Source organism: Staurois parvus, unplaced genomic scaffold, assembly GCF_062004578.1.
Source record: "Staurois parvus isolate SC_StPar_1 unplaced genomic scaffold, SC_StPar_1.0 ptg000375l, whole genome shotgun sequence".
In the NCBI taxonomy this organism is placed as follows: Eukaryota; Metazoa; Chordata; class Amphibia; order Anura; family Ranidae; genus Staurois; species Staurois parvus.
The window spans coordinates 1241789-1385967 of NW_028318171.1; the positions used below are offsets into that span (position 1 = coordinate 1241789).

At 41.4% G+C, this 144179-nt stretch overlaps 1 protein-coding gene across 8 annotated transcripts; it reads left to right on the forward strand.

Moving 5' to 3' along the window:
- Nucleotides 1-41724: 41724 nt before the first annotated feature.
- CSDE1 (cold shock domain containing E1) lies at nt 41725-113013 on the forward strand. Of its 8 annotated transcripts, none has more exons than XM_089685418.1 (23): nt 41725-41856; nt 50343-50728; nt 54775-54934; nt 61870-62001; nt 68090-68285; nt 71327-71436; nt 73625-73717; nt 74318-74415; nt 77178-77262; nt 78669-78797; nt 78893-79018; nt 79483-79695; nt 80805-80945; nt 83771-83935; nt 85691-85798; nt 88743-88918; nt 90758-90870; nt 92173-92292; nt 94922-95020; nt 101378-101556; nt 105197-105360; nt 109600-109732; nt 111706-113013. In XM_089685418.1, the coding sequence occupies exons 3-23, from the start codon at nt 54809-54811 to the stop codon at nt 111751-111753; spliced, it is 2754 nt and encodes a 917-aa protein (XP_089541544.1). In that variant the 5' UTR covers nt 41725-41856; nt 50343-50728; nt 54775-54808; the 3' UTR covers nt 111754-113013. The 8 variants fall into 8 exon arrangements, with proteins under 8 accessions (XP_089541544.1, XP_089541545.1, XP_089541551.1 ...); XM_089685419.1 differs by having other exon boundaries at nt 54790-54934; XM_089685420.1 differs by lacking the exon at nt 41725-41856 and adding an exon at nt 42565-42582.
- Nucleotides 113014-144179: the final 31166 nt, after the last annotated feature.

Here is a 144179-nt window from a genome sequence, read left to right on the forward strand (position 1 = left end):
GAATATCAAACACCAAATAACTAACTAAGCTGCCACCCCAAAGTGATATAAATCACCATATATGTATAAAGCCTCTATAGGGCCTTCCTGCCCAGGGCAATTTTCAGCTTCCAGAGCTGTTGCACTTTGACAATTGCGCAGTCATGCAACACTGTACTCATATGACATTTTTATCGTTTTTGATGGTATTTACTCTCCGCTGCACGTTTTATTTTTTTACGCTATAAACAAAAAAAGAGCAAAAATTTTGAAAAAAGTTTTTCTTTGTTTCTATTATAAAATTTTACAGATAATTTTTCTCCTTCACTGATGTGCGTTGATGGGGTGGCACTGATAGGCGGCACTGCTGGGTGTCACTGATGGGCACAGTTGGGTGGCACTGATGAGCACAGGTGGGTGGCACTGCTGGGCACTTGTGGGCAGCACTGGTGGGTGGCACTGCTGGGCACTGATTATAAGTGCCCTGATGATCGGTGCTGATCCGTCCTCTGACAATTGCCGGTTATCGGCAGTACTTTCCTCACGCTGTGATAGCCTGAGGAAAGTGCAACCGATAACCAGCAACTGCATTTACCTGGTGATCTGCTGTATCATTGGCCTTTTACCACATCACATGATCAGCTGTGTCCGTAGGATACAGCGATCACGGAGATTGCCAGGGTGTGCGGGAGGGAGCGTTCTGGGAGGACGTCATATCACGCCCTCCCAGAACTGGACAACCGTGCTGTAGACTTCATTCGGCTATAGCACAGTTAGCAAGTCGTTAAGTAGGCTTGAACCTGTAGGGTTAATTGTAAATAGGAATAGGGGGGCAGAGTTTTGTCATCGCGGGTCAATCCTATCAGATTCTGTTGAGTCTTCTATAAGGCACCATTAAGATGGCCGCCAGACTGCTTTCTGATGATGTCAGAGTGATGAAAACGCATTAGAGGCGGGACTTCTGGTCATTGACTTCTGGTTACGGCACTTCCTGGTGCTGGAACACACGCCTGGACACGGCTGTGTTGGTTTTTATATGCTGTTACATTCAGTGCTGTGATGTGTAGGCACCTTTTTTTTTTTTTTTTTTTTTTTTTTTTTTTTTTATTATATCTTTTATTAATTGTTTTCATTACAAAAACACATCAGAATACCATTTTCATCCAACAAACAAACATTTCACTAAGGTTTTCCATCCCAACCCCCCCTCTTGCCCCCCCCTCTCCCAGCCCCCCTTACAACTTACCCCAGTCCATTTAACTCTTCCCATCTCTTTCCAACAGTCCAGTCCGTGTCTATAACCCTTTTCCTTAATCCTCTCCCTTTTCTTACTATTCTTTCTTTCCCTTCAAATTTTCTTTTCCCTTTTCCTATTTCTACTATGGTCTTACAAAACGTTCCCTTTAATTCTCCTACCACAGATCAGATCCATGGGATACCAACTACTTCTATATATTTCCCAGATGCCTTGAAGTCATACCATCTTCCCCATTCCTTTCTGAATTTTTCCATTTTACCTTCATCTATATGGTATAACTCCTCCATCTTGTTTGTTTTCAACCCTGTCTAGCCAATCCCTCATTGTTGGATGCTCCTGTACCTGCCAAAATTTGGGAATAAACCCTTTAGCCGTGCTAATTAGATGGTATAATACGCTTTTTTGTACTGTTTCACTGGTTCTTCTGACTTAAAAAATAAACACACCCACGGATCCTTCTGTATAGTTATCCCCAGTATCTCTTGTAAAAATTGGATTATATCTTGCCAAAACCCCTGTATTTTTGGACAATCCCACCATATATGCGTCATTGTTCCCTAAGCTCCAAATCCCCTCCAACATAGCGGTGAGACTTCTACTTGTTTGTGTGCAACACTCGGTGTCAAATACCATCTCAACATTTATAATTAATTTCAACTGTGTTCATGTTCATCACCCCATGTGTTAATTTAAACATTTTATTTTTCTGTGATTCATTCATTTTTGTTCCCAATTCCCTTTCCCATTTTTCAGCGGAGGGCCCGCCCCCTTTGATTCAGTAAGAATCATATATCTCGGAAGTGACATGTTTTTGAGCCATACTAGACCCCAACATCTTTTCGAACTGGAGCATGTCCTCCGTCATCCTCAGTGGTTGGGGCAACTCCGAAACAAAATGTCTTAATTGATAATATCTCAATTCATCTAATGCCACAAATATCTCTTTTTTACTCTTTAAATCTTGAAAAGTGCACAACTTCCCCTTAACTACTATATCCCCCAAACGTGCATCTACATCTTTAAACCATTATCACAAAACTTCGGTGGGAAAAACTCAGTATCCACCAGGGGAATCAACAGTGAATTATACTTCCAGCTCATTTGCTTGTGAATTCCATCCCATACTCTTAACACCTCCTGTGTCAGTGTACTACTAGTCTAATCCATAATACGAAACTTTCGTGGTATCCAAATTATACTCTCTAATCGTGTATTACTTAAAATACCTTCTATTTTAACCCAACTCTTCCCCTGTGAATTATATATCCAATCTACAATTCGTGACAGTGTCACCACATTATAGTAATTCTTAATATTGGGCAAATTTAGTCCTCCTTTCTCTTTCTTATTACACAGAACTTCATACCTAATTATCGGTTTCTTATTAGCCCAAATGTGTTTAAGTATTCATTTTTTTATTGTCCCAAAAAAAGGATTCTGGGATATGGACTAGGGAGCATATGAAATTTATATAGGATTATACACCCCTTGAGAGTCTTCTCAACTCATCCTTTATTTAATTTATAAATGGGATATATATATTTTTTTTTATAGAAGGGGTCAACTTTATTCCTAGGTAACCTAATTCCTTCTCCCTCCATGGAAATGGGAAGTCTTTTTGTAGAGTCTACGTCTCTTTCTTTAAAACATTAATATTCAAGATCTCTAATTTTGATGGGTTTATTTTCAAATTTGGAAGCTCTCCGTACTCCTTTAGTAATCCCATTAGGTCAGGCAACGTTAACCCAGGGTTCGCAATGTAAAACAGTATATCATCAGCGCATGCCGCTACCTTATGCTCTATCTCACCTATCTTAATTCCTCTAATATCTACACTCTTTCTTACCATCGCTAGCAAAGATTCCAGGGATATAACAAATAATAACCGGGGTAATGGGCATCCGTCTTGTACCGTTATACATCTTAAAAAAGGGTTCGTCCCTGGGAGGCAGGCGGGTGGTAACGTTCATAAGGTGGTCCATCTTATACATTTTCTGCAACAGCAGAAAATCTCTGGATTCTAACGGTCTTTAGACATATATAAAGCCTTTGATTCTCTATCCTGGGAATATCTGCAGTTTGTGCTGTCTCATTGGGGTTTTGGTGATTCTATTCTTTCTTGGATTCAGGCCTTGTATTCTTCTCCTTCGGCCTCCGTTAAATACACTGGGTATTTTTCAGATCCCTTTCCTATTGGGCGAGGGACGAGACAGGGTTGTCCTCTGTCCCCAGCGCTTTTTCCTGGCGCTTGAGCCGCTGGCTTTAGCGCTCAGGACCAATTGCAATATATCGGGGGTTCCTTACGCGGGACAGGAGTTCAAGCTGAACCTTTTTGCGGACGATGCCCTCCTGACTCTTACTAACCCCTTGACGACGTTTCCTAATTTGCAACAGGTTCTTGAGCGCTTCTCCTTGATTTCGGGTCTCCGTATTAACTTGGATAAGACTGTCGCTCTCAATATTACTTTGGCTTCAGATTTGGTTTCGCGCCTACAATCCCACTTTCCTTACATAGGGGCTTCCTCTTCTCTTGAATACTTAGGCCTTCACTTGACCCCCACCTATGACTCCTTGTTTGCTGTGAATTATTATCCATTGCTTAGCTCTCTATCCTCTCTTATGCATTCTTGGCAATTTCCGCACCTGTCTTGGATAGGACGGGTTAATTCGGTGAAAATGACCATCTTGCCGAAATTGTTATATTACTGTCGCACACTCCCATTGCGGGTTCCCCCTCATTTTCTTCGGTTGCTTCAGGCGAACTTAAGTTTCCAGAAATACGCTCTTTGCTCATAGACTCCAGGGTGGTCTTGGAGTGCCTAATGTAACTAAGTATTATCAAGCGAGCCAGATTGCCCTGCTGTCTATGTTGCACGCCTCTTCTGATGTTCCCCTCTGGGTCCTGTTGGAACTACCTAATTGGGCCCCTATTGCAACGTCAATGCTTCTATGGCTTCCCCCTGCCCTGCGCCCTATGGCACTGAGTCTGATGTTGCTTCATGGCTTACAAGTCCGGGACTTGGTACGTTACTCCGGTGGCCTGGTGTCACCTTTTCTGCCTTTGCTCCCAATTATTAACAACCCTCTTTTCCCACTGGGTTTAGATCACCCAAGGGCGTTTTCTTGGTGGGTGACTAATGGTTTTTCGCAGGTGCGACACTTTTTGTTTTTTCGGTCCTTCCCCATCTGGAATTCTCTACGGGAATCCCGGGATGTCCTCCCGGCGAATTCTTTCGATACCTTCAATTGCGGCACTGGCTGCTCTCGCTGCGGGGCACTTCTGCTTTCCCGTACCAGAAATCTGCCTTTGAACAGCTTTGCCAGCAGCGTCTGGGCACCCCAGGCCTTATATCCCTTCTTTATGCAGCTCTGAACAGACGCTCGTTGCATACTTCTCTTTCATATGTTGTTCAGTGGGAGCGCGACCTGGGAGTGGCTGTGGATCCGGAGGACTGGAATAAGGCCTGGTCACTCATAGCTAAATGCTCATTTAATACGACCACACTGGAGGCAGCCTATAAGGTATTGTTTCGTTGGTATTGGGTTCCGGCTCGGTTGGCCCAGGCTAACCCTGCCTGTAGTGATCAATGTTTCGGGGTTGTGGCCGCTGCCAGACGGTCCCTGCGTGTCACGGAGCTCCAGACTGAACCGCCGGCCAGGTCAAGTAAGCTCTTAGGGGACCGGCCCCAGTGAACTCTGCATGGCGGGCATCAGGAGCTCTCACTCTCAGCAGCCTCCCGGCGCCATGTTCAGGCCCCTCCCCCGTGTAGGTACCTTTTTAATGTGAGTATCTTACTTTTGTCTTACTCGTTTTTTAACAAACGTACTAGACTATATGCAATTTCTATCTTTGTGTCCGGTGTGTATATTGTGGAAGCCTCGGAGGAGATTGGAGCATTCATCCAAGTTAAGCATCTCCCTATCGAAATAGAGACATTGACAAGCGCAGCTGACCTTCTTTTTAATTAACAACATTGTGGAATTACAGTTCTTTTGGATTCAGTCGGATGATTTATGGACACATTTATTTATGTTTACATGCAAATAAGATTAATTGTCTATTGCACATTTTGTTTGTATATTGGGTTGACCTATGTATATATTTTTAGACTCATTTTTGCATTTACGCACTATTGTGATTGATCCTATATATCACTTTGCTCGAGGTAGTTAGCGCCCCCCTATAGATGCTTTGTAGCACAGATCATCCTTCTAGCCAACATTTTCAAATGTTTGTTGACTGTGTCATAAAAAGTCTGACAGAGGCAAAGTTTGTCTCAGGGTCCATTCATGCTGTTAAGTTTTTATAAATGCTAAGATGTACAGTTGTGTTCAAAATAATAGCAGTCATACATCACTAACCTGATCAATCACTGTTTTTGGTAGAAATGATATTTCTACATGGCAAATAATTTACTAGCAGGTGTAGTAGAGTAATAGAAATCCAACAGACCCAACAGTCATGACATGCATTCTGCTGATTCTGTGTAATTGAATCACTAATTGAAAGGGGCATGTTCAAAATAATAGCAGTGTGGAGTTCTATTACTGAGGTCATTCATTCTTTGAAAAACAGGTGGCAATTATTGCCCTTATTTAAGGAAGGAAGGCAGCAAATGTTGTACATGCTGGTTACAGTGCATTTCTCTCTGAAATTCTGAGGAAAATGGGTCGTTCCAGACAGAACAGCATACCTTGATTAAAAGGTTGATTGGAGAGGAGAAAACATGTAAAGAAGTGCAGAAAATGATAGGCTGCTCAGCTAAAATGATCACAAATGCTTTAAAATGGCAACCAAAACCTGAAAGACGTGGAAGAAAGCGAAAAACTACCATTCGAATGGATCGAAGAATAGCCAAAATGGCAAGGACTCCGCCAACAATCAGCTCCAGGAAGATCAAAGAAGGTCTAAAGTTACCTGTGAGTACTGTTACAATTAGAAGACGCCTACGTGAAGCCAAGCTGTCTGCAAGAAGCCCCCGCAAAGTCCCACTGTTGAAAAAAAAGACGTGCTGAAGAGGTTACAATTTGCCAAAGAGCACATTGACTGGCCTAAAGAGAAATGGCGCAACATTTTGTGGACTGATGAAAGTAAGATTGTTCTTTTTGGGTCTAGTGGCTGGAGACAGTTTGTCAGACGACCCCCAAACACTGAATTCATCATGATATGGGGATGTTTCTCATACTACGGTGTTGGGCCTATTTATCGCATACCAGGGATCATGGATCAGTTTGAATACATCAGAATACTTGAAGTGGTCATGCTGCCTTATGCTGAAGAGGAAACGCCCTTGAAATGGGTGTTCCAACAAGACAACGACCCCAAACACACCAGTAAACGTGCAACATCTTGGTTCCAGACCAACAAGATTGACGTTATGGAGTGGTCAGCCCAATCCCTGGATCTTAATCCAATAGAAAACTTGTGGGGTGACATCAAAAATGCAGTTTCTGAGGCAAAACCAAGAAATAGAGAAGAACTGTGGAATGTAGTCCAATCATCCTGGGCTAGAATATCTGTTCACAGGTGCCAGAAGTTGGTTGACTCCATGCAACACAGATGTACAGCAGTTCTCAGAAACAGTGCTTACACAACTAAATATTAATTGATTCAAAGGAAAGCAAAATCTTCAAACATTTTTCAGTTTATATAGTGAATGTTTGAGTTTGTAAAGATGAATACAAACACGGCTATTCTTTTGAACAGTCTAATATTCACTTTTCTTCAATTGTTTTTGGGGGAACAACACAAATTTTATATATTTTTCTTCATGTTTTGATTTGGAATGGAATGTGTAGTGTTCCCAATGCATGAAACCTGTATGTGTCCAGGTTTCCCAAAAATTCAAATAGTATTAAAAAAAAAATTAATAAAGTGCAGCACTCCAAACAAATGCTAAACTAACACATAATAAATATTTCTCCCCCAATATAAACATAAATATTAATATTAATCCATTTATTTATATAACTCTTGGTGCTGTGCAAATATAAAAGTGCCTGAATATAATATGTCCTTCCAAAGCACTGTGAATAGTTTCCACACAGTCATTTCAATCTTCATGTTAAAAACAGTCCATAAAATTATAAGTTCATAACTGTAGAGACCACGCTCTTCAGTGCATTCCAAAACTGTGATCCCCTACTTTCTTGAATACCACAGCGCTGGTGCATAAAAAGGCTGCATACTCACCCTCAATGATGGATCTCTAAATCATAGGAGGTCTGAAATGGCCTGCAATGTCCCCGTTTAGAATTTCCAAATCAGCATCTCCAAATTTTTTAACACATATCTGCCAATATACATGTCCTTGGCACAAAAGAGAAAGAGGAGACATAGTGCTCACCATTTCTTACTCTAGCAACCACTTACTGTCTATTAATTTTGACATTTCTCACATACATGTAATATCAGCTTTTTTTTGCAAGATTATTATCTAGATAATAATTATTATTTAGAAACCCAAACATTATATATTTTCTTTTAATGAAAAGTCACTAAAGAATAACATGATGGCTGTTGCAATTTTGTATGTCATATGATATTTGCGCAACCGTTTTATCACATGCAAATTTTCAGAAAGAAATCTGCTTAAATTAATTTTTGTACGCACAAATACAAAATAATACTCATTTTTGGTAAGATATAAAAGATGTTGTGTTCAGCAAATAGATACCATGTCAAGATTTAAAATTGCACATGCCAACTCTTTAGAAGCTTTTAGAGGTTACTAGTTTACTAATTTAGAGTTAAACGGGCAGAACCTAAGTGCGTGTTTGCATTTCTGCATGAGCACGGGGATTGAGGTGCTGCAACCTTTTTTTTTTTTTTTTTTTTTTTCTTCATTCAACTTTATTGCCAGTATAAGGGATAAACACCACCCCTTGTGATAGCTTTGGGCATTGACCAGTACTCTTTATGGAGAGATCAGGAGATCCCTCCTCTGCCCTCCAAGGCATTCAATCAAACAGAGCCAATACAGCCAGGGAAACACAGAACTGGAAGTGATGAAATCCTCTTAACCTCCTGGCCTCATTGATCACAAAGGAGATTTGATGTTCCTCCATCTGTTCTGTGGGCAGACAGCCTGATTGGTTACAGCGGTCTTGAGCTCTCCGGTGTAATGGAAGAGCCTGGGAATGGCAGGGGCTGCCTGCCAAACCCATTTAAAGTTTGTTGGGTGGCTGTAGAGCAGTTCAGATCACTTTTACCTGAAATATCTCTAAGGAGTGGGTACTACCCTGCATTTGAAGGATCTGCTTGCTGTCTCCTGCTTCCAGATGCTATAGCTTCAAAGTCTTTTCCACTAAACCCATTATTTGAGGTATTCCTCTAGGCAGATTGGAAGTACCCTGAAGGGACCTGGTGTGTTTGAAATGTTTCCCTTTGAAAGGGAATTTGTTAAACTGTGGTCTTTGCCCACTATAGATACACAAGTGACTCAACCTAACTGGAAAATTACTAGTTAGGTTGTGAGCATGTTACCTGTAAGGATTCTATTGACTGGCAGTTGGAATCTCTTCTTAACCACTTCCCGACCAGCCGTTGTATATAAATAGCCAGACGGTGGCACTGCAGGGTCGGGTGGCGCACCCTGCTTGTGCGCGCTCCCTGGGAGCGCACAGCACCATGATCCGGTGCCCGCTGTGTCCTCCGGACACAGTGAAACACTGATCGTCGGACGGGACCTCTGTACGAGGTCCCGATCATGTGACCACTGATTGGCCAATCAGTGATCACATGCAAAGTAGTAAGCAAGATGTCACTTCTGACATTGCTTACTACATGAAATCTGTGAATGATCACAAAGGTCACATGGTACAAGGTTATTCACAACAGCCTTGTACCATGTGACAAGCTGTGACCAATCACAGCTCACTCAGTAGTTCTCAATGGCTGCAAGAATGCAGACAGAGAGGAAGAGAAATGATTGCTTTTACATCCTATATGGGTGTAAAAGCAATTGGTGTAAAAAAAAAAAAAAAATCTTCATCACCCCCCAAAAGCAGTACAGTGTCACTATGGTGACACTGTACTGCTAGGGTGACAGTATGTAAAAAAAAAAATAAATAAATAAAATAAATAATATAAAAAAATAAAATGTAAATAAAAATGTTTAAAAATTATAATTTTTGGTTATAAACTAATTTGGCTTATTTTTTTTTTTTTTACTAAAAAGATAACAGAATAAATTTTGGCCAAGATTTAAGCTGAAATATTATTTATTTGCAAAATTTTATAAGAAAAACACTTTTTTTCAAAATTTTTGGAGATTTTCATTTACATTTACATAGCAAAAAAAATTAAAATCCCAGCAGTGAATAAATGCCACCAAAATAAAGTTTTATCTGTCTCAAAAAAATGGTAAAAAATTCATATGGGTACAGTGTTGCATGACTGCACAATCGTCATTCAAAGTGTGATAGCGCTAAAAGTTGAAAATTGCCCTGGTCAGGAAGGGGGTAAAAGTGTCTGGACTGGAAGTGGTTAAATCAGTTTTACCTGGTGGATTTTGCCCTCCGCCCTGTGCTGGAAGTGACTTTATTCTGTTGGACCATGGCAGAATGTGTTGAGTTTCCAAAGGGTGAGCATGTGAAACAAATGTATGGATTCTTATGTTTTAGTTGTGATGGCTTGTTACAAGAACCAAGCCTAAGTTTTGCATAGCTCTGATGATTTCATACAGATGCACCAAGCAGTCTGATTAAGATTTTGTGACACTAATGCCACACAGTTGAGACCATGACCAGGGATGCCACGGGAAGCCAGAAATCACTCCTTCCTCAAAGTCGTATGTCTAGGGAGAGGATGCTGCATCCATCACCTTTCCCTCTACTTCTGCCCTCAAAGCCCTTCTTCAACCCATGGGGCTCAAAGTCGAGGACTGTCTAAGCCCTCTGAAAAGCCTTCTGCATGAAGGTACGCTCCCACCTCTATAAGTCGGATGCTGATTGTTAACCCTTGAGTAATTTATCTCTCTGGCATTTAGGTGCAGGAAGAGCTGCTCTGGTCTCTCAGGCTAATGCCTTGCCTCTGGGGTCTCTTTAGGCTCACAGGCTAGTCCTTTGTCTCCGGGACCCTCTTTCCTTCTCCTTTACATCTTCTGTGCTACTGCACAAATTAATGCACCTTCCCTGGTCTTCTTGGGTTTCTCTCACCCCTGGACCCCTTGTTGTACTTGTGGGGTTTATTTACTAAAGCTGGAGAGTGCAAAATCAGGTGCATTTCTACATAGAAACCAATCCACTTCCAGGTTTTATTGCCAAAGCTTAATTGTATAATCTGAAGTTAGAAGCTGATTGGCTACCATGCACAGGTACACTAGATTCTGAGTGAACCAGCTTTATTAAATCCTCCATTGTGTCAACTTGGTATCTGGAGCTGTGCCTCATCCGGGCCAGCCCTCCTTTCCTCATGAAAATTCCATTGACCAGTTATGATTGTTTCCTACCAGGATAAGGACCTGGAAGCTCAACATCATCCGGGCACACATGCTACTTCTAGGAGCATTGGTAACTGTGTTCAGACTAGTGCCTTTTCCTGGCATATCTATTGTGGAACACTCCAGAAAACTCCTGTGAAGAGAGTCAGATTCATGGATCGTTATAGTCAGCACCTTCTTGAAGGGCCCACCGCATGCAAGATCTGGCTTCATCAAGCTTTGCTGGATTCCAGCATTAGTAATGGTCTGTTACCCATGGGAAAGGTTTTAAACCCCAAAACAAAAATGTAATAATTAGCAGTCCTTATATTTAGCTGCATTCCTTTACTTTTCCCCTATAGTTTTACCTAGTAATTATGCAAACAACACAATTCTTGTCTTAAATTGGCTATGCTTACTCCTCCACTCTATGGTGGTCATGAAGCTGCCCTCCTAATTTGAACATCTCGCATGTCTTCCTTGTTTCATCTCAATTATGTAGGATGTGAGGGAAATGGTGGTTTACATGAGATTACTTAGAAGAAAGATAACATTATGATTTCAGTTCAGTTCAAGTTACAAGAAAACTGCATTACTGGTGATATCAGCAGGTAATCTTTGTACTTGCTGAAAATGTTATCCTAAAGCGACCCTTGTAACTGGATAGGAAGATAACCCTCTTCTCTTCCCTTGCAGGAGTGTTGTACTCTGGGGGCCCTCTGATCAACGTCACCACTAGTGCTTGTATTTTATTTTAGCCTCTTTAAAACCCCTACTCTGTTAAAGGTCTGGTTTCTGAGCAGGCTAATCTTTCAATATGGGCAAGATAGTCCCTGGTGTGATCCCTTCAGCCTATGTTGATGGCTGGGGTAGTTTCTTCTCCCCATATCTGGGAGGTTTTGCTCATTGGAGAACCATCTCCATGGCTACTGTCCACAGAACAGGTGGTTTCTTCCATATCAGGGAATCCTGCCGTGGGCAGGATTTCTGGTTCCTTGTACCTGCACTGGACAACAGAGCCACAACCTCCCTTGCATAGTTTTCCTTAAGGATAGATAATGCTTTAGGAACCGGTTCTTCTAAACATGTAGCCTCTGCACTGAGAGGAGTAGTTGACACCCCTAGGTCCACCTCAGATCCTGCGTGGCAATCAGAGATCATCACTGGATGGCCTTGTGCCTTCCTGGATTGTCAGTAAGCAGAACACAGTTCCCTGAAACAGGTACCCTCTGCCAAGGAGAGAGTGTGTCTTCATGACTTTGAATGACCCTTCCACCTGTGGTTGGGTCCACCTTCCTTGGCAGATCTGCAGCCATTTATCTTTAGAAGCCTAAACTTGTTCTGTCTTTAATAAGATGAATGCTCTTAGTGGTACTGCTTTGCTCCATGGCAACTGATGCTTAAATTTGGGGAATCCGGTGTTTTCTTAGCCCCATAGCTCGAGGTCAGGTAAAGATAGAGTTTTTTTTTTTTTTTTTTTTTTTTTTTGCAGGATTCTTCACCTATTTCACCAGACTGAAGTTCTCATGTACATTCCTGCCTACTTTTATGGGGATTCTTTCCTATCCATACTGTCATATTGAGTTAATGGGATTGAACTCATGAGTTCTGTCAGGGCTAGTTCACGCCCATTGTGGGCTGTGATGCTTTTGGATAAGAGCAATTGGGGTCCTTGGTTCCAAACCAGGGCACTGCCTGCATAGAGTTTGCATGTTATCCCTTTGCTTGCTTAGGTTACATAGTCTGGTTGAAAAAAGACACAAGTTCATCTAGTTCAACCAATAAAGGGGAAAAAAAAATATATACAATCCTATATCTACAATTGATCCAGAGGAAGGCAAAAAACCCCAATAAAGCATGACCCAATTTGCTCCAGCAAAGGAAAAAATTCCTTCCTGATCCCCCAAGAGCCAATCGGATATTCCCTGGATCAACTTTACCTATAAATATTAGTATCCAGTTAAACTGTGTACATTTAGGAAATAATCCAGGCCTTTTTAAAAACCAATCTACTGAGCTAGCCAGAGTACCTATGGGTACTCCGGTTTGTTCCCACATGCCAAAGATGTTCTGGCAGGTTAACTGTCTTCTGTCTAAATTGACCTTAGTATGTGTATGTATGCATGTGATATAGGAATCATAGATTGTAAACTCCTTGAGGGCAGGGACTGGTGTGAATGTACAAAAATGTAAAAGCGCTGTATAAAATATCAGTGCTATATACTTTACATACCTGTAACGAAAAAAAAAAAAAAAAGAGGGATATTCCTGGTAAATCTCACCTAGCAAGATTGGTTGCTACGTGAGACAACCTCTTTAGTCACAAAGTTTCATATCTTTGATTCTTGGGGATAAAGTGCAAAAACCTGGATTTTCAATGTAGACCACCTCATCTCCCTTAGTTGAACCTGCTTGATCTTATGTTATTTGCTCGGACCCACTTTTTCTAGGGGTTGTCCCCATTTTTTGTGTTGACCACATCATGTTGTAGGTCTTTCTTCTCTTCATGGTATTTATATATGTTTTACCTGTTGTTTTTTTTTGTGGGTTTAGTTAACCACCTTACTAGTTCAGGTTTGATGCCCCTTCCATTTGGAGTCCTGCTGCTGGTGGCGATCACCTTCTAGGCAATTCTCCGTGTCCTCTCTTTGGTCATGTTGGTAGGTTCCCTTCAACCTTATCTGGTTCAGATACAGGTTTTGGCCCTTTAGCCACCACCTGAGTCACTAGTTCTCTCTTTGGGCCTATTACCGATTCTTTCTGGTTTGCCCACCCCTCAGTTGGACTGCTTTTGTACGCTATGACAGTTTGTGAATTCCTATGGCCCTCCATGCACTATAAAGAAGACTTGTGCACACCATAAAATCCTTTGCTTCAAGTCCATTGAGTGACACGGGTCCCACCTCTCTATCCTGTAGATGGCAGGATAACCTGACTGTAACGGTAATTCTTGTATCCCTCAATGGACTCAAGAAAAGGATGTTACAGTAAATACAAAATTAATTTTTTTTTCTGTTCTTGCAGAAAATGTACTTGACTTGAAAAAAAAAGCTGCAGCAACCACATGTGGCTGTTCACCAGCTGTCACATACCTGGTGGAGATCAAGCTGGAGAGGGGGGCTTCTCTCGCACCTCTTGTCCAACACCCATGGTAGTCATGACATGGAATGTGGGGACACAGAGTGGCACAAGGGTCGGTGTAGCAGGTAGCTCAAACTAGGATTTGCAGGAAGCGGATGACTGTAGATCGCCAGGCAGGAACCAGGAACTGAAACACGTTGACACTTGCTTGGCAGACAGGAGTTTAACCAGGAAACAAGCCAAATGGTCATCAACAGCCAGCCTGCGACATACAGGAACATCAGGCAGAGACAGATTCCGGATACAAGTCAGGATCAGTACATAGCCGGGCAGCGAGGTACAGGAGCAGAGTCAGAATACAAGCTTGAGGTCACAGCAGGCAGGCAGAAATCCAAGGACAGGTCAAGGCCAAGCTGAGCCGTACACAGGTAAGCAGGTATGGCAGGTCAAGGCTGAGGTAAAGCAGGAACTAGCTGAAGACCACTCAGAAATCCATACATGTCATAAATCAGCTTAAATAGGCTGTTTGTTGCCAGTGCCCGTATGTGTGCACATGCGCATGTTTTTTGCACATGCTAATACATTTTGCATGGATGTGACAATGTCTATTTTGCATTGAGCTTTTGCTCAGAATAATGAGCACGCACTTAAGTATGAGCATGTGCCAGCCTTCTTGTTCCATCGTGTACTGAGCTTCTCTTACATTGCTGCCTCCCAATGGGCAACCTCCAGACTGCACATCTGCAACATTTTTTCAGGATGGGCCCGAAAGAATGCCTTTATCAGTCTTTTGGCATGAACATTTGCTTCTGGCTCCAATGAGTTTTCTTCTGGACCATAGCCTTTCCATTTAAATAATGATTAGTGCCCCTTCTTTTTCTGCAGTCCAAAATTGTTTCGACTTCATATTCCTCATTGCTATTGACTACTGTAGGTGCTGATGGACCTGACTCACAGCCAGGGAATGGATCTAGTCTTGTGGGTTTTAACAAGGATACATGAAAGATTGGGTGACTTTTGTATGTTTCCAGGAGTAAAACGTCATAAACTGCTGAATTAATTTGTCGCTTGACAGCAAATGGACCAATATATCTAGGTCATAACTTCTTGGATGGACATGACAGTTTTGGATTAGTGGTTGACAGCCAGACTTTGTCACCTAGTTTAAAATTCAAGTCATCCTCTCCAATAAAAACATTTTTATTGTCTTGCTGGGCCTTGGTAATGGCTTTTTGCAACACCTTGTTATTTGGCTACAAGAATTTCAACATTTCCTGGACTGCGGAAACAGAAGAATCAGGAGTGGTATTGGGTAAAAATGTTGGAAATATCCATAGTTTGCCAAGAATGAGGCCTGTCCTGTGGCCGAGTGAACTGCATAATTGTAAGCAAATTCTGCCAGGGGAAGGAGTGATGCCCAACCATCTTGCGCAAAACATGTAAAGCACAGAAGGTACTGCTGTAAAATTTGATTTGTACATTCAGTCTGGCCATTTTTTTGCAAATGGTAGGCTGAAGAAAAACAAGTTTCAGTCTTCAGTGTCCTGCAAAGATCCCTCCAAAACCTAGATGTAATTTTACTCACAATCTGAAGTGATACTGCTAGGCACCCCATGAAGTCTGACCACTTCTTTGACACAAGTATATGCAATCTCTATTGCTGAAGGAGTACCTAACTTACAGTACGTATGAATTGAGCCATCTTGGTTAACCTGTGGACCACCACGAAGATGGTAGTAAATCTTTCGGATGGAGTAAGCGTGACAATAAAGTCCATACCATGGTCTTCTGGGAATGGGTAAGGGCCGTAGCAAACCCCAGGATATGGTTTTGTCAATCTTGCTTTGAGTACAAACTCCATGGGTCCTGACAGAATTTTGGCAGGCTGACCTTAAACTAGGCCAGCAAAAGGAGCGTTGTACAAGTTCTGATATTTTAGATACCCCAAAATGTCCTGCCACGGATGGTCATGACATAGACTAAGGATTCTGGAATGTAAATTTGGGGGTACAAACACCTGGTTATGCAGAAATAATCTTTGTTCCTGAAGACAGACATCTTGTGGTAGGACATCCTTTACAGATGCCTGCTTGAGCTGAGTAATCAGATCTGCTTGTAGCAGCAAAAAGCTTTGGGCTGGCAGAATTGTATATGATTGACAAGGCTCTTCATCTTCCGTGCACTTGCTTGATAATGCATCTGGCTTGCCATTCTTGGAACCTGGCCTATAAGTTATGTGGAAAGTGAATCGAGAGAAAAATAATGCCCACCTGGCTTGACGAGGTCTTAATTGCTTGACTGTTCTGAGGTACTCTAAGTTTTTCTGATCAGTGAAGATCAAAATAGGATGAGCTGCCCATTCTATCAAGTAACACCATTCTTCCACGGCTGACTTGATTGGCAGCAGCTCACGATCTTCCACATTGTAATTCTTTTCCGCATGGCTGAGTTTTCTAGAAAAGAAAGCAATGGAATGTAAGAGGGACTTCACGCCCTGGCGCTGTGACAGGATGGCACCTACTGCATTTTCTGGATGTCCCATAATTGGTGCTCTAGTGAATAAAGTCTTTAGCTGGTCAACTGCAGCTTGTGCAGAGCATGTCCATTGAAATAGGATATTTTTTCTTTGTCAGCTGGGTAATGGGAGAAATGATTGCAGAGAAATTCTTGCACTAGAAATTGGCGAATCCCACAAATCTCTGCATGCTCTTCCTATCTGTTGGTACAGATCATTCAAGGATAGACTTGACTTTCTGGAGGTCCGGGGAAATGCCTGAGATAGAAATAATAAATCCAAGAAATTGGATTCTTTTTCAAATTCACATTTTTTAGCTTTTGCATACAGTCCATGTTGTTGTAGATGACCAAGTACCTTTTTAACAGGCTCACGGTGTACCTCTATGGACATTGAGAAGATGAGGATGTCATCGACACACAATCATGAAAAGATCAAGAAAGTCTCTGAAAATATAATTTATGGAATGCTGAAAGGTTGCTGGTGCATTACATGACCCAAAAGGCATGACTAGATATTCAAAGTGTCCGAATCTAGTGTGAAAGACTGTCTTCCCTTCGTCCCCTTCACAAATCCGTTACAGGTTGTATGCCCCTCGTAAGTCAAGTTTTGTGAATACTTTGGGCGTCCTAAAGTGCTGAAAAAGTTCCAGAACTAGAGGCAATGAATATCTGTTTCTGACGATGATTTTATTTTATTCCCTGTAATCAACACAGGGACAAAGGGAGGGATCCTTATTTTCTTTGAAGAATATACCAGCTACCTACAGGGGATGTAGAAGGTCAATCGAAGCCTTTCTCCAAACTCTCATCGATATATTGGCACAGAGCTTCAAGTTCTAGTTCAGAGAAGGGAAAGATGCACCCAAAAGGTATTTCAGCCCCTGGCAGAAGTTTGATTGGGCAATCATATGGCCAATAGGGGGGCAAAATGTCAGCCTTCCTTTTATCGAAGACATCTAGGAACTTGTAGTATGCTGGAGGAACAAGCTGTGATACAGCAGGATCAGAGTGCAAGCCAAGAACAGGTGTTGGTCTAATGGACATTGACTGGAAGCAATGGTGTTGTCAGTAAGTAGAAAGAAATATCACTTGCCCTGATCCCCAGCTTATCTGAGGGTTGTGCGCTTGTAACCACGGAATGCCCAGAATGACAGGAACAGGGGAGATGGTATAATGCCTAAGCATAAATATTCCTGGTGACCAGTAGCAGATAAAGTGAGTAGTGGGCAATCGCTTGAGTTATTGGTCCAGACTTAAGATGAGATCTGTCGGCCAGATGGATGGACAATTGATGGATCTAAGGTTGTAGGGGAATCTGGTGCTGCTGAGCAAAGTTGGTATCCGTAAAGCAGCTGCAGGCACAGAGTCTATGATAACTGGAACCTGGATGTTCTTTCTAGAAGTCTTTAGTGAGAGAGATAAGGTAATGTGAGTAGACTTATTTTTCACAGAGCAGTTGGTGAAATAAGTAGCAGATTTAAAGGATAAGTTCACCTTTTTAACAAAAAATAAATGCACATTGTTTTCCAGGTAATAAAAAGTGCATGTATTATTTTTTGTTTCTGGAGTCTGTAAAGTATTGCACCAGTGATCAGCAGATCGCTGGTGCCATGCAAAACTCCCTCTGACCTGTCAATATCTTCTTGCTTGTACATCCCGTACGGGCAAGTAGATACTCTCTGACAGGCAGGCTCAATGAACTACAAGATGACAGCTGCAAAGGTTGCCGGGACTTGTAGTCTTCCCTTTCACAGAATACTTTTAAAATTGTGACAGCTAGCATGGAGTCAAAGAACCCTGCTAGTTGTCACAGCCGTGATTGGGGGGGCGCTGGTCCAATTGTAACATGTTGCACCCTGAATATGAGTGTAACATGTTACAAAAGGTGAACTTATCCTTTAAACTTACTAGGCCTCACAGGACAGTTTTGGATGTAGTGGCCTGCTTACCCACAGTAAAGGCACATGTTGATCCGGCATCTATACAGTCTCTCCTCACTAGTAGGCAGTGAACATATGCATTTATTCTGCATCAGAAGGCATAGGTACGTTGGCAGGTGGAGGAGGTACAGGAGTTGAAGATACCTGGGGCAACATCCAGGGGGGTCTGGTGGTACTAGATCTCTCTGCTCTCCTTTCCTGATGTCTGCGATCAAGCTGGATAGCGAGGCTAATGATGCCATTGAGAGAACTGAGAACCCCCACTCTATCAAGTTCATCTTTAAGGCCCTCAAATAAGCTCAAACGGAAATGATGCCATAGGGCTGCGTCATTCCAGCCAGTGACGGAGCTCCACTTGCAAAATTCTGTGATATAATCTTCAAAAGGTTGCCAACCTTGTTGGAGAGCATGTAGAGTGGATTCAGCAGTAGAAGATCGCTGAGGATCATCATAGAGCTTCAAAGAATGACTTGATAGTGTTCAAGAATAGACTGTTCTGCTCCAGAAGGTGATGGGCCCAGGACTGTGACTCTCCAAGAAGCAGTGAAATTGCAAACTCCACTTTAGTGGATTCAAGCAAGAAAGTCCGTGGTTGCAGGGCAAAATATAATTAACAAGCATTCTTAAAGGCCCGGAACTTGTTCTGATCACCTGAGAACCATTCTAAGGTTGGTACTCAGGCTTCTGGTGGTGGTGTGATCACAGTAGGTGCAGATGTAGTTCATCCAGACATGGAGGGTTTAAGGAGCTGCAGCAGATGCAGACGTTGCAGAGGAGGTGGCCATGGACTGGATGCGGCCTTCTAGCTGGGAATAACCCTCCTGCAGGTTGTTGACTGCATGAGTAGGGGAGAGGATTTGCTGGTATAGTGCCTCCATTGATGGAAACCCCCCCCTCTCGGTCTCTGGCTGAGTGGCACTGTCACGTACCTGGTGGAGATCAAGCTGGAGACAGGGCTTCACTTGCACCTCTTGTCCACCAGCCTTGGTCATGGTGACAGGGAGTGTAAGGACACAGAGTGACACGAGGGGCCGATGTGGTTTGCAGGAAGCAGGTGACTGTAGATCATCAGGCAGGAGCCAGGAACTGAAACACTGTGACACTTGCTTGTCAGACAGGAGTGTAGCCAGGACACAAGCCATAAGGTCATCATAGCCGGGCAGCGAGGTACAGGAATGCAAGACAGGAGCAAAGCTGAGGTCACAACAGGCAGGCAGAAAATCAAGGTAAAGTCAGGGGCAAGCCGAGTCGTACACAGGTGAGCAGGTATGGCAGGTCAAGGCTGAGGTAAAGCAGAAACTATCTGAAGACCACTCGGCAATCCATCCATGTCAGAGTACAGCTTAAATAGGCTGTTTGGTACCAGTGCCCAATACGTACTCGTGCGCATATATTTTCTGTACACACTAATACGTTTGCGCAGATGTGACAATGCCTGTTTTGCATGATCATGTGCCAGCCTTGTTGTTCCAGCATGTACTGAGCTTTTCTTACACCCACACTCCTGTCAAAATAGGACTAGTGTGAATGAGATCTTAAAGCAGGAACATCTAAATGCAGGAAAATAGTGATCTTGGGGGGGCATAAAAGTTGTTTATACTTGGCAGATGACTACTCCTGCATTTAAAAAAAGCTAAATGCAGGCGGACCAATGTGAATGAAGCCTTAAACTGGACATACACTGATAGAAATTCGGCCAGTCTAGCAGGGTAGCCAGCAGTAACAGCTCCCCCCAAGCCTGAAGAACATAATAGCTCTGTGGGAGGGAGAGTCAGTGTTGATGAGGGAAATAAGCGATTTTCTTTCCTGCAAGCCGTGGTTGCAGGGAAGAAAATTGCATGACCTATGGCCTGCCTTAGGCATCTGATATACCCAGATGTGATCTGCACAAGAGCTAAGACTGGATTAATTGGCGGCAGTGCATCAATTCTAATTTTTTTGAATATACAGTCATGGCCAAAAATTTTGGCACCCCTGCATTTCTGTCAGATGATGCACCACTTCGCCCAGAAAATAGTTGCAATTACAAATGTTTAGGCATTCTCATATTTATTTCTTTTGTTTTGTATTGGTATGACAGAAAAAAGTGGAGAAACAACCAAATCTGACACATTCCATGCAAAACCCCAAAACTGGACTGGACTGGACAAAATGTCTGGCGCCTTCAATTTAATATTTGGTAGCATACCTCTTGGAAAAAATAACTGAAATCAGTTGGTTCCTGTAACCATCAATGAGTTTCTTACACCTCTCTACTGGAATTTTGGACCACTCTTCTTTCACCAACTGCTCCAGGTCTCTCAGATTGGAAGGGTTCCTGTTCCCAATTGCTGTTTTCAGATCTCTCCACAGGTGCCCAATGGGATTGAGATTTGGACTCATTGCTGGCCAGTTCAGTACTCCCTAGCGATTTGTCTTAAACCATTTCTGGGTGCTTTTTGGCATGTGCTTTGGGTCATTGTCCTGTTGTAAGACCCATAACCTCTGATGGAGACTCAACTTTCTGACACTGGGCCCTACATTGGACCCCAGAATTCTTTAGTAGTTTTCACAATTCACAATGCTATGCACAAGGTCAAGACATCCAGTGCCTGAAGCAGCAAAGCAGCCCCAAAACATCAGTGAACCTTCACCATGTTTGACTGTAGGGACTGTATTCTTTTATTTAAAGACCTCATTTCTTTTTATGTTTCTGTGTCAGCAGTGGGGTCCTCCTGGGTCTCCTACCATAGTGCCCCTTTTTATTCAGATGACAACGTATAGTGCGAGCGAACACAGGTGTACCCTGTGCCTGAAGGTCAGCTTGAATTTGTCTGGAAGTTGATTGAGGTTCTTTATCCACCATTCGAACAAACCTTCGTTGCAATCTTTGATCAAGTTTTTCTCTTTCGTCCAGGTAGATTAGCTACAGTGCAAGGACTGTAAACGTCTTGACAATGTTGCACACAGTGGACACAGGAACATTAAGATTTGTTAATTAATACAGGTTAATTTTTTTTTTCAAATTACAGGAGCATCACAAACTTGTAATGCAATTATTTCTTACAATTTTTAGAATGTGCCAAAAATTTTGTCCAGTCTATTTTTGGGGTTTTGTGTAGAATGTGTCAGATTTGGCCTTTTTGTTTTGTTTTTCCACTTTTTTTGTGTTATACCAATACAAACAAAAGAAATGAACATGAGAATGCCTAAACATTTGTAATTGCAACAATTTTCTGAGTGATGTGGTGCATTATCTGACAAAAATGCAGGGATGCAATATTTTTGGCCATGATTGTATAACTGTATTACACTGATGCATAGTCATGTTGGAACAGGAAGGGGTCATCCCCAAACTGTTCCTACAAAGTTGGGAGCATGAAATTGTCCAAAATGTCTTGGTATGCTGTTGCATACACTATATTGCCAAAAGTATTGGGACACCCTTCCAGATCACTGGATTCAGGTGCTCCAATCACCTCCATGGCCACAGCTGTTGTATAAAATCAAGCACCTAGGCATGCAGACTGCTTCTACAAACATTTGTGAAAGAATGGGTTGCTCTTATGAGCTTAGTGAATTCAAGCATGGTACTGTGATAGGTTGCCACCTTAGTAATAAGTCTATCCATGAAATTTCCTTGCTAGTTCCTTGTTAGTGGTATTATGACAAAGTGGAAACAACTGGGAACAACAGCAACTCAGTCACGAAGTGGTAGGCCACGTAAAAAGACAGAGCGGGGTCATGCTGAAGCACACAGTGCGCTGAAGCCACCTATTGTCTGCAAAGTCAGTAACTAAAGACCTCCAAACTTCATGTGGTCTTCAGATTGGCACAACAACAGTGCATAGAGAGCTTCATGGAATGGGTTTCCATGGCCAAGCAGCTGCGTCCAAGCCTTACATCACCAAGTGCAATGCAAAGCATCTGATGTAGTGGTGTAAAGCACGCCACCACTGGACTCTAGAGCAGTGGAGATGTGTTCTCTGGAGTGACAAGTCACGCTTCTCTGGCAGTCCAATGGAAGGTGTCTGGTTTTGTTGGTTGCCAGGAGAACGATACTTGCATGGCTGCATTGTGCCAAGTGTAAAGTTTGGCGGAGGAGGGAATATGCTGCAGAGTTGTTTTTCAGGGGTTGGGCTTTGCCCCTTAGTTCTAGTGAGGGGAACTTTTAAGGGGTTGGCATACCAAGACATTTTGAACAACTTCATGCTCCCAACTTTGTGGGAACAGTTTGGAGATGGCCCCTTTCAGTTCCAACATGACTGTGCACTAATGCACAAAGCAAGGTCCAAGAAGACATGGATGAGTGAGTTTGGGGTGGAGGAACTTGACTGGCCTGCACCTCAACCTGACAGAACACCTTTGGGATGAATTATAGCGGAGACTGCGAGCCAGGCCTTCTTGTCCGACATCAGTGCCTGACCTCACAAATGCGCTTCTGGAAGAATGGTCAAACATTCCCATAGACACACTCCTAAACCTTGTGGACAGTCTTCCCAGGAGAGTTGAAGCTGTTATAGCTGCAAAGGATGGGCCAACTCCATATTGAACCCCGCGGACTAAGACTGGGATGCCATTAAAGCGATACTAAATTTTTTTTTCATGTTAAATAACAAACATGTCTATACTTACCTGCTGTGTGCAGTGGTTTTGCACAGAGCAGCCTGGATCCTCCTCTTCTCGGGTTCCCAGCAGACTCTCCTAGCTCCTCCCTCAGGTCGGGTGCCCCCATAGCAAACACTGCTCCGTGTGTCCATTCACCCATGGAGCTGCGGCTTGGCCCCATCCCCTTTCTCCTCATTGGCTGACTGGCTGTGATTGAGAGCAGCGGGAGCCAATGGCTCCCGCTTGCTGTCTCAGCCAATGAGGAGACAGAGACCCAGGACAGCCGAGGCTGTCCTGCACATCGCTGGATCTCGATGCGGCTCAGGTAAGTATTGAGGGGGCTGGGGGCACTGCTGCACAAAGAAGGTTTATTACCTTCATGCATAGAATGCATGAAGGTAAAAAACCATGAGCCTTTACAACCACTTTAAAGTTCATGTGCATGTAAAGGCAGGTGTCCCAATACTTTTGGCAATTTAGTGACTGTGTTGTTTTTAGGGCATCATTAGATGTCTTTCTGCCTTCAAACAATGGGAAGTGCCAGACTATTCACTATACTGGATTTTTGTGTGGCCTGTGAACTCTCTGCACTTGTATCCTTTCCTGAGTGCCCAGGCTGTCCACTAGAATTCCTTCATCTGACCAATAAATCTTACTTGCAGAAAAACATATGTGGACACAGTGAAAAAATAAATTTTTAAGAAAGGCCTGTAGATGTACTTTTGAATATTGTTTTATATTAGGCTGATTTGCAATTTAGGTTAAGCAACTGGTAAATACAGTATCTGCTCCCTTTTAAACTGAAATTCTGAAAAAGAAATTGAGACAAACTTTTGCTCAGTTCCCACAAATAAGGAATGCTTTTTCTTTGGAACAGATTATCTCCTATTTTTTATTATAGTCTTTACTTCACTATTCTGAGCCATCTGTTATTTTAACATTCTTTGTATAGTGAGTGGAAGAGCATAGAATGTCTGTAATAGTCACAGGACTGCTGTGGGCTACTTTTAGAGCAGCTTCACATGATGGTGTTTACCGTCTAAAAAGCTTGGACAGTTGTCTGTGTTTAGACAGTAACTAGGAAACATTCACAGCCATTTTTATTGGGGTGGATCAAATTGTCCTGGAAGTTGCATCAGTTGTCGGTCCTACAGCCATGTCTTATATTCACAAAGGGTTCTTTTCATGGTATGTCCTTATACACAATTGGTCAGCAAAGAACTGAAAGCAGAATGTCCTCTTGTTTAATAAGAATTAAAGATTAGTTTGCTTAAGTAGCAACATTCTTCAGGTTTCTTACTGCTCCTATTAGGAAAAACATTTCTACACATTTCTACACTTCAACAATCTTACTGCTTCTACTGAAATACATTTCTTTCAACAAAAGCAGGACTGACTTCCATTGTTTAATTGTATCTTCGTTTTACAAATATAGAAACACTGGTAGGACAAGTAGCTTATAATTATTGACTCAAACAAGCCATTTTGCTATCCTGCATTGTTACAGAAACCAATGTGCTATATGGGACAAAATTGTTGAATTCAAAAGTGCATTGCTGTACTCAGGGGCGGACTGACAACTCATGGGGCCCCCGAGCAATAGGGGGATCATGGGGCCCCTGTGTCCTTGCCCAAACTCAAAAAAGCCTATGAAAAAGGTACCAGGGGCATCTCATGGGGCCCCCTACTGACCCTGGGCCCTCGGGTAGGGCCCGAGTTTCCAAATGGTCAGTCCACCCCTGGCTGTACTACACAACAAGCCACTGACATTTCAATCTAAAATTAAATTTTCCATTGTCACTAGAAACAATGGCCCTGATGCCATGCTAAAAACACGTATAATATTGACTGGGATGTCCCTTCGGTTTTTGGATAGAATGGGAAGGGTTAGCAACCCCTTTTTAAAAGAAGGAAAAATTCACAATTGTAAGCTGGGGGAATTCTTCCAATAGGAACAATTTACCTTTCCTTCATGCTATGTCTACAGGATAGAAGCTGAATAGAAATCTCTCCAATGGGACACAAAAGGATAACACTGGCTTCAGCTATATTTTAAAGGCACATAAAATTGGAAATAAACTCCCCAATATATTCATCTCTGCTTTCCAGCAATGTGACAGTTACCTCCCTCATCAGTCAATACAATCTTTGTGTTGGGAATACATGCTTAGCTGGGCATGCACAACTCGCTGTACATTCAATAGGGAACTATGAGGAGCCAGGTAAGTGTGCATTATTGCAGAAGATACATAGCATGTCTCCTGCAATAAAGAACTGTCCACAGTTTTCTAAAAGTTAAGTTTAGTTACGCTTTGAGGTTCTTGTGGATCATATTCAGCTTGTTTTAGTTCATAACAATATGTAGAATAGTTATTTGACCAATAATAGGCTTTACGTTGTTATTTTAAAAAAGTTGGGTACCTTATCTTAGATGTAAGAAAAAATTGGTGTAGCGCTAAGACAAATGTCACTAAACATACATATATATATATATAAGTGCTTATAAATGATCATGCATATATAAATCTATTACATATCCCCTAATGGGGGAACGTGACTATATGCTTGTGATGGTTGCACAAAACACCATGCAAAGGAATAATATATTCCTACACGTGACAAAGGTGAATATATTACAGTCCACTACACACAAAGACTGTGATCCTTTTAACAAGCGTGAGAGTGCCAATGGTGCCACTGGTGCCACAATCCAAAAATGGTTTGAGTGCCTCCTCACCTCCCCACACTGACCACAAGGGCCAATACGCCTTTGCACCTTATAAGGTATATTCCTCGAATGTCAGCCGGTACAGGTCCACACTGGATGCTACCTCAGGCGCTGTTATCCAAAATGCCACCTCCAGCTGCTATATAGTGGTGGTAATATACCACCAGATGATGCTGTGTCTGCATGATATAGATCCACTTCGACTCATATATATATGTATGTTTAGTGACATTTGTCTTAGCGCTACACCAATTTTTTCTTATTTCTATATATGTACTTTTTGGTTAAAAGGAGGGTGTTGACAGCTTAGTGTGTGTGTTTTTTCATCTAAAGCGCAGGAGGTTTCAATATATTTTATCTTAGATGTATGGTTTTTAGGATTGCAACTCCAACCAGAACTTTACAAACTGTTTTCAGCTCGTTTTCTAATGTGATTTTCTTGCTTTTTTTATATAATGACCAGCAATACCTGCTGTGACATCATTAGGTGTTGTCTTCCTTACATCTGCTTCCTGCTTCTTCTGTGTTGTGGTGTACTGAGCAGTCATGACTATGGTATGTTTCTCGGCAGCATTTGGAGCTACTGCCTCACTGTTACTAGAAGACCTCATGGGTAGTGTCCTCACAGGCCCTGTGGTCTTGCAGAGATTCTTGTAATTGTTGCTGCTGGGATCATAGAACAATGTCCTTTCCCTCACCTCATATTAGTTCTTTATTAATAGGTATTGCCTGTTCTCTCAATCCTCCTATGCAGCCTATTTAGAGTAGATGTTGCTAGGAAGGGGAGACTTGTTATGCACAAAAACATGCTAAATTGCAAGTCCGTAGGGGCTAAAAAAAAAACATGTTGCACCAAAAGAAGCATCCGTTCCTTTTTTCAAGTTACACAGAAAGGGTTTGTGTGAAGGATCATATAGACAATATAGTGATTCCCGTTGTAGTGTATTGTTGCATAATGCTTGAAACGCTACAAATCTCACAGGCGTGATTGAAGATGAAGTTATGGATGAAGTAGCAAGTCAGGTTTTGATTGCGGATTGTGCCCCCATAAGTTTAATCGAATGTTCCTGTAGGACAGTATAATCATATTCTAAATCTAGTTACTATATAGTGGACAACAACATAAAAAACTTCTTTTACCTTCCCTGACTGAGCCAAATCTGCCTTCATTTGTCTTGCATACTCCTCCTCCCAGTCACCATGGTGAAAGGGCTTCAACAGAGGCAGTGCTGTCAATCCAGAGAGCAGTAGGCAGGACTAGAGTCTTCATTCAATCCAGTGCTGTCTCGTTTGTAGTAGCGTTGTCTTCTCTCCTCACTCTCAGGCTTTGCTGAGGCAGCAGGAGCTCCTGCTGCTGTCAGTCAAATCCTGTGATGAGGGAGCAGGGGGTAGGACTGAACCATGCTGTCTGTGTCTATGGACACAGGGATCAAGCCCGCATGAGTGTCCCCATAGCAAACGGCTTGCTATTTGGGCACTCAGAAGGTAGGAGATGCCAGAAGCACTGGCAGGGGACCCCAGTAGAAGAGGTTCGGGACTGATTTGTGCATTTCCAGTGCACAGAGCATGCAAGTACAGTCAGGTCCATAAATAATGGGACATCGACACAACTCTAACATTTTGGCTCTATACACCACCACAATGGATTTGAAATGAAACAAACAAGATGTGCTTTAACTGAAGTCTGAAGTCTGGAATGCATAGACATCACCAGACGCTGGGTTTCATCCCTGGTGATGCTCTGCCAGGCCTCTACTGCAACTGTCTTCAGTTCCTGCTTGTTCTTGGGGCATTTTCCCTTCAGTTTTGTCTTCAGCAAGTGAAATGCATGCTCAATCGGATTCAGGTCAGGTGATTGACTTGGCCATTGCATAACATTCCACTTCTTTCCCTTAAAAAACTCTTTGGTTGCTTTTGCAGTATACTTTGAGTCATTGTCCATCTGCACTGTGAAGCGGCGTCCAATGAGTTCTGAAGCATTTGGCTGAATATGAGCAGATAATATTGCCTGAAACACTTCAGAATTCATCCTGCTGCTTTTGTCAGCAGTCACATCATCAATAAATACAAGAGAACCAGTTCCATTGGCAGCCATACATGCCCACGCCATGACACTACCACCACCATGCTTCACTGATGAGGTGGTATGCTTAGGATCATGAGCAGTTCCTTTCCTTCTCCATACTCTTCTCTTCCCATCACTCTGGTACAAGTTGATCTTGGTCTCATCTGTCCACAGGATGTTGTTCCAGAACTGTGAAGGCTTTTTTAGATGTCGTTTGGCAAACTCTAATCTGGCCTTCCTGTTTTTGAGGCTCACCAATGGTTTACATCTTGTGGTGAACCCTCTGTATTCACTCTGATGAAGTCTTCTCTTGATTGTTGACTTGGACACACATACACCTACCTCCTGGAGAGTGTTCTTGATCTGGCCAACTGTTGTGAAGGGTGTTTTCTTCACCAGGGAAAGAATTCTTCGGTCATCCACCACAGTTGTTTTCCGTGGTCTTCCGGGTCTTTTGGTGTTGCTTAGCTCACCAGTGCGTTCCTTCTTTTTAAGAATGTTCCAAACAGTTGTTTTGGTCACGCCTAATGTTTTTGCTATCTCTCTGATGGGTTTGTTTTGTTTTTTCAGCCTAATGATGGCTTGCTTCACTGATAGTGACAGCTCTTTGGATCTCATCTTGAGAGTTGACAGCAACAGATTCCAAATGCAAATAGCACACTTGAAATGAACTCTGGACCTTTTATCTGCTCATTGTAATTGGGATAATGAGGGAATAACACACACCTGGCCATGGAACGGCTGAGAAGCCAATTGTCCCATTACTTTTGGTCCCTTAACAAGTGGGAGGCACATATGCAAACTGTTGTAATTCCTACACCGTTCACATGATTTGGATGTAAATACCCTCAAATTAAAGCTGAAAGTCTGCAGTTAAAGCACATCTTGTTCGTTTAATTTCAAATCCATTGTGGTGGTGCATAGAGCCAAAAATGTTAGAATTGTGTCGATGTCCCAATATTTATGGACCTGACTGTATAACATGTCCATTGTTAATAAAAAAAATAAGACTTTAACAGGAATTTGTGGGATTTGCAGGGAGGCTAGGAGAAAACCATTAGTGTAGATTCACTTATATTTAAGTACTGCAGCACATATTTTTTAATGGGAGGCCATAGTTCTACTTTAATAAGATTTATAATCACTTTTGTGTGACTACACCTGTGTGGTAACCAAGAAACAAAGGGATTAGAACCTCCCTAATGAGCACACAAACCACTGATTATTATTCTCTTTAATGATTATTGTCTTTAATTTATTTATTCATGTCTATGTTCTCATTCAGGACATTCTCTTTTCTTCCTGTGTGTGCTAACCAGGATAGGATGTGAGAGGATAAGGGCTCATGTACACTGCAGCTGCTAAACTGACATTCAGGAGCTGTTCAGCGTTTTTTTCAGCAGCCCCTGAACTCTTCCTAATGTTTTCCTATGTGTCCATGTACACATCATCGTTTACAGGCAGTTGAGTTTACAGTCATTTTTTTTTACGTGTAAATGTGGTTAACCGCGTTTATAAGCATTTGCGTTTAGAAGCGTTTGTTCCATGTCCAGATGCTGTCCAGAGCCTTTTTTCATCATCAGAAATGCATGCAAAGCATTTTCCATGTATTCAAATGGACCTAGTACACCAGCGCAGTCAGTTCCAGGTTTTGCGTGAAGGAAAAAATGGTAGAACGTGCTGCATTATGCTCATGATGGGATCCAGAGTGAATACAACCAGAAAAGACAGGTCAATTCAACACATACTGCTCTCCCTGCTTCTGCTCTCTCTATTCCTCTCAAAATGTCTGAAATAGTTAATTTGTTACTATTTTTCAGTGCATTCTGAGCATTCGGGAAGGTCTCCTGAGGTTATCTTTTAAAAACACTTCTAAATGCATACACTCATAAACGCGGTATGCAAACGCAGCTAAACTGACATTTTTAACCTACGTTTTCCAGCAGTCAGTTTCCATCGTTCAGAAGAGTTTTCCAAACGCCCCGAGTACATGAGCCCTAACAGCAATAAAAACCTGACAAGTTGCTACCCCTTACCTATATTTCAAACTAAGAAAATTGGCTGAAGGTCAACAACAAGTTTTATCTTGACTTGTGTTAGTAATATACTAAAATTCCAAAAGTGGATCTGCTGTCTTCTGGATCATCTAATAATCCTTTAATATGTTTAACTGGCACTAGATACAGTAGATGCCATGCCCAACAATAGCAAACAGAGGACAAAAGGGCAAAGAACTAACCATCAGTAGTGCCTGGAGGCTCCCTGCAGCTGATTTTTTTCCCCATTTCTGATTTAAAATGGCTTGCACACTTTGTTGCTTTGTGGTGCCATTTTGGTAGAGGAGCAATGATTTGCCATCTCATGTCAGAAGAGCTCTCCCCTGATAACAGGTGAACTAAAAACTAGAGGGGTAATGATCAAGAATCAGCAGAGAAGATAGAAAAAGCGCAAATCCACAGCTTCATCTTTTGAAGACTCGGTCCAGAGATTTAGTCTCAACCATAAGGGCCTGCGGGCAGAATTTGTATGAACAGGAGACCTGGCAGACATGCAAGCAGATTCTGCTGAAGCATCTGAAATATAGTCTACAGCCCTCAAAAGTGTTGGGAAAGACTCCAAAATCTCTTCTCCAAAGGTACCAGCCTTATTTCTTGAAAACTTCAGTAATCAGTCTGGTGCTTTGGGAGGTATCGGGGGGGGGGGACTGACTGAAGAGTTCAAGCAACACAGAAGCCACCAACACAAAGGACACTTTTCATTCATTGTAAGTACCATCCCTGGTGCTGATTAAAAGAAAAAAAATAAATCACTAAACTTAAAAAAATGGCAGCCAGCAGCCCTATCCAGATCTGTGCTTAACCTGACAAAACTGGAGCTTATTGGGTGCTTTAACAAAGCTGCATAGCGCTGGCTGAATGCTTTGCAAATTTTATGTAGACGCTTGCTTTACATGCTATTCTTGTAGAAGCCCATTAGGTATGAGACTTTAACCATCTGCCTACTGGGCACTTTCAGCTTTCAGCGCTCTCACACTTTAAATTACTATTGTGCGGTCATGCAACACTGTACTCAAATATCATTTTTTTAAATACTTTTTTGAGACATATAGAGCTTTCTTTTGGTGGTATTTAATCGCCACTTGGCTCTTTATTTTTGCTAACATTTTAAAAAAAATACTGAAAATTTTGAAAAAAAAAGTTTTTCTTCATTTCTGTTTATAGAATTTTGTAAAAAAAGTAAATTTTCTCCTTCACTGATGTGTGCTGATGAGGCTGCACTGATAGGCAGCATTGATGGACACTGATAGGCAGCATTGATGGACACTGATAGGCAGCATTGATGGACACTGATAGGCAGCACTGATGATCAGTGCTCTGATTATCAGTGTAGATGTCCCCTCTGAGGATTGCTGCTTATCTGCTCTCCTCTCTTCATGCGCTGTCAGCGTAATGGGAGGACTGCCGACAACCGGCATTTCCTGTTTACCTTTGATCAGCTATGATTGCCACCACTCAATACTCGTACTCCTCGACCTCTCCGCGGCCTTCGACACATTTGACCACCCCCTCCTCCTTAATAAACTACACTCCCTGGGCATCAGAGACTCTGCTCTCTCCTGGCTTTCCTCCTATCTATCCCAACGCTCCTTCAGCATTACCTATAACGCTAACACCTCCCCCTCTCTCCCCCTCTCTGTTGGGGTCCCCCCAAGGCTCTGTCCTCGAGCCCCTTCTGTTCTCCATCTACACCTCCTCCCTTGGCAAACTGATACACTCCCATGGCTTCAACTATCACCTCCACGCCGATGACACGCAAATTTACCTCTTCACCCCTCACTTCACCCCTTCAGTCTCCGCCCTTATCACTCACCTACTGAACGACATATCAGACTGGATGTCGCTCCATTTCCTCAAATTGAACCTTTCCAAAACCGAGCTCCTAGTTTTCTCCCCAGCCCGTGGCCCCCCATCCTCTCCATTACCACCAACGCCACCATCAATCCCACCCCGCAAGCCAAAGTCCTAGGTGTCACCCTAGACTCAAACCTATCCTTCCAACCCCATGTCCAATCGCTGGCAAATTTGTGCAGGCTCCACATCCGCAACATCTCCAAGATACATACGTTCCTAACCCCAGACACTACTAAATAACTCGTTCACTCCCTTATTATCTCACGCCTGGACTACTGCAACTCCCTTCTCACTGGCCTACCCCAACACAGGCTATCCCCGCTTCAGTCTATCCTGAACTCAGCGGCCAGACTCATCCACCTTACCAACCGCTACACTTCTGCCACCTGTCAGGGCAGGGGCCGAGGAACGGACAGGCAGGCCTAACAATGTAACGCACTGGCTGACGACAACCACTACCCACAGACCGAAGTCCCTCAGGGCGCGGAGTCTAAGTCCCAGGCTGCCCTTCACCAGGGCCCCTGAAGGTGGGGATGGACTTGACGCAGCCAGGCCCCCGAGACACCTCAGCTGCGGTAATGGCCGCCGCCAATGGCGTGTAGCTGGTGGAAGAGACAAAAGAGTAGTCAGACAAGCCGGGTCAACAACAACAGGACAAAACAGTACAGGACAGCAGACGAGAATCACAGGTCACGAGCCGGGTTCAGCAACAGAGGGTCAGATCAAGGGAGAATACAAAGAATAGTCAAGTCACAAGCCGAATCAGATACCAGGAGAGTCACGAGAGTCAGAACAGAGTAATAGCGACACCAAGACACAAGTGCAAAGAGCATGTGCGGGCCACAGGCTTATATGTCATAAGCCACACCCCTCTGGGGGATGGACCACCGAGACCTGAAGGCATAAAAGGATTCCCATCATGCACAGCAGAATCCAAGATGGACGCCAGCACATGGAGTAACATAACCTCAGGGAAAAGGTAGGACCTTGACACCACCCCCCTCTGTCATTCCCTCCACTGGCTTCTGATTGCCCAACGCATTAAATTCAAACTACTAACACAGACATACAAAGCCATTCATAACGCTGCCCCAAACTACCTCACCGACCTGATACCCAAATACCACCCAACCCGTACTCTTCGCTCCTCACAAGACCTCCTACTTTCTAGCTCCCTGGTCTCCTCCTCCCACGCCCGACTGCAGGACTTCTCTAGGACTTCCCCCATCCTCTGGAACTCTCTACCCCAATCCATCAGACTGTCGCCTACCCTCCTCACCTTCAGGCGCACCTTGAAAACCCATCTCTTCAGGGAAGCCTACCCCACCCTCACCTAACAGCCGATCTCCTCCACTCATCCTACCACTCCATCCCCCACAGCCACTTCCTCCTGTACCACTATCCCCTCCCTCCTAGATTGTAAGCTTGAAAGAGCAGGGCCCTTGAACCCCTCGTGTATTGTTTTGTTACTGTATTGTCTCATGTACTGTCCCCCACAATAATGTACAACGCTGAGCAAACCTTTTGGCGCTATATAAATACTGTATAATAATGATGATTGGACAGAGCTGATTACATGGTAAAAAGCCTACGTCATCGGCTCTTCAACCGGCAATCCACTGTGTCCAAGGGAGCATGCTAGAGTGAGAGGATGTCATATGACGTCCTCCCAGAATAAGAGAGCTCCTGCCCATCCATCATTTCCCAATACGGCGAGCGGGAGGTGGTTAAGATTACTAAACTCAAAAATAAATGAATTGTAACTTGCAAAGTTTAGGCAACTCCTATTCTAATATTGATCAGTGGTTCCAAATTTATAATAGCTACTGCAGTAGGGAACTGACATAAAAATTACACCCAGTATCTTTCCAGATAACTGTTCTGTTTTTTTCCACCCATTTGAACGGTTTTATAATCATGCGTATGTATGTATATCACCAGTATTACAACTGTAGGCAGTTCATATGTATTCTAGTTTCTTAAGCGTCTAATGAATATGAAAATACATGATGGAACAGTGTGATTGTGCACAAAACACTATTAGTGTCAGTGTAATGTGCAAACATAAGAAAAGCATACAAAATGGAGTTCATTTTTTTTTTTTTTACAGAATTTAAGATTTCTTTTACATATTTTCCCTTTTGATCAATATTTTACATTTGATCACTGACCATACCTGCTATCACCTTTAACCTGCCTAGTAGGTAAACTCAACTGGGGAGAAGCTAGTAATTGAGAACAACTGTGTCACTAGAAAAAATTACTTTTATTGAGATTATAACTTGCATAAAAACAATAAAAGAGACAAAAAAATGTTTACAGAGTAATTGGCTGTGCCCAGATCCTGTGGCTGGAATGGCTTTGTAGGTGAATGGCCTTGTAGTTTAGGTGAAGAAACTTAAAGAGTAACTTTGCTTTTGAGAAAAAAATTGTGATCTATATTCAGTGGGGAAAATAATTATTTGATCCCCTGCAAATTTTGTAAGGTTGCCCATTTAAAAAGAAATAAAGGGTCTATAATTTTTATTATAGATGTATTTTAAATGATAGAATATCAACCACAAATCCAGAAAAAAACATGCTACAAATTTTATAAATTGAGTTGCAGTTCAGTGAGTAAAATAAATACTGTATTTGATTCCCAACCAAAAATAATTCTGGCTCCCACAGACTAACTATGAGCATGGGCACATGTCGTACACAGATTAGTCCTGTCAATTTAAGAAGGTGTTCCTAATGTGTATGTGAAGGTGCTCTACAATGTGTATAAAAGACACCTGTCCACAGAATCTCTTTTTTCCACCTCATCATCATGGGCAGACCAAAGAGCTTTCAAAGAACATCAGGGACAAGATTGTAGACTTGCATAAACCTGGAATGGGCTACAAGACCATCAGCAAGAAGCTTGGTGAGAAGGAGATAACTGTTGGAGCAATTATTCATAAATGGAAAAATACAAAATAACCACCAACTCCCTTGGGCTGGAGCTCCATGCAATATTTCACCTCATGGGGTAAGGATGATCATGAGAAAAGTTAGGGATTAGCCCAGAACTACACAGGAGGAGCTTGTGAATGATCTCATGGCAGTTGAGACTACAGCAACCAAACCAACCATTGGTAACACAATACGCTGCCATGGGCTGAAATCGTGCAGCACCCCCTCCTCAAGAAAGCACATGTACAGGCCCATCTCAAGTTTGCCAATGAACATCTAAATGAATCAGAGAAGGATTGGGAGAAAATGCTGTTGTCAGATGAGACCAAAATGTAGCTCTTTTGGCATTAACTTGACTTACCATGTTTGGAGGAAGAAAAATGCTGACTATGACCCTAAGAACACCATCTGTACATTCAGGCATGGAGGTGGAAACATTATGCTTTGTGGCTGTTTCTTTCCTAAAGGTACAGGCCAACTTTGCTGCATTGAGGGGCCAATGAATGGGGCCATGTATTGTAAAATCTTGGATGAGAACCTTCTTCCCTCAACCAGAACACTGAAGATGGGTCGTGGATGGGTCTTCCAACATGACAATGACCCAAAATATACCTCAAAGACAACAAAGGAGTGGCTCAAGAGGAAGCACATTAAGATCATGGAGTGGCCTAACCAGTCTCCAGACTTTAAACCTATAGAAAATTTATGGGGGAGCTGAAACTTTGAGTTGCCAAATGACAGCCAACAGACCTTAAGGATTTAGAGAAGATCTGTAAAAAAAGAATGGACCAAAATCCCTCCTGAGATGTGTACAAACCTGGTAACCAACTACAACAAACATCTTATCTCTGTGCTTGCCAATATGGGTTTTTCCACCAAGTACTAAGTCATGTTTTGCTTGGGGATCAAATACTTATTTTACTCACTAAACTGCAACTCAATTTATAACATTTGTATGATGTGTTTTTTCCGGATTTGTGGTTGATATTCTGTCACTATTGTTTAAAATACAACTATGATAAAAATTATAGCTCTTTAATTTCTTTGTAAGTGGGAAAACTTACAAAATCTGCAGGGGATCAAATAATTATTTTCCCCACTGCAATTTGCAAGGATTTTAACAAACTTTGTTGCAGATTCCTATCTTTTGCTATTCTGAAAAAATAGCACTTTGTCTGTGTCCATGTGCAAAGTGTTTTCCCATAAAAGTGGTGATACCCTTTAGCAGAGATTCATCTATACAATATATAACAGGTTCTAATTAGAATCTAAAACATACCCAGCATAGTTGAAACAGACAATTCTATAAAAAATGGAAGCCAAATAAAAGACAAATTGTTTAACATGGCTAAACTACTGTTTAAAGTGTTACTAAAGCCACAACAGTAAAATCAGTCTGTATGTGCAGTAAAGCATGCTTGTTATACTCACTGTGGAACCTAAGGGGTTAATCCTCTGCATTGTGTAAAAATGCTGTTTGATCCTGACTTCTCTGATCCTCCCCTTCTTCCAGTGTCCCCCTCTTATCTCCTGATAAGACAGATCCATGGAGACACTCTGCACATGTTTGGTGTGTATTGCTAGAGCGGTTTTTTTTCCCTCTTGGGAGAGTGCATGTGATCAGCACAGGGTCAATCAGCACTGTCCAGACAGAGGTCAGGTGTTCTTCATCCTGCTAGTGCAGAATTAAATCTCCTACAAGCTTTAACATGCGCTCTGCTGGACACTGATAGAAGTCACAAGACTGCTATATACTGCTAATGAGAAAAGGTATTTAGCAGTTTATAAATTACTAAAATAATTACACTTCTGTGTACTGTGGGAGACCAGATAGAGTGAAGGCAGGGTCCTGGGTTTAGTAACACTTTAAATCACATATGTACTTGAACGTTGACACTTAATTTTTCATCCTTCTACAATAAAAGCACGTGAGTAAATGGATTGGTATCCAATGCTGTGATTCCTAAAGGAAAACAAATCAATTACAGAAGGATTTTCATTTAGAAACCTTTTGCATGTCTGGTGTTGATCCAGGTCACTTTTCCTTCAAGTTTTGTCAGCTCTACATGAAATAGGCTTTGTATTGTGACTCCAAACTCTTCCTTATATATCTTTTAGAACCCACTAGTCAACTGGCTTTATTATATGAGATCCTTCCACACTGTTAGGATCTGGAAGTAGGGAGAAAACACATATATACGTTTTAGTTAAATACACTTGGACATCAGCAACATCCGAGTGGAGGCCTTGAGCTGCTGCAAAAAAATATAAAATCCAATATCCTCTCCCCTGCGCATACAGGTGTAGCTTGTGCAGATAAAGACCCCAAGATCAGCTATAAACAATAATGCCAGGAACTATGCAGCTCTCCCTTCGAAGGTCCAGCAAAGGCTTGAAAACAATCTGAAACAAATGAAAAAACAAGGGAAGCAGCTAGCACAATAAAACCTTTTATTTGACTGATATACCACACAACATGCACTCACATGATCAACAGATAAATCATTCCTTAACATATTGACTATGGTCAGCAGCCCATCCTAAGAGCGAATCCTGCCTGACCACCTACGATCCTCCGATGTCCAGTTGAAGCACACTGCCAGGAGCTCTGTGTGTAACAACAACCTGCTGTGCGGAATAAGAGCCCAGGGAGAGAAGGAACTGGTAGAGCCACTTGCCTTCAGCCATTCCAGCAACAGTGTCAAGTGCCTGTGTAAAGGAAGGTAGGGGGAACGATCAGGATAGGCTCCATATGAAAGAAAGCTAAGGGGTATTTGAATAGCCTATTCACGGGATGCATATCGGAGGCATATCCTCCTTTCTCAAACGTGCCCTGGGACTAATCTAACTTTAATATAACATATTCAGAGACATTCAGGACACAGTTTTCTAGTATGATCAACTAAGCTGCTTTATTTTTCATCACTCTACTTTTCCACTACATTGTGGACGGTAGGGGGTGTGAAAAATGTATTGCATTCCTAATGCCCTAAACACTTTTTGTAAGATCTCTACCAAAAAGTTATTTCCTCTGTCATCCTCTAGTTTCTGGGACTCCATGCTTACAAACTACAGCCTTTGCAGTAGCAGTTGCCACTGGCGATGTTTCTGTGCATCCAGAAAACATGTTCACACTAACAAGTGCATACTCATAGGGTCCTGAGTTGGGCATCTGAAAATATTAGTTTATAGTCTCTGAAATGGATGCTAAGCTTTTGGTAACATGGAAAACAAGAAGTGGTATATTCTAAAACAACTGTGGTGAACCCTGGTGCTATCCAAAGCGCATTTACTAAGGCAGCCATAACTGCTTTTTTTTTTTTGCGCTTAATGACACAGTACATATGTCAAGCAAGCCATCGTGGGAGAAGAATGACTGGCAGACACAAAGGGGTTTATTTACTAAAGCTGGAGAGTCCAAAATCAGACTCCCTTCTGCATAGAAACCAATCAGCTTCCAGGTTTCATTGCCAAAGCTTCATTGAACAAGCTGAGGTTAGAAGCTGATTGGTTTCTATGCAGAAGGGAGTCTGATTTTGGACTCTCCAGCTTTAGTAAATAAACCCCAAAGGCTCACCATTTTTCCAAAATACTGTTTTATCAACCTTTGCCCGTTATGGACCATTTGTTCTTCTCATTTTGGGGTAATTGTTCTTGGAATTGAATTAATAATTCCAACTCTACTGGGCCAGAACTAGGAATGTGAGTTGCACAGAGCCTGCAGTTGTCCAGAACTGTAACGTGACATTCTTAATCACCTGGTCTGCCTTATGATTTCCCCTAGGCTCTGGTTGGTTGACCTAGTGTGCACGTTTTATTATGGCTACCTCGGCAAGAACCTGGAAGGCTGAAGACAGCCAGTCAACTACCATGCTTGATTGATTTAAAAGGCTGATGTGAAAAAAAATTCTAGACCTCCAAATAAAGCCAAAATTATACACCATTCCAAAAGCACATCTACTATGTGTATAAATGGATGCTCTTTTGATAGCTCATAGGCTTTTTTCTAAGGCATAGAGCTCTGCTTCTTGAACTGAGACAAAAAGATGTGATATCTCTGAATACAGTGTGTTCAGAGAGACAAGAGTGTTCTGAGTGACAACTGCATAACCAGTATGGGTCTTCATCTTCAGTATAAAACTGGGATCCATCTACACAAGGACACAGATCTGCATTTTCAAGAGGTGTATCCTGCACTAGGGTTATAGCAGCGAATTTCTACATCATCAGTTTAACATATGTAGCTCTCCTTTGTCTCCATCCTCTTCCAATACAGGCAATAGCATGGCTGGATTCAAAATGGTATACCTTTTATTGTTTAATTTTTATATAATAATTATGCACATTTATATTTTGTTTGGCATAACTCCTGCACAGAATGTATGATCATGGTCCAAAATAATGTCTGTAACTTTGTCTAGTAGGACCTTGCATATAGCTACTGATCTGGTACAGCTAGGTGAGTACTGGGTCCAGCTTGCATGAAATGTAGTTTCATGTCCTAAAAAAATATATTTTTCAACACTATGTCAGAAACAAATACTTAAAGCAGAGGTCCACCCAAAAAGGAAAGTTACGCTTTAAGCCTTTGTCCTCCACTCCTCATTAAGGATTGGCACCTTTGGGGAGCAGGTACCCGAAACCACTTCCGATGCGATCGCCTAGGCGATCAGAAATGGATGTTGTCCTCCCCCCCATCCCCTGTAGTCTTCTGGGACATGTGACAGGCTTCCCATTGCCCAACGAATAAAATTCAAAACATTAACAATAACATATAAAGCCATTTATAACTCTGCCCCAAATTACATCACCAATCTTGTCTCTAAATATCACCCAAACCATCCTCTCCGCTCCTCACATGACCTCCTGCTCTCTAGCTCCCTTATCTCCTCCACCCATGCTCGTCTCTAGAGCTTCCCCCATCCTCTGGAACTCTACCCCAATCTATCCGACTATCACCTACTCTGCTCACTTTTAGGCAATCTCTGAAAACCTCTCTCTTCAGGGAAGCCTATCCTGCCCTCAGCTAACAATGGAATCTTCTACTCCTCCTACTAGTCCATCCCCCACAGTTATTACCTTTTGTACCACCAGCCCCTCCCTCTTAGATTGTAAGCTCCAAGGAGCAGGGCCCTCTTATCCCTCTTGTATTGAACTGTATTGTTGCTGTATTGTCTCCCTTTATATTGTAAAGCACTCAGCAAACTGTTGGCGCTATATAAATCCTGTATAATAATAATCAATGCTGCCTATCCGTGCCACCTCATCGGTGCCGCCTATCAGAAACAAAGAAAACCTTTTAATTTCCAATTTTTTTGCTCTTTTGTTTATAGTGCAAAAAATAAAACACCCATTATTGCTCTGCCTACCTTGCTCATGTACTTAACTTCTATATATCTCCTAGATTGTAAACACCGAGGAGCAGGGCCCTCCTATCCCTCCTGTATTGAACTGTATTGTTGCTGTATTGTCTCCCTTTATATTGTAAAGCGCTGAGCAAACTGTTGGCGCTATATAAATCCTGTATAATAATATGTTCTATATAACTGTACCTTATTGGAATGAATATTACAGATGTGCTTTTTTTTCTGATGTATGTTATTCCTTATGCTGTTAAGCTGTTTTTTGCAGCCTGTTTCTTAATAAAGCAGCACAGTGGCTAAATGGTTAGCACTTCCGCCTGGCAGTACTAGGGTCGTTGGTTCAAATCCCAGCCACAGCACCTCCTGCCTGGAGTTTGCATGTTCTCCCTGTGCCTGCGTGGGTTTCCTCCAGGTACTCCGGTTTCCTCCCACACTCCAAAGACATGCTGGAAGGTAAATTGGCTCCTGTCTAAATTGGCCCTAGTATGTGTATGTATGAATGTGAGTTAGGGATCTTAGATTGTACACTCCTTGAGGGTTAGGGACTGATGTGAATGTACAATATATATGTAAAGTGCTGTGTAAATTGACAGCGCTATGTAAGTACCTGAAATAAATAAAATATAAATGTTTGTAAACAAATAAATAAAAAAGTAAAACACCCAGTGGTGATTAAATACCACCAAAAGAAAGTGCTATTTGTGTACAGTGTTGCATGACCGTGCAATTGTCATTCAAAGTGTGACAGCACTGAAAGCTGAAAATTGGCCTGGGCATAAAGCGGGTAAAAGGGCCCAGTAGGCAAGTGTTTAACCTCCCTAGCGGTCTGATTACGTCCATATTTCTGTGCTTAAAGCGGTAAATTGTTTTGCATGGAAATATGTATTTTTTTTATTGTAGGCCTGTAATTTTTAGGAATAATTCACTGAAATCTGTCCGAACAAGAGTCTAGTAAACATTCCAGATATGATAAAACTTGAAACACGAAATCATAACTTATAATTTAATAAATAATCATAAAAAATAATATAATAATAATACATTTAATTCAATAATATAATCAAACCAAAAACACTGAAATTTAAAATATAGCGCCAAGTTCGCACATCACTGAGCAAAGTCACAAAATTGTTTTCAGTGTCTGATGACGAATTTCCCCACGAATCATTATCATTCAATTCTGCAAGTGGTTCTGGTTTACTATCACTGTTCTCTAGCCGGTCTAAAATCACTTTTGACCTAAAGGGACGCTTTTTGGACGCCATGGACGTTTCTCAGTTTCCAGGCAGAAAGAACAGTAAAAATGCAGGCAGGGCACAGGACAAAGCACTCGGGACAAAATGTATGTGAATGCTTTGATACAGTAATGTTATACTATGTGATTTTAGTGTATTTATTGAATGTCACTTTTTGACATTTTCAAATTTCCCGCCATTCTGTCACCGTACGTCCCGACGCTCGCAGGGGACGGAACCCAGAGGACAGATGCTGGCATCCGCTGGAGGAGATTACATGGGACACTGCAGGAGGGACGTCGCGGAGCGCAAGACAAGGTAAGTGATCGAGGGATCCCGGAGCAGAGCCGCATGGTAAGCCCGAGTGTAGCTCGGGGTTACCGCTTGTGGTACTGAAACTTTACCCTGAGCTACACTCGGGAATACTGCCAGGGGGTTAAGAGAGCGCATAAAAACTTTTTTTTAAACTTACTTTGTCACTTTAGTTAATGAAAATTATTTTGTTTCCATAGCCAAAACCTACACCAAAATTGTCTGCTGCTGGTGATGAAACCAGCTTCAACATCCCATTTCTCGAGGCCGGGGTCACCGTTAGGACAACACATGAAAACACTGGGCTCCAGCCAACATGACATCACCCACAGGATGCTGGAAGCCCCCCAATGAGCATGCGCGGGTCTCTAGCCAGCGCCGCATTCTCAGCGCAATACCGCGCATGTGCAGTCCCATCTCCCGTGGGATTACAAGTTCTCGCGAGAGCTCCGTGTTTTATTCCTACGTAATGTGCCGTGCTGCTTATGGCGGCGCTGGTGATAGTGCTGTGAGCTGTTGGGGTGAGTTTGCATTTATTGGTCGTTTTATCTGACGGAAAATGGAATTATGTGTAGCGCTGAGGTGTGTGAGGGCTGGGGCAGAGCGAGGCCTATGTTAGGGGTCGGTGCGACACTGAGGGAGTGTATGGGATAGGTGCTTTGTCATCTGCAGCTCCTCAGCGTTGCGCTCCTGGCTTGTTGGCCTCGTGTTAAGTTTGCTGTTTAAATAGGGAGGGACCTGGTGTCATTGGGTTTCGTAATTGGCGTTTCCATTGCATTTTTCTTCAGGCTTTTAATGAAGCGGCTACCATTGCCGGTGAACGGGTGTCAGGGCTGTGCCCGCCCGGATCACACAAAGCAGTAGCGGCTGGACAAAGGCTCACGGTGAGGGGAGGAGGCGTGCGCCGAATGTCGAGACGACCAATCAGGTGGCGGGTGGAGTTGCTAGTACGCAGCTGGCTGGTGTAGGGTACTAGCCGACCGTCGTGTAGAGCAGCGCGAAGAGTTGTGGGAGTTGTAGTACTTGTAGGCGGCGTGCTGAGCGCTGTAGCCTCGGATAGAAACTACAAGCACCAGGGCGCAGCGCGTTTCTGATGAGGAACGTGCTTCTTGAATGCAGTGATCCATTTTTCCTCAGCTGAGTGTCGCAATAATCTCAGCGAGCGAACTCCCTGATTGAGCGATGTTTACGAGAGTCCTGTTGGGTTGGTACATCAACGGACCGACGCAGCATGTTATTTTTGCTGGGTAGGAACCGAACACGGCCCTAGCTGTGTATTATTAGCTTTTACTACAGGGATGCTTCATTATTACGTAACTCCTGCGTCGTATGACTCACTGGACAGGAAGGACAATGTTGAAATCGTCTCCTTTTTGGTTTCTCCTATGAATGTATATAGGAATCAGAATAGGGAAGGGCTGCTGTGTGCCCTCTCTGGCTGCAACCCACAATACCTTCTACTGACTAGAAATCTTAGTCTCAGGCCCTGTGCATCAGAAACAACTGCCATTTATTTAACCACTTCAACTCTGGAAGGGTTTACCCCTTTAATGACCTGGCCTTTATTTGCTATACTGCACTGCGCTACTTTAATTGGCCATTGCATGGTCATGCATTAATATGCCATTTTTGTTTTTTTTATTCTCGGACAGAACTTTTCTTTTGGTGGTAATTTTTGCGATTAAAAACCAAAAATACCGACAATTTTGAGGAAGGAAAATATTTTTGCTTTCTGCCAAAATAAAAAACAAAATATTTATAAATTTTGCCCCAAAATGTATTCTGCCACGTCTTTGATTTAAAAAAAACCAATAAGTGTATATTGGTTTTGCGTGAAAGTTATAGCACCTGCAAACTGGTGTGTTTATGTGGGTGTATGTATATGTATGTGGGTGTATATATATATATATATATATATATGTGTGTGTGTGTGTATATATATATATATATATAACAATACTATTGGCAGTAGTGATGCGCTGAAACTGAAAATTCAGGATGCACTTAACTGAAATGGACAGGTGTTTTTTTTTTTTTTTTTTAAAATTTACCCAAATTTTTTTGTAAAACATGAAAGATGAGTAAATCCCCACCGTGTCATGCTTTAAACTTGCGCACGCTTGTGTAATGGCGTCAAACTACTGTACTTAAAAACAATATGTATGTGTGATGCTTTAAAAATGTCTACAGGTTAAAGTGGCTTAGTGGGCGGCATAGTGGCTCAGTGGTTAGCACGTCTGCCTTGCAGTAAATGGGTCATGGGTTCGCTTCCCGACCATATCGCCTCCTGCATGGAGTTTGCATGTTCTCCCTGTGCTTGCGTGGGTTTCCTCCCACACTCCAAAGACATGCTGGTAGGTTAATTGGCTCCTGTCTAAATTGGCCCTAATATGTGTATGTATGTATGAATGTGAATTACGGACTTTAGATTGCACGCCCCTTGAGGGTTAGGGACTGATGTGAATGTACAATATATACAGTATGTAAAGCGCTGCGTAAATTGACAGCGCTATATAAGTACCTGAAATAATGTTACAGAGGAAGTCTGGTGCTAGAATTCTTGCTCTGACATTTGTGGCGATTCCTCACATGTGTGATTTGAACACCGTTTACACATGTGGGTGTGGCCTACTTTTGCGCTCACAACTACGCGTGAGCACTGGGGGAACTTCAAACTTTTTTTTTTTTGCAAAAAAAATGTAATGTCCTTTTTGTCCCTATATTAAAAAACAAAAAAAACACTTTTAGTCCTACCACAAGAAATAAGCAATAATAAGAATAAGCAAGAAATAAGCAGTGACAGGTCCTCTTTATGGAGAGATATGGGGTCAATAAGACGCCACATCTCTTCTCTACAGTGTAAAGCATTTGATCAAAGAAAGCATTGATCTAGTGCTTTAGAAAAAAAATGGTCTTGTTTACAAGGTGTCGGAACAGGAAGTGACGTCACTCTGGTCCTCCCAAGAGCATAGAGGTGAGTGGAGGCCATCTTTCCTTCACTTATCTCTGTGCCCAGTGCTAGGATTATTCTTTTTTTTTTTTTTTTTTTTTTTTTTTTTTCCCAAGCTATTTTTGTTTTTTCTGGAATTACCTTATTATGTGGGATTATACAGGATTTTTTATAGAACAAACCATATATGCTGTACTTAATAACATAAGGGCAGACAGTATAATTCCAATGCAGTAAGAATCGGAGAGCTCTGCTTGTTACAATCTAAGAGGGAGGTTCAAGCGATGCAAAAGGTAATAACTGTGGGGGATGACCTCAAATAAAAGTACAGTTGTTACGTGGAAGCAGGCTAGGCTTCTCTGAAGAGAAGGGTTTTCAGGTATGACATGTCTTCATTCTATATAGTCTGAATACCATTAATGAGATTTCTGAGACTTTTTACGTAGTCTTAACCTCTTCACACTGTCAGCAGGCAAATATGTGGCCTCTCGGCAGCTGGGCCTTGACGCCGAGCGGCCGCATATTTGCGTACCATTTGTAAACAAATGTGCTGAGAGCGCACGTCTTGCACACTCCCAGCACATGTTGACGTCCCATGGAAAGGTCCGGATCTCTCCTTGTGATTGGGACCTTTCCGATCATGTGACTGATGTGATAGCCAATCATGGCGGTCACATGACCCTAAACCCCCCCTTCCTCCTAGCGTCAGAAACCCCTTAATGAGCTGGGAGGCTCCTGCGTGAAGGGGTTAAATTATAGCAAGTTTTGTCAGCTGAATACAAGAAGATCCTGGAATATAGTTAAAGTAACACTGTACTTTTCAGTGCAGTTATCAAACGAGAAATATGTATTTCTGCCACTTGAAGACTGTAGGGAAAAGGCTTTAGTTTAGTTTGCTTTTGGACTCCATTTTGTACCTCTTAAAGTTGGGTGATTGTTGGGACACAGCAGATGGATAGTTTCTGTCCTCCTCTCAGGCCTTAATTTACAGGGAAGGGGGGATACATTTGTCTGACAAATTAGTTTATCTTTATAACCTTTAAATGATTCCTATTAATTTTCTACATCATTGCAGCATAATGTGTCCCTATAGTCTGTTCAGTAAATTGGTTTTTCTTTTCATCCTCTCAGTAAGATAAACCAACATCTAGAGTTTGGAAACATTTCCGCAGTGCAATTTCTGCTGAGAGCAAAGCTGCAATTTACAAATATTGTGAGAGGAAATATTCTTTTTCAAATGTACTGAGGATGATAAAACACATCCTTGTGTGCCAGAGGTGCCCTCAAGACATTAAAAAAAAAACTTTACTGCATTAAATGATGAAAAGACCATAATGAGTGCAAGTAGCATTTCCCTCCAGGGTTCTCATTCCAGAAATACTTTCTGCTGCTTCTGGATCATCACAAATGTTAAAAATAAAGTTTAGTGCTACTGAATAAGCTGTACTTTTACTTCAAGCATACTACTTTCATATACACTGCATTTCACATTCCCAGTGTAACAAAATTATTTTCAGTTTCTAAAACTACTCCACACTGAAATATATTTTAAATTTTTCCCAAAATTATTTTTTTCCCCAGAAAATCAGGGGAAAATTTTTTTTTTCCCCTCATGGCTTCAGAATTTCTGGAAATTTTACATCTCTAGTAACAAGCCCCCCCACCCCACATCAGGTCTGTAAAATAACAGCTAGGTGGTTGTGGTTGTGTGACAATGTAGTGAGAGCTCTTGCTCACCATAGGACAGAACAAGAACCTTAAAGTATTTTAATCAGAGGTGTGGACATTTTTTAAAAAAACTACTTGTCCAGGGACTAAATTGGGGTTCCAATCTACTTGATCCTCATGACAATATGCTTGTCCAGATAAAAAAAAGTTTTAACCAAACCCGTATTTAAATCTGAGGTGCTTTTAGGAATGTCTGGGCCTTTTAAAATCAAAAGGGGCTTTAAGGTGACTTAAACGTTTAATATTTTTAACATTGCGCTGTTTATCGCCTTTTCCCAACCCTGCCTGTCTGCAGCATGGCACCCACGAACTAGCAGGGAGCACAGAGACCTTGCAGTGTAATGAGCACCAAATGCGTGCTCCTCAGGAAAGGAGAGTGTCGTGCTCATCCTTCCTTTCGCTGCCAGAGCCCTTTTTTTAACGTTTTTTGCACAAATTTAAAAAATCGTTTTAGGATTGAAGATTACACAAAACCTCCAAACATATATTTTCTGAAATCTGAGACCCTAGAGGATAAAATAGTTGTAGTTCAAATTTTTTATGTCGCATGATATTACTGCAAAACTTAAGTAAAAATAAATTTGAGTTAATTTTAGGGCACAAAACAGCAATAAATTACGCTATTTTTTTGTAAAATATAAAAGATGAGGTTGCACAGAGTAAATATGCAACATGCCAAACCTTAAATTCGTGTGTGCTTGTGAAATGGCGACAAACTTCAGTACCCTATATTTTCAATAGTAGACACTTTTCACCACCGTCCGCCATATAAGGTAATGATGGGTGCAAGGCGGTTCTCTTGTTCTGGGAGGACGTCATATGATGTCCTCCCATTCTAGCCATGCATGCGCGGCTCCGGAAGCACGCAGTGCGGCGATTGGTGGTGTGCTGTGTCCCTCGGACACAGCGGATCACCGATCAACGGAAAGAGCCGAAGGTGTCGGCTCGGTCATGTGATCAGCTGTGTCCAATCACAGCTGATCACATGTAAATAGGGAAATGCCGGTTATCGGCATTTCTCTCCTCACGAGCTGTCACGCTGACAGCTCGAGAGGAGAGCCGGTAATCGGCTTTACTTAGAGGGGACATGTGCACTGATGATCAGTGTGTCCTGATCTGTGTAGCCCCAGCAGTGCCAGCTGTCAGTGCTCATCAATGCCACCTGCCAGTGCCACATCAATGCCACATAGTGCCCATCTGAGCTGCCTTTCAGTGTTACCTATCAGTGCCATATGAGTGCTGCCTTTCAGTGCCCATTATTGATGCCTGTCAATGCCCATCAGTGCCACCTTTCAGTGTCCATCAGTGCAGCCTATCAGTGCCCATCACTACAGCCTCATTAGCGCACATCAGTGAAGGAGAAAAATCACTTACAAAATTTTATAATGGAAACTAAGAAAAAAAACTTTTTTTTTTTCAAAATTTTCGGTGGTATTTGATTTGTTTAGCAAACAAATAACCCAGAGGTGATTAAATACCACCAAAAGAAAGCTCTGTCTGTCTCAAAAAAATGATAAAATGTCATATGGGTACAGTGTTGCATGACCGCGCAATTGTCATTCAAAGTGTGACAGCGCTGAAAATTGGCCTGGGCAGGAAGGGGGTATACGTGCCCTATAGGCAAGTGGTTAATGCAGTGAATGCATTAAGGTAAAAAAATCCTTAATGCTTTAGAACCACTTTAGATGCAGCTAATATAAATGTTTAAACCTGCTATATTACCTTCCTGCTGTTCCATGTACAATAGCAGCTGGAAGGAGGGTCAGTTGATGCTATCTAAAAGTATAAACATGCGTACTGATGTGGCTGCAAAAAATGGTATCTTTGCATTTAATTGACTTTCTTAAATTGTTTCCAGTGATAAGACACTAGATTTCAGCAGGTGGTAAGTTTACTGAATTGTATTACATTGGTCTCTTCTCACAGTCTTGATGTTTTTCTCAGATTACATTGCTTATAAACTCTCTACCTTGATGTAAGGAACATGCTCAATGTCTATCATGTCATTTAAGTTTTCAATCCCCGCTAGCCATGCTGCTTTCAATTATAAACTAGTCATATAGGAGCTCAGTAAGCAGGATTTATTTTTTTTTTTTGCCTTCTAGTGGTTCTAAAGTCTCAAGGTGTGTAGCAGAGCCCTCCCTAACATTTACCTGAGCCCCCTCTTGATCCAGCAATGTCTACGAGAGCCTTGGTTCTCCAGAAACTCACTCCTGATTGACTGAGCAACAGCATGAGTTATTGCCTGCTGCTGTCAGTCACCGCCAGTGAGCCAATCAGGAGGGGGAGGGACTGAGCTGCTGCTCTGTTTGTGAATGGACACACAGAGCAGCTGCTTGGGCGTACGTCTACTTGGGTGCCCCACAGCAAGCTGTTTGCTGTGGGGGCCCTCGACAGGAGGGAGGGGCCAGGAGAGAAGGATCCGGGCTGCTCTGTATAAAACTACTGCACACAGCAGATAAATATAACATTCATATTTTTAAGAAAGAAAAAACGACTTTAGTATCACTTTAACGCTTTTATTCAAACCATGTTAAAGGCCGCAAGGAAACAGAAGTCAAATGGTTAGTCACCTATATTGGTTGTAGGATCCACGCACCTGATCTTTATACCAAAAAAATTAAACTATTGATGCAAGTGTGAGTTGGAGTTTTGCTTCAATTTGTTAGTGTATTTAAATCTGCTAGTGTATCAAACACTTCCTTCCCTCTGACACTGCAGCTGTCCAAAGACTGCTTTTAAGACTTTTTGATGTTTCCTATAACATAGCTGATATGGACTTTTTTACATTCAGGTCCACTTTAAAGGATAAGTTCACCTTTGGGACCATATTACATGTTTCACTCTAAAAATGGGTGTAGCATGTAATATGTTCTCACTCCTGCAGCCTCTTGCGGATTCCCCAACCCCCCTACACTTGTGACAGCGGGCTGGGTTTCTCCCTGTGCCTGCTGTCACAATTTTGAAAAAAACGCTGCCATGGGAGGCTCTGCCTACACGGTTGACTCATTCATGGAGTTCTGACGGCTTGTCGTTTTCAATTAATTACCAGGGTGCTAGTGAGCGCTCCACGTAGTTTGTGGGGTCTTTCTGTCGTGTAACGGTCTCATTGAGAACTGTAAGATGTCTGCCACAGTGGCAGATGGAACTTGCAGCTCATTCATTCACAGATCTGTGTGAATGATGTGGCTGTGTGGGCAGAGCCACACTGTTTAAGTTGACAATGGGTGCAGGGAGAAAATCCTATTCACAGGGGGAGGGGGTTGGGAGGAGAGATGCACCGTAATATAGAACACCCTAGATATAGGGATAACATGCTACTAAAGGTGGACTTGGCCTTTTACATTATTATGTAAAAATGTTCAGTAAAATTCAATACTCTTGCTGCGCCACTTTACTAGTGTTATTTGCTCTTGTTAATGTGTTGCACCTAATTTAAAAACATCTGCAATAGTTTTGGTTCTGACAGTGACTTGTGCGCCAAATTCAGGTAGTTCTGATTTGCTCCACATCTATGTTGCAGCCCAACACCACTGCATTCAGTATAACATATGAACAGTTTGCATCTTAACTAAAGTAGAGCTATTGAAGACACCAATTTTCTTTAGCAAAATTGGCTATGAGATGGGAATTGTATGCAGTAGCTTTGTGAGAAACTGTCCTGCACTCAAGAGTGATTCAGTCTTTTGCATAGAAAAATACAAAACATTGCACCCTTTCTGCCCAGCAGAGCTTGGTGCATGAAACCATCTTGGAGTATCTTCTTCTTTTTTTTTTTTTTTTTTTTTTTTTTTTTTTTTTTTTTAAAGCAGGCCTGTTATAGTGTGGTGGGATAAAGGAACTTGAAAGCTATCATGGTAGATGCACATGGCCATATGGAAATGACAACTAGGACACCAGACCCTGTGTAGTGTGTGGTTAAAAAAAAAAAAAAAAAATGCTCTTTGTTGTACATGTAATACTGGAGCATGGTTTGCTAATGTACAGTGTTAATGCAGCCTGTTGGATGCTACGGTGCTGGTGACTATTGCTGCCTTGTGTCCTTCATTGCTAGGATGCAGGCAGATAGTTCTGCCTAGTAACCTGTTGCTAGAATGAAGGCAACTGTCGTCGGATAACGTCCTTTATTGCCAGGACACCAGGAGGCTCTTGTACTACAGCTGAGTATATTTGCCCTGCATGGATATAAACAATGGCACAAATATTTACATGCTTAAAATGTGATATCTTTTCCACAGTGTTTATATTGTCATTTTAAATATCATATTGACAGTTTTTTACATTAATATTAACATTGTACGTTTTTTTTTTTTTGTTTTTTTTTTGTAGTATGAAGTGTAACAGAACAGAAACTACCACCTGAAACTGCTGCTTCAAGTTCAGATCAGTCAAGGAACATCTGCCACAATCGTAACTAATAACACCAAAGAGAATTTGCGCTGAAGACACAACGCTTGATCTGAAACAAGAAGTTTGTGCCTACCTAACAGCTACACAAGAGCACATCCCAACGCTGCTATTAGTCTTTGTTTTATTCTCAGCGCTGTACTCTGCTTTTGCATTGTGCAGCGGGAGTTGTCTTTCTTAGCTCGATAGATCATTTTCTCTCACTGTCTCTTTTTAAATACTAGCAACTGACAACCTTTTTGAAGCATCTGCTGGCCGCGAGAATTGGTAAATACTACTGAAAGTGCAATACCTGGTATTTCAAGAAGGTGGGTTTGCGTCATAAACAATAACTGTTCCAGGATTTCCTTGTGAGCTCACAACTCTTTGGTTGCGTACCTAATAATAACTTTTGCCTAATTACCTAACCTCACATTGTTAATGTTGCAATGCGTAGCAAGTGTAACATGTAGTGTTGCCAAACGCTTTTGAATTGGTTCCATTTCTATTTTGAATCTGGAGTGTTTTAGGATTCCCCCCCCCCCTCCCATGTGGTTCACTTGTGGGGGTGGGGCGCAACTGCAGTGACAAAATGCAGATTCTCCAGTACAGTTAAGCAATGGCAGATGCATTGGAGCTTGCAGATGAGAGCCACAATGCTTCATTCAATATGTGAGATTCAGACTTTGGGCCCATTCACATTATAGTGATTTGTTACTATGCGTTAACATGTGCATCATAGCATATGTCAACATGTGTTTTGAGGCAACCCATTTATTTTGAATGGGCTGTTGAATACGCCACAATGGATGAAAAAAGGCACTACCTCTTCTTCCCTTTTTTTTTTTTTTTTGTGCATCGCAACCCACTATATATGTTTTAGTGTGCTGTGATACATTATCTACTGTACAATGTATTGAAGTGCCTTTCACAAGGAATCGCATAACATGTAGCGCAGGTGTGGTGCCTTGTGCAACAAATTAATACATGTATTTTTAACGTACATTGGTTCAACGCACGTGTGACTGTGCCCTTGAGGAACTGAGTCTTACATTTTTAAAACCTACTAATCACTTGGATTTTATTTAGGACTTTAACATACTGCTTTGGCAGGATACTTTAATGTTGCGGCTCAGCGATACTGTAGCGTTAGAAGCGTGTGTTGCATCTGCCAGCTTCCTCCAAAAATTGTTCCTTTTTCTGGCTGTGACAAAGATCCTCTAGCTTACTCGTCAGATCATCCATCTGAAATGAGTATGTAGGTTGGGAGTTCTACTTCACTGGCTGCATAGAGAGGAGTGGTACCAGAAGGTCATCTTGTGAGGTGCGTTAAATGCTCACCTCGGTCCTGTTACTGTAGAAATTGATTTGTACCTGCTGGATCATACAGTGAGTGATATACTTTAGTACTATGGCTCTCATACAAAAAAAATCCAGTCACTAGGCAGCTTGTTCGTTCACAGAACACCCTGTATTGTTGAAAAGCCAAGGTGGAATATGGCAACTAAATGACAGGATCCCTTCATGGAATGAGAGTTGCAGCAAATCAATGAATTCTACAGTAACTAGCATGAAGGTGAGCATTTAACATGGCCTCATAAAAGGAACTTTATAAATTTTGTAAAAATGTCTGGAGTTTTGCTTTAAGGTTAGGTCAAGAAAATATCCTGCGAGTTAACCACTTCACTTTAAAAATCTTCATAGCCATATGCCTTAATTTTCTGAAGCCATAAGATCTTCTAAAGTATCTTTACTCAACCAGCGGGTTGAACGAAAAAAATCCTGAGATTCCTGCATCAACACAAGCGATATTGATGCAGGGATATCTCCCTCTGAGACATTGTTTTCTAACCGGAGAACTCCTCCCCATCGAATGCTGGTTTTCCAGCATGCCCATTCAAAAGAAGGCGGTCATTAGACCAGCTTCTGTTGTACACATGGAAAAAAGAGCAAAACAGGGTGCACTCTCCTTGTGCATTACCGTGATAATAAAGAAATTTATTATAAAATTACAAAATATATACAAACCAAAAAGGTCATAAAAACAGAGACAAGGAGTCAAAGATGCCAGTCGTGGATAGCAGAGGTCCTCGGGTAAAAGTGCTAACGTGTTTTCGGGAGTCGAACTCCCTTACTCGGAGCAATAGATCTATAATAATTTCTTATGGTAATGCATGAGGAGAGTGTACCCTGTTTTTATTTTTTTTTTCTCTTTTGCTAGTAACAAGATTCCCTGATCCATCAAGGGCGGCACCTCCAGCGAGTGCTAGATTCCGTGTTCTCAGTGCAGCAAGAAGATTTGAGTGCTGGTTTTTGGTTTCTGTTGGAGTTGTACACATGGACTGAAAGTCTGGCCTGTGGAACTGTCTGATTTCTGGCCCATGTGTACCGGGTTTAAAGTGGAACCTGAACACATTCCAGAAACTTTTAAAGTAGGTTTTTTTATTTTTGTCTTCATCGTGATCCCTGAAGATCTTTCATTATGGTCGAATGCTGGACTGTTAAAGTCAAACACATCAAGTAATGTCAGGGCTTGCATCTAGCACTTACCTTGCCCACATTTTTGTATACTTGTAAAGTGATGTGCTCCTTCAGTGACCAATAGGAATATTAGGAGGCAGGCAAGCTTTGGCATTCTGAGGAATGGCTGGAAATTTTGCTTTTACAAGAAACTTGGAAGTTGCTGCAGGTATATGCAGACACTTCTAGGACCACATTTGTGTACTTGGCGATTTATTATGTTTTATTTCATAGCAGTACTATAGTGCAATGGGTGGCAACTCCTGATAATTTTGACGGCTCATTAATATGAAAAGTCTGGTATAAAATTTGGTCTAGAAAAGCTGGATGTCTTCATGACTAAAATATGGCATTGCTCTGGTGTGCTTGCCAAACATCTTTACTTGGCTGCTAATGGCCACAGGACTGTTTCTGTGGCGGTTTTGTCATAGACTCATTTGAACAAAACAGAACAATTTGTGGTGGTGTTTCATACTCTTGATCATTGAGAGCACAAGGAATCCAACCCAAGCTGCTTGAGGGCTTTACTTGGTCTGTGCCACAAGATGCTTTAAGATTGACACTTGTAGTGTCCACCCAGAGATGTTATCTGGGTTTGTGCAGATTCACATTTAAAGAGACCTTGTCAGATTTTAGTTTTTGGTATCTAAACTAGATAGTGGGGTTTATTTATTAAAGCTGTAGAGTACAAAATTGGGCTCACTTCTGCATAGAAACCAATCGGTGTCTAACCTCAGCTCGGTCAATTAAGCTTTGGCAATAAAACCTGGAAGCTGAATATTATTATATGCAGAAGTAGGCATGATTTTGCACTCTCCAGATTTGGAGAATAGCCCCCTTTGTATCTTTGCAGTGGTACATTTCTCCTACATCTCCATTTGATACCTTCCAGAATGACAAATACCTCTGTCCCTCACTGTGTCTGGGTTCTTTCCTTGGATCCTGCATGCCCCCCAACCCATCAATTCCATGTCACTGCTGAGGCCTTCATTAATTTAGGGGCTTTGAGGAAAGAACCAGCTCACGTTTGCTACTGAAAGTGCTAAATAGGCTTTCAGATGCTAAAGTGTTGGAACAGAGGAGAGCAGTAGGAGAAATAGGTTTAATCTGCCTTCTGTTGTGGGGACTTTCGAAATCAGATCTGACAAGGTGTATTTAAAGTCCCTGACATCCTAATGTAAAGTTGCAGACCAAATAGGTCTTTTAAATTCCTAATGTTTGCGTAAATATACAAGTGAATTGGGGGAGGAAAACCTTTTGGAAACAATGAATATTGATGAAAATGGTTAACGAACAAATGCATGATTCACTAACTTTTTTTCTTATGCAGGGCAGCTTCGCAACTGTGATAAGACAACTATTTAGGGATCATGCTTAGTGTGTGTGTGATGGGAACTCTGTTGTGGTAAAAATGCACAGTAAAACCTTGCACAAAACCAATATATATAAAATCTTTTTGGATTGTCATCTAGTTGTCTGGTCTACTGCACCCATTACTCTGAATGTTAAACCTGCATCCTTAATGGTAACCTGTGTGGATTTTTTTTTTTTTTTTTTTTTTTTATGTCTTGTATGTGTGCTTGGATGTGTGTTGCTTGTGTTTTCTTTTAATTTTGTTGGAGGAAAGTGCTTTGTGGGAGTTGTGACTCTTGTATTCTTGTCTTTCCTGTGTTGCTGCCCATCTTCCATCCTGCGTTCCTTCATAACCGTGAGTTAAATTGGCATTTCATTGTTCATCATAGTCCTGAACCCTAACCTGTTTACATACCCTAAAGCTGCCATCTTGCAAGCTTTTTGCATTTACAGCTGCATGTGAATTGATCAGGTTGTCTTGTTTTGATTTTGTTATATGCAGCATTATAAAATTAAGTTGAATCAGGAATAGGAACATGGCAAGCACCTGGAAAGAATTTGTTGAATTTTCCATGCCGTCTTCTCCCCCTACTGCATACGTTAGTGCCAACCTGGGCAATGCATCTCCTGTCGGACTGACTTTATCACCTTATGGCCGATCAGTAAGTTATTTCACCATATTAGCTTAATGATTTATCCCTCACTTTAGCCCATGCGGATCTTGTGGCACATGCCACAATAACTTTTTTTTTTTTTTTTTTACTAATTTTTTTTTTTTTGCATTCCCATCAATCATTAGTTTTACATCCCATTTTTGTTTTGTGTAGCATAGTTTTTTTAACTTGCCATTTTTTTTTTTTTCCTTTTTGATTCTGGATCTTTCCCCTTTAGTAATTCTCATGCTGCTTTCTTTGAAATGCCATTATTCACTCTTAAACCTTTTACCAGAGTTTTGTGGGGTTTTTTTCTTTTTCTATTTGAAATTAGAATATAGTGCAATCTATTTTTAACCCTACTTTCCCTCAAGATGTTTCTATTTCGTGTGTGTATAGTTATCCATTCCACCTGTTTTGCCATGCAGTTTAGTAGTAGTTTGCTGTATGGCGTTCTAGCTATATGGTAGAGTATTGCACAAATGAGTGAGCAGAATTTGTAGCTGTATACAGGCAGATCTTTCAGAAGAAGATGGTGATTGTTCTGCAGATTGCTGTGACCATGTTTCTTTTAAAATACTGTATGTGGAGTACAGGGACTGTTCTTTTCCTTTTGGAGGATAGCTGACACTTGCTGAATGTTCAAAATATTTCTAGCCCTCCCAACTGCTCATTACAGAATAGTACTTTTAATACTCCCAATTGCTGCTTCGGCTACAGTGCCTTGAAAAAGTATTCATACCTCTTTAAGTTTTCCACATTTTGTCATGTTACAACCAAAAACGTATATGTATTATATTGGGATTTTATGTGATAGAGCAACACAAAGTGGCACATAATTGTAAAGTTGAAGGAAAATGATAAATGGTTTTCAGTGTTTTTTTACAAATATCTGAAAAGTGTGGCATGCATTTGCATTTAGTTCTCTTTACTCTAATACCCCTAACTAAAATCTAGTGGAACAAATTGCCTCCAGAAGTCACCTCATAGAGTCCACCTGTGTGTAATTTAATCTCTGTATAAATACAGCTGTTCTGGGAAGCCCTCAGATGTTTATTAGAGAACATTATTGAACAAACCGCATCATAAATGCCAAGGAACACACCAGACAGGTCAGGGCTAAAGCTGTGGAGAAGTTTAAAGCAGGGTTAGGTTATAAAAAAAAAAAAAAGAAAAAATATGTCCCAAGCTTTGAACAACTCACGGAGCACTGTTCAGCCCATCATCTGAAAATGGAAAGAGTATGGCACAACTGCAAACCTACTAAGAGATGGCAATCCACCTAAACTGACAGGCTGGACAAGGAGAGCATTAGAGAAGCAGCCAAGAGGTCCATGGTAACTCTGGAGGAGCTGCAGAGATCCACAGCTCAGGTGGGAGAATCTGTCCACAGGACAACTATTAGTCATGCACTCCACAAATCTGGAGAAAAAGCCATTGTTGAAAGAGAGCCATAAGAAGTCCTGTTTGCAGTTTGTGAGAAGCAATATGGGGGATGCAGCAAACAGGTGGAAGAAAGTGCTCTGGTCAGATGAGGCCAAATTTTGAACTTTTTGGTCGATTAGCAAAATGCTATGTGTGGCAGAAAACTAACACTACATCATCCTGAACACACCTTCCCTTCCGTGAAACGTGGTGGCAGCAGCATGTTGTGGAGATGCTTTTCTTAAGCTGGGACAGGGAAGCTGGTCAGAGTTGATTGGAAAATGGATGGAGCCAAATACAGGGCAATCTTAGAAGAAAACCTTTTAGTCTGCAAAAGACTTGAGATTGGGGTGGAGGTTCACCTGCTAGCAGGACAATGACACCCAAACATACAGCCAGAGCTACACTGGAGTGGTTTAGATCAAAGCATATTCATGTGTTAGAATGGCCCAGTCAAAGTCCAGACCTAAATCCAATTCAAGAATCTGTGGCAAGACTTGAAAATTGCCATTCAGACGCTCTCCATTCAATATGACAGAGCTTGAGCTATTTTTGCAAAGAATGGGCTAACATTTCACTCTATAGGTGTGCAAAGCTGGTAGAGTCTTACCCAAAAAGACTTGCAGCTGCATTGCAGAGAAAGGTGGTTCTACAAAGCATTGACTCGGGGACTGAATACAAATGCACGCCACACTTTCTAGGTATTTGTTTGTAAAAAAAAATGTTTAAAACCATTTATCATTTTCCTTCCACCTTACAATTATGTGCCACTTTGTGTTGGACTATCACATAAAATCCAAATAAATTTACGTTTTTGGTTGTAACATGACAAAATGTGGAATTTTTCAAGGGGTATAACTACTTTTTCAAGGCGCTGTATATTCCTCTACAATACATGACCTGATTCATAGAAGTAATTGTATGAACTAGTTGTGTCCTTTGCTAATGTTCACAGTTTGCATGTATCTCTGGACAAAACAAAGAGGTTCTAACCCTTCTCGGCTATAATGGTTTTACACCAGTTCATTGACCGCTAAGGGGGGAATGCCCCACATTTTAAGAGATTTCCTCTGTCTTTGGGACTTCAAGGTAAGGGAAATCTGCTCATTGGTGCACAAATCGAAAAACTGACACATGACCATGTCTCCTTCACGCTTGCAAATGGAGCGGTTTATGATTAGCTGCGGGAGACCCATTTGGGGTTCCCTGTGATTAGCTGAGGCCAGGAAGCCCCTTTTAAGAGCAGTGGGAGGCTAACCACTCCCACAGCTATTTGTGGCCGATCACATGCAAAAGTTCATGCAGAGACTACCTGTGGATGATTGACCCTGAATGCATGGGCCTGCTGGGTCTCTTGCAGTTAATCAGAATCTGCTCCATTTTCAAACGAGTAGGGGGCCTAAAGAATCAATCTTCTTGTTTTTTAAAGTGTGGTGTGTGGGTTTTTTTTTTTTTTGTTTTCTGTTCTGTGTTAAATTACATTTAAATTCACAACATTCAAATTCACAATGCATTGCTTCCTGAGCATGTTGGCTTTCTCGTTTAGGCCAAGTAAAAGGACTAGTCACCAGCATTTCCTGTAGACTCCCTACAGATGATCTTTTCATTATTGACTTAACATGCCTTGTTCCATTGTCTTTATGGATGTGACAATCTTGGTTAGAGTCATGGCTTTGCTTCCTTATGAACAAATTGCTCCAGCACCAACCAAGCCAACTTGATTAGTGGGAGATTGATCAGGAAGCTGCAGGAGAGGTGCAAAATATACAGGTGAACTGTGGTCCTTCCTAGCATGTTTGTAAAGAGGTCACAATGCTGTCTAAATCTTTTTTGGGCAGGTTTTCTTCCAGTCAAAGTTAATGAGTTTCTTATCCGCCTGCCATATAAGGTAATGATGGGAGGGCAGCAGTTCTCTTGTTCTGGGAGGACGTCATATGATGTCCTCCCACTCTTATCTGTGCATGGGCGCATGGCGATCGGCGTTGCGCCGTGTCCCTGGGACACAGTGGATCACCAATCACTGTAAAGAGCCAATGACATTCAGCTGTTGTGATCAGCTGTCTAATCACAGCTGATCACATGTAAATGGCAAATGCCGGTTATCGGCAGTCCTCTCCTCCCGCTGACAGCTTGTGAGAAGAGGAGAGCCAGTAATCGGCATTACTCATAGCGGGCATCTACACTGATCATCAGGGCACTGATGATCAGGGCAGCCCCATCAGTGTCTCCTGTCAGTGCACATCAATTCCACATATCAGCTGCCAGTCAGTGTTGCTTATTGGTGCCGTCTACAGTTCCATAGGAGTGCCGCCTGTCAGTGCCCATCAGTGATGCCTATCAGTGCCAATCACTGCAGCCTCACTAGTGCACATCAGTGAAGGAGAAAAATTACTTATTTACAAACGTTTATAACAAACAAACTTTTTTTTTTTTTTTTTGTTTAGCAAAAAATAAAAACCCCAGTGATGATTAAATACCACCAAAAGAAAGCTCTGTCTCAAAAATAAATGATAAACGTTTTGTTGGGGTACAATGTTGCATGACCACACAATTTGTCATTCAAAGTGCGACAGTGCTGAAAGCTGAAAATTGACCTGGGCAGGAAGGGGGTAAAAGTGACCGGTAGACAAGTGGTTAAAGGAGCTTCTCTTGTCGCAGCCAGCACTAGCGTTGGTTTGATGTTAAGCAGTGACGGCACTTTATAGGACTCCTTGTGACAGTGAGGCTCCGCAATAGGTTGCTAGACCAGAGTACTGTGACGGGAAGGTCGCGTGTTCCGTCATGCCAGTTATCACCGGGTATTAAGAGGGAGGAGCAGCGAGAGAGCACTGGTAAAGTATTGATGAGCTGGGTTGGGGTAGGGGGTGCTGGCACAAGCATTCTTGTGTATGGGTTGGTTTGATTTGAACAGATACATGAAAATAGTAATCTACAATAAAAATTACTACTAAATTAAAAACTGCAGAGTCATAAACTTTGTACTTCAGGGTTTTAAGACAATCTTTCAGTATGTTTACAATCTGTGTACATTTTGCTTTTATCAAAGATTTTGTTTGATATCATTAATGTCGAAAACCTAGGAATGGAAATGATATGCCAGTCTTTAAAGTGGAACTTCATTCTCTCAATCAACATTGACTATTTTGAATCCTTATGCTGCTAGCATTAGTTAATAGGAAAGATGTTTGTTGTGGTTTTTTTTTTTTTTTCTCTCCACATTTCTTTAGTCACTTCCTAGTTGCTATGTCTAGCCAAATGTCCTACATCCCAGGAGTCTGAAGGAGGGGTTTTCTCAGCTAAGCACACCTTCATGCTTGTTTGCCTGAACTAAGGGCTGATGGATTCCAGGAAGTAAATGCTACATTAATCTGGCCTTAAGACGGGCACAGCCAGATTTGCAAAGGGGGTGTTTTTCAAAGTGATTTCAGCAAAATAAAGCATGGAGGCATGACTGGATGGGAGAGGTTTCTTTTGAATAGCAAAAATGAATTAAATAGCGCTTTTGGTTTATGGTGCTCAGGTACAGTGTAGTTTCACTTTAATATTCTACTTTTGAATGAATGGTTAACATTAGATGCAAAAGAATAAGGCTATGTTTAGTGTTGAAACTATAATGTTACTTTGCTATATCCTGCTAACTATTCTTCAGCTGAAGAAACTTTCCACAGACTGATTACACCTCTACATTTTTGTGCATGTCTGCTGCAGTAATACATACATTAATCTAATGTCCACCATCTGGAAACCTGTTTACCAAAACATCATGGAAACTTGATCACAAAATGCTGTCTAGTCATATTTGTGTAAAAATATTTTTTTCTACTGTTAATGTCATTTTGGCCATATGCGTTGTAACCAGATTGTACAATTTTCTTAAGATTTATCAGTTTCTAGTAAGCCTGGGTTCATACATGTGCAGTGAACAGCCACAATAGAACACAATTTTATTTTAAATTTCATGGGAATCAATGCATTCTAAAATGTACCTGTGTGAACTGAGGCTTACGGCAAGGGCCTATCTGATATGATTTTAAATGGCATTAAATGTTTAGGTAAACCCTTGCCCAACAATAGTGTGTAGATAGATCTTGAAAAACATTTATTGCAGTATGTCCGCACTGGGTTAATTAACACTCCTTCCTTGTTTGTTTTTTGTTCTGGTGATTTGCCAGGACAGTAAGTTTATGGGAGTAAAAATTGTCTGGCTGGAGGAGGGGAGCCTATCGCTTGACCTCTTTACATGAAGATGGTAACTGCTGTTTATTATAACTGTTTATCTGGCAAGATGGAGCACCTTTTTGGTTTCTTAGCACAACAGCGTGTAACAAGTACATTTAAAGAAAGTGTTACTACAATTTTTAAATCTGTCGGATTTCTACAGGAAACCAAGTGCACATACAGCATTTGCCCTTTTATGATCTATTAATATTTGCTGAGCCAGCATGGACAACAGTATAGGATAAATGTACAGCTTGCTGGTGATTTTTATATTCAAGCCTATGGAAGCCATGCCACACACGAATCTCCCAAATGTAGTGCTTTTATTTATTTATTTATTTTTCGTTGCAGCGACTCAAGTTGTGGCAATTAAGACAGCACCCAATCGGATTTCACTTGACCAGTGATTTTACATGTCACCAGAATGTTGCAAGTTGCTGGAAAATCACTCTCATGTGAAGGGCTTAATGTAATCACTCTTTTCCCAATCAGTAGACAGCAGTAACCCTTTTTACAAGTGTTCTGTTTATTGTTTTTCTATATAATTAAACCCCTGTTTTGTTCACACTTGACAAGCCAAAAGAAATTACATTTCTGCAGGTTGGGGGGATCCACATACAATCTAGAGATCCAGCTCCGCGACCTGTACCCTCTAAGGGAATGGCCATAAATTGGGCCATATCCTTGTGGAGCTTCAACCAGCAAATTGGTTTTTTTTTGGTTTTTGTTTTTTGTTTTTTTTAGTTTTAGTTTGTGTTTTTTTTCGTTTGTTTTTTTTCCGATTTTTTTTTTTTTTTTTTTTTTTTTTTTTTTTTTTTTTTTTTTTTTTTTTTTTTTTTTTCAGTTTTTCCGTTTCTTTTCTGTTTTTTTTTCTTTTCTTCTTTTTTTTTTGTTTTAGTGCACAGTGCAGCCACTGTTCAGAATAGGAGCAAATGCTCCATGCGCTTGTTCCCCCAGAGAAATTTGAAAGGATTTAAAAATTTTGGTGATATTACTTTTTAACAATACTTTCCTTCATGCTTGTTGTGAGTGGGCACTGATAATGGCACTATTCCAAGACTTGTGTGCTAGTCCATATCTTTGACACTTTGGTTGGCCTTGAAGTGGTATTTGGCATGAATGGGGAATGGCTGGTTCCATTGCAGCAGTTTTGATCTGTGATAGTTCATTTAATTAGCTTTAGATATTGTCATGTTTTGCCAGGTATATTATATACAAAAACTTGTCTAGGGCATATATATATATATTTTTTTTTAACCTGGTGCTGCCTTCTCATTTACATATGTGATTGTTTATCACAGCTGTATGTGATGGAGAAACTCTATACTCTGTCATCAGAACCCCTCACCACATCTGCTGCAATCCCCATTACTCATACCTCCAATTCTTGCGGGTCTAAAAAGCAGAAGAGGACCCCTTTGTACCAGAGATCTGTAAGTTGGGCCATGTTATAAGCACACAGCATGGCTTTGCAGAGCTAGAAGATGTGTGCACGGTTTGTCTATAACACACTAAGCTTAATCATGTGTTTTTTCTGTTCCTGTATTGTGGTATGAAAACTTGGTATGTATTAGGATTTAGCAATAGGCAGTGCTGCATGACTAACTTGCTTAAGGTTGGGGGGGGGGGGTGCATATTTCAGTTGACAGGAAATTTAGATCTTGTATTCATGCAAATCTGGGTGGCAATGACCTCTATTCTCACTGATCATACAGTTGTGTTATGTTGTCTTTAATTTTTATGATGTCACATTAGTATGCAGTGATGCTTGCTGATGTTTTTAGAAAAAGGGGGAAAGGTTCACTTTTTAGTCTGGGGGTGAATGAATGTCTCATAGTTGCCTTATTGCCCAGTCTAGTAAGGTTTTAGCGGCAGTGTAAATGGTCCATCAAAACCTCCTTTCTGGTGCTCCCTATCTTTGTTACACTTCTACCTCCTCCACAAAGCAAGGTTAATATCCCTGCATTATATGTGATAATGGAGCAGGATTACCCACAGACTGGATCTTTGGGGAGAAGAGTGTTTGGTGAATTAAAGTACAACTAAAGTCAAAACCTTTTTAGTTTTCTAAAGGATGGTGATGGATTTGAACACTTGTCAGATTTTTATTTTTTTTTGTCTTTGCCCCTCGTTAGGGAGATTCACCCTTTTATTTGTTCTGTTTGCCATTATGTTTGAAAGTAAAAAAATCTTTTTGGGTTATCTAAGAAAGTAATGGAGGGAAATTCTTCCAATAGGGACACTAGCTCTAGTGACCTGAGGATCCTATAGGGATTCCCTTAATTTGAAGGATTTCCTCTCACTTCCTGTTTTGGCTATGGGACAGGAAGTGAAGGGGATTTTCCCCAATGGGACACAAATGGTAAAAATAAACTGAAGGGTTATGACCCTGCCTTACTCTATCCAAAATGACAAACTAAGTTTTGCCTGTAGTTCTACTTTTAAATTTTATTAATTATGTCTATATTCCCATTCAAGAGATTCTCTTCACTTCCTGTGTGTGGTAACCAGGATAGGAGGATGTGCAAAGATAACTGCAATGAAAACCTGACAAGTTGCTAACCCTTACCTCCCTGCAAGGGTAGTTTTTTTTGTTTGTGTGTTTTTGTGCAACCTGCAATGTTCCCAATTAAGGCAACTGGGATTGTTGTCACCTATTTGACAACTGGTGTTCCTCAGAGTAGGGATGCACCAAAATTTTGGTGGCTGAAATGTTTCGGCCAAAATCACCCCTATTGGCTGATATGAAAATAAGTGCCGAAAATAACCCCTCCGCTGCCTGCCCACCGCTCGGTAGTTCTCAGCCTTACCTGAGAAACCACTGAATGATCCCAGCACTGGGCATAGAGATAAGTGAAGGAAAGATGGCCTCCACTTATCTCTATGCCCGACCAGAGCGATGCCACTTCCTATTACGGTTCCTTTTGTAAACTAGGCTTTTTTTTTTTTTTATTTTTTTTTTTTTTTATGCCTTTACATTGTGGAGGAGAGATGTGGGGTTTTATTGACCCCATATCTCTCCTTAAAGACCTGTCACTACTTATTGGCATCACAGGGGATGCATGCATTTCTTGTGATAGGAATAAAAGTGATTAAAACTTTTTTTTAAATTTCCCCTGTGCTCACACATAGTGGTGAACATATACGGAGGCTACGTGCACATATGTAACCAGTGTTCAAACCACACATGTGAGGTATCACCACGAACATCAGAGCACGAGCAATAATTCTAGCACTAGAGTGTGTTTTTTTTTTTTTTTTTTTTTTTAACAAAACAAAATTTGCGTTTGAAAAATATTAATTTTTAAAAACTGTCCATTTTTGGTTTCGATTTTCGGCCAAGTGCATCCTGAATTTTCAGTTTTGGCACTAGAATTTTAATTTCAGTGCACCACTACCTCAGAGCCCTCTCTTTGGTATGACCACCTTGGTTTTAACTTGGGAGGAATAGTTATGCAAGATTTTATGGTAAAAATTTCAATTGCTAACTCAGAATGCAGAGGACCTCATCATCATTACCTCAACATCTTCTGCAGAATTATCTGATCCACTTGCAGCCTTATTTGTCCCTGAGAATTTGGTTGGGGAGGCTTTATCTGGGTAAAGTGGAGGAGGGGGAGAAGCAACAGGCAGGCTCTTTATTGCAGAAGAGAAATACAATGTCTCTTCTGCAGTAAAATACTTACATGCCTGTTTGCAATCCAGTGTAGAATGTACACTGAACTGCACTTGCACACTTCAGTTTGCATTCTGGCATGTTCCTTGTACGCTGTAATGATTGGCTGTCTTGATTTGTCAGTGTAGGATGAGGTCACTCCTGTATAGGTATACAAAGACCAGCTCTCAGAAGAAGCTGTGAAAAATATCCCCTAGAGAGGTGTGTCTGAACCTAGTTAAATGTTTGCCTTTTGTCTCAAATATTTGTTGGATGAAGTTGTTCTGAGGAGTTTCAGGCATCCATCTAAAGTCCAGGCGTTTCAGCTCTTAATGCATTGCATGCCAACTTAGATGGAGTTGCCACTAGTGCTGTTGCTATACTGATATCCATGGGGAGAGGGGACCAATTTTCAGCTCATCTCTACACAGACTAGAAAAGTCCTTATACACTGTTACACCACTCAAGTATTTTTCGGTTCTATGTTTGAGAAGGCCTTTATTCATAAGTGTATTGTTTTGCAGTTGATCCGGCAGTGTCCGGTCTTAAAGCTCTGATGATCCCTGTACCCTGTCCCTGAACCCTGTATGTACCAGTATTTAGGATCTTTATAGATGAATGTCTAATAGACTACAAAACCTTGTTTTTCCAGGTAGGCCCTGCATTACAACTTGCCATAGCTGTGACCTTAGTGTGTCAAACGTCAAGGAAAGAACTAAATTCATGGAGTGCTTAGTTCTTGCTAACAACCCTGCAATACTGTTTAGAGAACGTCACCATCCTATTTTCCATATGAGCTTGCTGTGCAAATACAACGAACTCTTGTAATGAGATTCTGGGCTGCGGAACAGGCATGTCAAAAGCACTATGCTGTGCATGCCCTTTACGGCTGAACCTCCCTTTTTAGAGTTGCCTTGGACTCCTTCAGAATACTAGGAGTAAGAGTACTCCTCTACCTAATCAAAAAAATGCTAGGCCTCAAGAAGACTTGCCCTTCATCTGAGACAGAGTTCTTTCAGTTTTCCCAAGCTGCATCCCCTGAGGCCAAACCGCAGCCAGGAGACCAGATTTACTGCAAAACTTGGGCACCTACATCCTCCCAGATCTGCAAACTGGTCCTCCTGAAAAGTGAGAGCACCCCTTCATTCTTGAAAAGGGTGGATGTCTGTTAGCCTTTGGAAATATTTAGACAGACAGCATCTCAGTTTCCCAGAGTACGACAGGTGGTCTGAACTGGCTCAAGTTAGTCTTCCCGCCCCCCCCCCCCCCCTTCATATTTCCTACTTTTCAATTTTCATTGTCTTTGTTCTGAATAGGATTTCTTGCCCTGGTTCCTGTGGTGGAAAGGTTTTAGATTTCATTCTAGCCTTTTTACAGTTCCAAAACCAAAAGGGGGCATGTGGCCCATATTTGATCTCGAGGCCTTTTATTCCTTCACTCAGTCTCAAAGGTTCAGCATTGATTCCACCAGGTCTGCTATAAGCCTTCCTTCATCAGGTAGACTTTATGAACTCTGTAGATGCCAGAAGTGGTTTGCATGTCCCTAGTATCAATGGTATCTGCATTTTGCTGTCGGTCCTCAGAAATTCCTGTTCATAGCCATGTCATTCAGTCTGTCTGCCACACCTATTTTTATTCACCAAGGTTTCTGCCCCTGTGCCTGGCTTGTTGTGATCCCAGCTAACCCATGTCCCATTATATGGATATCTAGGCATTCTACTGTTAAGGGTAAAATATGCTTAGGTTTTGACAACAATGGGGCTCAGAAGGTTCAGACTGTCCAGGCTTGTTTGGAACCTGATCCTTCAGAAGTCTGCATTGGTACAGACTTATTGCTTGGAGTATGCGTCTAATACAGGACACAGCTTGTGTGCCACAAGAAAAAGGTCACTGTTTTCTGAATCTAAATTCCAAGAGTCCACCAACTCCGTTTTTTGCATGCGTCTCATGGGGCTGATGGAAGCCTTTTTCAAGGCAATGCCCTATTTCATCCAGATCTTCAAATCAACATCTTGTCATAGTGGGACAGGTTGGTTCAGTCTCTGATTCCCCTGACACAGAGCCAAGCTGTCTCTGTCCAATTTTCCAGAACCTTTCTCACAGGTGGAAGACACCATATGTGGACCTCCTGGAATTCAAAGTCTTCAACAAAACTGGACAAACTTGTCTCCAGGTGCAGAAATCCTCTGACGGAAATAGTGGTTGCTCAGTGGGATCAATGCAACCTAATCTTTGCCTTTCCTCCCCTGAAATGCTGATTGCTTCTCAGGGTTGAATTGGGACGGCATTCCAGTGATCCTCAAATGCTGCGCTGGTCTAGGTGGATTTGGTTCTCTGACCAGACCACATTCTGGCAGAATCCCTATGTGACCTTCCAGATCTACTGGTTCTTCTGTCCCAAAAATCTGTTTACCGTCCTTAACGGTCACTGGCTTTATTGGCATGGCTGTTGACACCCAGGTCTTGAGGGACAGGGGACTATCCAACTTGCTTATTCCACCCACCCCCCCACACAATTTTAAAATCCAGCAAGTCCATTATTTGCAAGGTCTACCATTGCACATGGAAGAAGTATTTGACTTGGTGTAGGGTGAGAACCTTGCATCCCAGAAAACTCCTAGGGTCGTGTCCTGACCATGGCTGTATCGACAAATGGCTGAGTACGATCAAGGATCATGTCTCAGCACTTGTGGTTTCATTCTGAATGCAACTAGCCACTCATTCACAGGCAGATCAGATCGGAACATTCATGTAAAAAGGGGCATTATTAATGTTCTGAGCCTCCTTCCTTTCCAGGGTAATTTTGGCATGCTTTGTTCCTGTCTGACCCCAGTACATCAGGATATTATTTCTCCATTGTCTGGATGTAGTTTGAGCTGTACTTATTTACCTAGCAGCCACCACCTCCATTAGAACACACCAATTTTCTGTAATTCCTGATGGTCGTCATAAACGGGAACCCCCCCCCCCCCTCTTTTCTCATAAATTTTTGGTGGCTCATTAAATAATTTTAAGTTAATCAAGGGGAGTCTGTATCCCCCACAATGAACAAGTGTGTTTTTTTTTTTTTTTTTGTACTTGCTGTAAAATTTCTTTTTGGATGTTCATTAAGGACACAATCCCAACTCCTGTGTTTATGGTCTTGCATTTGGCACTACATAACTGAGGCGTGCTGTTAGTTGAAATGAACTATTCTTTAAATTCTGTATCCCATCTAACTTCCTAATGACTTGACCAAAAAAAAAAAAAATGTATTTTATCCAACTTTCTGGTTTGAGCATTTCATTGTGTATACCTTCCAAAATGACTAACCAGAAGTAGCAATTAGGTGCTCTGATTTGATAGCGGTAGTTGAAGCTGAAGTACATAAAGTAACCAGTGTTATGAATGGCAGCTGTTCTAAAGTTCATTTAAGTGTTCATTAGTCACCTGATTATCTGATGTAGTTGGTATAATGCAAGTTTGCAGATATTATGAAGACCAGAAACTGTTGCCTGGTTATCTGACCCTGGCTTTTAGAACAGATTTGGACGCAACCTGTTTTTCCTTCACAATAGGAAGTTAGTATGTCAAATTGTGGGAAGGAATCTTGTATTGCCTTATACAAAACCGAGATTTTAAGTTGTTCTTTATTTTACTAGTCAACTCTTTAACTTCCCCTATTTCTAACATTTTGTTTTGCGTGTTCACTTATTTGTACGTTATGCTTTTTGTAATTCATAAGTTCACATTTTTGCTTTTGTTACAACTGAACAAGCTGTGGTATTGTGCCATTTAACATAATTATTTTGTCTTCTTTTTTTTTTTTTTTTTTTTTGTTTCCCCTTATGTTGTAGCTAAATATGTATAACTGTTTTTTAAACTAGATGAGCTTTGACCCAAATCTTCTCCACAACAATGGACATAATGGGTACCCGAATGGTACGTCTGCATTGCGCGAAACTGGCATAATTGAAAAATTGCTTACATCCTATGGATTTATTCAGTGTTCAGAACGCCAGGCCAGACTCTTCTTTCACTGCTCTCAGTACAATGGAAACTTGCAAGAATTGAAAGTAGGAGGTAAGAAATGGTAGAAATTTGGAAAGCTACTGTTTTGGCTGTGCTTTGCTCTTTTAGAGGTACTATAGTCCTGCCCTCTCCACTCCCCTGTTCTAAAAGTATATGCAAATCCTAGGGCTAGCCATACATACTTGGATTTTTATTATTTTAGCCCTGTGGACTGAATGAGAGGAATCAACCTATATTCTCATTCCCCCCCCCTCCATTGCTGATGGAATCAAACAATGTGGATGAAGGAATCTCCCCTGCCACCTGTATTGTGTAACAGCCCCAACACCCACAGCTGCGTGAATACCCAAACAGTGGCTGCATCTAATTGGATGCAGTCATTGTTCAGCCTTCAATTTTCTTTCAGTCTTCAAATCAAGTTAATTAGTGCCTACAGGACCAACACTGGCCCCAATTTTGGGCAATTTAGCAGGCATTCAAGCTGTGTATGACCAGTCACAAATGTTTCACCGCCTAGGTTTGATTTGTTAAATATACAACTGAAAGCATTTTATTTTTGCAAAAAATAAGAGAAACTTCCTGAACAGAAAGCGTGTGTACTCTGCAGTCTTATCTCAAAAAATGTGCTCAGTATTAACTATGGCTGAGCGGCCATAGTGATGACCGGAGCCATTTTGGTCTCCTATCGGCTCTATGGTCAGCCAATGAAACTGACGGCTGCATTCTCTGACTCCCCTGTGGGACGGAAAGCCCAAGACAACCGTGGAAGGGAGTGGGGGGGGGAGGAAGCGTCCTTTCCCGCTACTTTGTAAAAATTATGCAGCAGCTAATTAGCTGCTAAAGATTGCTTGAACATGAAAGCTGACCACCAGCTGGAGGAAAAAAAAAACATACCAGGATGATGCCTGTAGCTGCAGGCGGCATCCCGTTATAACCACTCTTTTTCCAGCGATGTAGCAGTACATTGCTGGTCCTTGTTGGGTATATATACAACAGCAGAGAACACGGGCATATGATGAATATGACCACAATTCATTCTTTGTAATACCCATGTTGAAGGTTAGACCCTATTTTTTGGGGGGGTGGGGGGATTTGGGTGAGTGGGGATTTTGTTGTTTTTTTTTTTTTTGGAAGATCATTACGCTGGAAGAGAAGCAGACCTATTATGAATCAGATTCATAACAGCCCTGCTATCACATGATTACCAGGATCTTCATTACACTGTGTCTGGTGGACACAGCAGTGAGGGGTGTGGTGTGCGCCCCCTTGTGTTAATACAGCCAGAGCGACATACAAGTACATTGCTTTGCCTGTAGCTGCCCCCCGTCCACCGTACATTGCGGATTGGTCAATCGACAAGTGGCATGATCTTGCACTACTGGGGTTTCATTTTCTTCACTTTGGTATACTTTTCGACTTTATGTGAATATTTTTTTTTTTTTTCAAGGTTTATTTGTGTGCAACATGTTTTGAGTAATGTATGATATTTGATTTTTGGATAAATGTTAGTCACTTTAATACCTATTTGCACACTTTTGGATATTTTTATTGCAACGCTTAATATGACCTAATGTAGTTTCTAGGCCAGCACATTCTTTTTGTCAAACCATATTAACAAAGTGTGTTGGCACTACAGCACCTCTTCCTCCCTCATGTATGGAGAAGTTTGTGAGGAGTTTCTAACTCATCACCTGTCTAGGATGACAGCCTTGCATAGTGTTGTCACACTAGGCTGGAACTTGTTACTGGCACAATTGCCATATAAAAAATTGAGCCTGAAAAATGAAGACCTATTGGCCACTGCATCTAGGGGACTGGTAAGCTGTAATATTTTTATCACTGAGTTTAGATTAACAAAGTACCTTTCCACTTTTGCAGCTATATTTGGATAACACTTTTTTATTTTGTTGCATTGTTCCCATACACATTCAAGAACTCGCTGCATATGTAGCAGAAATGAGACAAACCATTTACCACTGACAGAGCTGCTTTACATTGATCAGCTTCTGTTTATGTAAAACCTTTCTCCGATACAGAACAAAACAGTTTGCTGTTACTGATTTGATGAGTGGAGATGGAATTTTAGCTTTAATTTGTTAGTACACTTAAATCTACTAGTACATCTAACACTATCCTCCCGGCAGACTGACAATGCTGCTGTCCCAAGGTGCCTCCTGTGCTCCTTCATCCAGAGTAGGGGCACTCTTAATGCAGGAGTTGTTGCTGGCCAGATCAATAGGTGAAAACAGAATGACAAAGACTAAAAAAAATAAACTATGTTTGGGTTGAATATCACTTAACAAAGGCAGACCTGTTTGAAGTCCAGTCTGGTGGTGGTCACAGCATTACCAGGTGGGGGGAGGGGGCATTTGAAAATGCCTGAATGCAGCTACCACGTCTAAAGACTGGTAATATGTTTTGGTATTTAGATACTTGTAATGTTGCAATTACAGGCAACAATTCGGTTTGGTGAACTGGTAATGTTTTCTCCAGGAAGGTAGACTTTTAGCATAGATGGAGAAATTCCCATAAAGCTCAGCCGGGGTTCACATTTTGGGAGGCAGGACACCGCGTGTAATTTTCACAGGAATTGCACCGCATTCCTGTGCGAATTGCATGCGAATGTCTGTGCTGTGCGATTTGAGTCATACACTTTGGCTCAAATCGCAGCTGCACCAAAAAGGTGTAGGACCCCCTTTTTAAATTTGCACCTGAATCACATTGCATGGGTGTTCTCATCTGATGCGATTTCTGGCAACTGCACCGTGTTTTGCTATCTTCGGAGTGTCATTAATTTTATCATTGACACCTGTAGATTCCCTTGCTTGGTATTGGTTCCAAAATGGAGAGGATACTAAAAACCTAGTTTTGAGTTTGCAGGGCAATGATAAAGATTTAAAGCCATGATGAAAAGTAGAACTATTGTATATGCAGGGTGTGTGCTTTGATCTTTCTATAATGCAAAATGTTCACAGTTTGGCACATTTGTTTACTGTTAAAGAAGAGACTATTGGAAATTGCATCTTGCTGTGTGTGTGTGTGATAAGTATCAGCCAAGTGGATTCTGACTGCTCATTCTCCTTCCATTACAGATGATGTGGAGTTTGAGGTGTCATCAGACAGACGTACTGGCAAACCAATCGCTGTCAAACTGGTAAAAATAAAGACTGAAATCTTGCCAGAAGAGAGAATAAATGGACAGGTTTGTGTTTTCGATGTACATTTGGAATGCTTGCCTTGGTGTAAATTAACCTAAACCCACAGCAGTAAATTCAATCTGTATGTGCAGTAAAGCATGCTGGTTATACTCACTGTGGAACTTAAGGGGGTTAATCCTCTGCACAGTGTAAAAAGGATGTTTGATCCTGTCTTTTCTGATGCTCCTCTTCTTCCACTGTCCCTGACTCATTTCCTGATAGAACAGAGCTTTAGAGGCAAGCAGCACATGCTCCGTTTTGGTGGGTATTGCTAGAGGAGGTTCCCTCCCTCACCCACCCCCCCCCCCCCCCTCTTGGGAGAGTGCATGTGATAGGCACAGGACCAGTCAGCACTGTCCAGACAGGATCAGGGGTCCTGCACTCTCATAGAGAATGAATGAACACTCCTCCTACAAGCTTTAACCAGTGCTCTGCTGGACATTGATAGAAGCCACAATACTGTTCTTAACTGCTGATGAGAAAGGTATTTAGCAAATTATTTACTAACATAATTTCATTTCCATGTTCTGTGTACTGTGGGAGATCAAATATAGTGAATGTAGTGTCCTGGTTTTAGCTACACTTTAAAGATAGTTTTGGATTTTTCTCAAGCATCCTGGTCCTTTAATCTGAACAGCCTCTTGATCAATAGGGAGGTTGGGCCTTGTGTGTGTGTTAGTATATGTGTGTGTGTGTATATATATTCTGATATGTGCCTGCTGCTCCATGTACTTCTGCTTTTAAAAAGGATCCTCTTCTTTCCTTTTATTTGAAATACAGTTCCTAGTGTTCCTGCCAGACCCTTGCTTTCCTATTTCAGCCTGAACCCCAACACCCCTCCCCTTATGCAGCTGAGATCAGAGACTGTTTATTAATTCACATATACACATACTAGGGCCAATTTAGACAGAAACCAGTTAACCTACCATCATGTCTTGGAGTGTGGGAGGAAACTGGAGTACCTATAGGAAACGCGTAGGCACAGGGAGAACATTGACACTCCAGGCAGGTGGTGCTGGCCACTATGTAATCACTTTTAAAAGAAAAACAAAAACTGTTTATATGTGTGTGTAATATTTTGCACAACAGTTTTTTTTGCCTTTCATTTCTATTCTTAACTGAATAAATTGTATTACAAGGTTCAGAAATACTTAAAGCCAGGGCTTGACAATACCTGAGCAGCAGGTCGCTATGGCAACCATAAACTACGCCCTGGCCCCGCATCCTGGGCCGGCTTCTCTCTCAACAGAATGGAGTCCAGCCCAGTGTAGTCCACTCCATCGTATGCCCGTCCACCCCCACCGGAGAGCCCACTGAGCAGAGGATGTGTCCTCCCACACTGATTACCCCATCCACACCACTGGACGAGTGCTCGGAGGGTGGGCGGCCGCACGCCGGATCCTGTCATTGCCGCCTTCAACTGGACCGGAGTCAGCGAGCTCACCAAGTCCTGCCCCCTGTGTCACAGCAGACAGTCCCAGTCCCTGCCCCCTTCCCTCCCCCCTTCCCTCCCCCACCTCACAACCCACAACAACAAGGCTACCCTTCCTGGCACCAGATTCTCTCCATTGACACCATCTGGAGGAGCCACGGGTGAGACCTGTCCTGCTGCCCTCTTTGTGACACTGCCCCCCTCCTGGCTTCAAACTTTTTTTTTTTTTTTTTTTTTGGCGGACTCCTAGATTCAAAGCAAATTTGTCAAGCCCTGCTTTTAAGCTTTTAGGTCTGTTTATTATAGACCATGGTATGGTTTTATTTTTAATATATATATATATATATATATATATATATATATATATATATATATCTCTCTATCTCTATATCCCCAGGGATAGTATAAGTGGATGCTTTGTATTTGTGTACTTCACTGTACAATTGAGGTAGTAGAGTACGGGAATTCCCTATTTGTTGTTCAGAGCTATGCTTTAACTGTTGGGATAGGTGACAGATATTTCTATGGACAGGTAGCCTCGTGCCACGTTCCACCTACTTGTGTTCAAGTTGTGCTGTACTATTTTTACATCATGGTGGTTTGCATCATTTTAATTTTTGACTTAAATAGCAGATAATCCCTGTACATGAGAAATGTTTCAATTTAGGTTGCTAACTACCTTAACCTACTACATTCTTAATTCAATGTTTGTTTTAATGTACAGTGCAGTCTGCTTAGTATTGGCCTACTTTTGTTCCCAGGTTGTTTGCGCTGTGCCTCAGAATTTGGAGAGCAAGTCTCCAGCTGCTCCGGGTCAGAGTCCCTCAGGGAGTGTGTGTTACGAACGCAATGGGGTAATTAAGAATTACTTTTTTACCTGTGAAATTTGTAATTCTCTTTGGCCTGTTTTGTGATTCTCACACACACGTCTCTCTGCTTAACCAGCAGGGTGGCACCATTGTTTACTATAGTAGTTTTGTGTTGCATGCCTACTCACTGGGCTAAGACATTTTGGGTTGGATGGGATTGAGGTCTATTTGTGCTCTTTTCATCCTTTTTTTAGACTGCCTGGTTATCTCCATGTTTACCCCCAAGTAATCCTATATATGTTTGACAGCATTCTGCTTAATTTACTCAATGCTGAACTTTTTGCTATTTTTTTTTTTTTGTTCTCTATAAATTATAGGTTGAGTTTTAATTTTTTTCTTTTGTTCTCAATTGCTGGGGAAATCAGGGGTATATCCCCACTACTAATTGTTTGTCTGCTAAACTGCATGGCTTATAGGATGGGGCTGGAACAATTTGGACCATGGTAGAGCCACCACGTTGGTAACTAAGCCACCTAATGGTGTTCTTAGAGCCCATAGTTAGGTTTCAGAAGTTGAAATTTATGCAGGCTCTAGATGTTTCAATTTATGAAAAGCTTTAACTTGATTTAATTTTTTTCTTAATAGGAGGTGTTTTATTTAACCTACACCCCAGACGATGTCGATGGAAATGTTCAGCTTGAAACTGGAGATAAAATTAATTTTATTATTGAAACAAACAAGCAGTAAGTTGCAACTTAAATCTTTGTGCTGCTCTTTTGAAATACTTGATGCTTTTGAGTGGAAAGTATTCTAGTTCCCACAACATGTTTATTCTTCCCTAAATTGCTGAGATAATGGCAGTTGGTGCAAACCGACTTCGCATTACATTCAAACAAAACAATCCAGATACCATCAATCGATTTTCAATACAGTAAGTAGTGAAATTTTGACTGTACCTTCAAAACGTCACCCATGTAATTGCTAGCTTTCAGACTGCACTGTCTGACACACTTTATCTCTGCTAATGATATGTTTCGTGGTTCCATATAATGTGGTCACTATGACAGTTCAGACATGGTGATAGCATATGCTGTAAGGTTTATTTACTAACAACCCTTTTCAGTTTTCACAGACCACATCAGACTAAAGATGGTGGTCTGCCTTTTTTAGTTATGGTTGTCAAGTTAACAGACACATACTGACACTAGTAAATTTTGGTCTTGGCATCTAGGCTTCAAAGACCTCTAGTTATAAAAGGGGTTGTAATAATCCAAATGATGTCAGCTAATTGGCTCCATGTGTATAGATTAAAAAAAAAAAGTGGGTCACCCCCAAAATCCATGCCAGACCCTTATCCCAGCATGCAGCCCGACAGGTCAGGAAAGGGGGGGATGAGCGAGCCCCCCCCACACATGGGGGGTGCTTTGGGGCGGGGAGGCTACCCCTACTCATTCACAAAAAAACAGTGTAGTGTGAAAAAAGACACGACACAGTCCTTCATAAATCCTTTATTAAAAGAATGTTACCTGCAGTAGATGAGCATGAGGGCATGTGGCCTGGTATAGCTCGGGGGGGGGGGGGGGGTGCTCGCTTGTCCCCCTTCACCCAGTTTCCTGACCTGCTGGGCTGAATGCTTGGATAAGGGGCTGGTATGGACCCCCACGCCATATTTATTATTAATTTTTTTTTTTTTAATTTTCCCCTCAAAATCCATTCCAGACCCGAAGGGCTTGGTGTGGATAGGGGGAACCCACGCCGTTTTTTTTCCATTATGGTGCCGGTTTTTAAATGTAATTACTGCTCTTCTTTTTATTTACCGTATTTTTCGTTCCATAAGACGCGCCTTTTTTTGAGGAGAAAAACAAGAAAAAAAATATTCTGAACCAATGGACTGCGGACGCAGGACAGGGGATGACCAGAGACTGCGGACGCAGGACAGGGGATGACCAGAGACTGCGGACGCAGGACAGGGGATGACCAGAGACTGCAGACCTTTGGGGAGGGAGGGGAACGGGTACCTGAATTTGACAGGTACCCGCTCCCACTTCCACGGAGTTGTCCTTCCTTCTTCCCGTGGCGGCTTCTGTGATAGCTGGGTGCCCACTGCGCGTGCGCGAGAAGAGCTGTGCTTTGTGAATGGCCCGGAGCCTTCTGGGTCCTGTCGTGTCCCAGAAGACACCGGACCATTCACAAAGCACAGCGCTTCTCGCGCATGCGCAGTGGGCACCCGGCTGTCACAAAGCTGCCGCGGGAAGACTGCAGCGCTGGAGTGAGGAACAGGTAAAGTCCTGCAGGAGAGAAGAGCTGAGCAGCCGGCCCGATATTCTGACATGGTGGCGGCAGAAATACCGGACTGGCCGCTTTACATTTGCTCCATAAGACGCACTGACATTTTCCCCCCTTTTTTGGGGGGGAAAAAGTGCGTCTTATGGAGCGAAAAATACGGTGTTTATTTTTCTTTCACTATAGCTCAGAAATTCAGCTGTCACTTTCCCCCAGCTAAAAGAGATTTTTTTCTTTTAGTTTATTTCCTCCAGTTAAGAGAAACGATTCCTTTTTAGTTTCTTAAAAGAAACTAAATTTCCGTTAACTCCTGGGAAAGTTGACCGCTAATTCTGTGAGCTATAGTGAAGAAAATATAAAAAGCCGGCAAGTGCATTTAAAAATCGGCACAGACATACACTTCGTATTGTGAAAAAAAATTTGTAAACCGAGGCATTATTTTCAATTCATTTTTTTCATTCGTAAACCGAAAATTACGTTAACCGAGGCGTTTGAAAATATAGTACAGTAATACCTTGGTTTACAAAGTTAATGCCATATTATTTATTTTTTTTCTTTTCTAATGCCTCCAGTTAAGGTGTTTACCTAATCTTTTCTGCATTAAGATTTATAGTTTGTAATAAAAACTTTGTGATTTTGCCTTGAAAGATGGAAAAACTGCTTCAAAGCCTACATGTGTGGTGTGCTTTTAAATTATAAAAAAAAAAAAAAAAAATTTTAAAATGGAAGAAAAACCTTTAGTCTGACTGCTATTAAAGATGTGCTCGCCCCTTCCTTCAACCTATCTTGCAATAACCCACAGTAGATAAAAATTGTTTAGTTGCCCATCTTTAATGCAGTCACATGATCTCACACCGCCAGCTCCTTTGTGTTAGCAGCTGCTGTAGGGTATAGGAGGGAGCACCAACAGCGGCTCGGCTAACAAAACCTATGAGGTGACATTACAGCTCCTGGAATTTGCAGCCATTGTCGAGTGCTCCCAGGGTCAGAGCTGCGGATCATGTGATGAGACTGGAGTAGATTAAAATTGGGTTAGTACACAAATCCTTTTTTTTTTTTTTTTTTTTTTTTTTTTTTTTTTTTAATACAGGATGGGTAGAAGGAGGAGGGGGTAGGGAACAGCAAGAGATAGGCTATTCTTCCACGTTAAGGACCAGTGTGTTTCCAAATTTTAAATTTTGCATACTAATTTTTTTTTTCTTTCCACTTTTTTTCCTTATAGCACTGGTGCAGTAAGCGCTCGAAACATTATGCTGCTTATGAAAAGAAAGCAAATGCGTTGTCAGGGTGTGGTTTGTGCCATGAAGGTAAATCTCAGTTGATGTGCACTAATCTGTTAGCTATAAAATGCTGCACCCTTCCTAGGCTGTGGAGTAAAAAAAAAAAAAAACTCCGCATGGGACCTCTTAACACAACTGCTTTGGGGATTTTGAGCCTTGAACTCAACATAAAGAAAAAAGTTTCACCTTCTTCACCATACCTGAGGGGAGAGAACCTGCGGAGCTGGTGGGAACTCGGTGTAACAGTGGGAGGAAAGCGGGAGAACCGTCTGTGACCTGAGTGCTAAGAACTGGAGTGTGACAGGCTGAGAGCCTGTCACACTCCGTGGGGAGACATCTGTGTGTGGGGGCTGTGGCTCTGTATTCATTTTATGTAGTAGGTAGTGCTGTGTATGTTCTAGGGGGCGCATTATACCATAATGGAGGCCATGTGTTCTTAGAGCGGTTGTGTGCTCATAACCGCAAGTTATGAGTGGACGGTGCTATAATTGCGAGTAGCAGACATACTGATCAACCCACCTTTCTCACCCCCCCCTTTTTTTCACCATCAAAGGGGGGTGAAGGGAAATGTATAGATTTATTTTTGTAACTTTATTCTGCATAAAACATTTAACAGTGTCATTTAATGTGATTTACGAGGATGTGCATGCTTTCAAAGCTCTTTTAAGGAAACACTCAAATGTGGATTTGTAAAATAGTTCTTAAGATTTTTGATCTATAAAACACTTGATCAAAAAAATGTTTTCAGGGGATAAAACTGGAGGGAAAGAGGAGGTACTGCTCATATGAGCCCCCATTAGGGCTTTTTCCTGTAAAGGTTTTGGCTCTTCATTATTTTAAGAGCTACTGTCGACTGGCTTTTTTTTTGCAGCAGAACTGCTTCAGTGCCCATGTAATTCAGAATGCAAAGGAAGCAGGTCAAATGCACCTGCTGTAAATTCTAAATCTTCTTTGGGGCAGCTCAGTCTATCAAAAGCAAAACTGCATTTGCACATGCAAGCCTGTTGGTACAGGCCCTAATACTGGCCTGAATGCTCAAACCATTTTGAAAGTTAGATCTTTCAAATCCTGCCCTCGAATCTCCCTAACTGTTAGGGTATCTTCACTGCGTTGGCTGCAGATGAGCAACCAACACAAGTTTTGTGTGCCTTCCTTGTGGGGGAAGATTGGGTCAAGTTAGGATGCATTAGGCCTATCTTGACTGCAAATGTAGCCTAGAAACCAAGTATCCCAAGCATTGTGTGATAGGATAAAGGACTTGGTATAAGAGGGTGAAAAGAAAAAGTACTGCTTGTTTGTCTTTTTTTATTCCTTTATATTATGATTGATTGAAGAAATCTATGTGCCCATACCCTTGCTGTTGTGCTATAAAATAGTCCAGCTGTTTACAAGTTCATATCTTTTTTTTTTTTTTTTTTTTTTTTTTTTCCTAGGAAGCCTTTGGGTTTATTGAAAGAGGTGATGTTGTAAAGGAGATTTTCTTTCACTACAGTGAATTTAAAGGAGACCTTGAAGCCTTGCAACCAGGCGATGATGTAGAGTTCACCATCAAAGATCGAAATGTAAGTATACTTTTTGGTTTTACCCTTTTTTTTTTTTTTTTTTTTTTTTTTTTTTTGTGCTACCTGGTCTTTTCTGAATCTTCTTTTTCCTGAAGGGTAAAGAAGTAGCAACTGATGTAAGGCTTCTACCTCAAGGAACTGTTATTTTTGAAGATATCAGCATTGAACATTTTGAAGGAACAGTTACCAAAGTTATCCCTAAAGTACCCAACAAAAATCAGGTAATGCATGTTAACAAATATCAGATCTTTTCAATACTCTACCATAGTAGTTTACTAAAGGAAAAAAAAAATCAGTGTTTTTCCCATCTTCCCTGCTCCCCCTCCCCCCCAAATAAAATCCATGCCTTCTAGCCCTTCTTCCCTTTGTAAATCTTTTATCTTATTCCGGACCTTGGTGTGAACTCCTTGCTGTTCCTCTAACTGCATGTTGATGTAAAACCTTCATCCCCATGTTCACTGTACTCGGAGACAGCAAAGGGATGATTAACTTTTAGCCTGTTTATCACCTGTTCCCCTCTTGCTGTCTTAAGGAGTATAATTTTCAGCCCCCCATCCCTGCCGCCTCCTTGGCATATAAATTGGTAAATATTTAGGGGCAATGTACAACATAAATTCACTGAAGAATAAACCCCCTCTCGACTTTCTTTTTTTTTTTTTAAATTTTATTTTCAATCTTTCAATAGAATGATCCCCTACCAGGAAGGATAAAGGTTGATTTTGTTATTCCTAAAGAGCTTCCTTTTGGTGATAAGGATACTAAGTCTAAGGTGACCCTTTTAGAAGGCGATCATGTGCGGTTCAACATTTCAACTGACCGAAGGGACAAACTCGAGCGTGCCACAAACATTGAAGTTCTCTCCGATACGTTTCAGTTTACAAATGAGTCCAGAGAAATGGTTAGTTTTTAACTTTTGGTTTTCCTGTTTTGTTGCACAAGAAATTTGAAGAGTGTGTGATTGTTTAGTGTCAAGTCTTACTGATGCTTTTTCTTGGAAAAACTTGTTTCTGTTCATAGATATTATCCACTGAGAAGCAATATTTGCTTATCAAATGTAGAAGCATGTATGCTTCATGCCAGGTAGTGCAGCATAGAGGTGGTTTTTCTTAATAAAGGGTTACAGGACACATGGGTTGATTCTTGGACCATGGGCTATATGCGACTACTTTCAAGTGATTGGACAAGTGCTTTCCTGAGATCACCCGTGCATTTCCACTTAACCCAGCCCACTCCAAGAGGCTGCAGTTTTTTCGCTACTGTCCATAGGAGAAACATCTTTCCTCTTGTTGGAGAAGAGTGTGTGATGTGGGCCTTTTCCACATGGCATACACCTCATGGCTAAGTCCACTGCATCTGCTTAGAAACCTTAATAAAAAACATTGCTCATACCTCTTATTGCTCCACATTAGGCAAAGATGTCCTCACTCCTGTAGAAATTCTTCCGGAGAAGAGGTCCATCATCTAAAGTTTAAAGGTTTTTTACCTTAATGCATTATCTGCATTAAGGTAAAGAAAAAAAAAACTTCCACTTTATTCCCTGCCTCCAGATCCATTGGCTTCTCCTGCGGTCAGTGAAATCCAGTAGGCAGAGAGCTTTTCTGTGCATTGTCATGCAGGCAGGACCTGTTCATGTTCTTTGGGACACAGTAGCTGCATAGACACAACCTCTGGTCTCTTTGGCCACCAGGTGTCCCTGAATGCACACGGTGTTAAGGACACACTTCTGTCAAATTTGGAACAGCAGCTGTCCATGCAGCCACTGCATCCTAGTATACATGAATAGCACTGTATGCACACAGATGCATGGAACACCTGTGCATCCCTGCAGGTAAAGATGGCCTTTCACATAAGTAGGAAGGAGTCTCCTAGCAAAGCTTTGGCTAGTGTCCAGTGACCTGAAGGTAGTGTCATATAACCCATAGTCAAAAAATCAACTCGTGGCCTGTACTGTACTTCAGGATATTGAATTTACAGGTACATCAGAGTTCCTATTCTTTTCATTTACAGGGTGTCATTGCAGCAATGAGGGATGGTTTTGGTTTTATAAAATGTGTTGACCGGGATGCTAGAATGTTCTTTCACTTCAGTGAAGTTCTGGATGGAAACCAACTCCACATTTCTGATGAAGTAGAGTTTACTGTGGTCCCTGTAAGTAAATATTCCTAACACAAGCTAATGTTTCTGCTTTTGTTCATTTATTAACAGTTGACCAATCAGTATTTTTCATCGTTTTATGTTCTTAAATCTGTCCGCTGCCTTACTAATCGGTAGCCTTCCTCCTTCACTGTCTGATCTGTGGAAGATACATGAAAGGGAGCAATTGAATGGGCAGCAGAGATTACATTTTCTATTTTAAAATGGAGCAATATGTGGCTTGACAAGTCTCCATAACTGTCTTGTGACCGGCAACTATATATTTTTTTAAAACTTTTATCAAATAATTGTGCCTAGGCATGGCACAGTACATTTTAAAAAAATGTAATCAGTATGGTGCTAACAAATCAAAAGGGTATTGCAGAGATGCAAGGTTTTGTATAATTGTCTCCTCTCTGCACCTGCATCTTGGATTAGGAGGTACCATCTGTTGTAGATTATGCTTGAGCAAAAATGGAGGAGTTGTTTGTAGAAAGGAAAATAAAAGCATTGTCAATAGTACTGCAGTCTATATAAGTGTAACAGTAATAGATACATTATTACCTCTAAAATATGACATCCGACACTAGTTTTGTTATAGGTATAGTAAAATGTTTTGCTAATTTGCAGCTGTGTGTGGCTTCCATGAAAAATAGAAAATTTGGCTTTTGGATGCATGGGCCCTTTTAATGTACTTAAATGGAGGCTGTAAAGATAAATATTATGGTATCTGCCTTTTGCCAACTTATTTTTCAAGTGCATTCTCTGAGGTTGTCATCCTGATCCTGGTTGCACTGACATGAAGCAATAAAAATGAAAAATGGCACTTTCCAGACCTGACTGTATGCTTGTTGTTCTAGATTAGTACTTGCTTGGTAGGGATCCCAGTATTGGAATTACAGCCATTTGGCCTGTGCTTTAAAAATAAGTTGTCAATGTTTGTTTCGCATTCGGTTATCAAGGGTGCACTTTGGTTTAGAATACGGGACCTGCCCATACTAATTTTTGTTTTAGTGCATGCTTATATTTGCTTTAACAAAATCAAGAATATGCTTGCATGCTGGATAGACAATACCCTTCCAGGTCACCGATCCACAATGTAGTGAAAGCAGGATAAAAGCCCTGGGACAACTACCTTTTTAAAAACGGGACAGCATTGGTAGCTCCTATGTTCAACCCTGCTAACATGTTTCTTTTTAAAAGAAACTTGAGTCCGCATAAACCTAGAAATCATCCTCCAAATCAGGGGCCTCCAAACGTTTTAAACAAAGAGCCAGTTTACTGTCCTTCAGACTTTAGGTGGGCCATATGCACTAACATCAGTGGGAGTAGACAAGGTTTCAGTCTTGGTCTGTGGGAGTAAATAAATTACATAGCACCTGTGGTCTGTAGGAGGATGAATGGTGCCTCATCAGTGGTGACAGTGGGAGGAATAGTGTCCCACAATTGGTTTCAGTTGAAGGATTGGAGTGCCATTGTTTGTGTCAGTGGGAGGAAGAATGCCTGGTAACAATGGGAGGAGTAGTGCCCCAAGGGCCAGATAAAGGCAAGCAAAGGGCTGCATACGGCTCGTGAGTCAGTTTTTGGAGACCACTGCTCTAAATCCAAAAGCAAAAATATTGCAGCTTTCCAGTAGTTTTTGATGTGGCGGCTGTTCCGTTTTTCTTTTTTAATCTGGCGATACATTATACCACTTCTATTTCCTAAAGATTTACTTTCAACTATGCAGTGCAAGGGCCTGCCTATTGGTTTATAAATTGAAACTGTTTGGATTTGGCCTCCTATTATATGGTTTTGATAAATCTATAGGAAGATTGTACAAGATAATTATGTAATGTATGGTCAGCCTTGGGCTTCCCTTTTTATTTTGTTATGGTGTTCCTGGCAGTGACAACACCTCACCAAACTCTATGGAAATGCAGTAGTGTTACTCTGCTCTCCTCCTGATTTGAATTAAATGTGCCCCCTTCCCAAAACCCCTCTCTCATGTGATAGCTTGGGGAGGAGTCTTCTTCCACACAGCAGCTATCACTTTTGAAGTCTGTATGCAGAGCTTAGTTTATTCACAGATCTCTGAATGAATGACAATCAGTCCCACCTGTCACCGCAACAGATGGTGTTCTCAATAGTATAGGAGTGCTGTAATTACAGCACTCATAGTCCACTGACACGTCTTCAGCTCTCCAAGTTAAAGTGCAAACCTTGGTACTGGTAGGGAGCTGGAGGAAGAGTGTGCTGGAGACTGAAATTGCACCTGTGTTCCACATATGGCAGGTGCAGTTCATTGCGGGCTCTTACGGTGGAAAAATAATTTTATGTTTCCTGCTAATATGTTCATTAAATTTTTTTTTTTTTTTTTTTTTTTTTAAAAAAAGCACCTTTTTGAATAATTTTTTTAAATAAAGATGTTCTGTTGTATGTACCTGCTTTGTGCAATGATATTGCACAGAATGGTCAACTATCTCTTCTGTCAGTCCCAACCAGCATTGTTTACATCCTTTTTGGATTTCTCTAGTGACTCACTGATTATAGGCACAGTGCCAAGGGTATAGAGCAACTGAGACTGTGGAAAATGGGCCCGCCTGAAGTGATCTGTCAGTATTTAATTTTCTGACTAAAGTTTAGACTTTAGAACTGCCGGTTATTCTTTCTCCATCCCCTTTCAAAAGGAGTTTATGGTTATGTCCACTTCTCTTCAAAGTTCTGTCACCTGGAAGATCTTCATAAGACAGTGTATATTAAACAGCAGATGGCAATATCTGATGTCTGCAATAAATGGTCACTGTGTGTGTTTCCAAGTTCAGTTTTTTAGAAATATCTAACACCTTTCTTCTTTATAGGACATGCTCTCTGCACAAAGAAATCATGCAATCAGAATTAAAAAGCTCCCTAAAGGAACGGTCTCCTTTCACACTCAATCTGATCATCGCTTTGTTGGTATTGTTGAAAAAGAAGCTACAGCTGCCAGTGCTAAATCCAGCAGCCCAAACAAAGGAAAAGAAAAGGTAAAAGCACCTGCCATTCAGCTGTTTGCATATCATCTAAAATGTATTAAGGAGAAACTGCTCAACCCTGTCCTTGGAACAAATGTCAGTCATTGCATACTTTCATTTTACCCTTTTTTCCTCTTAATTCTGTATCTAGAAAAAAGAGAAGGTAAGCTGATCTGCATGGTGTGAGTTGGTCACTAGATAGCTATTGGCAGTTTCTTATAGCCTGCATTACATTTCTGTTTGTAGTGTTCTTAGGTTTACTAGTGTTCTCTGCATGTTTCCACTTGTTTTAACTATCAAAGTTACAGCGTCTGTAATGTGAGAAAAATGGTATGCAGGGTTGTAGTGACAATGCCACCAAGCTTGCTACAGCTGCCAATTGCACATAATGTGGCATGCATGTATGGCTTGTCCACGTCCATTACTGCAACATGTAAGAGCACAACTTGACTTGAGTCGGTGCTCTTTATTACATAATTCTGAGAATTCTGTCTTGAAATTGAACAGTGAAAAATTGTGATACCCAATCTTTGTGGAGAGGGAAAGTGACTGTTTCTTCGGCTTTTAACTCTGCTACTCTGATTACGTGTTTTTATCTTAATGGCTTGATCAGGTTATAAGTTTTATAAGGTGTTCCACTTACGGAGAAATAAAGTGGCATTAGAGCAGTGATGGTCAACTTGAAAATTTATAGGGGGCCAGAAGAACAGCCTTGTGTCAGTGGACGCAAGAATAACACCCAGCACTGACACTGGGTACTATTACCCCTTCCCCCCCCACCCCCCCCCCCCCACCCCCAGTGAAAGGTGTGTGGCATTTATTTATTTTTTAAGCTGCTCTGTTGGCAGGTAAATTTTCTCAGCAGATCGGCTGCAGGGAAATTAGCCTCTTCATTTTGGAGGTGTTCCAAAATGGAAATGTATTCACATTAGCGGACATCAGATGTTCTTTTGCTAGCTTCTCAGTTCAGCAAAAAGCTGGAAAGTTTTGACTTGAGGATATGGGACCAAACAGAGGGTTCAGGAGATGCCATGGGATCTATATGCTCTGACCTATGTCTTTCCACCACTAAAGAATTTACATCTTTAGAATTTTACATCTAAAGAATTTACATGTTTTCTTCAAATGATCGTGGTTGAGGGTGTTTATTCTCGTAGCTCCAGGTTGGCCTCATTGTGCAATGCCAACCTCCTATTTGGCTTGTCTGCCAACGTTCTGTGGCCTCTGCCAGATCTGGTATCTTAAGGGACTTTTATCGTCAATCTCAACGGTTTAAGGTCAATCTTCAAATGTTGAGATTAAAAATCATATTCTTCCAGTACCATTTTAAGTGATTGCTTAATGTGCTGGAGCCTAATCAGAAAATTTGTTTTTTGAGTGGAATTCCACTTTAATCCATTGTAATATGTTGTAATATGAATAAAATGTGAGAACAAATGAACGTTTTTTTTTTTTGTTTTTTTTTGGTCTAACTTTTAATTTTTTAAAATTAGTACTTGGTTTATAAGTTTTCAGATCATAGATATTCGAATGTGAGTCGATATTGATTGCCACCACTGTGCCACACTTCACTGCCCAACCATTTGACTTAGTTTTGCTTTAACAGCAAGTGCTTTATTCAAAAAAGGAGCTGAAGAATGAAGTTTAAAAGATTTTTGCATTCACTTCTTTATGAATGCCATATCTAAAAAGTAATACTGTTACTTTTACCATGTGAATTCAAATTTTCAAAGAAATGTAAGATTACAACGTGTTCCTTGCTATTAGGAGGGTGAAGAAGGAATTATCTCTTATGAAGACTGTGGAATCCGACTTACTGTCTCCTATCACCTCAAGGATTTGGAAGGATCTTCCACCCCCCAGGTTGGGGATAAGGTTAGTTTCCTAATTTCTTATATTTGCCACTGAACTGTGGGGAATACGAAGTACATGAAATCTTGCTATAAAGTGTAGGAAGATAATCTTGCGAGGTTTCTGTTCCTTTTCATCCATCCCCCTAAACTGAACCCCACCCCCCCCCCCCCCCCCCGAAGTCTTGCCAAAAGTAAGGTGACATCTGCCTTGCCTAGATGCTGCCGCCAGCTTTTTTACTAAAGCTTTTTGGCAAGCTTCGTCTGGTCTGAAAAAAATGCCATCTTAATCATTTAGTTTAGGACTGGGTTTTATGCTGCTACATTCAGGTGATGGGTTACTGGCAAAAACATTTTTGCTAGGGCTGCTACCTAAAATGTACCGATATATAACGCTGCCAACTCCATGAGACCCCAGTTTTTTGCTAGTCACCTGTTCTCCAGAGAAATTTTTTTTCTTTTAAAGCAATGAATTTTTTTCATCCTAAACTTCTGTCAACATCTGACTGCCTATTGCCTTGTGCTATCTAGTAGTTTCCAGATCGATTTAACCTTGGGGTGTAGCTCTGCTACCATACCCAGGCCACACTGCATGGAGTGACCTGAAATGTTGTCAGGCATTGGATCTTACATTTGGCACGAAGTGCAACATTTGAAGTTGGCTGCAGTGCTCAATTCAGGTCCAGGGCTGCGGTCTGTGTCCTGTGGCTTTCAGACCCTGGAGACCCCTTCAGAGGTATGCTGTCTGTGATGGATTAAATCTGGACCCTAATAGGCCCAACTTTGGAGATCAGCAATACAGGATTTCCTTGTATATGCAGTCCAGATCCTGGCTTTCAACGCTATCCAGAAGGCATAGCATACTATGTGATTTAGTGGGCAGACATATTGGGGGGGTGTTCACTTTACTGAGGCACCCCCTGCCATTTTGCTTTTAATGCTTCTTGGTGATAACTTTAAAAAAAAAAAAAAATATTCCTATCTTGGCTTTTCCTCAGAAGTTTGAAGTAACTGCTTCACATTTCCCAAGTGACTTATTCTACCCACCTCTTCCACTGAGGGCTGTCAGGACATTGTTTCCCATGGCCATCTTCCACAGAGATACAGCCACAGGAACTTGGTTGACATCTTGGTTATAGTGGCTTTCTCCAGACACTCAAATCCATACTGTACTCCTGAGCTTTGAGAACCCCACTTGGAATCACCTCACTAACATTGGCTGATCACAGGCTCAAAGGAGATGGGATGAAAGGACTTAACAGCATATGTTCAGACTGCCTAGAGGAAATTCAGAACACCACTTGGGGTCAGGTCTGTTCCCTTGTTCTGAAGTAATGTCCAATATTGACACAACTCTCCTAATCTGACTAACCAAAAAAACTACACATCCTACTACACTCGGTATTTGCGCAGCTATTTTTCAAATGCAGTCCGTTATGTTGAATTTTAATGGACAAAACCCAGTATTGGTTGGTAAAATATAAAAGATGTTACGCCGAGTAAATAGATGCCAAACATGTCACTTTAAAATTGCGCATGTCCGTGCAACGGTGTAAAAAAATACAAAAATGTTATTCTAAGCTTTTGCAGGTTACCACTTTAAGTTTACACAGAAGGTCTGGTGCTAGAATTGTTGCTCTCGATCTGACATTTGCGGTGATACATCGTGTGGTGTGATTAGTGGTTACTTGAATGTGGGGGACCAACACATGGGTTTGCCTTTGCCCACAGGGGGACATCCCCTCCTTCCGCTTGTAAAGGCAATCTAGCGGTTAATTGGATGAATGTAATCCTATTTATGTCTCAAGAATTGCTCTGATCTTTGTCCACATGCACCAGCCTCTGTGGCTAAAAGCTCGGTTTGCTGAACATGCTTGGAAGAAATGCCTTCTACGCCTGCTTTCTTAATGGGAAGAACCTTTTTGGAGATACTTTGATACATTCATCAAGGTAATTATTGGACTAAAGGTCTTTCTGTTCTCCCCAGACATCAACTTCCAAAACCAAGGCTTAACATGTCCTTTCTTCGCAAGCCCTGGCCTACCCAGCCTTCTAGAAGCCCTCTTCATAATGTAGGGGCGCTCCCACTCCTCAAAGTGGGGCAATGTCTGTAGGTTTTTCCACCAGTCTGGATGTAAGACACATCAGACCCCTGGGTTTAGCCTGTCATTTCAAAGTGGGTACAAAACCGAATTGCTATCTCTTCCCCCTCCTTGCTTTTTGCCTTCCTTTTGTGCCAGCTGCAGACCAAACTAAAGCCGATTAGAATGATGGCCTTTCACCAACTTCAGATACTAGAGGTGGTTGTATCAGTTCCTACAGAAAGAAGAAAAGTTTAAATAAAAACCTTGAAACCAATTCACAGCCCCAAGACATAAATTGTGGTGGGAGGCGGGTGTATATAGGGTCCCAGAACGGAGCTTAAAATCCCTTAATGGAATTGGTTGTGTATCAAAGTTCCTGATTAAAATATACATGATCTGTCAGTTGCTTCCTGCAGATGAGGGAAATTTCTTGCATCGTTAGACCTGCAAGATGCTTCTCTTCTAGGTCTTCTACAAACCTGGGGCATTCATGTTGAAGGTTATTTTAAGGACTCCTCAGCAAAGATCTCCTCTGCCAATGGTCAAAGGGGACCATTCATTTCCTCCAAACCTTTTGGCTTGATGTTCTTTCCAAAGTTTTCCTCCGATGTCTTAATCACTCCTTATTGCATTGCTTGTTTAGACAAAAAAAAAATTTCAAGCCTTACGGCAGGATTATGTGGATATGCTTGATGGCCGGACCTAGCAAAAGTGTTTGCCAGTGTCCACAATAGCAGCATACAGCCCATGGTCTGTGAATACAAGTCCTGTACTTGAGGATGAGTAATTGTACAATCAAGTGTGGGGTTTTTTTTTGTACTTGTCTGCTAATCATTTTGTGTTTTTTATTGGAATTCATTTTTAAGTTAACATTTGTTTATCTAGGTTGAGTTTAGCATTTGTGAAGCCAAAAGAACTGGTCAACAGACTGCAGTCTCTATTAAGGTTCTTGGACGAAATTCCAACAGCAAAAGGTTTTATGGCTATGTGGCCACTCTAAAAGATAACTTTGGTTTTATTGAAACTGCCAATCATGATAAAGAAATCTTCTTTCACTACAGGTAGGTGTGTGATCAATTTCCCAATTGCATAATGTATTTCATGTGATCTACCTACAAGATGGTTTGCTAAAGTTACAGCTTCACTTTTTCTTCTGTGATTCAGCTCTTTGTTCTTTCCTCGGTGTCCTAGCCATTTTTCACATGTTTCTCAACCTTTTGCCAGTCAAGGCACCCCTTAAAATTACGAAAATTCTCGATGCACCCCATTCTAAAATGTAAAAAAACTAAACTAATAATTTTACACATTGCAGCAGCATTTACACATGTAAAACGCCCAACCCACCCATTAGAGTTGACATGTTATTTCAAAGCAAATATGTTTTTATACACTGGTATTGACTAGTATTCCAGAAATTCTTCATTTTCTCTCCCTCATGCAGCTAACATGACCCCAATACTGATGAAGAGGGGTGGATAGTCAAACAAGGATGCTATGCAGGTGCCCTATGTCCTCATCAACCAATGATGTCAATGGTTGTTAGGAAACTTGTGGCTTTAACAAAAGAGCAGGGTTAATTCACCCACTTCCTTGTATACAATGTTTGGACAATTTAAAGGAAATTTTAGGCATTTTGCGAAGGCACCCCTGGGGAACGCGGAAGGCACCCTGGTTGAAAAAGGCTGCTCTAACATACAGTCCAGGCAAATTTCAATAAAAATAAAATTATACAGGCAGTCCCCGAGTTACAAACATCCGACTTAAATGTGACTTGTACTTAAGAATGTCACGTTGGTCCCGGAGACCTCCGGAGCGGCCATCTTGCTGATCACCACATGCTGCCACTTACCTATGCTATCAGACTTAAAAAAACTTAAATGTACCTGTTCCAACTTGCATACAAATTCAACTTGAGAACAAACCTACAGAACCTATCTTATTCATAACCCAGGGACTGCCTGTACTTCATTTTCTTTGTACTGAGTTACTCCAAAAAATATCAGCCATATTTTACTTGGGTTATAAATAATGCCACCAAATGAATGATCCAGGACGGTGCTTGCATCTACTATATGGTCTACCTGTATTTATTTTCACTTTGCCATTAAAGCCATGACTTCTTGGTTTTATGCAAAAGATGATTCCCAGTCTCTACCCACCTGGTTTTTCTCCCTGTCCAAATAAACTGATGACCAATAAGAAGCGTTGTCCGGTACATACTACTTATGAGAATAATTGCTGTTACCTTTTGAATACTGACTGGATTGCCTCTGTTGCAATCCATTTCTAGAATATCTGTTGTGAAACGGTTTCAGGTGGTAGTAAAAATGCCATCAGTTGCTTTAATTGATAAAGTAGTAGTTCCTGAATGGCGATTAATTAACTGATGCCCCTATTTGTGACTGAGCTTGTAATGATTTAGACTCTTGGTGCCTTTAACCAGTTGGGAGCTGTTATTAAATGAATGCTCTATGGACTGGTTTTAGGATGTAAAAAAAAGAACTTTGTAGTGAAATTAAAACTATAATTTTACAAATCAAAAACTCTGACTTGGTTCACACTTGCTGTTGGGGGTAGTTAATAAAATAGGTGGGTTAGACCTTGTTTTTCTGCTCCTGTTAAGCTACGAAGGCAGCCAGATGGGGTTGTAAATATGCCCTGGCTGCAATGCCCTGCAGCACAGAAAAAAGTAACCCCCTGTTGTGTTTGGACACTATTGCCACCGAACACAACCAATTGAGTGGGGTCTCAATGCAACCCTGAACCTAACTGTAGGTTATCGGTGGTGGCACTGTATTCCCATTCAGAAACTGTTTGGCCATTATAACAGAATGCTCTTCAGAAGATCGCACAGGGGTAAACCATCTCTAATAATAGTGTGTCTTATTTTTTCCATAAAGCGAGTATTCTGGAGATGTAGATAAGCTGGACCTTGGAGATATGGTGGAGTACTGCTTATCCAAAGGGAAGGGGAACAAGATCAGCGCTGAAAGGGTCACAAAGGTTCATCAAGGTAAGATTATAAAACAAAAAATTAACTTTATTGTATTTTTTATTGAAATCTTGTGTTTCATAAATTGTTGCGTGCGCTAACATACATACAAAACAAAATATTTTGTTTTGTATGTATGTTAGCGCGCGCAACAATTTATGAAACACAAGATTTCAATAAAAACTAGAAAAGCTACAATTTCTGGGGAAATTGTGTGAAGTGTTCTTGCCTCCACCAGTAGTCTACAACTGGAGTGGGTGGAGTAACTGGGTGGAGTGGCTTGAGTAACTGTGATTTGTTTGTGGACGGCGTGAGTTGCAAACAAATTGTCATATTGTGAAAACTATCAGGACTATGGCTTAGCCGTGGACATTTTTAGTGGCAGCAGGGATAGCTGAACGTTTTTTGATATAAGATTTGTGTAGGTGGGCTTGAAAATGAGGGAGTGATGGCAGTTTAGAAATCATGTCCTGATTTTTCAGCTCACACTCTAGTTTTGAACACTCCGCCATTCATTCCTATGGGACCAGTTTCACCACAAAAACACCGATTATTTTGTGAACCATTCAGCGAAACGTTCCGCAAAGTAATAGCACACCAATCGGGAACAATCCGCACGTTTCGGTATATTACTGTCTATGCAGTGTAAAAACTGTGGGAGGAATTAGGGTGGTAAATTTGGCTATAATAATATATGTGAGATAACAGTAAGTGGTCTTGCCATGCAAGAACACTTAAATACAATAGTTAATTTTAGAGCACATAGACTTAATATATTATGCTTTTTTTGGTAAAATATAAAAGATGAAGTTCCTTTTTGAGTAAACCGGCAATCCACGTGTTAAGATTGTGTGCACCCGTATCACTTTCACAAAAAATTAACGTTACACTCCTGGCTGCTCTAGCAGCTGGCAGTGTTTTAAAAGCCCCAGATTGCCTTAAAATGGTCATTTGCTTTTTAGCAGCGGTTTTTGTGTTGCAGACAAGACCGCCAGTGACAGTTGCCGTCCTCCCCTCTATGGCTTAGCTACTGATCGCTAAACGAGAGTTTTTTTGTAGCAAATGATGCCAGTCTAATGTAGTACCACTAGATTAACTTTCTTGGCCATTGTTGCTGCTGCTATAACAATTAAATACCAGTCTACAGATCTGCTAATCACTGGCATTAGTGATTTTGTAGCAGCAAGGGATACAAAATTACAAAATGGCCCTACTTACAAGTAGCAAACCTTGTGTGAAAATTGTCTTTTTTTTCTTTTTTTTTCTCTTGTGACCATTCATGCTTTCTATACTCATAACGGTTTCTTTTTGATGGCTCTCAAGTTAATGGATCCAGTGATGAAGTGAATCCTACAGTGTACTGGGGAAAAGTTGTGCGGCCCCTGCGGAGTGTAGACCCTACACAAACTGAGTACCAGGGAATGATTGAGCTTCTAGAGGAAGGTATGTTTTTAAATGCAACTGTTTGATCTAGTGGGGCATGTGCAAACTAACGTTTGAAATTTTACATTTGTTTAGAAAAAATCCTGATGTGTGTGTGTTGAAGACTAAATTAAACCAGAACTAAAATGTATCTGAGCACCAAAAGCCAAAAATGCTTTTTAATTCATTTTTATTATTCAAAGCCAACACCTCATCTATGTTCCTATGCTTTCTTTTACCAAGTGATTAAGGGCAGATGATTCAGGTAGCATTTCCTGGATTCCATCTTCCCTTCGCACAAATATGCAGACAAAAGGGTGTGCTTATCTCAGAAAATCCCTCCTCCAGATGACAGAAAAACAAATGACATGACTTCTGTGATGTGACATTTCCATAACCTAGGCCTGGGAACCAGGATGTAAATCAAGAAATAAAAAAAAAGTTGAAATTTAATAACTATAATAAACTTGCTAATGCTAGCAGCATAAGGATTAAAAATAGTTAATGTTCTGCTTTAAACTGTACTTGGTAAGACCCAAGATCTTGTTAGAGATATACAGACGCTTTAATGACCTCTGTTCATTATATGCTACGATCTTTGGTATACAGTCATAAATATTGGGACATCAATGCACTTCTAACATTTTTGGCTCTATACACCACCACAATGGATTTGAAATGAAGCAAACAAGATGTGCTTTAACCGCAGACTGTCAGCTTTAATTTGAGGGTATTTACATCCAAATCAGGTGAACGGTGTAGGAATTACAACGGTTTGCATATGTGCCTCCCACTTGTTAAGGGGACAAAAGTAATGGGACAATTGGCTTCTCAGCTGTTCCATGGCCAGGTGTGTGTTATTCCCTCATTATCCCAATTAAAATGAGCCGATAAAAGGTCCAGAGTTAATTTCAAGTATGCTATTTGCATTTGGAATCTGTTGCTGTCAACTCTCAAGATGAGATCCAAAGAGCTGTCACTATCAGTGAAGCAAGCCATCATTGGGCTGAAAAAAACAAAACAAACCTATCAGAGAGATGGCAAAAACATTAGGCGTGGCCAAAACAACTGTGTGTAACATTCTTAAAAAGAAGGAACGCACCAGTGAGCTCAGCAACACCAAAAGACCCGGAAGACCACGGAAAACAACTGTGGTGGATGATCGAAGAATTCTTTCCCTGGTGAAGAAAACACCCTTCACAACAGTTGGCCAGATCAAGAACACTCTCCAGGAGGTAGGTGTATGTGTGTCAAAGTCAACAATCAAGAGAAGACTTCACCAGAGTGAATACAGAGGGTTCACCACAAGATGTAAACCATTGGCGAGCCTCAAAAATAGGAAGGCCAGATTAGAGTTTGCCAAACGACATCTAAAAACACCTTCACAGTTCTGGAACAACATCCTATGGACAGATGAGACCAAGATCAACTTGTACCAGAGTGATGGGAAGAGAAGAGTATGGAGAAGGAAAGGAACTGCTCATGATCCTAAGCATACCACCTCATCAGTGAAGCATGGTGGTGGTAGTGTCATGGCGTGGGCATGTATGGCTGCCAATGGAACTGGTTCTCTTGTATTTATTGATGATGTGACTGCTGACAAAAGCAGCAGGATGAATTCTGAAGTGTTTCGGGCAATATTATCTGCTCCTATTCAGCCAAATGCTTCAGAACTCATTGGACGCCGCTTCACAGTGCAGATGCACAATGACCCAAAGCATACTGCAAAAGCAACCAAAGAGTTTTTTAAGGGAAAGAAGTGGAATGTTCTGCAATGGCCAAGTCAATCACCTGGTGGTGGTGTATAGAGCCAAAAATGTTAGAATTGTGTCGATGTTCCAATATTTATGGATCTGACTTAAGTGTAAGCTGTGAAAACTGCCAGTATTGGGGTTTCTTTTTCCCTTCTTGTAGAATTGGAAAAATGGGGGGGGGGGAATATATATATATATATATATATATATCATGTTAGTGGTAGTGCCCCATTAAGCAAGACATTCAGGTAATGGTATTTTTGTCTTAAATGACCCATGCATTTGACACCTTTTTGAGGTTACATGACTGCATACAGATGAGGCTGCCCTTGCTTATTAATTTGGCATGAGAAATACAAAAAAGGCCCTAAACTATCACATCTTAATGTGTTCCTAACAAAACCAGGCATTTCAGGTTGAACATGCAAATGATAAAGGAGAGGTTTGGTATAGAGCAGGGCCAAGCTCCGCTCTTAGTAGAAAGGAACAGACCGCACTTGTAGGTAGAGAGAGCATAATTACTTTGCTAGCATCTATACCAACTTTGCCAAATTCTGCTTTGGTAAGAATTGTTCACATCTACAGTATATGGGGTGTGTGTTTTTGTAAATTTTTGGTAAGAGTTGTGAAGGGTGATTGTGGAAATTTTGTGAACATTTTTTCCAGGTAACAGATCCCTCCCTATTAATATAATATATATTATATAATTTTTGAGACATTTTGGATACTTTGCTTGTTTGTATTATGAGGAAGTAAGGTATTATAGAGAAGGACCTATTGAGTGTTTTGGGGTTTTTTTTTTTGTTTTGTTTTTCTAGTGGGGTAAATGTTAAGATTTGCTGTAAAATGAATTTTCAGCAGGTGTATTTTTTTTTTTTTTTTTTTGTTCTGTTCAGTTGTTGACAAGCAGAAAATAGCTGAGGAAACTCCCAAAGAAGCTGAGGAAGCCGAAGCAGAAGCAGAAGCTGAAGCCAGCATAGATGCAAGCAAGCAAGGTATTATATATATATATTTTTTTTTTAGTTTCCAGAATTGTACTTGATATGTTTTAATACACTGCTCAAAAAAAAAAATAAAGAACCCCTTTTTAATTGGAGTATAGCATGAAGTCAGTTAAACTCCTGGGATTTTGATCTGGTCAGTTAAGTAGCAGAGGGGGTTGTTCAACAGTTTTCAGCTGTTTTGGTGTTAATGAAATTAACAGGTGCACTAGATGGGCAACAATGAGATGATCCCCAAAACAGGAATGGTTTTACACGTGGAGGTCATGGACATTTTTTTCCCTACTCATCTTTGCTGTTTTTTCACTAGTTTTCCATTTGGCTAGGGTCAGTGTCACAACTGGTAGCATGAGGCCATACCTGGATCCTACAGAGGTTGCACAGGCAGTCTAACTCCTCCAGGATGGCACATCAATACGTACCATTGCCAGAATGTTTGCTTTGTCTCCCTGCACAGTCTCAAGAGCATGGAGGAGATTCCAGGAGACAGGCAGTGACTCTAGGAGAGCTGGATAGGACCGTAGAAGGTCATTAACCTATCAGCAGGACCAGTATCTGCTCCTTTGTGCAAGGAGTAACCGGATAAGTACTGCCAGAGCCCTAAAAAAAATGACCTCCAGCAGGCCACTGGTGTGAATGTTTCTGACCAAACAATCAGACTTCATGACGGTGGCCTGAGGGCCCGACATCCTCTATTGGGCCCTGTGCTCACTGCCCGGCACCATAAAGCTTGATTGGCATTTGCCATTGAACACCAGAATTGGCAGGTCTGCCACTGGTGCCCTATGCTTTTCACAGATGAGAGCAGGTTCACCCTGAGCACATGTGACAGACGTGAAAGGGTCTGGAGAAGCCGTTGAGATTGTTATGCTGCCTGTAACATCGTTCAGCATGACCATTTTGGTGGTGGTCTGGGGAGGCATATCCATGGAGGGACTCGCAGACCTGTACAGCCTTGGCAATGGCACCCTGACTGCCACTAGGTATCGGAATTAAATCCTTGGACCCATTGTCAGACCCTACACTAGTGCAGTGGATCCTGGGTTCCTCTTGGTGCATGAAAATGCCTGGCCCCAAGTGGCGAGAGTATTCAAAACAGTTCCTGGAGAATGAAGGAATTGATACGATTGAATGGCCCCCACACTTCTCTGACTTAAATCCAATAGAACACCTCTGGGATATCCTGTTTTGGTCCATCTGACGCCGCCAGGTTGCAACTCAGCCTGTCCAGGAGCTCAGTGATGCCCTGATCCAGATCTGGGCTGAAATACCCCAGGACACTATCCGTTGTCTTATTAGAAGCATGCCTGACGTCGTCAGGCATGCATACAAGCATGTGGGGGCCATACACGCTACTGAGTACCATTTTGAGTTGCTGCAATGAAACTTCAGCAAAATGGTCTAGCCTGCTGCATTAATTTTTCAGTTTGTAGGTTGCTAATTTTAATTTGCATCAAAGACACCCCGAAAATCAGAGGACTGGATTCAAACGATGGGGCATCTTTTCGTTCCTAACACGTTACCCAGTCCATATCCGTATAGTTATCCAGCATGATATTTTTCCCCATTGAGATCTGATGTGTTTTCAAAAGTGTTCCTTTTATCTTTTTTGAGCAGTGCATTTGGTACAAAAAAAAAATCTAGAAAAAAATTCCTCCGTTTTTAAATAGTCAGCATTTTTTGTTTTGTCCTCACTGTGCATTTTGGGGTTGTCCCCTCCAGAGGGGAGGGTAATGAAATTGGTAACTGAAAATGTTAGACTTTTATAGAAAGGGGCACTGCATGTTAATGTACCGTGAACACAGTAATGCATAGGTTGTTTGTGGCAAAAGTTGGTAATGGTGACTGCTTTAAAGACGCTCCTTTATGGATGATCCTGCCCAAGAGTCTTTTGCAGTGTCTTGCCATCGTTCCCAAACGGAGACTATTTTGGCTCTTATTGATTCAGTTTGCACCATCTAAAAACTTAACGAGCAGCCTTTAGCCTCTACAAGCGCACTCCCTAGTCTAGCATCCTTTTAGAACTTTTGACAACAGACCTTTCTGGTGCGTTCTCTTTGCAGTCGAGGATTGCAAACATGTGGACAAGAAGTTTGTACATCCTAATCCTATCATCAAAGTGATCACCATTAGCATCCAGACTCTTTGATTTGGCGAACTGCTGCATGAACAACATTGACTAGTGTCCACAGGACTACAGTGTAGTCAGTGTAGGCTACAGTACACCACATTCTTGGTGTTCCTCCACAGCTAGGAATTGAAGGATGTTAAGTACAGGGAAAGTGAAGGGAATTCAATAGAACCTCGATGTACGGTCCAACATTCTGGCAGAATGTCTCGTTGGTCGTGAGGTGGTACACCATCTTGCTGGAAGTAAAATAGCTCATCCACATAAACCGCATGAATGGCCTGTAAAATGGATGTGCGAATGGATGAAACCTAATACTACACAATGCTGCCATAATTTGGTTCAGGTTTTAAAAGGGCATAGATAACTGTTGAAGTGTGTACATTTTTTTGGGCTCCCTCTGTATTTCTGGAAAAGTCAGTCGCTAATAGCCATAAATGCTCAATTTTGCCTTGTACACTATAGAAGTGGAATTTAATTAAAAATGGACTGTTCCCACTCTGGATCTTGCCATTCCAAGCTACTAAACAATCTGTTTCTTACAAACAACAAATGAACCATAAGTGATTCAATGGTGCTGTTAATAAACAAATTAATAATTGACTAATTCATGAAAGTCCATAAATTCATTCCAACATGATAATCTTCTATTTGTTTGCCAAACCTGAATCGCCACGTGTTCAAGAAAAAGCGTTCCCCCTTTTGGGTGTACACTCATCAAATTCCCATGCCTCCCACTCTCATGGTTGGCATATATTGCTTTGAAAAACTCCCAAGTAAAAAGTATGCCAATATCAGTATATCCACAATCCTTGCTTCTCTCTTCCAGAGACATTGGCTATGAAAGAGTAAAAAGGTAAAACTCCAATGGTGCAGTACAAATAACACCTTTTTATTAAATATAGAAATCTAATGTTTCTATTGAGGGCATTCCCTCATTTAAGGACTCAGTTAACTGGTATTTGGAGACTTTTGAAGTCCTCCTTTTTGCTTTGAAAGATCCTACCTGTAATCAGCTAATGTCCAGACTGTCATATTGGATTGAAGTACTTCACAACTTAAATTGTGAGCCATCTCCTGATATAAAGCTTATGTCTCCAGCTCTGATATTCTGTGTAGATGCCATGGAGAGTGTGATTTGTCAAATCTCCAGAATGTAATTACTTTCTGCGCATGTGTGGAATTTTATGGCTAAAGGCTTGCTCCATGGATCAGGCTCGGGATGTGTGCCGTTCAGGCATGCCTTTCATCTTATTGGGACTTCCTTTGAGGAATATTTTGATGTAGCTACTGAGGTAAAAGGGGTTCATATCCTACTATGTGATCTGATCTCTAGGCCGCCTCTACTGTACTGTAGGTCCTTTTTCATGGCAGACCCTCCACCTCAAAGCCCACCTTATTGAAGCCTTGTACTCGTTGAAAGTTTACCTCCATCCCTGTAGTTGAGGGGAGGGGTTGTCTGACATCTCCTGGCTTGGAATAGAGATGTGAACTCTTCTCTAAATTTTAGGAGGTAAACTGTGCCCAACGCTGTCCTCTCTACTAAATACTGCCTAATCCATCTTGCTACCTTACAAAAGTAGACTGTTTTCCTACACCACTTTGTAGCTTAATTTCAAGGAGTGCCATCTCCTTCCACTTTAGGGAGAATTACAAGGGCCAAATCCTACTCTGCACAAAATCCTATACAGGGACCTTTGTATGCTTAGGGATACATGTCCCGTCATGCCATTCCTTAAAATATCTATTGAAATTACTGCAGTAACTAGGCACCTAGGTGGTCTCCTGTACACCTGTCATATCTCCTGCCAGGTCTCCCATAGACCTGCCACTAACTCTCATATTTTCTAACCTAATAGCAAAAACAATGTGATGTTTTATACTTTCCATCTATTCACACTTGGTGTAGCCCTTAACACGGCTGAGAAAAAAAATCACAGCGCTTTGTAGCGCTATATTAGACACTTTCTTATACCCTTAATGTCCATATCCAAGGGTACATTTAACTTTTTTTTTTTATACAAGGCTCCTGAATCAAATCTTTGCCCAAGTGGTGATGCTCACACTTATTCCTTTAGTTGATTTCCCATCCTTTAGGGCTTCTCCACCCAACCTTGTATTGCCTAGGGCAGGGGTAGGCAACCTTTTTAGTAGGTGGAGATCTACCTGAACAACATGGAGATCAAAGATATTCGGAGTGCACTTTTTTTTTTTTTATTTATCAAAAAATAAATTTACTAGCAAGCCCCCAGTAATAAGGATCTAGAATTGGCCACAAGCCAAAGCATTGTGACCACAGCATGCCTCTGCAGCTAAAGGGGGAGTAGAGGAAGATGAAAGAGCGCACAAACCTTGCGCATTACCTCAATAAATGGTGACTAATTTTATTAATGAGGAAATATGCTCACAAAATGATTGTATAACAGGCATAAGTAACCATAATCCAAACAGGGTTACAGGTAAATCAAAAAGGGGGGGGTATGAAGGCTAACGCGTTTCGAAGGGTGCTCCCTTCTTCATCAGAGCTGGGTTTGGCAGATAGAAACTTCAGTATGGCAGAATTCCCATGGCAAGGAGATATTCAGCCACTGAGTGTCAGTATTCCAGCAGTTCAGCCTGTTTAGTGTCAAAGGGGGAGTGTTTGGGATGTGATAAAACTGCAGCTCAGGCAAGGGGTTTTACTACACCCCAACTACTAATGTAAACAAGCTGTAACGCACAGACCACTTTACAAAGTACCACCAAAATGAACTGCTCAGTGCAATTCACCCCCCAACCATATTCCTCATGATAAAGATCTCCCCTAAAATTTTTAACTTTTCAGAGTCGGTAAATGTTTATTTGGCCCATTTTGCCTAAGGAAAAGCTGCCTAAAAATTATGCACACCTTGATATAGGGTGTTGATCTCCTTAGGCCACACCCTTCTTCACACAAATACACATCACCTGATATGCTTAAATCCAATAAGCATTTAAGTTTATACAGCTTGAAATTGGACAATATGCATAAAAATTATGAGTTGGTGAAAATATTCACTTGCCTAATTGTACACACATTGTACATTCCATACACAGTACCGGACACCCTCCCATCCATTCCTTGGTTTTGTTTGCTACAAACTGAGGAGTCACAGACGTAGTGGATGAGTGCCCAGGTTTGTATTTTTTAGCTTTATCCTTTTTTGTAGTTCATTGAGGGACGGAGGTCCCACCCCTCTGTTTGCAAAGCAGTACCAAGAGCATGATCAAACTGTTATAACAGAGGTGTCTTTGCTGCAGTGCTTTTAACCTCCCTGGAGGTATTCCCGAGTGTAGCTCGGGGTAAAGTTTCAGCACCACAAGCGGTAACCCCGAGCTACACTCGGGAATACACTGCGGCGCTGATCCGGGATCTCTTCTTCACTTACCTTGTCCTGCGCTCCCGCGATGTCCCCCCTGCAGTGTCCCCGGCAATGTCCTCCGGCCGATGCCGGCACCCGTCTTCTGGGTTCCGTTCCCTGCGAAGTCAGGACATACAGGGACGGAATTGGCGGGAATTTTGAAAATTGTAAAAGTGACATTCACTAAATACACTAAAATCACATAGTAAAACATTACTGTATCAAACCATTTCACATACATTTTGTCCCTAGTGCTTTGTCCTGTGCCCTGCCTGCATTTTTACTGTTCTTTCTGCCTTAAAACTGAGAAGTCCATGGCGTTCAAAAAGCGTCCCTTTAGGTCAAAAGCGGTTTTAGACCAGCTAGAGAACAGTGATAGTAAATTAGAACTACTTGCAGAATTGAGTGATAATGATTCGTGGGGAAATTCGTCATACACTGAAAACGATTTTGCGACTTTGCTCATTGATGTGCGAACTTGGCGCTATATTTCAAATTTCAGTGTTTTTGGTTTGATTTAATTATTGAATTACATTTTTTATTTTTTATGATTATGTATTAAATTATAATTTGATTTCATGTTTCAAATTTTACAATACCCGGAATGTTTACTAGACTCTTGTTTGGACAGATTTCAGTGAGTTATTCCTAAAAGTTACAGGCCTACAATAAAAACAACTACATATTTCCATGCAAAAAAAGTACCGCTTTGAGCACAGAAATATGGACATAATCAGACCGCTAGGGAGGCTACATGGTTATATAAATGTAACTTGGAGCTCTAAGAAGATCTTGAACATGTGGTTTCAGTCTTTGCTTCAGTGTTCTCAATATGTTTTCCAGCTAGCATGAAAGGACGTCTTATCCCTTTTGGTATCGTGGGAATGTCAAACAAAGCAGACTGCCTTCAAAAAGGAGAAACTGTCAAATTCCAGCTCTGTGTCCTAAGCCAAAATGGGCAGACAATGGCCTGCAATATTGAGCCACTACGTAGGGGTACTGTTGAATGTGTAAAAGATCAGGTGAGTTCTCCAGTTAGTGAATATCTCTTATGTTAGTGATAATGTTTATCAAATATAAGTTGCAAGAGATTTCATAATGCTCATTGACATATTTGTGGAGTGTTTGGTTTAACACAAGGCCTCAAATTCCTTTAAGAATTAAGCCCTGCCTTTTTAATTGTATAATTGGGATTTTATGTGACGGACCAACAGAAAGTGGCACATAATTGTCAAGTGGAAGAAAATGATCAATGGTTTTCAACATTTTTTACAAATATCTAGAAAGTGTGGTGTGCATCTGTATCCAGAGTCCTTTACTCTGATACACCTAACTAAAATCTAGTGAAACCAATTGCCTTCAGAAGCCACATAATTTAGTAAATAGAGTCCACCTGTGTGTAATTTAATCTCAGTATAAATACAGCTGTTCTATGAAGCTCTCAGAGGTTTGTTGGAGAACATTAGTGAACAAACCGCATCATGAAGGCCAAAAGACACACCAGACAGGAATAGCGTTGTGGAGAAGTTTAAAGCAGGGTTAGATTATTAAAAAAAAAAAATCCCAAGATTTGAACATCACTGTTCAATCCATCATTTGAAAATGGAAAAAGTATAGCACAACTGCAAAACCTACTAAAACATGGCCATCCAAATAAACTGACAGGTCGTGCAAGGAGAGCTTTAATCAGAGAAGCAACCAGGAGGCCCCTGGTAACTCTAGAGGAGTTGCAGAGATCCACAGCTCAGGTGGGAGAATCTGTCCAAAGGACAACTATTAGTCATGCACTCCACAAATCTGACCTTTTATGGGAGAGTGGCAAGAAGAAAGCCATTGTTGAAAGAAAGCCATAAGAAGTCATGTTTTCAGTTTGCTAGAAGCCATGTGGGGGCACAGTAAACGTGGAAGAAGGTCCTCTGGTCAGATGAGACCAAATTTTTTACTTTTTACTCTAAAAGCAAAACTGTGTGTGTCGGAAAACAAACACCACACATCACCCTGCACACACCACCCCAACCGTGAAACATGGTGGTGGCAGTATCATGTTGTGGGGATACTTATCTTCAGCAGGGACAGGGAAGCTATTTAGAGTTGATGGAAGATGGATGGAGCGAGCCAAATACAGGGCAATCTTAGAAGAAAACCTTTTAGTCTGCAAAAGACTTGAGTCTGGGGCGGAGGTTCACTTTCCAGCAGGATAATGACCCTAAACCTACAGCCAGAGCTACAATGGAATGGTTTAGATCAAAGCATATTCATGTGTTAGAATAGTCCAGTCAAAGTCCAGACCTAAATCCAATTGAGAATCTCTGGCAAGACTTAAATTGCTGCTCACAGACGCTCTCCATCCAATCTGACCGATTAGTGTTGAACTATCACATAAAATCCCAATAAAATTTACATTTTTGGTTGTAACCTGACAAAATTTTGAAAATTTCAAGGGGTATGAATACTTTTTTGAGCGTGTGTGTGTGTGCATGTGTATATATTTATATAAAAAAAAGTGTGTGTGTATGTGTGTGTGTATATAGGATTTATTACAGGTACTTATATAGCGGTGTCAACTTATGCGGCGCTTTACATATATATTGCACATTCACATCAGTCCCTTACCCCGTCAAGGGACATACAATCTAAAGTCCCTAACTTACATTCATACATACTAGGACCAATTTAGACAGGATCCAATTAACCTACAATAATGTCTTTGGAGTGTGGGAGGAAACCCACACATGCACAGGAAGAACATGCAAACCCCAAGCAGGTGGTGCCATGGTTGGGATTCGAGCAAATGACCCTAGTACTGCCAGGCGGAAGTTATGCACAGTGGATCTAAAAAGTCTACACGCCCGTTTAAAATGTCAGGTTTCTGTGATGTGTAAAATATGACAGATAAATCATTTCAGAACTTGTTCCACCTTTTAATGTGACCTATAAACTTTACACCTCAATTGAAAAACAAACAAATCTTTTAGGGGAAAAGTAAACATAAACTAAAATGCATAATTGTGCATGCCCTCTTATAACTGGGGATGTAGCTGTGTTCAGAATTAAGCAATTGCTTTCAAAATAATGTTAAATAGGAGTCCGTACACACCCGCCATCATATAAAGTGCCTCTGATTAACCCCAAATAAAGTTCAGCTGTTCTAGTAGGTCTTTCCTGACATTTTCTTAGTCGCATCCTACAGCAAAAGCCATGGTCCGCAGAGAGCTTCCAAAGCATCAGAGGGATCTCATTGTTAAAAGGTATCAGTCAGGAGAAGGGTACAAAATAATTTCTAAGTCATTCGATAGCGATACCATGGAACACAGTGAAGGCAGTCATCAAGTGGACAAAATATGGCACAACCGTGACATTACCAAGAACTGGACGTCCCTCCAAAATTGATCAAAAAACGAGAAGAAAACTGGTCTGGGAGGCTGCCAATAGGCCCTACAGCAACATTAAAGGAGCTGCAGGAATATCTGCCAAGTACTGGATGTGTTGTACCATGTGACAGCAATCTCCCATATTCTTCATATGTCTGGGCTATGAGGTAGTGGAAAGACTGAAGCCTTTTCTTGCGAAGTAAAACATACAAGCCCGGCTAAATTTTGCAGAAACAGATCTGAAGTTTCCCAAAAGCATGTGGGAAAATGTGTTGAGCTCTGATGAAACCAAGGTCTAACTTTTTGGCCATAATTCCAAAAGATGTTTGACGCAAATACAACACTGCACATCACCAAAAGAACACCATACCCACAGTGAAGCATGGTGGTGGTAGCATCATGCTTTGGGGCTGTTTTTCTTCATAATTCCCTTTACCTTGACTAAAGCCCCAGTTCCAGATGAACAGTTGCAAATACCAGTCAATATTGGCACAAAACCTTCAGGCTTCTGCTAGAAAGCTGAACATGAAGAGGAACTTCATCTTTCAGCATGACAATGACCCAAAGCATACATCCAAATCAACAAAAGAATGGCTTCACCAGAAGATTAAAGTTTTGAAATGGCCCAGCCAGAGCCCAGACCTGAATTGAAAATCTGTGGTGTGATCTGAAATTGCTATGCACAGGAGATGGCCTCGCAATCTCGACAAATTTTGAGTGTTTTTGCAAGGAAGAGGGCAAATATTGTCAAGTCAAGATGTGCCATGCTGATACTCATATCCAAAAGACTGAGTGCTGGAATAAAATCAAAAGGTGTTACAACAAAGTATTAGTTTAAGGGTGTGCACACTTATGCAACCATATTTTAGTTTTTTTATTTTTACTTCCCTTCACCTAAAGGATTTCAGTTTGTTGTTCAACTGAGTTCTGCAGTTTATAGGTTACATTAAAGATGGAAAAAGTTCTGAAATTATTTATCTTTGTCTCATTTTAAGTGCTCCCTGGTCATCAGTCGCCCCGGGCTTCTCTAGCATACCCTGTATACCCTATAATTGTGTTAAGCAAAGTACATTCATGCCAATAGGCTTTATACAAAGTGTGTGGGGAGGAAATTGCATATGTCTGCATTAGTTACTGTATTTTTGCTTGAATGTAACTGGTAAAGTATCACTTTTAAGCTTTTAATTGAATTTGAAAATGTAAATGCATTGTGTAAAATCACGTGAGTAAATGTTACCACATTATTGAGCTGTTGAGTCTAGCTTATTTGTCTTTTTTTTTCTCTTTTTAGTTTGGCTTCATTAACTATGAAATCGGTGACAGCAAGAAACTTTTCTTCCACGTAAAGGAAATCCAAGATGGAGTAGAGTTGCAGGCAGGGGATGAGGTGGAATTCTCAGTTATTCTTAATCAGCGAACTGGGAAATGTAGCGGTTGTAATGTTACATTATTAAGGTAATTCACTTATTTGTGTGGCTTTGTTTTTGCTTGTGGTTTTTTTCTGCCTCCATTAAAGCTCAACTCCAGGCAGAAATGTAAACCGCTGAGCTGTAGTTTTTTTAGACTGTATTTTTATGTACAGCTTACAAAGGTACCAGAATATTTTTTTTATTATCGGCTTTGCAACTCCGTAAACTGCTACTTGATTGATGTTTTAAAGTGCACTTCCAATTTTGCAGTCAAATTTGAGAAAACCCTACTATGTTATGCCTTCACAATTCAAAAGCATACCTTGCCTTTTTAGATGGTTTTCAGAAGAGAGCCTTGTAGCTAGCTGCATGGCTTTCTGAACAATGTCAGTCTGTCCTAAGGACAGGTTGTGTTTTCTCTCAATCATTGCCCACCAGAAGGTTTTAACTCTTCACGACTAGGGCATTTTTTTTTTCGCTATTCAGCACTTTGCTACTTTAACTGGCAATTGCACTGTACGCCAGGAGTGTAAAACTTGTGGCCCAAGACAACTATGAATGCGGTGAACACATGCAGCCGACACAAAATTTGACAGCATCTCTTTACTGGACTTTAAGTTTTATCTTCCCAAAGAACAATATCCCACTCTTCAAAGTAATGCCTTATTCGTGTCATCAATTTTCTGCAAACCCTATTATTTGTGAGCAGATATTTTCAAAGATTAAGCACATGAAGGGGCAAAATTAGAACCAAAATATCTGATAAGCACCTTGAGAATTCATTGAGCATTGCTGCTACATCCATCGAACCAGATATTGATGAATTAGTTTATTCAAGACTGTCGAATATCACACTCCTATCACAACATATTTTTATGTTGCCCTCCTTTTTACTTTGTAATAAAACCTAATTTTATTATAACAGATCAGTACATTATATCCGTGATTGTTAACTTCTGATTTGCCCAGCTTTTTCTGCTCATCAGCGTTTTATATTGTTAGTGTTGGCCAGCTCTCTTTTGAGGGTATTTTAATCACCACTGGCGGTTTTTTTTTTACTTTTTGCTAATAAATTTACCTACGCAAATTCCCCACTTTCACAATGTGTACAAAGCTGCAAACACTTTAGGAGGACATCCTCTCAATAAAATTAAAGAGCAATTAAATGTTGTGCTATGTGTAAAAGAAAAGTTCTGTTTAAACAAACATAATTATCGTGTAGTGTGAGTCCATGTGAGTGATAACTTCCACAAGCAATTCGTGAAAAAAGACATCCGTTTCTTGAATACAATATCAATGATGTTCTTCTTTTCATCCAACAAATCATCAACGTGACCGGACCACCACATGTGCAAAATGGAGGCTTGCCAGATAAAACCCCTTATTATAGTGGGTCTTTGGCTGTATATAGATGTGGCTCCATCCGGACCTTTATATCATAACCAGGACCCAGATTCCACTTAGGTCAGTAAGCCATTCCCATAGCGGTATCAGAACAATGTCATGTAAAATAAAACTTATTATACAGGATTTATATAGCGCCAACAGTTTGCTCAGTGCTTTACAATATAACATGAGATAATATAGCAACAATACAGTTCAATGCAAGATGGATAGGAGGGCCCTGCTCCTTGGAGTTTACAATCTAGGAGATGCTTCTCATAGTGCAGTAAAACTAATGTGCCTCTATTACGCAAAAATAATCCTACTCAGAAACATAAAAAGGAATATCCGCATTCATATACACCTTCCTAGATGGCGGTCAGAGGGAGGCTCCCTCTACTTGCGACCCTGATCCTACTCTTCTTGGGTCTCCTGCTGGCTCCTCCCGGCTCCTCCTTTCTGGCGAGTTCCCCCATAGAAAGGTGCTTTGTGTGTGGGCACTCATGCAGGCTCGCTCTGAGTCCTGATGTGTGCATCTATGGACATAGACAGCAGGACTTGGCCCTGCCTCCTGCTCCCTTGTCACTGGCTTTGAATGACAGCAACGGGAGCCAGTGGCCCCTGCAGCCTCAGGAAAGCCAGTGAGAACAGAACGTGAGGCAGAAGAAAAGCTGCAGATGGGCACTGCACCAGATCAAATGAGGTCTTGGGTATGTAAAAATTGGATGAGAGGAGCAACTTATGCCTAAACATTTTTTTTTTTTTTTTTACCTTTTTAATGCAAGGAATGCCTTTTTAAGGTAGAAAATGTTTAGGCTTTATAACTGCTTTAATTGTACTGCTTGAAATTCATAGACTGTAGGTTATAGGCTGGTGCCTTCAAGTGTATGTACACTGGCAAAGCTTTGAGAACATTGTCCTTGAGTGCCAAACCTCCCACCCCAAAATTATCACCCCATTTTGAATCATGTATGTGTTGTGTGTGGTGGGGCTTTTTTTTTTTTTTTTTTTTTTAGCTAATGTCCTGGCTAGTTTTTTACTTTGGATTCTTCAATCACCTCCTTTACCATCCTCCTAATACAACAATAAAAGCAGTTCAACCGAACTGGTGCAACCTCAGTAAAACCTTAAGTACCTTTGAACCCAGATCCTGAAGACCCCCTTCTGGTGTGGAAGATAGGCAGGCAGACTTTCCCAGCTATCAACAGCTACTGTAAATCTGGAAGAATAGGCCCTTTACCTGTAGGTGTTTGCAGATATTTGTCTGTGAAGGGGAACATTATGTTGATTTCTTCTTATCCCAAGCATCCTAAGGAGAGGGTGCTTCACTCTTTGGATGTTAGAGCTGTTTGAATGTATTTTATTTTGACGGTCTTGAGTCCCTGTTTTGTTCTCCCTTTGGTTCCTCGCAAGGGTCAGGTTGCTTCTTGATCCCATATGTCTAGGTTGATTCGTTCATTCATTTCTCAGATCTGTGTTACCCGGGAAAGGTGAAACCTTGCCCTTAAGTCCCACTCATCCAAAGTGTCAATGCTTTCTGGGCTATTCAGTTTCAAGCTTATGTTCATGTTTGTGAGACTGCTAACAGGTAATTTTTACACTCCTGCAGATGCCAGTATTGGGTGGAAGGTCTGTCAGAACGTTTAGCTCTGAAAAAATAATCCGTATATATTTTATGAAAACATGTGGGGATGTGGAATTAAGGCGATTTCCTTACTAATTTTCATAAATCAACTTTGTGCTAATTCGAAGATAATAAAAAGCAATAATGTGCAAAAATATATATTAATAATAAAAATCAGTGCAAAATGGTAATTAAAAATATAATTGATTATTGATCAACAAATAGCAGTACAATGATCTCATCAACCATAATAGTTAGAAATTCAAGCCAGCATTTATTTTCAAATATTAATGAAATAGGACAAACTGTCTAAAAATGTAGTGTAGGAAACGAACAGTAACTCAGTAGCATATAACAAAGGCTATGCGACTCGACCACGTGATCTCTCTACAGCCAGATATTCAAAGCTCAACGTGTACCTTGGCATGAATTGATTTAGAATATTGTACACAGGACAATCCAATAAGCTTGGAATCTAAGGTCAAGAACAAATGTTACTTGTCTATTTTGAAATATCCCCAAAGCTTATTTTGGCTTCTAATCAATGATTTAGTTGGGTATATATGACATGGAGAATCCTCCACCAGAGAATTGATATGAAGATAACTTATACTGCAGTTAAAATTATTTCAAATCGGCTGCAATGCTTACCATAACCGATATCCAATTAAATGGTTTAGCTGGAGATATAAGGTGAGCACAAATTGCTTGAAGAAAAACTTATTGTATTAAGGTGCCACCCTGTATTAAGATTGCCAGCATTTGGGCATAAGATCCTTCAGATGCCTCCTGAGCTGCAGGCAGTCCCCAGCTCTTGTGAGCCTGTTACCGGGTTTTTTGTTCCTTTTTGCCCACCCACTAGTTCGACTGTTTTTGATATTTCAACAGAATCCAAATTCCTATTCTTTCAACATGAGAAGACATTTTGTGACGTTTGCACCTACTGTAAAATCCATTTCTTGGAGTCTGGTGCAGAGACAGAGATCCACACCCCCTTTTGTGTCTGTGATCATGCTCTTGGTACTTATCCACAAAACTAGGGGTAGGCCTAAACTGGAGCAACTTTTTTTTTTTTTCCCTCAATTAACTGTATAATCCACTAGTCAGTAAATGCATGTGTTCCTGCATGATTTTATGGTAAGTACAAAAACGCCATTGATGATGCATGCAAGTATGCTGTAATGGAATGCCTTACAATTCTATTAAGATTGTATAATGCACAAAAAAAAGATTAATCTATTAAATAAGGTTTTCAATTCTATTTTTTTTCCCTCTCAGCAAAGGCCCTGAAATGGTAGCAGCCCCACGTCCTGACAGGCTGGTGAGTCGGCTAAAGAGCATAACGTTGGATGATGCCAGTGCACCCCGTCTTATGGTCCTGCGTCAGCCTAGAGGTCCGGATAACACAAAGGTGTGTGGAGTTTTTGTATTGGTCTGACTTGGATGTTTAACTTAAATATCTTTTATCTAAATTTTAAAAAATGTTTTCTTTCCTGACCATTGAGGCATACAGGGGGCTTAAACTGTTGGGTTTTATGGACACATGTAAGAAAATTGGACAATGGCAAACAAATGGTATAGGCTAGCCTAGGATAACCCCTCTTACTTTCCAGTATGTCTGTTTTTGCTGGTGTCCAGGAAGTCCAACCATTTTGCTAGCTTCTGTTTCTTTAATCCGGATCCATACTACTGAGTTAGCCAAATCTGCATTTCTTAAGCCGGACTCAGAGTGCCCTACCCGAACTTGGGTAGACTTTGTGCAACTACAGCCTGGCTTGTGATCTTCAGGCAACAGTTTAGCCTTGAAAGCCTAAAGCTAGCAAGTTTCCTATATGCAAAGTCTCTCCCAACATGGACATCATGCTTTGCTTGGTGCAATGCGAGAGGTTTTCGCCTGAGGAAATTATCCATTGGGACAGATACTCTCCTTACATGTGGGCCTGGTTCAGCTTTTGGTCTTCGGCACCATTAAGGGTCAGTTCTGTGCCTGAAACAGTGTTCCAGAGACTGTTGGCATCCCTTTCTTTCGTCAGCACCTTAGTGCAGCTTAACTGCCATGTTTGCTCCACTGTAACTCTGTGAATCTCAATTTTGGTTCTCCCAACACTTCAGAAACCACCTTTTTGAACCCATCAAGGCCATTTCTGTTTGCACTAACAACGTTGTGTTTCTTGACGCTATTACCCCTGCAAGGTGCGTGTTTGAGCTTGTTCAGATAGAACGTCATTCAAGCTTATAGTTTTAAGTGCCGGTTCACATATATGCGGACTGGGTGCGGTTTGAACAGCATCCAATCCGCACAACTACGCAGAGCCATACAAAGCAGGGCGCAGGAGCTGACGGGAGAGTTCTGTGTTTTAGACACAGGTCTCTCCTCTGTCGGTGATCACCAGGTGCTGGCGAGGAATCACCGTCTGGAACCCGGTGATTGACAGCTGAGACGGAACTGCAAAATTGTGTGTGTGGTTGGGTGTGTGGTTTTGCACACCCTTGCCGCCCTGTAGCAGTATTTCTGCTATAGGGCGGCGCGGAAGCAGTTAATAGTTTCTAAACGAGCTGAAGAGTGCCTTTTTAAGGGCTTCAAGCTTGCTGTTCACACTGCTGTTATACAAACTCAAACATATGTATACCGGGCCTTAATGGACTACTCCTTGATCTGCTAATGATCAGGCAGTCTGTTGTAGTATATGACGTGAATGTTCAGTACCAGGCAAACTAAAGGCTTAGATTTATTAAATGTAAACAAAACCAGACTGCAGCATGGGGTGGGTACCTGGATGCAGGATGAGCTCTCACCTGGTGTATGATCACAAGTTACATGTGTTGAAAAGGGTGTTTTTAGGTAATTTTAGTATGCCATTTCACTTTTCTCTTAAATATGTGTTTCCAAGATACTATAGGTTGTAGGAGAATAGCTGAGGTGTCCAGCAACCCAGAACTGCACTAATATAGGGGGCTTGTGTATGAAAAATGCTTTACCAGTCTTTTTTTTTCTTCCACACTAACCAGGTTTGTTTTGTACATAGCCAAAAGATTTGAGCTAACTAGTAGGGTTTTACCATCCAGAATGCAGCAAAACTTTCAAAATTAAAATGCCAATGCCAGAATCCTGTATACTCTTGCTTTTTGGAATTTGCTGCAAGTTGACACACATATTGGCCCCCTTCAGCCATTTATTTCATCTGAATGCATTCTGGCCATTGGGAGCTCTGTGGTCTAATCCAGCAGAGTACCTATTAAAAAGGTTTTAGCCATATGTCCTCAATCTATTTTTCTAGGTTTAGGATTGTGTCCTAAAGCAGTTGGTTTCTATTAGATATTCGTGTGAGTGCTTGATTTGACATGCATCTGGCTTAATTGTTTTTCACATTTTTACCCATACAGGGATTTGGCACAGAGAGAAAGATCCGTCAAGCTGGTGCCATCGACTGAATTTTTTTTCCCATCCACAAAAGCACATTACCTAATCAAGTATAATACCATGGGGTATTGCGAAGAGCAACATCTCTCTTTGCTGCCCCTGAAATTGGAGATTTTCTATATAACAGTTACATCTATTTTTAACACCTTCCATCTTGCGTTCATCTCGGGGAAAATTCCTGAGAAACCAATCCTTTTGTTTTTCGTTTATTTTTTTTTAAATTATGCACATTTGCAAGTGAGAATTTAAGTTGAAGCCTTAGTATATTCTGTTTCCTTTTAAAGAAGCTTTGATTTGAATTGTGCATCTTAACACACAACCTTATTATTTTTTTTTTTTTTCTCCCCCCTTATGTCCGATTTATAAAAGTGTGACTTAACCCTTTGAAATTCTGCACTTGACACTGTTTAGCATATATTCTACCTCCTTTACTGCATTTTTTTTTTTCTCTCCCTTCTGCAAGAGGACCACATACTGATGGTGGAATATATTCTATTCAGCAATGCTTTGAAGCGCTCCTTTTTCATTGAATGACAGCCAAATGCTCACTTTTTTATATATCAAGATTTTGAATATTTTATTCAAGTGAATGAACCGAAGCTGTTTAGAATTGAAAGCATTTTTTTTTTTTTTTTTTTTTTTTTTCCTGTTATGACTTTAGAACTGCAGATATCCTCAAGGGTGACATGTGCCATCAGTGTGAAGTTTAAAAATCTTTGAAAACGCACAGGGTTTTTTTTTTTCGTTTTTTTTCTTTTTTGCTGCTTCCATGGGCAGCTTCTAAATGTTCATGAAATGTAAAGGAAAATAAAATGTGCCTCAATTTTATTTTATTCAGTTTACAAAAACCACTCATACCATTAATTCTTTAGGCTTTTCATAGCTATACTGATCTTTGCATCAGCATAAATAGACAATTGGGTTTTTTTTTTTTCTTTTTTCTTTCTCTAACCTGCCATTTCCCAGGCAGGTCTGTGGCTCTAACTTTGAAGCCTTTTCCCGCTTTCCCCTCCAGTAAGATTTTGCTGCCCATCACAAATTCTCAAGCCAGGAAGTACATTTATTCAAAGTATTTTAAACCAGAAAGATCAAGATTTATTTCTTCCTGGATTGATGGAAGAGTTCTTGTGTTTTTCTATTTTTTTTCTACTTCTGTGATTTAGGGGTTCTTCTGTTAAGAGACCTACCTTTGTAAAAACAAAAACTTGGCTCCAGATTTTCTGTTTAATGGCAAAAAAATTGAAAAATAGAATAAAGTTTTACCAATTTAATTTTGAAATCCCTGGTCTTTTATTTAACTATACTTGATGCATATTGTCAGCCAGTAACTTTCAATCACAAAATGAGCATAGGCAAAATTGGGTACATTAATTTACGGACGTGTGGACAACAAAACCACAATTATGTTGAGACAACATTGACACTATCAAATAGGGTGTGTTCTAAAAGCAATTTGAACATGTAGTGCAATTCAACTTTTGTCAATGCACATCTAAATGTAAATACCGACACTCAACAGATCGTAATAATTTGAACATATATAGCATTTACACAACTGTCCTTTGCTACCAAGTCTTCAGGTTTCTAGGATACACTTTTTTTTTTTTTTTTTTATTTTGGTGCTAGTGTTTAATCCAATTAGAGCCTATCCATAATGAAATGGCTTGGATACATTCTTGTAGTTAAACATTTGAATTAACACATCCTGAGTCATCTCAATGATTTTGCATATTCTTTGTAGCATATAGGTTGCCTTTTTAAAATGTCATTAAACTCAAAACATAAAAATTCAATATATGTTGCCAAACGCATATGTTTAGCTGTTCAATGTTAGAAGTCTATTGTAAGTTTGTTGAGCTGGCAGGATCATCAGGTACTTGGAGTCCTCAATGCAGAGTGGTAGGGAATCCCCATTTTGCCCCTCTGCCTGTGCATGCTCCAAGATATTGATATTAGGAATCTTTCTTCCCCACTTGACTTTCCTTAACCTCTAGACTTCAACATCACACAAATGTGTGGCCTCACAGAACTGGGCTTTTTTCCGTGGGGCCGCATATTTGCGTACTTGTCTTTCTGTGCTGGGAGCGTACTGCACAGTGCGCTCCCAGCACCAAGACCAGGGTGTCACCGAGAACCCCAGGTCCTGTTCTAACAATCGGGACCCGGGACTCCTGATTCCGGGTCACATGATTGCTGTGATGGCCTGTGATTTGCTCACAGTGATCAGTCACTGTGAAGCCTGCCCCCCTTCATTTTTTTTTTTTTTCCTTTGCAAGGAAAGAGATGAGATATAGATATATATATATATATAGAGATATATATATATATATATATATATATATATATATATATATATATATATAGAGATATATATATATATATATATATATATATATATATATAGATAGATAGATATATATATATTCAGTACCAGGGTTAGTGTTTGGATCAAAGGTCGGGAATTAATTTTTTTTTTTTTTAAATTGGGATCAGTGTAAGTCAGTGTCTGTGTTTTTAGGTAAACAAGAACAAAATGTGCACTATTGTTTCTAGGCTGTAGTACAGGTACAAACCTACATATATATGGCATCGCTGCAATCATCGAGAGCTGGAAAATTTATTTTGGGTTGTTCTCTGGTGGTAGGTTATGGTAGTAACAAGAAACGCACAGCTACAATTTAAGAAAAAAAAAAAGATTTTTCTTTTTACTATTTTGGGCCAATTTTCCTTTGATAAAAAAAAATAATCAGGAGATATCCATTATCATTTACCACCAAGTGAAAGCCCAATTTGTCCTGAAAAAACAAGGTACAATCCACCTGGATGTACAAAGTAGTTGTGGTGATATGTACGGTTTTACTAACATGTAAGTTGTAAAATTTTACTTAGGCTTTAAGATTTGTTTTACCCTTAGGCGTAAAGGGGTTAATGGCATATGGAGCATGTCAAAGTTGCTGATTTTCAGAGGCGCATTTCTTTGCTCCTTTATCCCTTCCACAAGGAATGCTTCCTAAATTTGGCCATAATGATTGAGCCCCCTTGCATGACATTAGTGTCAATCACTTGCCAGAGAACCAGTCGAATCTAGCAGGTACCGGACGAAAGTGTAAACTCCCTGTAGTGACATGGGCTAGAGTGGCACAGGCTGAAAATATGTTCTGCCTACAGATTTCTCAGTTGTTGCAGCAACTGAAGATAAAGATCATGTAACAAAGACAGAAAAATAAGGTATCTAGAATGATTTTCATACAGCAAATAGGAGTTTCTAGCATACACTGCTTAGATTATAAAGCATATCTTCATGGGTTTAGATACACTTAAACTGGTATTCATTGTTTTATCACCTGTAAGCCAACATTCATAACAATGCATAAAGACAATTTTTTGGTACCTTTTTTAGATCGGTGCTTCATTCCTCTGGAAAAGTAAATTAAGCCATTGTTTCATGTATATGCGCATGCTTTTGGTTTGTCTTGGATTGTAGCCAACCAATACTGGATTTGGCTGCAAAAGGTAAACTGACCCCTTTTGTATCGTTTGTATGTCTATCAATGGTGGATCCGTGGCTTTATTTTATTCACACAGTGCCGTTTATGAATGGCACTGTGTTTATGCCACTATAGCGATCGCCCAGCAGATTTGCTGCCCAATGGTCATTTATTCAAACACACTCAGGCTGAACTGGATGGAATGGTATCTTTATTCAACCTTGCCAACTATGTATTACGATCAAGGAATTCTGAAACATACTGTCTGCTGTGAAAAAGCTCTATCTCAGTTGCAGGTCATGGGTCCTCCAGCAAGATGACGTCCAAAAAGTGCACAGCTAAAAGCATTCATGGCTAAGGGCAAAATCTTGGCATCTTATGAATTCTTTCTATGAGCCCCTGATCTATCAACATCAATGGAAAGATGAAACTTGCAGTCAGGAGAAGGAGAAAACCTGAGACTGTTGGAGCAATCTGCACATCCGTATATTCATATGCAAGGTGGAAATGCTCTCATTGATACACTAGATGGCCAATGGCTGTGGGGTGTGTCAAGGTGTTGTCAAGCATATTTTAACCAAGCTGTTTTGTGGCATTGGCTCAGTAAAGGCTTCTTTCTGGCAATTTGACCATGCAGCTCATTTTAGATTGGGCAACTGCATCTCTCTGTCACTATACACAGATCTGCATGTCCTGCATAGCGAAGCCCATTCAATTCAAAGGGCTGCCCTATGTGTGCAGCTTATACTTCTTTTTGGGGGACAAGCTTTGCATGATTTTTTAAAGCTCATTTTACCCTGTTCATGGTGATTCTGTCACATGACAATTGTAGTAAAACAATGGCACCCAAACACACATTGCACATTTGGCCTCTTCTATATCAATCAGTCAGGGCAGGCCAAGGCTGTGCTTGTTGGGAAATGTGGCACTGCAGATTGCACCCCAAAGGCATCCCCTTTCTGCCTTCTTTGGGGCCCGGATAAGTTTTTTTTTTTTTTGGACTTTTTTTTTTTTTGTTTTTTTTTTGTACTTGTTTTGCCTTTTTTGAAGAGTGAAAAACAATGTATTTTCAGAGGTTGTTTGACTGTAATGGATTGTGATAGACAATCCACGTTTTATTAGATGATCAGTAAAATGACAATTTTATAGTCTTGCTACTTTCTGCTTCTTGCTCTTTAAATTCCTTACTCTCTTAAGTAAACAATCAGCTATAGGTTGACAGAACAATGATGATAATCAAGATTGCGCCTTCAGCCGGAGTCTCACCCTAGGTGACTCATTAGGAGAAAAGTATCTTTTAATGTAAACAACCCCCATAAAAGGGAATGAGTCTTTTTGGGGACAATGATTGGAAGATATCAACACGGATGGAAGAACATGCATAAACCCAGTGGACTTTTCACCCAATCAATGTATATGCTTTGCCTGCATCATAAGCCCTATAAATGATTCTGTTAGTCCCTTGAAAAGACAACAGGGAGAACTATGCCACTCACCCTCACCATAGAGAACCCCAGCCCAGGAGATGCGGGGCTTTACTGTTTGGGACACTTGTTGGCAGGGGCACATGGGGGAATGATGGGAAAATTCTGGATAAAGGATATGTATGGGTCAAAATGATGGGAATCTTCCAGAAATACCACTCCCACCCACAACCCACTGATGCCAAAGATCAAAACGTTGGCAGAGATGGTGGCCATAGCAAACCCTACATACGAAGATACCATAGCAGTAGAAACCGGCCTCTCAGACACTAATCTGTGGTTAGAATGGATAAGATACAATGCAAACTTGCATAATAAGTCCAACTGCTATGTGTGTGGGCATGCCAGACCACATCTGGGGACGGTGCTACTAACCCTACCAGATTCCATAGAGGAGTGTGTCTTAAGCCTGTATACTAACATCTCTATGAACCAGTCTTTATGTGAGGACTGGAAGAAGCGTTACCCCCTAATCCAAGGAGACAAAAAGGCCCCAAATGGTTTAACTATATATCCCGGTAATTATACCTGCTATGCCAACTACGAGGGAGGAGGAAGCTTCCTGGGGAATTTCACAAAGGGTTCTGTGCTGCTTATAGTACAGCCCGGTCGGATCTAACCCAGAACCAGGTCATATCATTGGGGAATATATTCTGGATCTGTGGTGATCAGAAGATTAGGACCCGACTGACAGGGAAATGGAGAGGGGAATTACCCTTGCCAAGGCCATAATACCACTGCATATCCTCTCAGATCCATTACTTAAGGGGCTGGCCAACCCCCCCCCCCGTGCAACCAAGCACAAACTAAGTGCCTCACAAGGGAGTTTTGACCCCCATGTCTATATAGACGCAATAGGAGTCCCAAGGGGGGTACCCGATGAATTCAAAGCCAGAGACCAGGTGGCCGCAGGATTTGAATCCCTATTCCTCTTCATCACTGAGAACAAGAATGTAGATTGGATAAACTACATCTACTATAATCAACAACGGTTTGTAAACTACACACGAGATGCCCTGAAGGGGATAGCAGAGCAGCTGGAGGCTACTTCTAACATGGTCTTTCAAAATCGTATGACACTCGATATGTCATTAGCTGAAAAAAGGGGGGGGGGGGGTCTGTAAAATGATACCAAAGACCATAACCTGCTGTACGTATATCCCAGATAACACAGGCCCAAATGGGAAGGTGACACTGGCCAGCAAGAGGTTGGAGGACCTGTCAAATGAACTTAAGGAAAACTCCGGTATTACACATCCCTGGGATCAGTGGTTTGGATGGCTGAGTGGCTGGCAGAAAGCCCTCACCCAAGCAGGGGTGGTTATCCTGGGTATTATCATTCTGATGGCAGTAGTCACCTGCTGTGTGATCCCTTGCATTAAGAGGCTAATAGGAAAAGCTGTGAATGAGATCTCCCCTACATTCCTGAACTATAACAATGTTGAACTCCCCCGTGAAGAAAGGGAATCCTATACTCCCTTACAGACCGTGGCTCCTGACCATCATATTTCAGACTTATAAAAAAGAGGGAATGCTACAATTTCCCCCCTTAACAGACAACTACAAGCAGGAAAAGAGTGTCTGACTGTGGCCTTCTCAGGACGCATTGAGACTCTAGGGATGGATTAGCCACTCGGGCTCTATATGCGTCTTAAAAGAGTTCCAAGGGGAGGGCCACCAGGCAGTTAGGACATCAGAAAGACATAGGGACAGTCAGGAATAAAATAGCCATTTTAAGGGGGGATTGTAGTGGATTGTGATAGACAGTCCACGTTTTATTAGATGATCAGTAAAATGACAATTTTATAGTCTTGCTACTTTCTGCTTCTTGCTCTTTAAATTCCTTACTCTCTTAAGTAAACAATCAGATAAAGGTTGACAGAACAATGATGATAATCAAGATGGCGCCTTCATCCAGAGTCTCACCCTAGGTGACTCATTAGGAGAAAAGTATCTTTTATTGTAAACAACCCCCATAAAAGGGAATGAGTCTTTTTGGGGACAATGATTGGAAGATATCAACACGGGTGGAAGAACACGCAGAAACCCAGTGGACTTTTCACCCAATCAATGTATATGCTTTGCCTGCATCATAAGCCCTATAAATGATACTGTTAGTTCCCCAATAAAACAGAATTATAGGAAGTTGGCAAACTGCATTTATGTGCCAGTGTCTTACTTCTACGTGCACGTATTCTCACATTAATTTGGCTCACTGGTAGATCACGGTAAATGGTCTGTAGGTGACCTAGTTCAAAACATGACAGGTGGCAACGAAGCATTATACTGCTTCATCACCCCTTACTTAACCCGTAAAAACCTGCATCATCATGCTGTCACTGCATACATCAAATGCAGTTGAGGGCGGGCCTCATTCAGTGGAATGGGTTGCATTCATCTGAACACAATTGGGGGGATAATTTTTGCCATACCATGATGCAAAGCATCACTGCTGCAGCCTGTGTATACCCCCCACCCTGACTTTGCAGCTTTTGCCTGTGCATTACCCCCTCCTAACTCTTGCACTCTGCTGCTAACACCATGTGCACAGGTGGCATGGAAGCACATTGCCCAGCATTGTAGATCCCAAAGAAAAGAATATGAGCAGAGTTACAGTTCAGCAGCACTTGTTTGAAGACAAAAGCTGGTGGTATTTTGTATCAGAAGAGATCTGTTTGCAGTGATGTGAGAAAATATTCAAACTAAAAGCACACTCATTTATTTCAGGTTCTTATATAGCGCCATCAATTTTAAGTAGAGCTTTACTTGTATTTTGTATATTCACATCAGTCCCTAACCCTCTTGGGGTGTACAATCAAGTCCCTACCTCACATTCATACATTAACCTACCAGCATGTCTTTGGCGTGTGGGAGGAAACTGGAGTACCTGGAAGAAAGCCATGCATATTGCAGCTTACAAATTCTTAGATGTGATGGCTGCATTGGTTTTCTTTTTAGGCTCCCTTTTGTCTTTTATTCATTGGTAACTGATAAATTTTGCTGGAGAGCTTGTGCTTTTGAAAACCTACAGACTTACCAGCTGGATCACCAGAGATGAGGCAAACCATTTACTGATGACAGGAGTTTACAATAATCGGCTTTTATTTATGTGAAATTTTATTACAAAAAGGAAAGGAAAAAAAAAACCGACTGTAGCCGCTCGTGTTTTAGCTGAATTCTGGCTTCTGTTTTTAGTGTATCTAAATGGGTTAGTACATCCAGGGCTGCTGGTAAAGGGTTTTTTTTTTTAGGGAAAAAAAAAATTAAGTTTTTTTTCTCTTCCCATATGTTCCCAAACAAAGTGGATCCAAAAGCAACCCTTTTCTTGGGTGAAACATGTCTGTCCATATTGGCTTTCATCCAATATCAAGCACATTCACTGATTGTAAACATAGCTGTTATGTTTTTATTCAGTGGATTAGATGTTCAAAAAAACTTTTTAAATTGATATAAACAAATTTATGCTGTTTGTCTGAGAATACCTTTTTAAATCCCCATTTTTCCATGATATCCCCACTCCCTCATTGAAAGGGGATGGGCCATTTGCAGACATCAATGTTTTCTATTTACTGCGTCTTAGGGATGGTGATGATGTAATGCAATTGACGAGGCCTCCCACTCAATTTCTATTCTTCCCAGCTGCCTTCACCCACCTTAACTGAAAGACATCCTTGCTGATAGGTCACCAGTACGCCCTAGAGCTGATTACTCATTACAGTGTGATTGTGCATATCCCTCTCATATATTGCCCTCTGACATACCAGCTGCACTCCTCCCCTACGCCTATTACCTGCCATCATACCTTCTGTACTGCTCTCCTGCACATGTAATGCCATCATTCCATCGTAACATTCTTTCTCCACAGGGTTTCCCGCTGCAGGAGAACGACTGATGATCCCAATCGCCACCACGTGGATTTTCAGGGATTACCTCCAATACCATGAACTTGACCACCGTACAATCAAACCTATGAAATAAACCTATATGGCATCCCACGGTGGTGGGTTTGCCATTTGATGAATAAAAAGATGATCACTTATACGTTGGCAAAGTTCTCCAATGGTTTTACCTACATTAAATGTACGGCAGGTGCAAGTCATTAGCTAAATAACCCCTCTGGTACCACAGTCCACAAAAGTGCGTGGTGAAAATAATTCACCATTAGGTAATCTAGTTTTTAGTACCCTCCTGGCTCCAGGGCCAATGTGAACACGAGCAACGGCGGAAAGTGCCCCGGTGGCCAGGAGAGACCCGTGGTTCATGCAAATAATAACTACTCAAACAATCTTTCAAGGAAGTGGCACTATAAAAAAAAAACAAAACGGCTCAATACTTTTTTTTTTTTTGAATATGATGGAGATGCCAATGATTGGAAAGGATAGTACGAAGCTGGTTATGATGGGCAGAAAATGTAGTTACATAATTTGACAAGTTTGTTGTGCTCTATGAGGTGGATCATATAGCAAAGAGGTCCTATCACATCTCCTAGCCTTATTCCTTTGGGTGGTTTGTGAATAGCCTCTAGACAAGAGGCGTCCACGTAGGGCAGTTGCTTGTTGGTAAAATTTGCTCTCATTTGTGCAGTTTCTTCGTAATCTGAGATATTGTGCATAGGGAATACTACGAATAAGAGGTTGAGGATGTGCACTAGAAGCATGTAAGAGTGTATTATCTGCTGTAGGTTTATGGTAGAGATTGGTACTCAGTTGACCATTAGGACAAATTTGGATCACTAGGTCCAAAAAGGAGATGGTATGACTATCACAATTATACAGTATGTGAATTGCAAATTGTAATCGTGATTCAAAAGACGAATGAATTTCACCAATAAATTGTATGAACCTGTCCAAATGATGAACAGGTCATTGATAAATCTGTACTAGCATAGGACATATTCAAGGAAAGGTGAAAGTGACTCCTCTGAAACTCTCCCATTACCCAAAGTAAAGATGGAGCATGGAGTTGATGACCCTACTTATCTCCCAATATACCCTTGATCTGACCAATTTGGATAGTGAAATTGACCATTTAAATTCACAATATAAACATCTAATGGAGTCGTCCATGTTTGCTCCCAAGTAGAAAGAGGTTAAAGAACGCTTGGAGGTACTCAAAAGGGATTTTATTATTAAGAAACAAAATTTATGAAAGATCAACTTGCATACTCTGATGGATATGCCTTCAAGTGGGTTAAAAATCCTAAGAGTAAATCTCCACGGGAAGGGCTATCACCAGGGCAACTGACAAGTGCTGATATGACTGACTTTGACTCATCTATATCTTCCTCTCTTTCACAGCAGACAAGGCTGGGTCAGGTTTGAACCATGATCTTTGAATTCTTCACATAAAAGATTGCGTCTAGGTGGTGGGTTTTCTCCTACTGATTCTTTTAAGGGTAAAAAAAATGTTAAAATACAAAAACAAAATTCCATTTGCGGGGGAATTATTCCCCCAGCTAGCCAAGGTTTGGGTGGAGGAGGTGCTTCCTTCTCTCTTCACAGTATGATATCCAAAGTTTTGGGTTCTTCGACAAATCTACCAAAACACCACACAACTGATTTTTTTGGAAGTCACGACACCAGATCACAAGAAACTGGAATTTGGACATGTATGTGCTGAAGCTCCTTCCCCCAGTCACTCCCATGCCACTACAATATCAATAATCTTACAGATACACATCTCTCACTGGCAAAGGAGTCTGTCTTGCAGCTAGGGTTGGGGTTTTGCCCCTCAGAAACCCTGGATGTATCAGTGACTAGAAAAGACTTGTACCTCTTTGCACGAAATCTAACATATAGATATAAATTTGTGCCGGATAGAGAACAAGCTAATTTGTACTAGACATTTCTCTACGGAAGAATTTAGGACCCTAAGAGACCTCATGCTTCTCTATGAGGAAGGGGCTGTTGAGGATGAAATCCCTGCCGTGCCCCCATGCTTTCCGTGCTCCCATGTGGTGGAAGACATTTAAACTAAAATCTAAGACATTTCCTGACCTGATGACTTGCCCAGTCATCTGGGGTTTCTTGCATCAATCTAGTAAAGATCTTAATCACAATGGAGTAGAATGCCATCTAATTTATCGTCCCAACAAATTGCAGCCTTGATACAATTGGAAAAACATACACACGTCATTATTAAGCCTTCCGATAAGGGCGGTAATATTGTTATCATGACACATCATTAGTACCAAACTATGTTTCTATGGGTGTTGAGTAATGCTACATGGTATCAGCCCATAACTTTGGATCTTGTACAGCAATTCACCAATGAATTCCAAAGGCTATGTATTGAAGGATATACAGAAGGACTTATTGACAAAGACACTTTTGACTATTTAAATGTGAGGACTCCCCATACACCTACTTTCTACACTCTCCCCAAAACTCATAAGAATTTTTAGAATCACCCACTGGCAGACCAATTGTGTCAGGGATAGGATCTTCAAATGAACAAGCCAGTAGATTTGTGGATGCATTTATTATGCCCCATGTATTGGGGCTACCCTCTTACATTTGAGACACCACAGACTTGTTGAAACATATTGAAGGTATTCAGACGCCTCCAGGTGCCCTACTTTTGGCTGTTGATATAAAGGCTTTGTACTCTAGTATCCCCCCCAAAAGTGGGGCATCTGAATGACTGATTCCTTCCTAAAGGAACAGGACCAGCATACCTGGCTCTGGAGTAACTTTATTCTGAAGTTGCTATGTTTTATCCTATCTAGGAATTTCTTTGTATTCATTGCAGAAACAATTGAGTACTGTCCACGATACTTTTTTTATTTGCACTAACATACAATTTTGAGGGCAAGCTTTTGGGGAGTGTCCCCTTCTTCAAGGTCCAAGCAGTACTATACAAATCACAAAGTTTTAGCAGAATGTTAGAAGAGATGAAAAAAAAAAAGGCTACAGATAAGACACAGCAAAAGCAAAAGGTGGGGGGGGGGGGTAAGACAACACCCACATCACAGAGGTATTGAAGCTTGAGCAGATAGTCATAAAACTGTCGAATAATGATTGAGGAATCCCGTCCAAATTCAGGCCGTTATCTCCTGTGTCAAATAGAGTTATCATTCTTAGTTCAAAAGTTTTTCTTTCCTGAATGGATTTGAAATTTCCTTTAAGAACTAAGATATTGAGGTCTCCCATTGTGTGGTCTGGTTGTGCGAAATGATGTCCCACAGGTGTGCAAAGGTTATCTTCTTTATGTTCCTTGATGGTATGTCTGTGCAAATTCATCCTTGTTTGCAACTTCTGTTCTGTTTCGCCAACATAAGATCCTTTGCTGCATTTTCTGCACTGGATAAGGTACACAACATTACTAGAGGTGCAGCTGTATGATCTGGAGATATTGAGGATCCCTTTTGAGTGTCTGACACTTTTTGATGGATTAATTTGGTTGTACAGTTTGCAGCATTTCTTATTGCAGGATTTGCTTCCATTATTTGTGTCATCATAATCAGAAGGAAGTTTCCTACTGATTAGTTTATTTCTGAGGTTGGGGGGTTGTCTAAAAGCCAGTATTGGTAGTTGCTGGAATATTTCTTTCAGAGTTCCATCCTCTGTTATGATGGGTTATAAATCTTTGATTATTTTTCTTATCCCTTCTAGTCCTGGGTTGTATGTGGTTACTAGAGATACGCGGTTGTTTGTTTTTTTTTCTCCTTGTACTGAAGCAGATTTTCTCTTCGGGTTCTCAAGGCTGTGTTTATGCTGGTGTTGATAGTTTTGTCCTTGTAACCTTTCTTATGGAAGGAGTCTGCTAGTGTCCCGAGATGTTTATCTCTGTCTCTTGGGTCAGAACATACTCGTGGTATCTAATGGCCTGACTGTGTATGATGGCACGTTTCGTGTGTTGGGGGTGGAAGCTAGAACTGTGGAGTTACTTGCATCTGTCAGTGGGTTTCCTGTATATTGAGGTGTGAAACGTATCATCCCTGATGTATACTGTGGTGTCTAGGAAGTTGAGGTGTGTGTTTGAGTATTCCATTTTTAGTTTGATTGATGGATAAGTGTTGATCAATGAGTAAAATTGTTTTAGGTTTTCTTCACCTTCTGTCCATATGATGAAAATATCATCAATATAGCGATAGTATCTGTATGGTTTTTGTTCCATGCTGTTCAGGAATTTTTCCTCCAGGTCAGCCATAAATAAATTGGCATATTGGGGTGCCATTTTACTTCCCATCGCAGTACCCATGGATTCATGGATAATCTTTATCTACAAGTCCAAGGTGTTGCCATGGGCACATGTTGTGCACTTTCATATGTGAATCTTTACTTGGGTAATCTTTACTTTCCTTGAATATGTCCTGTGCTGGACAGCGGAAACTTTTTTGTCTATTTTTAATTATTGGTTTTTGACAAGCCCATTTGTTTGGGCTAAATACTTATTTCCTTAGAGTTATTGTTTATATGCTTGTAGGTTTATGCCTTGGACAGAACGGAGATCTTTAACCCTTTATTCATGGCCTCTCTATATTTTGGGTTTCTGACCCGATACTAAATACCTGGACACTTTTTCATCCCCTCCTGGTTTACATTTTGTCATCCTGTTTTCAAGGTTAGTTTATAGCTGAGGTCTTGTGGCCACTTTTTTTCTCTTCTTTCCGAATATAATTTTTTTATGTTTTTCTGTCGCAGGGGTGGTCCATCTGCCACCATGCTTGTTATTTTTACCCCCTGTGGTCGCTGTGGGGGAAACATGTTGGTGCCTTTGTCTGGCCTATTTCAACTAGCATGAGCTCACATTGGTAAGCAAATTATCTGTGGATTTTGAGATTTCTATATGTAACATGTAATACTTGTACTGCTATGAAATATTGTACTCTGATATTTATGATTCTATTTCAGAGTAATTTTTGGCTTTTCTTCTCAAGGAAGTAGATTATTTCTGCGAAACATGTAGAGGAGTCAACAATATACCCTATCAAGGGTGGAGCTGTAACAACCACAATTTATCTGACCTGTGAGAATATGCTGTTAAATCACTGCGATTTCGATGTCTGACCAAACAATTTTTTTTATACCAATAAAAATGTATTGCTTTTATGTCTATGTTGTCCTTTGGGTGCCGAGATAGTCCATTTTTCTCATTGGGGGCATGTTCTCCTTCAATTTTTCTGTAGTCATATGGGATTATGGCACCCCCATTTTTACAATGATGTTTACTTACATGAGGCTTGTCATTTAATTACATTCTGCCCACTGTCTTTCCCTCCGCACTCCTCTCTTGTACATACTGCCCACTGTCATACCCACCACACTCCTCTCCTGTACATACTGCCCACTGTCATACCCTCCACACTCCTCTTCTGTAAATACTGCCCACTGTCATACCCTTCACACTTCTCTCCTGTGCATACTGCCCACTGTCATACTTCCGCACTCCTCTCCTGTACATACTTCCCACTGTCATCTCCTCCGCACTCCTCTCCTATAAATACTGCCCACTGTCATACCCTCCGCACTTCTCCTGTAGGGACATCATTGATTGAGTCAAACATAAGTTCAACTTCCTCCACCTAACCTCCTCTTTCGCGCTCACACAGCACACTCAATCCTCCACCCACCTCGGAGGGAACACCCTGGACCTTGTCTTTTCCCACCTCTGTACCCTCAACCAGTTCTCGCACACCCCCTTCCCTCTCTCCGACCACCACCTCATCACCTTCTCCATCTCCCCTTCCCCCAACTCCCCCCCTCAAAAACGCCAAACCATCACCAGCCGCAACCTCCGCAACCTGAACCCGGCCCCCCTCCACTCTGCCGCCGACCGCCTACACGACAGCATCCTCCCACTGTCATGTCCTGACATAGCCACCACCTTGTACAATGACTCACTGTCAGCTGCCCTAGACTCTCTGGCACCCCTAACCACACGCATCATCAAACCCAGACCGCTTCAACCGTGGCAGACCGACAGCACTAAATGCCTCAAACGTCGCAGTCGCGCACTGGAGAGACTGTGGCGCAAAACCAGGTCCCCTCATACTTTCTCCCTCTACAAATCTGCATTTCTTATCTACACCTCCTCCCTCCACGCCGCCAAGCAGGCCTACTTTGCTAACCTAATAAACACCCTCTCCTCCTGCCCCCGCCGACTCTTCTCCACCTTCAACTCCCTGCTCTCCCCCCCCCTCCTCCACTCAGTACCTCTCTCACCGCCCACGAGATTGCCACCCATTTCCACAACAAGATTGACGCTATCCGTAAGGACATCGTCAACTTGCAATCTACCTCCCCACCTAGCCTCCTCGCCCCCGTCACCCCTTCATCTCCCCCCTCCTCTGCCCTCACAACCGCACTGCCTCCCTCCTCTCCCAATGCCCCGCCCACCATAACCCCCCTCGCACTGCACTCCCTCAGCCCTGTCACTACTGTGGAAGTCGCCAAAGTCCTCTCAAAAGCCTGCCTCACTACCTGCCCCCTGGACCCTATCCCCTCTCAACTCCTCCGGTCACCCCCCTCTTCCCTCATCCGCTCCCTCACCCACATCTTCAATCTCTCCCTCTCTACTGGCGTATTCCCCTCCCCCCTAAAGCACGCGCATATCACCCCCATCCTCAAAAAGCCCTCCCTGGATCCCGCGGACCCCAACAACCTCAGACCCATCTCCCTGCTGCCACTCACCTCCAAGCTCCTTGAACGCTTAGTCTACGATCGCCTAAGCTCCCACCTTACAGACAATAACCTCCTTGACCCTCTACAGTCCGGCTTCCGTCCCCTACACTCCACTGAAACTGCCCTCCTCAAAATCACTAACGACCTACTCAACGCCAAAGCCAAGGGCGACTACTCTGTCCTCCTTCTCCTGGACCTCTCTGCGGCCTTCGACACAGTTGACCACCCCCTCCTCCTTAATAAACTACTCTCCCTTGGCATCGGAGATACTGCTCTCTCTTGGTTCTCATCCTACCTATCCCGACGCTCCTTCAGTGTCACCTACAATGGTGCCACCTCCCCCTCTCTGTTGGGGTCCCCCAAGGCTCTGTCCTTGGACCCCTTCTCTTCTCCATCTACACCTCCTCCCTGGGCAAACTCATACAATCTCACGGCTTCAACTATCACCTCTATGCTGACGACACCCAAATCTACCTCTCCACCCCTCACCTCACCCCCACTATCTCCACCCGCATCACTCACCTCCTAAATGACATCTCAGACTGGATGTCGCTACACTTCCTCAAGCTCAACCTCTCCAAAACCGAGCTTCTCGTCTTTCCCCCTGCCAACACCCCCCCCCCCCATCCTATCCATCATCACCAACAACTCTACTATCACTTCCGCCCCGCAAGCCAAAGTCCTTGGCGTCATTCTTGACGCGAACCTCTCCCTCCAACCGCATGTCAAATCACTCACAAACACATGCAGGCTCCATCTTCGCAACATTGCCAAGATACGCTCCTTCCTCACCCCAGACACCACCAAACTTCTAGTACACTCCCTCATCATCTCACGCCTTGACTACTGCAACTCCCTCCTCACTGGCCTACCCAAGTGCAGGCTCTCCCCGCTCCAGACCATCCTGAACTCAGCTGCCAGACTCATCTCATCCACCTCACCACCCGCTCCACCTCTGCCACCCCCCTCTGCCTCTCCCTCCACTGGCTCCCGATTGCCCAACGCATCAAATTTAAACTCCTAACCCTGACCTACAAAGCCGTTCACAACACTGCCCCTGACTACCTCACCAACCTTATCACCAAGTACCACCCTACCCGTACCCTTCGCTCCTCACAGGACCTCCTTCTATCCTGCTCCCTGGTCTCCTCCTCCCATGCACGACTGCAGGACTTCTCCAGGTCCTCCCCCATCCTCTGGAACTCACTGCCCCAATCCATCAGACTGTCGCCTTCCCTATTCACATTCAGGCGCTCCCTCAAAACCCATCTCTTCAGGGAAGCCTACCCCACCCTCACCTAACGGCCATCCTCCCTCATTCCTCCCACCACTTCATCCCCCTCAGCCACTTCCTACTGTACCTTTTACCCCCTCCCTCCTAGATTGTAAGCTCGTAAGAGTAGGGCCCTCTTACCCCTCGTACATTGTTTGTTGTTGTTGTACTGTGCCATGTATTGTCCCCCCTATTGTACAGCGCTGAGCAAACCCTTTGGCGCTATATAAACTCGTAGTAATAATAATAATAATAATAACTTGAGCATCAGGTGTTTGGGTGTTCTGCGAACACCCAAACGGTTAGGGCATTCGGTGGGCTGTTCACCCGCTGTGCCCCACCATGCACTGGGCTCTGACAGTGCATTGTGATTGACCAAAGCAATGCACCTGACCACAGGTCAGGTGCAATGCTTTGGCCAATCACAGCAAAATGCACGGAGAGCCATGATTGGCCAAAGTCTCGGTGACTTTGGCCAATCATACCTCACAGGCTAAGTCCTGTACATACTGTCCACTGTCATACCCTTCACATTCCTTTCCTGCACATACTTTCCACTGTCATACCCTCTGCACTCCTCTCCTGTACATACTGCACACTGTCATACCCTCCGCACTCCTCCATATACTGCCCACTGTCATACCCTCCGCACTCCTCTCCTGCACATACTGCCCACTGTAATACCCTCCACACTCCGCCATATACTGCCCACTGTCATACCCGCCGCACTCCTGTCCTGTACATACTGCTCACTGTCATGCCCTCCCCACTCCTCTCCTGTACCTCCTGCCCACTGTCATATCCTCCACACTCCTGCACCCTGTCATATAGCATTTTCAAATACCTTTTATTTTTTGCGCTATAAAAAAAAGACCAACAATTTTGAGGAAAAAAAACAATATTTTTGATTTTTTGCTATTAAACATGTCCAATAAAAAGTGTAAAAAAAAAAAATCACATTTCGTCATAAATTTAGGCCAAATCGTATTCTGCTACGTCTTTGCTAAAAAAATCCCAACACGTGTAAATTAATTGTTTTACGTGAAAGTTATAGCATTTTCAAATGGCGGTATAGATACTGTAGTTTTTTTTACTAATAATTTAATAACAGTGATCAGTAACTTACATAGTTGCCAACATTTCAAAAACTTTTTTAGGGACACCTTTTTTTTTTGCGTGTCAGACAGATCCCAGGCTGGAATTCCCCAGGCAATGGGAGGAGATAAAACGCTGTGACAGCAGGCAGCCCAACCCTCACAAACAGAACACCTGAACTGAGTGCTCCCACACAGTGACAGATCCAACACAAAATATATAGTAAACTCAAAGTTAGTCATACGTTTAAGTCAAACTGTGTTTTGCTACATGTTTTTGGTTAAACAAAATCCCAATAAGTGTATAGTGATTGCTTTGTGTGAAAGTTATAGCATCTACAAACTATGGTATAGATACTGCAATTTATGCCATTTTTTTGCTATAGAGCGCTGCACTCGTTTAACTGACAATTGCGTGGTCATGCAACATGGTACATAAATTAAATTTATGTCCTTTTTTCACACAAATAGAGCTTTCTTTTGGTGGTATTTGATCTCCTGTGCGCTTTTTATTTTTGGCGTTATAAACAAAAATAGTTTTGAGAAAACTATTTTTTTTTAAATAAACAATATTTTCTCATTTCTGTCATAAAAAATATCCAGAAAAACTTTCGTCATATATATAGGCCAAAATGTATTCTGCTACATGTTTTTGGTTAAAAAATCCCAATATGTGTATAGTGATTGCTTTGTGTGAAAGTTATAGCATCTACAAACTATGGTATAGATAATGGAATTTACACCATTTCTTTTGCTAAACAGCGTTGTGCTAGTTTAACTGACAATTGCCCGGTCATGCAATACGGTACATAAATACAATTTATGTCCTCTTTTTCACGTAAATAGAAATTTCTTTTGGTGGTATTTGATCACCTGTGCGCTTTTTATATTTGGCGCTATAAAACAAAAACCATTTTGAAAAGTTTTTTTTTCTTTTTTTAAACAATATTTTCTCATTTCTGTCATAAAACATTTTTTTTTAACACAAAGTTGTCATTTAAATTATATATTTCTCACACAATCCATGGGTATATGTGGAATTGCACCCCAAAATACATTCTGCTACTTCTACCGAGTATGGGGATACCACAGGTGTGAGACTTTTTGGGAGCCTAGCCACATACAGGAGCCTGAAATCCAATGACCACTTTGAAAGCCTGAAGGTGCTTAACTTCCTCACTACCTATCACAGTTTTGGATGCCCTGAAATGCAAGGATAGCACCAAACACCCCCAAATGACCCCTTTTTGGAAAGTAGACACCCCTTGTGGGAGGGCGAATTGCATTGACGTAACTTCCACCTCCAAGCCTGTTATTTGCTTCTCAAAGCTATAGCAGCTTGAGAATTCACAGTATTTGGTGACTGTGGAGCAAATGATTTTTCATTGATGATGTGAGCATGCTGGAAAATGTATGAAGTTTGTGTTAAAGTAATATTTTTTGTCACAAATGTTTGGGACACTGGACTTTAATTTGGGACTTTGTCAGACATATTTATTTCCTCACATCTTTTATTATTTGCACTGTGTTAAATTATGAGTTTATGGTGAGTATTTCGCAGATCTCATTTTTTCTCACAAGGTTTTGAAATATAAAAAAAAAGAAAAGAAAATATATGTTTTTGTTTTCTTTCCTCATTTTCCAAAAACTTGTGGCAACAAACGAGATATGCAAAGTACTCACCATGCTTCATATCAAATTCTTTGGGGTGTCTACTTTCCAAAAATGGGTCATTTGGGGGGGCGGGGGTTGGTGCTATCCTGGCTTTCCGGGCATCCGAAACTGTCAGGAAGTGTGATGAGGAAATAAAGCCATTTAAAAGCCTGAAGATGCTTATTGGATTTTGGGGTCCTGTACTTGGCTAGACTGCCAAAAAGTCTCTCACATGTGGTACCCCCATACTCGGGAGAAGAAGCAGAATGTATTTTGGGGAGTAATTCCACATATACCCGTGGCATGTGTGAGCAATAAATCACTTAAGTGACAATTTTGTGTAAAAAAAAAAAAAATACATTTTATTTTGTCATTTTCCAAAAATTTGTGGTAAAAAAAATAAATTCTATTGACTCAACGTGCCTCTCAGCAAATAATTTTGGGTATCTACTTTCCTAAAGGGGGTCAATTTGGGGGGTGGGGGTATTTTAGGCCCAGCATTAGAAGTTTATGCCACATATCATTCACACTTCTAATCACCTGAAGACCGAGCCTTTTCTGACACTTTGGCCCTGATTTACTAAGAATTGAGTCTACCAGCAGACGCTGAACATTCAGGCAGACTTAATTCAATCAATAAAGACCTGTCAGTCTTCAGAAAGGCGTCTAGCAAACTAATTGAAAAGAGTCTACTTGTAGACTCTTTTCCCGTTAGTAAATCCAAAATCACATCTAGCACATTTCTAGATGCAATGCCGTATATGTTCGCTAGATGGCGCACAACTGCGGGCTTTGTCCCGTTGGCGTTTTTCTGTTTGCATATGAGAATACTTATAATTTAAAATAAAAAGTACACCTATATTTTTTTTTTTTTGGTTGCTGTTTCTCCAAAATGATCAGACAACTAATGCATTTCCTAATGAATGTCATACATTCTATTTTCAAATGTCAAACATTTTCACACTTATATCTCAAATAATTGGGAAAGTCTAGTTCTAATTTACCAATATAATTCTATATCTTCCTTCTCTTTAATCATGTAACTATTCTGTGTTAAAGTAATAGTGCAGCGCTATAAATGCATGTTATCAATTATAAACGCATGAAAAATCAAAAAAGTGCAAATAAGTGCAATAATGATGTAAACTGGTAAATGGTGCTAAAAAAAGTTCATATCATTCCTGAATAATGGAATGTCCTTCGTGTGAGAGTACCAACTCAAAGAGTGCCTATGAATGGCATGTGTGGTTTATCCGTGACGAACAGTAGTGCATGAACTCGTGAAAGGTAATCCACCCTTGGGACAGGTGTACACTCACCAGAACAAAAGTATTAATGCACATGGGTTATACACATCACACATCTAGGGGGTGCAGTGGAATGCTGGCAGCTATGGGATAGTCATCCAGCTCCATCCATCCATCAGGGTGAGGAATGGTGGGGAGGAATTAGCTCAGCCACAGGAGCCAGAAAGGTGCTTAATAGTGTAGTACTTTATTATAATGGTCACGAGTAACAATTTAAAATATCCACGTTGAGTAATAAAAATAATAGAAAAGTGAGTATCAAGATGGCGGACGCTCCTCAATGGCGGCGGCGTTGCGTCAGCAATAGGGCTCCACCCAATGCATTTCGTGTACCAACACGTCCTAAGGGGCACACCAATAGTATCTTTATTTAACTATTTACTGATCAAGTTAATGTGTCTCATTCCCTGTCACCTCCAGCTCAGATCTCGCATTATTATATGATTCCTGATTGTATCTCACCACTAGTCTGATTGAATTCACAATTTCTGGTCAGTCCCATTCCCTTACCTCTAATAACTTTTAGGTCCAGTTCACACTACATGTGTTTCAGTTGCTTTTTTTGCATCCAAAACGCACAGAAAGAAGGTTATATGGTTGTCAATGTCATAGTTCACATCAGCGCTTGCAGTTCCAGTGAGTTGCAGGTGCTGCCAAAAAAGTCGAACAGGCTGCATTGTTTATGCATAGAACTGTACTGTAAAATGCCCTGGAATGCATTAAAATGCACATGTCCCTAATTCAATTTAAGAAACAGAGAGGGGAAAAAAATTAACTGCAATGCATGAAAAAAATGCACTGGAACACAAAAAATGCATCCAAAATGCACTGGAACACTCCACAAATGCATCCAAAATGCACTGGAACACATCAAAAACGAATCCAAAATGCAGTGGAACACAAAAAACACATTCAAAATGCAGTGGAACACATCAAAAAGGCATCCAAAATGCTCTGGAACACGCTAAACATGCATCAAAAAAGTGCATGCAAAAATGCATCTAGACTGTGTTTCTACAGTGTGAACTGGCCCTTAGGACTTGTTCACACCATTTGTGGTGCAGAATCGCATGCAAGAGCACATTTTTTCCAGCACAGCAAAGAAATGCAATGCCCTTTGCAGATGTGCGCAGGTACCATGATGAAAACTTAATTGCACCTCCACACGTCTAGTAAACATTCACAGTCACCAAAACGCATGGTACCACACTACTGTGCAACACACTTTTAAAATAACATGCCTGCAGTATTTTTGCATGGTCCCACACGTTAGGCAGCCCATTGAAATTAATGAGCTGAGGAAAAAAAAGTAAAAAATGCCCATTAACACAAGTCCTCTGGCCTGTACAGCATGAATGAGTGGGTTGTTCATGTGGTTGGAGCCACCTGTTACACTATGGGGACACAGCAGCTGTATGAACACAGGTTTTAATCTGACAGGTGTGAAGGCGTGGGGAAGTGGCCCTGAATGCTCACTGTCTGTGTTCATGGCTGTACACCTGCACACATATGCTTGTCAAAATTATGACCTGCAGCATTTCCATAGTGTAACATAGGTTGCCTGCAAACGGCGATAGCCACAAAAACAAACCACTGATTCCCACTCTACAGGCCACAGCACCCATGTGAATGAGCCCCAAGACCTCAATTACACACACAGCTTTATTTATGAACTCAGTACAGTTTTATCATTTAGATTTCACAGGAATATGGTTGGGATTGTGTCCATAAATAATGTTTTTAGTGTATTTTTACCATAAACATAATTTGGATATTTTCTCTGGCGGTGGGGGGCTGTCAGGTATGCTGTACGGGGCCCCATGATATCTAACAGTGGCCTTGGGTGTATGCTTGTTTCTGTGCCACCTGTATAGTTAGGAAGAACAATAACTTCTTCTATGGAATACCTTGAACCCTCCGCTATGTACCTCAACGTATCTAGGAATTGGACATGTTTTCAACTGAAAATACAATGTTTCCATGTTTCCCCTGCAAATGAGAATCAGCTGCTTGGTGGAGAACAGTGATCTCGCCATGTCCAGATGTGGTCTGGAATTCCACAAAAGAACAATTCACAAAGCTAAAAAATAGACTTGTAAATTACCACTAAACTCTCCTAACTACAATCCCTTCCACTCACACTCCCCACTACCACTTCCGGGTGTGTCCAAACGTCCTTCCGCAAACGTCATGACATATTTCCTGTATGACTCTCCAGATTATCGCATGAGTTAAGGCAGTCACATGACCACATCTCGCATGCAATACTGAAAATGTCAATTCACTTTTACTAGTATGCGGGTAGTCACACGTAGAACATGCAAATTAATTGCCGTGGTTGGGATTCAAACTGACAACCCTAGCGTGGTGAGGCAGTAGTGCTAACCACTAATCCACGGAGCTGCTGAACACTAATCTTGCCTGTATTTCTGTGGTGTGAATCAACCCTAAGTCCCTGGGCAAGGTCAGTGTAACTAGCCAGATATCTCAAATGTGACACAAATGTTGTACTATGTTGCCAATTCAGATATATGTTGGTTCTATGCATCCCAATACAAAGGATTGCAAAACTAATACAGTCGTACCGCGGTTTACCAACGCCTCGGTTAACGTAATTTTCGGTTTACGAGTGAAAATCCATTAAAAATAATGCCTTGGTTTACACAATTGTTAATTTTTTTCGCAATACAAAGTGTATGTCGGCGCTGATTTTTAAATGCAAATGCCAGCTTTTTTTTTTCTTCACTATATACTTCAAGCTTAGATGTCACTTTCCCCAGAGTTACAGAAAATTTTGTATCTTTTAATAAACTCAAAGTAAACATTGTTTCCTTTAGGGATATAAATTCAAAGAAAACTTTCTCTTTTAGCTGGGGAAAGTGACAGCTGAATTTCTGAGCTATAGTGAAGGAAAAAAAAGAGAATTACATTTAAAAACCAGCACCATAATAAATAAAAAACGGCGTGGGATCCCCCCTCCCATCCACACCAAGCCCTTCAGGTCTGGTATGGATCTTAAGGGGTAACTTCACTCCAAAATGTAAAAGAAAAACGGTGTGGGGTCCCCCCTCCCATCCACACCAAGCCCTTCGGGTCTGGAATTGATATTAAGGGGTAACTCCATGCCGAAATTAAAAAAAAAAACAGCGTGGGGTCCCCCCAAAATCCATACCAGATCCTTATCCGAGCATGCAGCCCGGCAGGTCAGGAAAGGGGGGGGGACAATCGAGTGCCCCCCCCCTGAACCATACCAGGCCACATGCCCTCAACATGGGGGGGTGCTTTGGGGCAGGGGGGCTTATCAGAATAATTTCGGCATGGAGTTACTTAATCCATACCAGACCCGAAGGGAATTATTTTACATTCAGCTGTCAGTGGGGAACCCGGCAGGTCAGGAAAGGGGGGGGGTGAGCGAGCGCCCCCCCTCCCCTCCTGAACCATACCAGGCCACATGCCCTCAACATGGGGGGGTGCTTTGGGGCAGGGGGGCAAGGGCTTCTACCCCACAACCCTGGCCGGTGGTTGTGGGGGTCTGCGGGTGGGGGGCTTATCAGAATCTGAAAACCCCCTTTAACAAGGGGGCCCCCAGATCCCAGCCCCCCCCTACGTGAATGAGTATGCGGTACATGGTACTTCACAAAAAAACAAAAAGTGTAGTGTAAAAAACCACAGGACAGGGTCTTTGACAAGTCCTTTAATAAAAGAATGTCCTCCAAAGTAGATCCAACGTCAATCGCAGTGTCAGGTGCCGGCGACCCGAAAAAAAGAAAAAAAAAAGTTCCGCTTCCGACGGAGGCTGCCAGCCTTATGCAGAGAGGTCCGCTGATGGGCGGGGCCAGCCGGGGACATCAAGCATGTGATCCCACCCCATGTGACAGCAATGATGTCATATGGGGCGGGGTCACTCGGATGATGTCCCTGGCTGGCCCCGCCCCTAACCTATTTAAGAACTGTCACCCTGGCTCACTGCATAAGGCTGGTGAGCCTCCGTCGGGAACAGAACGTTTTTTTTTTTCTTCTTTCGGGTCGCCAGCACCTGACACCGTGATTGACGTTGGATCTACTTCGGGGGACATTGTTTTATTAAAGGACTTGTCAAAGACCCTGTACTGTGGTTTTTTACACTACACTTTGTTTTTTTGTGAATTAGTAGCATACTCATTCACGTGGGGGGGGGAACGGGATTTGGGGGCTCCCTTGTTAAAGGGGGCTTCCAGATTCTGATAAGCCCCCCGCCTGCAGACCCCCACAACCACCAGCCAGGGTTGTGGGGAAGAGGCCCTTGTCCCCATCAACATGGGGACAAGGTGCTTTGTGGGGGGGAGCCCCCCTGCCCCAAAGCACCCCCGCCATGTTGAGGGCATGTGGCCTGGTATGGTTCAGGAGGGGGGGGGGCTGTCAGGTACCTACTGACAGTAGCTCTATGGATCCACAGACCGGAATTCCCCAGGGTGCGGAGTCTAAGCCCCAATCTGCTTGTTCACCAGAGGCCCTGATGGTGGGGATGGACTTGGAGCAGGCTGAGACCAGGTCGCGACCCCTGGGTACACCCAGCAGTAGTAGAGGGAACCGCCAGTGGCACATAGCTGGATAAGAGCCTTATGTGAAGAGGCAGAGCAGGCCTCGGCAGTAATGGATGGATCCGTGCAGGATAGATAAACGGAACACACCGTGAAGTAGTAGCGGAGTCAGACAGGCTGGGTCGGTAACAGTGGAGGCAGAATGGAACAGAGCAGCAGGCAGAGGATAGTCGGGTCACAGGCCAGATTCAGCAGCAGAAGGTCAGACAATCAGGAACAGGCACAAGAATGGTCAAAACGAGCCAGGGGTCAGGGCAGGAAATGGTCAGCAGAAGTCAGAATCAGGCTGGGTTCGGCAACAATAACATACTCTTACAGGAACAGGATAAGCAGGGAACAAGACCATACGGCTATTTGAGGATTTCAAGAGCCGGCTTAAATAGTGCGCCCTGCGCTGTCATTGGTGCCAGGCGCGCGTCCATGTGCGCGAGTGCGCATGCGCGGCTGTAACTGTTGCCGCGGGCGCCTATGTCCCAGCGCCCGCACGCTTGTCTGCATTGGAATTCCGCGCATGCACAGACCCGTGCGCCGCGGAGAACCTTGAGATCCCTGACAGGGTACTTGCTCGTCCCTTCCCCTTTCCTGACCTGCCGAACTGCATGCTCGGATAAGGGTCTGGTATGTATTTTGGGGGGAACCCCACGCTGTTTTTTTTTTATTTCAGCATGGAGTTACCCCTTAGTATCCACACCAGACCCGAACGGCTCGGTATGGATGGGAGGGGGGACCCCACGCCGTTTTTTTTTTTTTGCAGACCTTTATTTTTACATTCAGCTGTCAAAATAAATATTATCTAGACCTTCGAAATAAGTAAAATCAATTCAGAAATAATTATAAAAGATAACAAACAAAAATAGAATCAATAGAACTAAGGAAATCAAATTAGAATACATAAAGATATGCCTAGCTACAAATAGTGCTGTTTGTTAAACACAGTAGACGCAATCGAGTGTCGTCTGTCAGTGGACTCCACACAGAGATTTACTATTGAACAGCGTCTAAAAAGAAAGCGCCCATGGAAGACGTCTAAAATGTGTTCTGCACATGCACATTTATATCCGGCCATAGACACTGGAAAAGCATCTAGTTCTTCACTGTGACGACTCGCTTTAAAAAACTATTATTTACACATTTTAAAACATTTTTGAAATGTCAGATATTGTTTAAAGTGAAGTCCTGATATTTGGCAAAACAAATTTCAATGTGAACATGTCTCTGCAGTGATTTTTCATGGTGTTAGACGTGCTTCTTAGCAAGTCTGCTTTTTGAGTCTGTTTCCTGGACTGTGTCTGGTTAGTAAATTCGATTGGGTGTCTACTTGTTGATGCTTTCTTTAGTAAATCTCTTTGCAGTCTAAAAGTAAATGGTCGCTATTAAAAAGTAGACGTTAGCCCACGGAAATGCGCTAGGCACAATAGTAAATCAGGGTCATAGTGTTCCAAAAATCCATAAGGATAAAGAAAATCCTCCAGATTGCCCCATAGTCCATGGGATTGAATCTGTTACAGCCAGAATGGGTGAAGATATTGACTGGTACTTGCAACCAGTTGTGCAACAGACCAAAGCGTGTTTACGGGATACAAAACATCTCTTACAAGTACTGGAGACATTGGAAATTAATACGGATCAGATCTATCTAGCCACAGCTGATGTAGCATCCTTATATACAATAATTAACCATCATGAAGCCAAGGTGGCAACACAATGGACGTTAAGAGAATATACCGATTTGAAATATATACAAAGGAAATTTGTGGCTGAGTGCCTAGATTTCTGTTTAGTTAACAACTACTTTTGGTATGGTCAGGAATATTACCAACAGAAGATTGGCATAGCTATGGGTGCCAAGTTCTCACCTAACGTGGCAAACCTATTCATGTTCCTATGGGAGGAGGAAGTTGTATATAAATAACAACCGCAGGAATTGGTACTTTACAGACGCTACATTGATGGCATGATAATAGTGTGGCAGGGTGATCGGGAGAAATTAGAACTTTTCTTTCTCATCTTAATAATAATGAGAAAAATATTTGAGTGTCTTGGGAAGTATATGATAAAAGGATTTGTTTTTTGGACCTGGAGATTTATGTCAGTTACAACAGACTGGAAACTCAAACCCATTTCAAAGAAGTGGATCGTAATAGGTACATCACCACACATAGCTGTCATTTTGATCCATGGCTTATTAACCACTTCCCAACCACGCTATAGTCGAAGGACGGCTACAGCGCGGTTGTGTAATCCTGGGATGACGTCCATAGACGTCATTCCAGAACACGCCCCCCATACCCCGCAGTGTCACCCAGCTGTGCCCCGCAGTGCCACCCATTTGTGCCCACCAGTGCTGCCCATCAGTGCCACCCATCAGTGCAGCATCATCAGTGCTGCATATCAGTGCCTCCTATCAGTGCTGCCTATTCGAGCCACCTCATCAGTGCCCATCAGTGCTGCCTATCAGTGCAGCCTCATCAACGCACATCAGTGATGGAAAAAAATTACCTGTTTAATAATAGAAACAAAGAAAAACTTTTTTTTCAAATTTTTTGCTCTTTGTTGTTTATAGCGCAAAAAATAAAACACCCAGCAGCGATTAAATACCACCAAAAGAAAGCTCTATTTGTGTGAAACAACGCTAAAATTTGCATATGGGTACAATGTTGCATGGCCGCGCAATTGTCATTCAAAGTGCGACAGCGCTGACAGCTGAAAATTGGCCTAGGCTGGAAGGGGGTATAAGTACCTGGTAGGCAAGTGGTTAATATACCCAAGGGACAGTTCATTAGGCTAAGGAGGAGCTGTACAAATAAGGAATGCTATATATCACAAGCACAACAAATGGGTAATAGATTCATTGAGGAAGGATATGATAAATCGTTTATAGGAGAGAAAATCAAAAAGGTGGGATCAATGAGTAGGGATACTCTACTAATAGATAAGAAGGAGATGGACAGACATAAAAATATTTTACCCATCATTCTGGATTATAATGCCCAATATAGGAAGGTAGAAAGTATATTTAACCCCTTGTATTTCCTGTAATACTGAGGGGGTTGTTTACATTCTTCAGTGTCCATTTTACAAACAATATGTAGGGAGAACCAAGTAACCACTCAAAATAAGAATTCAGGAACTTATCCAGAACATCAGTAAAGGATTCACTAAACATCATTTATCTAAACATTTCCTGAGAAATCACAACAAAGACCCCACAGAGCTCCAATTTCTGGGAGTAGAAGCATTTAACAGACATTGGCGAGGAAGCCATAAAGTTAGTGTTCTCAGCCAAAAAGAGTCCCGTTGAATTTATGAGCTCCAGACTTTTGTACCTAAAGGATTAAATGCTGATTTTGATACCAATTGTTTTATCAGTAATTATTGATTTTCATGATCCTTCTTTTTCCCCCTCCTTCTCCCTTTCTTGGCTTTATCTGGTTTTATATTTTTTGATTTTATACTTATATATACATATGCACTTTTATTACAATTTTTATTTTTTGTTATGAACCTTATCATGTTTTGGTCAATACTTGATGTCACGAGGCCCGTTAGATTAATATAATTAAAATTGTTGTTCATCATTTAAATTTTTGGGTTTTTTTTTATTATTTTTCTTCCCTCTGGCCGTTTTTGTGCTTATGAGCTCTGGATTATTGGTGCTTTATATTTTTTGCACCATTAAACCTCTCTTTTGGTTAATTTTAACCGCTTGCCGACCCGCTGCAGTGTTTTTACTGCGGCAGGGCGGCACCTGTACGCACAGTGCCGTCTTTTAACGTCGCTTTGCAAAACAGGTGGGGGCGCGGGCGAGGCGCGTGCCCGCCCTACCCGTCCCGCCGATCGTGGCAGAGGGTGTCCATCACCGGCTCCCAGCGGGCCATTTCCCACCGGGTGCCGGCGATTACAAGTAATCACTGACAGATAGCAGAGCTGCAGTGTTTACACTGCAGCTCTGCTATCTGTCAGTTCAGTGCACGCTGAACCTGAGAGAAGAGTTTATTTCTCGGGATCAGCATGTTCCTGTGAAGTACACACCCCTGCCCCCTAGTAAAACACTCCCCTCACACAGTTAACCCTTTCATTACCTAGTAAAAGTTAACCCCTTCCTCCCCAGTGCCATTAGTATAGTGTCAGTGTTTTTTTTTTGTAGTGATCACTGTATTGGTGTCACTGGAGATGTCAGTGACCCCAAGTCAGTTCCCCCCCAGTATCAAAATGTCCGCAGCAGTCCCACAGTCCCGCCATAAGTCGCTGATCACCGCCATAAGTTGCTGATCGCCGCCATTATTAGTATAATAAAAAAAATTCCAGTATCTTTCCCACCATTTGTAAACGCTATAACTTTCACGTAAACCAATTAATTTGCTTGTATTGGGATTTTTTTTAAGCAAAGACATGTAGCAGAATGCATTTTGGCAGAAATTTATGACTAAATTTGGTTTTTAGATTTTTTTTACTTGACATGTTGTATAGCAAAAAGTCCAAAATATTGTTTTTTTTTTCTCAAAATTGTCAGCCTTTTTTTTTACAGCGCAAAAAATAAAAAATGCACAGGCGATCAAATACCACCAAAAGAAAGCTCAATTTGTGAGAAAAAAAGGATGTAAATTTCATTTATGTACCGTATTGCATGACTGCGCAATTGTCCGTTAAACTAGCGCAGCGCTGTATAGCAAAAAAATGGCGTAAATTGCATTATCTATACCATAGATTTTAGATGCTATAACTTTCACACAAAGCAATCAATATACACTTATTGGGATTTTTTTACCAAAAACATGGAGTAGAATACATTTTGGCCTAAATTTATAACTAACTTTGAGTTTACTATATATTTTTTATAGCTGAAAGTAAAAAATATTGTTTTTCTTCCAAATTTTTGGTCTTTTTTTTGTTTATAGCTTGAAAAATAAAAAGTGAACAGGTGATCAAATACCACTGAAAGAAAGCTCTATTTGTGTGAAAAAAAGGACGTAAATTTTGTTTGGGTGCAGCATTGCATGACCGCACAATTATCAGTTGAATTAGTGTAGCGCCAAGTAGCAAAAAGAGGCCTGGTCAGGAAGGGGGTAAGTCCTCAGGAGGGCAAGTGGTTAACATTATTATTTCCCTATATACATATTTTTTGGTCGTTTTTATTTACATACATTTTCTTTCCCTCTGGCCGTTTTTGTGCTCATGAGCTCTGGATCATTGGTGCATTTTCCTTTTTGCACCACTAGATGTCCCCTTTGAGTCCGAGTAAGGTCATCTCCCCGCTTCTCTCTCCAGCTGCAGCTGTTTCACATTAGCTTGCTTATGCCCTGGTTCCCATATATGCGGGCTGCGGTTTGTGCGGGCAAGAGAGCCCATTCATTTGGTGAGAGTCCACCTGGAAGTCTATGGGCACTGTGGTGATTCACATGTATTGAAGATTTTCACTTATTTGGATTTTTTTTTTTGAAGAATAGTATTTATTTTTATGTTTTAACATCTTTTGAGACTATCAGTCACGTTTTTTTTTTTGTATATTTACATGTATTGATTTATGCTAGCAGCACGACACTTTCATTTGTTTTAGACTAACTATGTAACTATATTCCCCGCTGAGGAACAGTGACTGGGGAGAGGTCTGTATGTAAACAATACAGATCTCTCCCTTCTCAGCACGATTAGGCTGACTTGTATTGCTCTGCACAGCAGAGCAATACAAAACAGCTTGCCTGCATAGTAAAACACGCACAGTGCATGATGTGAAACACAACACCGCACACAGGGATTTGTTTTTAGCAAAGACGTAGCAGAATACATGGCCTAAATTTATGACAAAATTTGATTTTTTAAATATTTTTTTACTGGATATGTTTTATAGCAAAAAGTAAAAATATTGTGTTCAAAATTTCGGTCTTTTTTTGTTTTTAGTGCAAAAAATAAAAACCGCAGAGGCGATCAAGTACCACTGAAAGAAAGCTCTATTTGTGGGGAAAAAAGGACATAAATTTAATTTGGGAGCAGCATTGCGTGACCGTTAAAGTAACGCACTGCTGAATTGCAAAAATGGCCTGGTCAGGAAGGGGGGTAAATCCTCTGGAGGGCAAGTGGTTGAAGGAAAGATGAACTAAAGTTTTTCATTTGTACTTGTAATTATCAACTTAAGCTCTGGAAGCGATTTACCCCCTTCCTGACCAGGCCATTTTTTTATGTTGCACTGCGCTGGCAATTGCACGATCATGGAACGCTGCACCCAAATGAAATTTATATCATCCTTTTCACACAAACAGAACTTTCTTTTGGTGATATTTGATCACCACTGGGTTTCTTATTTATTATATAAATGAAAATATATATATATATATATATATATATATACAGTGGGGATCGAAAGTTTGGGCACCCCAGCTAAAAATTTGTATTAATGTGCATAAAGAAGCCAAGGAAAGATGGAAAAATCTCCAAAAGGCATCAAATTACAGATTAGACATTCTTAATATGTCAACAAAAGTTAGATTTTATTTCCATCATTTACACTTTCAAAATAACAGAAAACAAAAAAATGGCGTCTGCAAAAGTTTGGGCACCCTGCAGAGTTAATATCTTGTACTGCCCCCTTTGGCAAGTATCACAGCTTGTAAACGCTTTTTGTAGCCAGCCAAGAGTCTTACAATTCTTGTTTGAGGTATCTTTGCCCATTCTTCCTTACAAAAGTCTTCCAGTTCTTTGAGATTTCTGGGCTGTCTGTCACGCACTGTTCTTTTAAGGTCTATCCATAGATTTTCAATTATGTTGAGGTCAGGAGATTGTGAAGGCCATGGGAAAACCTTCAGTTTACTCCTCTTGATGTAATCCCCCGTGGATTTAGAGGTGTGTTTAGGATCATTATCCATTTGTAGAAACCATCCTCTCTTTAACTTCAGCTTTTTCACAGATGGCATCAAGTTACCATCCAAAATTTGCTGA

Bases quoted from the DNA above. Each gene is read 5' to 3' on its own strand.
- CSDE1 (XM_089685418.1), top strand. From the start codon at position 54,809: ATGGCAAGCACCTGGAAAGAATTTGTTGAATTTTCCATGCCGTCTTCT. The intron at 73,718-74,317 runs GTAATTAAGAAT...TTTTCTTAATAG, and splicing joins TGTGTTACGAACGCAATGGG to GAGGTGTTTTATTTAACCTA. The intron at 80,946-83,770 runs GTAAGTAAATAT...TCTTCTTTATAG, and splicing joins TAGAGTTTACTGTGGTCCCT to GACATGCTCTCTGCACAAAG.